Source organism: Urocitellus parryii, unplaced genomic scaffold (assembly GCF_045843805.1).
Source record: "Urocitellus parryii isolate mUroPar1 unplaced genomic scaffold, mUroPar1.hap1 Scaffold_166, whole genome shotgun sequence".
Lineage (NCBI taxonomy): Eukaryota > Metazoa > Chordata > Mammalia > Rodentia > Sciuridae > Urocitellus > Urocitellus parryii.
In genome coordinates this window covers 2,658-146,836 of record NW_027552166.1, presented here as the reverse complement: position 1 = coordinate 146,836, position 144,179 = coordinate 2,658, and the positions used below count along the sequence as shown (strand labels likewise).

The window sequence follows — 144,179 nt, the reverse complement described above, 5'->3', positions numbered from 1 at the left end:
TGGGGTTTACTCAACTTTATAAATATTTTCCTAGCCTTCTTTACACTAAATGAATTTTATCAGTTTATCATGGTGGAAAAAGTGTTTGTTTAAACTCAGGGTGATTTGATTTTCCCTCTTAGTGTTACTAGTTCTTGACCCAGAAACTTGGATTATTATGCAGCCTCTCTGAGACATGTGTCCTCAGCTTTTTCAGACACCATACTAGTTTCTGAGGATGGCTATGAGACTTAAATAAGATAATGTTTCCTAGTTTAGCATCTGATGCCAAATATATCCTCAATGTATGGCAGTTATTATTAATTCATAAAATAAAATAAAACATAAGTTTTATTCTGAAGATGCCATTTGTCCTATAATTTAATGTTTCCATTAGGGTCTTATTGTGACACTTCTTATAATTTTTTAATCAATTTTGTTAAGAAATTTCCTAAGAACAACATATTATATAATTTTAGATTTTTGTTTCTTGGTCAGATGAAGATCTTATGAAAAGCATTTAAGGAAAATTTAAATGAAAATCAGGTTAAAAGTTTAATTAGAAAATTCTTCCCTTGCACATGGGCTAATGCAGACTATGGCAAGCTGCTTAATTGTTGATTCTAAGGCTAATTTTACATTGTCAACATTCTATTTAGTAATCTTGGGGGAAATAGCATCAAAAGCAGACAAAGAAAAATGTTTCACTTTCCTGCAGCTGATTGCCGTGATTGCCTGACGTTTAGTTACATTTGGGCATCTGTCTCAGAAACTCCCATTGTCTGCAACCATATGCAAACTGAAGTGTGCATTGGGGTATAGACATGAGGACAGAATTTACACTTGGATGTGCCATCCAGCAGCAGTGGGAGAAGCTAGACCAGCCTAGGATACTTCATACAGTTCATTTAATGAACTGTTACTTTATTATTTTGTAAAGCTTCTGCAATGCACATTTATGATATAAAAAGTGCCTTGCATACTGCTTCATTGGAAGGGGACCTCATTTAGATTAACCTGTGACTTCAACAGCAGGTGGTAGAATGAACCAACTGCTTCAATTACTGCTTTTGCGCATGACTTTCATGTGTTGCTAAGATTATCAGAGGAACCTGATTGTATCCCCTTAGACACTATTGTTGGCATGATGATTAAGCTGTTATTTATTTATTTTTTTAAGACTGGGAACCTAAAAAGCTTTTTGGCATGAGGCAAAAGCACTGTGTATAGAGATCAGTAAGATAGTGTGTATCATTGCCCTGTAGCTTATCTCCACATATACAGCTCCCTGGTGGATCCCTATGATAAACATTATTGGAACAATTAGCTGCTGCTGACACAGAATCCAGAGACAATACCCATGGCCAGCAGCACAGAGCCAAAAATTATGGAGCCAAAAACCACAAAAAGCAACACCAAGCTAGTCTCCCCATTCAACTGCTGTCATAAAACCCTCCCAGTGCTATGTTTGCATAGCTGGCTTCACCAATATGGCACTGTTAACACAAAAGAAGAAGCTGCAGCACTTGTCTTTGTTTAGCTGAAATTACAAGTCATTGAATTAGTATGTCATCTTTATTGTGCTGTCATGCAGCAGAGGTGAGGAAGGCTCCGTAATGGATGGGAGAGTTTGATGGCCTGAAAGACAGATGGTTGTTGATATAAAACAGTCCCCCCACCCTGGAAAAAAAAGGAAGAAAGAAAGGGGGAGAAAAGCAGAAAGCCTGCTTGGAATAGATCGTTACTTGAATTGTGGTATAATACCAAGTGATATTCATACCAGTCTCACATTTAAGAACTTTGGTGGCCTAAAGTACATGACAAAGACATAGAATACAAACATTCTTGAGGAATGCATTTATGATTTAAATAAAGTTGAGGCAGCATTTTAGCATCTCAGAAAGCTGATGTTATTGTTCTGTTCTGGGTAAATTTCTCATAATATTTCTAAATGATTGTGAATGATTATGTAATATGAATCATCAGAAAGGTAACTATATAAAATTAAAAATGAGAATTATGAATATTTATTATAATACATTTATAATTCCATACTTATGTGATTAAATGTGTCTTCATAGATATATTAAACTATTAATTAGTTTGAGGTAAATCAAATATACTTTTTTAATTTAGTGATTTCTTCTTTTTTCTACTTTTTATCTATAGTTTTAGTTACAGTTCCAACACATAATTACACAATATTTTAGACACACCAATTTAAAATCAATGAAATGAGAATTTAAATTTCATTTATAAAAGACAAAAAGTTCTGTTCCCTTTGACATAATTATTTAAAAGTTTGACCTAGACTAAAATGCACTATTCTGAACCGAATTCTTCAACAGAGAATGCACTCTCTCTACCAATTTTTATTTCAGGTGGGAATATAATCTAGCAAACATACAAATTCTTCAACAGAGAATGCACTCTCTCTACCAATTTTTATTTCAGATGGGAATATAATCTAGCAAACATACAAGGCAATGCTTTAATTAAGGAGTGAACTAGTTACACTTAAGAGTTTGTAGAATTTTTAATGTGCTGGTAATTATTGTGGGTCTTTTTTCCTCTAGAGGAAAAGAAAAACTCAAGAGAAAAATTAAAGGTATGATTTCCTATGGCAAAATGTAGATAAATGAAAGCCCCTCATGAGACTGATGTACATATTACTGTGTATTTTAAAAATACATTTGATCATATGTAAAAAAAATCACAAAAATTTTTAAATACAAGAATTATATAATGGTGGAAATGAGCTCTATTCATGAATGTGCACATTTTCCTTTCAAATGTGGTGGGAGAAAAAGCTTTCTAAATATCTCGAAAGTAGCACTTCAATGTTTCAGAAAGAGCTGTATGGAGGCGAAAGAAAAAAATAAATGCCTAGTTTGGGTTCCTAAATTTATCTGTATCTATTCAGCAACATTATTACATTTATTAACTTCTCTTTTATGCTTATTTTGTCTTTATTTGAGGGTTATGATGCTGACTCTTGCAGTTTGTTATGAAAAGCAGATTTTATGTAAGTTCGGGAGAATGGTAAAAGGAACATGGATTTACAGTTAATCAGATCTTCATTAAAATCTGGTCTCTGACGCTTGTTAGCTGAACAACCCTAAACAGGTTACATATGCTCTTGACCTGTGATTTTCTCGTTTGTCCCTGTGAGTGAGGATGAGTGGATCAGAAGTAAGGATAAAGGCAGCAAGTGTCCTGCCCACAGCTTGGGAATGAGTTTTCATGGCTGTGAGGCCACCAATTGCAGCTCACTTTCCCACCAGTGTCAAAAACATTATCAGTGCAGGGACTAGTACCAGCAGACCTAGGTATTGGAACAGGAGCCTAACATGGAGGTTTGAGCATGGAAAAATACAAGGTCAGAGCAGAATTGACAGAATGACAACTCACTGCTGCCTGTCAAATTTAAGGAGAGTGAAGGGGCCTTAATACCTGTCCAACTAACACTAGTTCTTGTGCTCTGCATCTGAGTCTGGATCACAGGGTCTCAGCTCATGGTAGAGAAGCCTTGTGTGTGCACAGAGCCAGGCAAATTATTACATTTACCATCACATCCAATTTAATGTAACTGGGTCAGCTAATTAAAGATATCAATAGGGGTAAGGGTAGCAAGATGGAGGATGAAGTAAGGAAAAGTATGAAAATTTCCCATTTAAACAGGCAAAATCAGGTTAAATTTAAGGACGAGGTAGGTTAGGATAGCTAGAATAATTCCAGTTAAGACTTGTCATAAGATACTTAATTTTGGGAGGAGCCACCTTTTCTCTATCCAAATAGTCTGCCTTGGCAACTTCTACAGACGTTTAGATGTAGGTCCTCTCCATGCCAATAGAGCCCAGGACCTCTCATGCCAATAACTGTTTGATGACAAACATCTTGGCCAGAATAGGCAGTTTTCTGGGCTATGTGAGAGATTTTAGGAGTTTGTTATTCCACTTAATATTCAAACATCTCCATATGTTTGTAATCCATCAAATTCTTTTGTGAAGTGAGTAAATTTGTTTTTTTGAACCAGAATTGAAACTGAGGCTGCTCTACCACTGACCCTTTTTTATATCCCCAACCATATATTGTTGTTGTTGTTGTTTGTTTATTTGTTTGTATTTTGAGAAAGGCTCTTGCTAAGACTCTGGCCTCAGCTTCCCCAGTAGTTGGGATTATAGGCATGTGCATCCCACACCAGGATGTGTGTAAAGATTTTTAATTGTTAGACACAAACAAACCTTTAATAAATTAGAAATGAACAGAGAGAATGGGTAGAGAGAATTATTTTCTTTCTAATTTAGACTTTAGATATCTAGTAAGATAATACATCTGAAAGGCGTGGTAAACTGGATGATGTCCATATATATGACAGTAATTATTATCATCTCATTTAATCTGTCCAGGAGAGCAAATGAGATTTAGTAGTTGTGTGTTGAGTTTAATTTGCATAAAATGCAAATGATGGAGATTAGTTTACCTGTGAATTGGTGTTGAGGGAAGATGGGTATGCTAAAGGTCAAGGACACCTGAGGTAGATGGAAGTGGGAAGGAGGTGGGATACACAGAAGAGAAGGCCCAAGAGAGCTAAGATGAGTTATTGTTTTCAGCTTTAACCACAGTAAAAAGACCAAATTACTTGGTGTTTATAGGTGTCCAAAGCATTTTACTATGTACCTTTTATCTCTCTTCTTTGATTTCATCCTTCTCATAAATTTTTAATTCATTTCCTGGATGAGGACTAGAATAAAGCCAATGAACAAGAAAGCATACCTATTCATTATATTTGAAGGGGACTATTTTTTAAATGTCACACATACACATATTTATATTCTGCTGTTCTAGATTTAAACTAGAATAGTGTTCCAATGTTTAGGTCACAGGGTCATGTATTTTGTAATATAAGCTGATTTCAGCTGAAACATCCTTTTTCTTTTTTGCAGCCTGCAACTTGTTCTTTTTGAATAAATGTCACTTAGTGTGTTTAAACTGACTTTTGGTCCTCTTCCCTTTTACTCTAGACTCTGCATTGTGCTTAAGCCATGTGACTGAATGAGAATGGGACCATAATTTGAAATGATCCCTTTGTTATAACCTTGTCAAAATAAAGTGGAATATACTTAGCAATTCTTTTAATAAGCAATGTTATGTAAGTAATTTCATCATTTCTTATTTTTATTCACTAAATATATAAACAACAAAACACATCATAGTGCATTATTAATAGAATAAAAGTTTTCTTCCTCAGTTTATATATGTCCCCAACATTCTACCTTTTTTCCATCTCAGTTCTATCTCCCTTTTAATAACAGTGTCTCCTGTAGTGTCATTTCTATGCAGATAAATACCTGTAAATCTATTGCAGAGATTTCTGTGTCTCTAGCTCCACTTTTTTCATTGAGTATTAGATTAGAATGGTCACATAAAATTCAAATTTTACCTAAGTCATAAGTCACTAACTTTTTTTCTCAATTGTTCCCATTAAGCCATGATATTATAATTATTATATAATCGATTAACCAGGAATACAAAGCCACAGAAAACTTAATTTTAGCATTGTCATTTACACTAACTATAAAAAGTCTTTGCAAATACTGCATAATCTGTGTGTCTTGAATACCTCCACCATCTCCCCCAAACCAGCAACTCCTTCTACTTGGAGCTTCCCACTGAACAATCTTCAGAGTCACCCTTACTCCTTGGGTTAGTCAGCTTTTCATTGCTGTAACCAAATAACTGACACAAACCACATGAAATGTGAAAGGTTTATTTTGGCTTATGGTTCCAGAGCTTTGAGTCCATGATCAACTAGCTCCATTGACTTGGGCCTGAGATGAGGCAGAATACCATGATGGTAGGAGCATGTGGCAGAAGAGGCTGCTCAGCTGCTGGCAAACAGGAAGCAGAGGTGTGGAGAAAGGCCCAGAAACAAGATATAGTTTCCAAAGGCACATCCTCAGTAACCTGCTTGTTCCAAACATGACCTATCTGCCTATAATTTCCGACATCTCCCAGTAGTTCATTTTGCTACCAGGAAAAATAGTAGCTAGTCTTCCTTGTATCATAGCTGCAGTGGCCTTTGAGTGCTTGAATGTCTTAGCACAGGGGAAGAATCCTGGAAAAACAGCTTCCTAGGTGGCCCCTTCCAATATATTACCCTGCATGAGATCTTACCAATTTATATATATATAAATTTCATCCTTCTCATAAATTTTTAATTCATTTCCTGGATGAGGACTAGAATAAAGCCAATGAACAAGAAAGCATACCTATTCATTATATTTTTATATATATATAAACTACTTGAGCTTTGTGGTGCTTCCTCTGTTTTTGACAGATGCTCCCCCAAATACAACATAGAATAATAATGAATACAATCATAAGGATCCCTGCCAATTTAATTACATTTTACTCTGTGTACCTTCTCAAAACTGTGAAATGAATGATTTTTATCATTCTGGATTTTTGATTGAGATTTGCATTCTATGTGAGTTCATATTCTATTGAGTGCATATTTTTGGACCTGAAACTGTCTCTATGAAGGTTGTATAAAATGACACTGAAATAAACTTCAGATTAGCAAGTAAGTCTTCAATAGATGTGCACTCTACTATAACTTTTGAAGTATAAAGACAGTCTCACATTTTATCTTGAGAGCAATTAGAAAAGTAGTTAGTGGTTTTGACGTAACAAAAAAATCTGTTTTTACAAGACTATTGTTTAGTTGAGGCCAACAGATACAAGGACTAAACCTCTGCATGGAAGGGAAACTCAAATACACCTTTGTTATTACACTGTGATCTAGCCTCCCAGACTTGCTGAAGTGGAGGGAGGGTATTTACAGTGTTTGGAAAGGCCTTATTCATCCCCTGACTTCATGCTCAGCTAAACTTGGAAACGCAATTGTTTTATTTTGTATAAATAAGCAAGAATGCTGGAAGAAACTAAATATCTTCATAAAACAAAACATTATGATACCAGAAACCCTCAGGAATAGCACTAATGCTTTTAAATGAAGGTTTTATTTGTCTCTGAGCTGCAAAAAGGAGTCACTAATGAGATGTCATTTAAATTCTAACACCTGTTTAATGGCAGTTTTTCTCTATCCCCAAAGAGTAACTGTTTATGAATGTTTGCAGTTCTCCAAGTGTATCTACAAGAATTGTTTTTTTTATAAACAATATGATGCCTTTTTCTTCATATGCTATAGTCACGTTACAACGTATGATGAAAATTGTTGGTTGTGACATTTTTGTATTAGATATGTTTCCAACATAGTGTTCATTTCAAACACTGAAACTTACAATTTTATCATTCACATAGTAAATATTTATCAGAAACTTCATGTTTTACAGATGAATGAGTATATATTGATATAAGAAAAAATAAAATTCCTAGAGATATTTTTTACTAAAGAAGTTTGAAAAGTCATTGGTAGAATATGTGCTTCCCCCTATATTCCCTGTTATGAAAAGAAAATGTATTCACAAATGAACGTACATGCACATAGATTTTTCTAAGAGTTGCAGGGGAAAATCCTTGTTAACTTTCCTCAGACAACTGAATGCCTAAAAGTCCAAAATAAGATTGTACCATGCTTTTTGTAGTTTTATGATTTTCTTGTATAAACAATTTATTTATGAGAAGAACTTAAAAGAACTCCATTAATATTTTTCTGTACAATTTCTCTAGAAACTGATAAGAATAACAGATACTATATGGCTGAATATATGAAAAACATTTTTTACTATTGGAAATTTGTTTCTTTAAAACCTGTCCATTTCAGTATTTTATAGTAGTGTATACTGATTGATTTATGTTTAGCATCCTTTAATAAAAATACGTATATTTCAGTAAAATAAGTGACATATAAATACCTTTAAATGAATTAAAACTTTCTAGAGAAATTTAAGTATAACTTATTTTGTTGTTGTTGTTGTAGCAGAGATAAATAGGCCATAGATTTTTACCAAAATGTTGGTCTGTGGTCTCAAAATCCCGGCTTCTAGAAAGGTTGCAAGATATTTTTTTCCCCTTTAAGAATGTACACCTTTGACCAAGTAAGAGCCAAAGTTTTGCTCCATTAGGATATGGATATATAACAAATCAACGCCCATTTGTGTTAGGAAGGCAGTAGCTCCTCCGATGAAAGGTGAGACCTGGACTTTGTATGAAATCTTCCATAGAACTCTTTGGGATTTAAGATGATTGCATCATGCTTACTGAAAAAAAAATAAAATAAAAAAAGAATGGCTAAGCAATAAAATGCTCTAAGTGTGGACTTGAACAGTTCTATAAAACCTAAATGTTCACATTAAAGGAGGGAAGAAAGAAATTGTTGCAGATGTGATGGGATTTTTCATTATGCTTAAAACTATTCTAAATTTCTTCCTCATAATCATTATTCCTTAGATTTCATAATGCCAATTTATTTCCTCTCCTTCCAAGATATTCCTCTCCATGTGATCTTACCAATTTAAAGACGCTCTTTTGTATGAACAAAATGAGTAGTTTTTTTTTCTTTTCAGTTTTTTAAAAAGCTTTTCTTTTATTCAATCTGTGTGTGTGTGTTTAAAAATACATATACATAAATACAAACATATACACATATGAACATTGAAAAAATGAGTTCTGTGTTCTCCTGGTTTATCCAATTTTTATTTATAGGTAGAATCTCAGTGTTTAATCGTGTGTTCTAATTACCCACCAGATTTATTCACAATCATTTGACATATACCTTGCATTGAGCCTAGGGAAATAAGCATATTCTTTTCCCTTTGCACTTCCTTCCTTGACTTATGAAAGCCAAATATCCATTCTGTATGGAGAGATGAATCAGCAATCCATATACTATCTATTCATCATACATATTTCACAAGGAGGATATTGTGGTGACTGCAAAGTTCTTACAAAAATAATATGGAAATCCGGAACTTGATGTGGAGTGTCAGAGAGCCTCTTACCATTATTTACCTTATCAGCTTTTGATTTTTGAAATCAATGGAAGGGCATCAAGTTCAGCTAATCCATATTTCTGAGTATGAAATTGAATTTATAGTCTGTAGTATGTTGACTACCGCTCGCATTTAAGGCATAATTGATTTTTATTGAAAAGCCAGCAGGCACATCAAAAATTTCCACAAACCACAAGGATGTTAAATTTTACCCTGTTTAGATAATAGTGTGGCTTTATTTATCCTTTAAAATGAAGCTTTTATATTTATATCAGCCAATGCTATGGAAGTGCGACTGATACCTTGAGAAACCATCAATCTATGGTTCTGTAAAACTGTGCTGCACAGAAATAAGCAACTTTATATTTCTAAGGTAAATGTCTATGGTTGGTTTGTTTTAAGGATAAATGGATAAATGGAATAATAAATCTAGGACTATATCATGTCATGTAGCAAAGCCCACCCCTCCACACCACCATTGGAACAACAGCTTGCACCATTATTTCTTTTTCTATCCCTCATTCCTTCTGCATCTGATGTCCCCCTCTGCTTCACAAATTACATATTTTGTGTCTGGATTAATTGCTTATGCATGTGAAATGTAATTCCTAGGTAAAAGTCTATTCTTACTATTTTTAATTTAAGTAGTCAACCTTAGTGTGCACAATATTTCATTCAGTTTCACTCAGATGTCCCCAATCATATGTTAAGACCACTTATTCATTTTTTTTAATTGTAGATAGACACAGTACCTTTATTTTATTTTTTTTATGTGGTGCTGAGAATCAAACCCACTGCTTCACACATGCTAGGAAAGCACTCTGCCACTGACTCATAACCCCAGCCCAAGCCCATTTACTTTTAAGTAAAAGTTATGATGAGAAGATTGTTGAGTGCTCCTGCCACAGGATGTTTAAAGCCAATGTTAATTGCATTGTGGACTTGTAAAAAGTCAAGCCTCACCTGACATTAGCAAAAACAAAGCAAAGTAAAATAAAAAATATGTAGGCATCATTCCTGCCAGTATCACTCCTGTAATCCTAGAGCAGTGATTTCCATGGGAGAATCAGTATCACACTGTAGAGGGAGTTTAGGAAATTTGTATGTATTAGGTTTGGGAAGAACTGGCATAGATACAGAGCTACCACAAACTTTTAGTAGGAGCCAAAGGAAGCTAGCCATTTGCAGACTGCAGGAAAGTTGAAATATAAGTTTTCCCATGCTTGCAGGACTTTTGAATATCCCATCAGACATTTATTTAGTTGAAAACCTTTATTGTTATCTACAATTTCCATCTTATATGTGACTATAAATTTTAGTTACATTCTTTAATATATGCTAAATTTCCAGAAATTAAACTATAATATAAGTTGAGAAAAAAATGTTATTCTGAACTTTACCAAGTGTTGGCCTTTGATGGCAACTCTTGGTAGTTTGTGCTACATGAATGCAATAATCTTGCTTTAGTTTTTATTGGTAGCTGACACATTTACAAATTACAAGTGATTCACTGCACACATATCAGTACTTGACTTCTTCATGTCTTTATTATGTAGCAGTGCTTGAGTATTTACATTTCAAAATATGTGCCATTTTATTATGGAACACTTTCTTTTTATTTCATGGCTGGGACATTGTATTGGTTTCTCAAGTGATGTTCTTAAAGTGTTTATAATATCTATGAAATTCATTTCAGTATAGTAAATGAGTTACAAAATATTTGTTGTAAAAAGGAGGCACCAGGTCTTCGAAGGTTGAGAGCAGTTGCATCATGGCATCAAGGTATAAATGTATAAGTTGGGAAATTTTCAATGGCCTAGTGATTATTTTAATAAAACAATTATTTCCAATAAGCAAAATAGTATCTTAGGGATTTTTAAACCTGTAGTGATAAGCCCTTAGTGCTTACCTTCTTATGTGTATGGATGAAGAGTGTTCAAAACAATTTGTCATATGCACAGAAATAGAAAAGATGAAACCTAAAGAGATTATACATTAGTCTCTTAAGAGTAAAACAGACGGGGAGAAGCAGTATACCTTTCATAGAGGCAGATATTTTCAAAGCAATGTGTGACAGGTACAGGGACAAATCCCGTTAATAAGTAAGAGGATTTGTGCTTGGCTCTGTCACATGCCACTTTGAAAACCTACCCTCAAACTGTCTATAAATTTTCATGCCCATTTTTTTATCCTTGCTTTTTCCAGAGCATCTTATTTTTTTGTGTTCACAATTTCTCCCTGCTTTATCTCATTGCATACTTTAATAATTTTTAAGAGTATGTGTACAATGATTTTGTGGTTACTTTATTATTAGCACTGTATTTGCTGTATCTATTCATTTTTACTCTGTTCACTGCTTTGTTATAGGACATTTTTATGTCTCTTATGACTTCTAAATATGTAAAATACATCTGCCGCATTGAAATTAAGGAACAAGAACCATTTATCATGTTGCCTAGTATTTCGTTTTAATATATAGTTATAGTTAAGGAAAATAATATTAAAAATTAATAATGTGATATGTGAATAATAAACTATGTGGAAAGAAAAATTATTCATTGTTTTAGAAGTGAATTTTGGGAAAATCTGTTATTAAGCCTAAACTATTTAAATTTTTACAGTGTAGAATCCAAACAAATTTAAATCCTGAAGATAGTTGTGCTACCTATTCTTCTAGACCTTGATCTGGGTGTATCATCACATTTAAGTTTGCTGATGTTGGAAGAGGAACATAGCATTTGTTCAACATCTTTTGTTCTGAGTTGTTCTTGGTATAGTGCAGTATTCTTATCCTGCAAATGTTTACTTGTCTTCTGGTAGTGTACTTTCATAATCAGCTGTTGAAATAAAATAATTTTATGGCAGCTCTTCTTATACATTTGATTCTAAGTATTAATATGGAAATTTTGCTGACAGAAGTCAGTTTTTTACTTCAAATTTTAATATTATTTTTTAAAAATAAACTTCTTGCAATAAATAAATAGTCATCCATGACAGGAATTTAATATAGGAAGTTTCAAAATAGAAAAAGCATTGCCTTATCAAATTTCAGTTTCTCTCTTTCAAAAACATTAATGGTGCCTAGATCCTCTTGAGTTGGAAGTATTTTCTGAAGGGCTAGCAATACATATATGACATCATTTTCTTTGCTTACCTTTAAGCATAGAACTAGGCTGTCCTTCCCAAGTTCTCAACAGCTGGATGGAAAGCAGAAAACAAAGCTGATTGCCAGATGGTTTCTCTACATTAAATCAAACATCTGGATATTTTTTAAACATTGAGATGAGTGGCTGAGCTTTTTACATTACATCTGCATATTTTTGGCATTTCTTTGATCACACATGCTGTGTGTGTGTTTGCATATGCTTGTGTGTTTTGAAGAATAGAGAAAAGATGCTACTAAGATATATAACTATCCAGAAAATAGAGCAAATAATCTTTCAATTTGTGTACATTTCTTTGAATTTCTAAATGTGAATTCAAAGATCAGATAAATCAAGTTCAAATTACAGAAAATTTCTAGAAGTCATTGACAGAGAATTAAAGACAGGATAGCTTCTTGTGACATCCAACTTAATAATATCATTAGATACTCAGTTACAACTCTCTGGGAGGCAATTAGAGATCACATGACTAGACTTAATTCAGTCCTTAGGCTATTTACCTGTGTTGGCAAGGAAAAAAGTCAAGATAATATATTTTCTAATTTTATTTAGTTTTCTTAGAGATACATTTAAATAGATGCATGTGGAGTTGAGTCCTCAACAGAAAATGGTACTTATTGCTTTAGAACCCTTGTCTGAGAATGCCAAGCAAGCAAGTACATACTATAGTGATTTTCCATTTAATGAGAAACGAATTTTACATTTATGAGAGCATTTGAACTTTTAAAGGTCTTTCGTAGCCATATGAAAGAACCCCTCTTGATACTAAAATCCTTCCTGAAATCTAGGTCTTCTCACTCTCCATTTGGTGCAATTCTCTTTAATCAATGAGCAGAGAAGGAAATACAAAAGAGAAATTTGTCAGGCAAATCTAGTGTAATATGCACTGTATCAGGTGATTTCACATTCATCATTTTATTTAATTCTCACCATTACTTCTGGGGTAAGGAAAACAGAAACATAATTTACTTTACCTATGACAAAGTGTGTTTGAACACTGCCTCTACCTCATAGTAACTAACTCTGTATCATTTTTGTAATTGATTTCATTTTTTTAAAATACATGACAGTGGAAAGCATTACAATTCTTATTACACATACAGAGCACAATTTTTCATATCTTTGTATTTAAAGTATACTCATACCAATTCATGTCTTTACATATACTTTGGGGGTTTTTGCATTAAAATTCTTATTACAGGGCCACCATCCGGGAAAGCTGAAGGATACACCGCCACTCTCCTTCAGAGTGCGACATCAAAACAGGTCGGTGTCATTCAGCTCACCCCCCAGACAGCGGGAATTCGCATAAAATCTCTCCTAGGCTTGCCGGGAGAGGGAGTATCAAGCTGAGCCTCCATACAGGCTAGGGGGAAACCAGAGACACCTGACCTCCAACCCCTCCTCCCAGTAGCAGCCAAAAGGAAACCTGGCTAGCCAGCGCTGGGGGAGGGGCAAGCAGAAAAAATCAAAGTGATAGAGTGCCAGGGATCCCAGCAGCCTGCAGCAGGGCCCGGAGAGCCAGGCCAACTGATTCGCGTGGCCTGCCCTGCGGCTACAGAAGGCGTGGCGCCTCAGTGAAGCCATTAATTGGCAAGCAGGGAGGTTAGGGAAGGCCATTAGGTGGAATCCCACCAGCCAAGCCCACACGGACCCTTGGGCCGAGCACGGGTTCTCAGAAGGGGAAGGAAGCGGTACAGTCCCATCCCCCACAGCGGACACTCCGCCGAGCCAGTCAGCGGCCACCATCCGGGAAAGCTGAAGGATACACCGCCACTCTCCTTCAGAGTGCGACATCAAAACAGGTCGGTGTCATTCAGCTCACCCCCCAGACAGCGGGAATTCGCATAAAATCTCTCCTAGGCTTGCCGGGAGAGGGAGTATCAAGCTGAGCCTCCATACAGGCTAGGGGGAAACCAGAGACACCTGACCTCCAACCCCTCCTCCCAGTAGCAGCCAAAAGGAAACCTGGCTAGCCAGCGCTGGGGGAGGGGCAAGCAGAAAAAATCAAAGTGATAGAGTGCCAGGGATCCCAGCAGCCTGCAGCAGGGCCCGGAGAGCCAGGCCAACTGATTCGCGTGGCCTGCCCTGCGGCTACAGAAGGCGTGGCGCCTCAGTGAAGCCATTAATTGGCAAGCAGGGAGGTTAAGGAAGGCCATTAGGTGGAATCCCACCAGCCAAGCCCACACGGACCCTTGGGCCGAGCTCGGGTTCTCAGAAGGGGAAGAAAGCGGTACAGTCCCATCCCCCACAGCGGACACTCCACCGAGGTAGTCAGCGGCCACCATCTGGGAAAGCTGAAGGATACACCGCCACTCTCCTTCAGAGTGCAACATCAAAACAGCGGACACTCCATCCAGGCAGTCAGTGGCCACCATCCGGGAAAGCTGAAGAATACACCACCACTCTCCAACAGCTTGTAACATCAAAACAGCCAGCAGCAGGACCCCGGAGATCCAGGCCAACTGATTCGCGCGGCCTGCCCCGCAGCTACAGAAGGCGTGGCGCCTCAGAGAAGCCATTAATTAGCAAGCAGGGAGGTTAGGGACTGCCATTAGGTGGAATCCCGCCAGCCAAGCCCACCGCCCACGCCCGGAAGAGGCCCAGCGATCTGCCAGCATTGTAGTCACGACACCCCAATTGGAATAGGGACAGAGCAGAGCCGCCTTCCACTCCCGGAACAGGCCCAGAGAGCCGCCAGCGTGATAGACACGTCACCCCAATTGGAGTAGGGGCACAGCCGCCGCCCGCACCTGCAAGGGAGACTTTTCAAGTATACAAGAGCAACATAAATAAATAGGGGGTAAATTTCAAAACACAACAGTTGCACCAAGCAGAAAGAAACGCGGGCAGGATGAAAAGACAAGGAAAGAAAGGACCACAAGCAATGCAGGTCAACTCAACTTTAGAAGAGGTAATAGCTGCAACAGATGGAATATCAGATAAAGAGTTCAGGATATATATGCTTCAGATGATCTGGAGTCTCAAGGAAGACATGAGACAGCAAAATCAGACAATGAAAGATCACATTGACAAACAAATCCAGGAAGTCAAAGATCAATTTCACAGGGAGATAGAGGTAATAAAAAACAAACAAATTGAAATTCTAGAAATGCAGGAAACAATAAACCAACTTAAAAACTCAATTGAGAATACTACCAGCAGAGTAGATCACTTAGAAGAGAGAACATCAGACAATGAAGACAAAGTATTTCAACTGGAAAAGAACATAGACAGCTCAGCAAGTCTGCTAAGAAACCATGAGCAGAACATCCAAGAATTATGGGACAATATCAAAAGACCAAATTTAAGAGTCATTGGGATACAGGAAGGCACAGAGCTCCATTCCAAAGGAATAAACAGTCTATTCAGTGAAATAATACGAGAAAACTTCCCAGAATTGAAGATTGAGACAGAATCCCAAATCCTAGAAGCCTACAGGACGCCGAATGTGCAAAATCATAAGAGATCCACACCTAGACACATTATAATGAAGATGTCCAACATACAGAATAAGGAGAGAATTTTAAAAGCTGCAAGAGAAAGAAAGCAGATTACATTTAGGGGTAAACCAATCAGGATAACAGCTGATCTCTCAACACAGACTCTGAAAGCTAGAAGATCCTGGAATAACATATTTCAAACACTGAAAGACAATGGGCTCCAACCAAGAATCGTGTATCCGGCGAAATTAAGCTTCAGGTTAGAAGATGAAATTAAAACCTTCCACAATAAACAAAAGTTATAAGAATTCGCAGCTAGAAAACCATCTCTTCAAAAAATCCTTGGCAAAACATTACAGGAAGAGGAAATGGAAAACAACATTGAAAACCAACAATGGGAGGTAGGACAGTAAAGGGGGGAAAGTAGTCATAGAGGATAACAAATCAGGTTTAGTAACATCAATAAACAAATATGGATAGAAGAACAAACCATATCTCAATAATAACCCTAAATGTTAATGGCTTAAACTCACCAATTAAGAGACACAGGCTAGTAGAATGGATCAAAAAACAAGACCCAACAATATGCTGTCTACAGGAGACGCATTTGATAGGAAAAGATATACATAGACTGAAGGTGAAAGGTTGGGAAAAATCATATCACTCATATGGACCGCGGAAACAAGCAGGAGTGTCCATACTCATATCTAATAAAATAGATTTCAAGCCAAAGCTAATCAAAAGGGATATATAAGGACACTTCATACTGCTCAAGGGAACCATACACCAACAAGACATAACAATCATAAATATATATGCCCCAAATAATGGTGCAGCTGTATTCATCAAGCAAACTCTTCTCAAGTTCAAGAGTCTAATAGACCAACATACAATAATCATGGGAGACTTCAACACACCTCTCTCACCACTGGACAGATCTTCCAAACAAAAGTTAAATAAGGAAACTATAGAACTCAATAACACAATTAACAACCTAGACTTAATTGACATATATAGACTATACCACCCAACATCAAGTAGCTACACTTTTTTCTCAGCAGCACATGGAACCTTCTCAAAAATAGACCATATACTATGTCACAGGGCAACTCTTAGACAATACAAAGGGGTAGAGATAATACCATGCATCTTATCTGATCATAATGGAATGAAACTGAAAATCAATGATAAAAGAAGAAAGGAAAAAGCAAGCATCACCTGGAGAATGAACAATAGGTTGCTGAGTGATCAATGGGTTTTAGAAGACATCAAGGAGGAAATTAAAAAATTCCTAGAGTTAAATGAAAACACAGACACAACATATCGGAATCTATGGGACACATTGAAAGCAGTTCTAAGAGGAAAATTCATTGCTTGGAGTTCATTCCTCAAAAAAAGAAAAAACCAACAAATAAATGATCTCATACTTCATCTCAAAATCCTAGAAAAAGAAGAGCAAAACAACAGCAAAAGAAGTAGAAGGCAAGAAATAATTAAAATCAGAGCTGAAATTAATGAAATTGAAACAAAAGAAACAATTGAAAAAATTGACAAAACTAAAAGCTGGTTCTTTGAAAAAATAAATAAAATTGACAGACCCTTAGCCATGCTAACGAAGAGAAGAAGAGAGAGAACCCAAATTACTAGCATACGGGATGAAAAAGGCAATATCACAACAGACACTTCAGAAATACAGAAGATAATCAGAAATTACTTTGAATCCTTATACTCCAATAAAATAGAAGATAGTGAAGGCATAGATAAATTCCTTGAGTCCTATGATCTGCCCAGATTGAGCCAGGAGGATATAGACAACCTAAACAGACCAATAACAATAGAGGAAATAGAAGAAACCATCAAAAGACTACCAACTAAGAAAAGCCCAGGACCGGATGGGTATACAGCAGAGTTTTACAAAACCTTTAAAGAGGAACTAACACCAATACTTTTCAAGCTATTTCAGGAAATAGAAAAAGAGGGAGAACTTCCAAATTCATTCTACGAGGCCAACATCACCCTGATTCCGAAACCAGACAAAGACACATCAAAGAAGGAAAACTACAGACCAATATCTCTAATGAACCTTGACGCAAAAATCCTCAATAAAATTCTGGCGAATCGGATTCAAATACATATCAAAAAAATTATACATCATGATCAAGTAGGATTCATCCCTGGGATGCAAGGCTGGTTTAATATACGGAAATCAATAAATGTTATTCACCACATCAATAGACTTAAAAATAAGAACCATATGATCATCTCAATAGATGCAGAAAAAGCATTCGACAAAGTACAGCATCCCTTTATGTTCAAAACGCTAGAAAAATTAGGGATAACAGGATCATACCTCAACATTGTAAAAGCAATCTATGATAAGCCACAGGCCAGCATCATTCTGAATGGAGAAAAATTGAAGGCATTCCCTCTAAGATCTGGTACAAGACAGGGATGCCCTCTCTCACCACTTCTGTTCAACATAGTCCTCGAAACACTGGCCAGAGCAATTAGACAGTCAAAAGAAATTAAAGGCATAAAAATAGGAAAAGAAGAACTTAAATTATCACTATTTGCAGATGATATCATTCTATACCTAGCAGACCCAAAAGGGTCTACAAAGAAGCTATTAGAGCTAATAAATGAATTCAGCAAAGTGGCAGGATATAAGATCAACACGCATAAATCAAAGGCGTTCCTGTATATGAGCGACAAATCCTCTGAAACGGAAATGAGGACAACTACTCCATTCACAATATCCCCCCAAAAAATAAAATACTTGGGAATCAACCTAACAAAAGAGGTGAAAGATTTATACAATGAAAATTACAGAACCCTAAAGAAAGACATAGAAGAAGACCTTAGAAGATGGAAAAACATACCCTGCTCATGGATAGGCAGAACTAACATCATCAAAATGGCGATATTACCAAAAGTTCTCTATAAGTTCAATGCAATGCCAATCAAAATCCCAACAGCATATCTTGTAGAAATAGATAAAAGAATCATGAAATTCATATGGAATAATAAAAGACCCAGAATAGCAAAAACAATACTAAGCAGGAAGTGTGAATCAGGCGGTATAGCGATACCAGACTTCAAGCTATACTACAGAGCAATAGTAACAAAAACAGCATGGTACTGGTACCAAAACAGGAGGGTGGACCAATGGTACAGAATAGAGGACACAGTAACCAATCCACAAAACTACAACTATCTTATTTTTGATAAAGGGGCTAAAAGCATGCAATGGAGGAAGGATAGCATCTTCAACAAATGGTGCTGGGAAAACTGGAAATCCATTTGCACCAAAATGAATCTGAATCCCTATCTCTCGCCGTGCACAAAAGTTAACTCAAAATGGATCAAGGAGCTTGATATTAAATCAGAGACACGGCATCTGATAGAAGAAAAAGTTGGTTATGATCTACACGCTGTGGGATCGGGCTCCAAATTCCTCAATAGGACACCCATAGCGCTAGAGTTAACAAATAGAATCAACAAATGGGACTTACTCAAACTAAAAAGTTTTTTCTCAGCAAAAGAAACAATAAGAGAGATAAATAGGGAGCCTACATCCTGGGAACAAATCTTTACTCCACACACTTCAGATAGAGCCCTAATAACCAGAATATACAAAGAACTCAAAAAATTAGACAATAAGATAACAAATAACCCAATCAATAAATGGGCCAAGGACCTGAACAGACACTTCTCAGAGGAGGACATACAATCAATCAACAAGTACATGAAAAAATGCTCACCATCGCTAGCAGTCAGAGAAATGCAAATCAAAACTACCCTAAGATACCATCTCACTCCAGTAAGACTGGCAGCCATTAGGAAGTCAAACAACAATAAGTGCTGGAGAGGATGCGGGGAAAAGGGCACTCTTGTTCATTGCTGGTGGGACTGCAAATTGGTGCAGCCAATTTGGAAAGCAGTATGGAGATTTCTCGGAAAGCTGGGAATGGAACCACCATTTGACCCAGCTATTCCCCTTCTCGGTCTATTCCCTAAAGCCCTAACAAGAGCATGCTACAGGGACACTGCTACATCGATGTTCATAGCAGCTCAATTCACGATAGCAAGACTGTGGAACCAGCCTAGATGCCCTTCAATAGATGAATGGATAAAAAAAATGTGGCATTTATACACTATGGAGTATTACTCTGCATTAAAAAATGACAAAATTATAGAATTTGGAGGGAAATGGATGGCATTAGAGCAGATTATGCTAAGTCAAGCTAGTCAATCTTTAAAAAACAAATACCAAATGACTCCTTTGATATAAGGGGTGTAAACAAGGACAGGGTAGGGACGAAGAGCTTGAGAAGAATATTTACAGTAAACAGGGATGAGAGGTGGGAGGGAAAGGGAGTGAGAAGGGAAATTGCATGGAAATGGAAGGCGATCCTCAGGGTTATACAAAATGTCATATAAGAGGTAAGGAGGGGTAAGTCAAGAGAATACAAATGGAAGACATGATTTACAGTAGAAGGGGTAGAGAGAGAAAAGGGGAGGGAAGGGGAGGGGAGGGGAGGGGGGACAGTAGACAATAGGACAGACAGCAGAATACATCAGACACTAGAAAGGCAATATGTCAATCAATGGAAGGGTAACTGATGTGATACAGCAATTTGTATACGGGGTAAAAGCGGGAGTTCATAATCCACTTGAATCAAACCGTGTAATATGATGTATTAAGAACTATGTAATGTTATGAACGACCAATAAAAAAAAATAAAATAAAACTTGGAAAATTGGAACTAGAGTACTCTTCGATGAAATACTAGGGCATATTGGCCAAATTATATTGTGATTTCTGTATTGTGGCCATGAACAAATACGTAACAATGAATCCCACCATTATGTATAATTATAACACATGAATAAAAATATGGGAAAGAAAGAACTTTAGTGTGAATAAAATTGTATTTCAAAAAAAACAAAACAAAACAAAAAAAATTCTTATTACACATATATATCACAATTTTTCATATCTCTGTTTGTATATAAAGTATGTTGACACCCAATTCATGTCTTCATACATGTATTTTGGATAATGATGTCCATCACATTCCACCATCCTTGCTAATCCTCTCCCCCTCCCTTTCCCTTCCACCAGTCTTCTTTAGTCAATTCATTTGAATGATTTCTGAGTCTCAGTTTCCTCACATGTAAGAAAGGAATAATATCTACCTCATGTGCTTATTGTGGAAATTATTAGATTATATATGCTAAGCATCAGTTAACTGCACAATACTAACACATGGTTATGGCTCAGTGTTCAATAAATGTCATTTGACATTTTACAGAAGAATAAACAGAGACTTATAGAGTTAACAGTGGTTATAGAATTAGATTGGGTTTCAATATCTCCTATCCCAATCTATCTCAAAGCCTTATGCTGTATCATTCTAATATTACTTAAAGAAATATATTACTTTATAGAAACAATAATTTCCACTGTTCTTTTACTTTATCAGATGATTCCAAAAATAATACTTTTTGGTTACATAGTAATTTCACATATCATCATTTTTTATCCTTAAAATGTCATTTCAGTGCAATAGATAAGTAGCTTATTGTTCCTATGAAAACCTGAAAGCCAAGTGTTGGTCCAAAACACATATTCTCATTTCTTCTACTGTTTTATTAACAACAACACCAATCTTAGAAGGTCTTAGGATTTGGTCCTCTCTCCTTCACTATGTGTGTGTATGACTGTGGACCAAGTCACACAGCTCTATAAACATTTATTATGAACCTGCTTCATGCAGCAGGATCCTGGAATGAATAAAATATAGACCCTACCCTTGAGGAACTTCCCTGTCTCAGGTCCTTGGATGCACTATAAAGTCTAATACGTTAAAGTATAGGTAAGTTGCAATTTGGAAATATGACAAAATATAGAATTCAAACAAAGGAGTTTTAGAAGTCATTATGGAGAAAGTATGATTGATGACCCTCAGAGAATGGCTAGTATTGGGTAAGCAGAGATAAGCAGAATCCCCAGAGGTGGGAGAGCACTGAATGCCATTGGGAAGCAGCACTACCCTTTGCTAGGCACACATTGGGCATATTTACAAGGAATAGTGATAGATGACAATGAAATTACATGTTTTGTTTACAACATCCTAGAAGGCCATTCTAAGGAAAGTGTATTTTAGCCTTTATCAATGAGGTATTTTTAAGATATTTGACCATGACTTAAAATGATGGGCTCTGGATAATAAAAAGTAACTCAAGTATGCATTAAAGGAAGATGAATTGGCATAGAGAAATTTAGAATGAAGTTGATGAGGAAATTAAAGTATTTGTTTCTTGGATTTTCAACACATTATAAGTTTACTTATCAATAAGATGAATAGGTTTGACTTGATTTATTTTATAACCCTTTTCCTAGCTTTAACTTTGAGCCAATATTTCCTAAGTGGTGTTCTATAGAGGTACTAGTTTTGCCAGGTAACTATGTCCTATATTGATTAAAAGAAGAGGTCTGTGATTGGAACACATTTGGGAAATACTAAGTAAAATCACAGTAGAGGATTTTTTTAGTCAGGTATTTAAAAAATGTATTCTGTTAATGTTTATTATGTATTTCCAAGGTGGGAAATGTGTGGATATCGTTTTTTCAAGATTATGTGGCCACGGAACCCTTCTCATTTACATTAGACCATATTTTTTTAGGCTTTTGTTCTCTCTGATTTAAATCATCTCAATGAGATTTTTTTCCCTGATGCATAAAGAGCCACATAGGACAGACATATTTGTAAACTATGTATTCAGATCACTCTGCATGCTGCTGATTTTTGAAGGTAGAATAGTTGTTTCCTTTACTTACACCCAATGAGAAATTTGGTGGTTCTCATGGTGGACTATAGTAGCACTTAACCTTTATCCAGAAAGTAATTATTTTTGAGGTATCAGGCACTTTTAATAGGGAGAAACACCTAGGGTAGTGATGCAGCAGAAGTCAATTTTCTAGACAGTAGACCAGGGGCATCCACCCTTGGTTATCATTGAGCTGGAAGATGTCACAACCAGAAGGCTCACAAGGAAGCTTTAAATTACATCTTTAGAAGAGAAGAGTTTTAAGGAAAGTCTTAAGTAAGATATGACGCTTGTCAAAAGAAAATAAGAAAATTGTTCCAGATGGTTGAAATTGTGAGAAGGAGGTGAAGAGGTCAAAGGAGGCAAGGACTGGAGAGAAAAAGAAAAGAGGGGAATGGTGAAAATCCTTGGGGACTTGGACAGGTAACTTAAACTTCATATGAATGACAATGACGTTTCAGTAAAGAAACTCAAGAAAAAAAAGAAATGCTAAATTCTTTATCATGCAAAACCAATCTTTTAGAGATATCATTCTGCATTGACTGGAAGGTGTTGGCAGGATAGAATTCATAATAAAGTGGCATAATGTTTAGAAGTGAGAGATCCAAGCACTATATATGCTGTAGTTGGTCACTTCCCCCCTTCACCAATAGCCTGTTTGCACCTTGCTACTAAATGTACCAACAGTTCCTTCTACTGTCTACTGGCAAGATGGTGAGACTGCAGTCAGCACTGCTTGATTTAGTGTTAGCTATTTTAACCATCTTAGAGAAATACTGAAATGAGGCATATGCTTTTTCATTAACTACTCTCTTGGCTTGGAAGCATGACAAGTTTTCAGTTTATTGTTTTTAAAAAAATCAATATATACCTTGTCAGAAATTGGAAATATTTAATTTTATCTAAGCCTGATTTTCCTTAAATCTGCTAGAACAAAACATGGTGTCTCTATTTTTGTAACCACATAGTATTTCAAAGCATTAAAAAAAAATATGAAGGGTGTGAGGTTCAATGGCAGCATTAAAAGCCTGTATCTTGGGCCCAGTGCATTCTGGCTGTGGGAGTTTAACCGATGTATTTATTTTTGCTTTCCCTCATTTTATGTATCTTATAAGTAATATTTAAATTATGGGATTGTTGCTAGGAATGAGAAATACAGTACATGTAAAGATGTCAGAAGAATTTGGGATCATGGTAAGACTCAAACTCTGCTGTATTAGTTCTTAGATTTTTTTTTTCACTCACTTATTTAGCCAAAAAGGACTTATTGATAACCATTGAGCGCTAAAGATATAGCCATGTACAGAATAGAAAAATTCCCTGCCCTACTGGAAGTTACATTCTAGTTAGGAAGACAGATAATAAATAAGCAGGGGACATAAAATGAATCAGCTACTGATAAATGCTGTGGCATTAGGAGTCAAATTACTTTTTTTTTTTAATCATTGGTACTTTCCCTGGATAGCCTGAAGCAGCGATTGACTTATCTACCTGGAGATTGATATATTTCTCTTTTGAGTGAATATGAAGGCAGATCCCTAATAGTCATAGTACAACACTAAGAGCATATAATTTATGATCAAAACCAGAACTCATTTGAGATCATATAATTTATGGTCAAAACCACGAGTCCTTTGAGCAAGAAAGGGGATTTGTGGGGAACATATAGGGTTAATACGTGGAAATTAGGACTCTCTGACAAACTAGGGAGATATCATTATGCAGGTCATCAGGGACTGAGCAGAAGCATTCCAGGCAGAAAGTAGTGATATTAATATGTGTATTATATGTGTATTAGTATATATGTACTATAGATAGAAAGATAGATAGATAGATAGATAGATAGATAGATAGATAGATAGATAGATAGAATGATATAGGCACAATGCGGCAAAAATCATACCCAGATAGTAGACATCTGGATAGGGTACGATTGAGGGTGGCCAAATGTCCAACAGCTTTCATTAATAAAGCATCTCAAGTCAGCTGCAAAGTTCATTGTTCTGAAAGAAGTAAGATTCCAAGTGTGGTCATTTCTATCCTGGGCTGCCCATCTGTAAGAAAGGCAGGTCTCAATATTTTATAGGTCCTGCTGAGTTTGATAGCCCAACTCCTGAAGGGCAAGTAGTTGTCCTTGGTAGAGGAGCAGATATATTTATTCCTCAAAGAGTGTACAGTAAACCCACCATGGAAAATGGGAGGACATTCTGCCCTGTTTGTGGTTTGGTGAATGGCAGGGAGTTACTCGGGCCTTTAGAAGGCTGGGTGAGGTATGAGTCTCTACAGCTCTCTAGCTCATTCTTGGTAAGAGCCTGTTCTTTCAAGTGTCCAGTCTCCCTTCTCTTGAGCTTCCCACCACCTTGTTCAATTCCCTCCTCTAGCTAGGATTAGAAAACAAAAGCAGACAAACAAAGAAAAAAACTCTGAGTAACTGAGTTTTCTAAAAGGGAATAAAGAAAAGAATTTCTTTGTGAGTCTTATAGGAATAAAAAAAGTTTGAACTTTCCAATATATGTGAATGGAGTAATAACTAAAACAGGCCTTTTCCTGTTTTACCTTATCAGGAGCTTGTTGTCTGTTATTGCTAAAGGTAATAATAATTTCCAAGTGCATAATATTTTAAAGTGTAAAAAACTCAGTTATAACAATCCATCTTCAGTGATGACAATGGCCTTGCCAGATATAATGTTCATGTATCAATGTAGTAGTTTTTTGTAAAGTAGCAATATTATTTTATAGTAAGAGAGTTAAGGGGAAAGTATAGAATAAATTCTGGACTGTTCTGATCCCTGCAGTTTCTGTGCCCTCAGAAGCATACCACTCTTGTATATAAAAGCACTTTGAAAGACTATGCTTGCTTGATAACTTGAAACATATTGTTTTAGTTTCAGTTTACTTGTTGAAATCCAATATTTCTTTGGAAAAGGAATGAATTACTTCCTTCTTCCTTTATATCTTCATTTATCTAACCACCCACCACATATGGATTGACAGCCTTTGGAGGTATGACCCAGATTCATTTGTTATTATAGGTAAAAAGAAGTATATGAAATAGACAGTAGATTTTATCAAAATGACTGTAATGGAACTTCCAGAGAAATATTTCTGACAATTATAGTCTTTGCTCCTAGGTAATAATAATATTCACTACAACAGTTATAATATTCTTATTTTTCTAAGAACTTTATTTTTATCATCTTATTTAATATTTGTAGTCTGAGTTAGGTGTTTCTATCATCTTCCACAACCCCTACTGAAATGAGAGCAGTTAAGTAACTTTTCTGAATTTGAATTTGACTCTCATAAGTATTTCTGCTTCTCACAAGTGCATAATGAAATGATTCAGAATACCAGTAATAAGACGGTGTACTGGAATTATTAAACAGACTTAGTATTAATCTCTCGTCCTATGATTGAGCAGCTACATAATTTGGATATGCCATTGTTGACATTCAACTTCTATGTTTTTAACTGCACAGTAGTGGTTACTTTGGGTTATTGTAAAAACTAAATGCTTTTGTTCTTCTCTTAACTAATTCTCCTGTTATTTTGTGACTGCCTACTATGTTCCAGTCACTGTTCTGGGTTTTGCAGAAAATATAGGTGAGCAAAAGTGTCTTCAGAAACTTGAAGTAAGAGAGAAAAACAAAGAATAAAATATAAGTAATCAGAAACATTGCAATTGCAAATCACACCTGTGTTATTGAAGGAATATAATAGAGACAAAATATGGAGGAGTCACATTGTTAGGTTGTCAACTACACAGGTAGAGTGGATGGACCTGATCCAGTCTTTTTCATATTCTTAGTACCTGGAATATAGTGGGCAATCCATAGATGTTAGCTGAATGAATATATACAACTTTTAAAAAAAATAATGATGGGGCTAGGGATGTGGCTCAAGTCGTAGCGTTCTGGCCTGGCATGTGTGAGGCACTGGTTTCGATCCTCAGCACCATATAAAAATAAAGATATTATGTCCACCTGAAACTAAAAAAATAAACATTAAAAAATAATATGTAGTTCCTTTAAAGAGGTGAGAATTGAGTTAAGATCTAAAAATTGAGAAGAATTGGTCATGTCAAGCATGGAAGAAAATGCTTAACGTACTTTACTTTAAGGTAAAGAGAAGAGCATGGACAAAGTCTAGAGGTGGGCAAGGCACTTTTTATTTTGCTTTGTTGTTCTGCCTTAACTCTAAATTGAGAGAAAAATGCTCCTGTAGAGTATGAAACCCATGACTTGCAGTAGGCCAAATTTAGAAATTTTAATTAAGATAAATGGGTCTCAGGTTAGAAAATTGAGAAGGAAAAAAGTTGCTCTGGAGGGACATTTTTTTCAATGTAGTCTACATAGAATAGGCATAGATAATTGCCTCTTAAAAATGTGATCAGTCTTTAAAATTATAAAAATATGATGTGCAATCCCCTAAGTGAGAATTCATTGACATGACAAGTGAAAGGATAAAAGTCACAACAAATTCAGAAGATAGAAGAATCTGATGAATACAATAATAAGTATGTTTAAAATAACTAAAGTAGAATTAGTACTCAATAAAGCTATATACAAATATGAAGTCAAAAAGTAAATATTTTAACATACATTTAAATACCTTTTACATTGTTTTGTTAATTATTATGAAATACATATTAATTGCTGTACCATACATGCAGCCCTCTATCAATAGGAATAATTCAGTACATAAAACTCTGACCTTACATATATTAGAATTGACAGAAGTTGTCCATTTACACCTGTTATGTGCATTGTTTCTTTCTCTGAAATTTAAATTGTATATTGCTTTATTTAATGTGCATTTAAAGTTCTTCACCATGTTACAATATACACATAATGGTCTATACTTCGTATGCTCTAAAATTACAAAGAAGAAACTAAAAGCAGAAGCTTGTGATTGATTGTACATTTAAATAAATGCACTACAGATTGAGACAAATGGGACAAGCGTGTGTGTTTCAATCACTGTATCATCACACAATTGAATAAACACACATGTACAATACAATGTTTAATTGAGTGCAGCAAGTACATTTATTTTGGTGATTGCATCATTGCATATTCAAGCAAATGCACTTGGTTCACTTTGGTGGAGCTGAAGTTTCATGCACACATACAAGTTTTAAATCTTTCACTGACTTTGATAGATCACGAATATGCCTGTATCTGTAAGTGATCAAATGAAATGTGTTTTATTTTACTAAATTTACTTTTAATCAGTTTAAATAAATTTGAAAAGAAATCTGGTTATTAGTGCCCTAAGGAAAAAATGAACTTAAAGACTAAACATCTCTTTCTCTTAAAATGTCATTCTGTTCTCAGTGAGGATGAAACAGGACATTTTCTCTTTGCCTGAGCAGATTTTCTATGACTATCTCACATGGAAATTGCAGTTCCAACTCTTTAGGCACCAAACATTGGACTCATTTTGCTTTTGGACTGTTTGTACAGCTTCATTCAAATTCAGTATCACCTCGTGCATGCATGCATATTTGAGGGCCAAATCTGGGCTATTAGGTCTAAAGACCCAAATGGAGCTTGCTAGATTCTTTCATGCCTCCTTCATGCTCTATTTACATAGATGTTCTTTTTCAGAATTGCTTCCATAAACAGATTTTTATGTTATTTCCATTAGTAGCATCTTGAATGGAAAACAAAAACTAAATAGTAGTGTTTGCCTTACTAGCTTTCTAACATATGGTCATTTTCCAGGTGTGATGGACAAGTAGTAATGAATGTTTAGTACCAGTTATACAAAAAGGAAGTTTCTCAAGTAACAAGTTTTATAGTTAAATCCTCTTTTCTCTCAATGCACTTACTTGATTTTAAGTCTTTCTTTAAAATGTACTGTTTTTTGATTCATGCTATTAAACTCTCTATATTGAGGGTGTATTAGTTGTAGATATCTTCTGTCTGATACATACTTCTAACAATGGAAATATTTGAGTTTTAGTATAGGATAGTGCTTCCCAGAATTAATTCTGCAAATTTAATTTCAAGTAATATTATTTGGGCACAAGTACTTTGCTGAATATGTTTATAAAACTGTATCTGATAATAATATTAACTAATTTTGATTAAGTGCTTGTTCTGTGCCTGTCACTCCTAACTGCTTTGTCCATGTGAGGTCCTGTTTTCTTTTTTCCTTTTTTTTACAGGTGAATAAGCAGTTTAAAATGTAAAATGTTTTCCTCCTCTCTTTCCTACTTAGAGATATAGAAAATTCATCAGGATCTATTGAGAATTAACCTGATTAATTTTATAGAGTCCATTTTAAGTCACCCAATAATAAGTCACCAAACTTATTTTGTGACTGAACACTTTCATGTAAAGCCTTTTAACAACCCACAGAACATACCTTAAGATGTGCTGGATGAGCAACGTGAAAATAAATGATACTTGACATTTTAGGTATTAAAAATGCTCAGTGGCAACTGAGCAGAACAATATGAATTGTTAAATAAGCTTTCTAATTGGTTTAGTTAAGTGACAGATCATTTTGCTGAAAAAATCAATCAGATTGGTTGCTTGATGATGGCTTTTTTTTTCTTTTTTCATGTGGTTGTTTGAATATTGCCTTAAATATAGCAAGTCATTGCCTCATTATTCCAATATAACCAGTTGAAAAGTGAAATGTTAAGTCAACTAGCCAGTATGATCTCCCACTAAAATGACTGAATGAAATATTTGGTTTACTCTCAAAACATTTTGATGGTATTTCTTTTGCTAGTGCTTCAAATATTTTTGTAGATTTGCACTGGAAGGGAATTTGTACTTATTATACCCATGTAAGTCTTTTCAGAATACATGTACTGTAAATAACACACTATTTAGCCACTGGGCAAGGTTTTGTGGCAAGGTGAAATATCATTGTGCTTGTCTTTAATAATTAGTGAGAAAATAAATTAAGCCACTTTTATTCTTCTCTGAAGTGGTATCTTCTCCATCTTGTTTACACAACAGACAGTAATATGTGTTAATAAAATCATACCCTACTTTTACCCTTTTATGTCAGTTAGTTAAAAGCAATATAGCAGAGCATAGCCCCTTAATGAAAAACACTTAACAATATAAAAATAGTACAATGATAGGAAATATTTCTGAAATCAGCCAAGAAATAAAAATGAATAATATCAAAAACTTTGAGGGAAAACTAAATTAGCCTTCATTTGGATTGTTCCGAGATGTTTTTATTGCCATTTTATCCATTCTCTGCTTAGCTTTTGCTTAAGATGTTGGTGAGATGATGAAAGCTGAAAAGTAAATAGGTGCTTCAATAAATACAAACAAATGAGTGCTTTCCTAGCAAAGAATGAGGGAAAATCAGCCTTTCCTCTGAAGCTAATCCCTCAACAGCTAAAACTGTGAATTTCCCCCTTCACCATGCACACAGATGGGTTGCCACTGAAGATGACAGATGAGTTGTGTTTGGAGGGATTAATGGGCATTATCATGTTAACGGATGCTTAGGTGAGGTCTGAGCTAGTCACAGGCCTGGGTAGAATAACTAGGGTTTACAGAACTGTGTATGCTCATGCTCCTCTTCTCTTTCTTCTTACTAATAATTAACTTGTAATGTTTAACATTTTTAGTTCACCAAATTATCCACAGACTACTGCCTTCCTTGGTACTGCAGCATTTATAGATCAGGCATCATGTGCTCTGTTCTTTGACATACAAAATGCAGGCAGTCCTGCCTGATTTGTCCTTCCATTGCCTTTGTGCATTCAGCTCCCTCATAATCCAGAGTCTATTTTGTTGCAATCGCTTTTGAAATCTGACATATTGATGAAGAGTTTAGCCTTAGTAACTATAGGACATATATCAACTGCTGTTGACCATGCCAGGTCACATTTGATGGAAAGATGATCCTGTACTCAACAAGAAAGCTTCTCTGTTTCTCATGAGTTGATTCTGTTCATCTCCTCACACCAGAATGGTATGTTGTTGCATCATCCCTAAGGCGACAGAATTTCACATCACTTTGCTCAGGATCTCTGGGTAAGTTGGAGACAATGTAGGCATCACCAAAGAGATAAAAAACAAGAGCCTCATCAATAGTCTATAACGACTAGCATTTTAAAATTAAGGCAAAAATCAATAAGTACTAATGTCAGACTTTTACATTGTTTTGAAATTGTCTAAAAGTGAGTGTTTTCCTATTGAGTTTAATTCAGTGAACTCCTTTGAATAATTGTATTACTATTAATAAATTAATTAAGGCAAAACTTTACAGATACCTGATTTAAAAACTACTATCACATAACACAATTTCTGTATAACAAATATATCCTTTAGTTTAGGCAATTCCTTAATAGTTACTTTAACTCCTTTTTAATAATAGAATTTCTACATCACTCAGGTGAAAATCATGAGGTTAAGGGGAAAATATTTCACAAGTTATTGATGTCATGTAATAATTAAAACAAATTGCTCACTAATCAGGTAATATCTGATAGATGGAAAAGGAATTCCTATTTGCTAGAGATAAATGAGATTTGTTCCCATTGTCATAATGATTGTCAACTGTGCCTCCTTTTATTCACAAAGTTTCACATTTGAATGATAAACCCATAAGCCAAAGTAATGGACTTTTAAAAAAGTGAGGCTGCCCAATATTCGAAGTATGACAGAGAGGGTCATTGCTTGGCAGTAAATCCCTTCTTATTCTGCAGAGGGAGACATTGAGGAATAGGATTTCCTTCTGAAGAGAAACTCAGGCTAGTGCCCAAATTTCCAGAAAACTCTATGTATCTTTTCTACCTTAAGACTTTTTAACTTTTCACTTCAAAAAATGATCAGGGTTGGTAGGTACACAGGAGTAATTATTTATTTTTGTGTTCAACAATTCTAAATTAAAAAGTATCAAGTTAATTCAATACAAAATCCTCATTATTTTAATTGCTGACGTTAAGGATGAATGTATTAATCATATTAACTAACCAACATTATAAGCCATAAGCCTTATAGGTGAAGTATTAAGATTTGATAAATAGGGAAACAGATGAGGAAAACTGGAGTAGGTTAAGAGGACACACAAATAACAAATGGGAGGTATGCTAAATATGCAAGTATTACTGACTCTAAGTGCCTCAAGAATATATTAAGTAAATGCAATCCATGTACAAACTTTAAAATCTAAAAGAAGTCTCTCATTTTATTCCTATTCTGGAAATGTTTTGGTAAAATATCTTAGTATCAACAGAAAATTACCGAACTGTGCCTCAGTTACTTTTGTTATTTTATTTTTCTATTTACATTTTGTTGACTAATATGTTTTTTTTCATTCTTTTTAAAATATGACTGGGTTTACATAATTAACAAAGCAATAATTAATGTTTACACAATTCATGAACACTTCAGCAATTTAATATGAAAGAGCCAGACTGAGAAGAATTCTTCATTAGAAATAATAATAATACATCAACATGTAAGTCTTTCATATTGCATCATGGGTCATATTTAGGTAGTGTGGTTTTGTGAACCAACTTTTGGAAAGTGTTTGTGCAAACCATTATTGGGAAATACATCAACAATAATCTTTAAAACTTTCTCTCAAGGACTGAAATCACCTTTCAAAATGCAAAAGATAGTGAAAAGTCAAAAACAGAATGGAAAGAATTTCTCTTATTAATTAATTAAAGCATTAATTGATGTTCATCAACTTCTCTGCACCATGGTTTGTTCATTTAAAATATTTGATAACAATATAAATTTCTTCGCACAACATGTTTGAAATGAGTATGGTATATTAATAGGCAAAAAGGTATTTTAATTAAGATAGTCCCTAAGGATTTAAGTTGAGCCTACACCATTTCATGAATTTATACCAAAAATTCAATGGAAAATAATTTCTTTGATCTAATTGTACCTCCTTAGTACTATCCAATTAAGTTTAGGGTCAGAACATAGTAGTATTGTTGTTGTTGTTATTATTATTTATTAGGTTGTTATTTTTACTCAATGTCAAGAGAAATTTTTACTCCTCAAAAATATATACATATTTTTTATGACATATTGGTGAAGGGCTTTGTGATAATAGCTGAAAATTAATCTAAGTTGCATAGAATTTGAAAAGTAAAATAATATTTCTCTCATTTCCATATTTGTGCTTTAAAAATTTCCTTGATCTCAAATAAAATTCTTGTGGGAGATTTTCTAAAATGAAATATACATATGTTGTTGAAATTAGTTTTATTTCCCAAAAGATTAACATAACATAATTTAAGTTTACCAAGTTACATAAGCTTCCTCGTTAACTATTCACCCTAGAAAAGAATGGGAGGAAAAGAAATCTGCAATCTTAAAAACAAAACAAAAAATTGTCCCATTTGTGTGAACAAATGGTATCAATGCTGCCCTAGGCTCAGAAGAAACTTGTGTGATTCCTGTAGGTCTTTCCCCAAGAACTGTGGAAACAGAAGGTGGCTGAGGGCACTACCTCAGTATCCAGCTCTGCCTCAGCCCTGCTCTTTGCTACAGCAGTGATCCCTGTGCTCTGCAAGGACCTTTAAGATTAGGTGGGTGAGTATCTTTGGGAATAAATCTTGAGCAGATAGAATCTTGAGCCTGCAGATATAATCTTCCACTTTCATCATCTGAAGGCTGTCAATGCCTATTGCCAAGGAAAAGAAGAAAAATAAGGGCTTACTCTGCAAAACTTCTACACAGGAAAATGTGTGAAATAGAAAGTATTTAAAGTGATGTGTCCATTATGTATTCTGGAATCAGACATTATGCAAAAAACATCTGCATGTCTTGTCCTTTCAGAGAGATCTGAAAGTAGCCTTTCTGATGAGAGCATCCCTCCAATCTATTTGTCTAATGCATTGACCATAGTAAATATTTACCACACAATATTGCTAGCTTTGCATTAACTAGCTTGCTCTTAGCCTTTCTCAGCACTTTCCTTTTTGGCTAGGTGGGTTTATTTGTGTAAGAATGTCCACCTCTGACCTGGACAGACAGAAGCTGTGATCTGGACTCCCATCCACACCCAGAGGGGGTTTGTAGAAGTGCCTGGGAGGGATCTATGTTAGGTGACTTCCTGAGAAAGCAGATTTGTATCTTAAAGGAATGTTCTTTCTGCCAAATCATTTTAAATGTGTGATTTAGTTAAGTTTTCTTCCCTATCCTCCTTTTCTGATGGATGTAATGGTGTCATTTCTTTTTTTTTCTCCACCCAAGAACTTGTGTCAACAGTTCCCTCCATGGACCATTCACTAGAGTTGCAATGTCACAGAATCAGAATCTTTGTTTTTTGGTTTTTTTGGGGGGTTGTTTGTTTTTAAATCTAGAAACAATTTATTTAAGCCTCTGTGTACCTCTCCTTTCTTTGGTATCTGTTCTTAGCTGAGCTCTCTAGTGTTCCGCAGTCAGCAGTGCCATTTGATTGGGTAGGCTTGCCTGTCTTCTACTCCCCTTTGCTGCTTGGGGCTCTCTTTCTTACTATTTTAGTATCGGTTTCTTATTTCTCATTAAGGATAAAACTATTAAACATTATTTTCTCTAAAATTTGATTATAATATGGAAGATTTTCACTTGTGTGTGTGACTGTGTCTTACATTTTTTAAAAAATTTCATTGTTTGTTTGTTTTGCAAACATTTGGGATCCGAGTTGAGTATTTTCTATTACAAACCTGTTGCTCTTGTTGGTGTAAATGCTTTAAAGGCTGACCGTGATTGTAAGATTATCCGATGACAAAGTATGGATATGCCTCCTACACTGAGCCTTTAGCAGAACAGTTTCAAGATTGTTTTCATTTGTTGCCTGTTGAGAAAAGCCGCAGGTAAATGTCAAAGTAATACTCAGTGACATGTTATACTGGATTTAAGCAAAGGGTAATTTTTAATTTTTTATTGTTGGCACAATTGCCTGTGTGTGTTTTTCTTTATTCTATCTTTACATCTTGTAGTTTTATGTCTTCTTCCTGTATATAGAGCTTTGATTGTTAAATCTTTTCTTGCTTTGTGATTTGGAAGAAATGGAATGCTTATCTGTTAGGGTTCTCTCATCAGATTTTCCTTAAGCCTTGGGATCTTCCCTCATTTCCTTTGTCCCAGTACATGAATTAAATGGGAGTGTCTCTGCAGGAGGGGAAGAAAAAAGAGAGGAGACTGGATTGAGTGCAAGAAAAATCTGCTTTCAAAAAAGATTTTTTTTTTTCTTGAGGGGTCAGACCTGAGGGAAAGTACTGAAAGTCCAGCAAACTCAAGAATCTTCTACTCCTTTCTCCCAGCTCCAACCTCTAACTTACATGAGGAGATTCAATACTGACTGTCATGTTATCTGCTGGAGAATTTTACTAATAAATTATATCCCTTCCCTATTCAGGGTAAGTTTACGTGTTGCCACAATGATATATTTTATTCTGACTTTATTGTTAAGCTGTATCAGCAATTCATTTGAAATACAGTCATCACAATTTGAAAACTAACAAAGTTTTAATGGAAGATAGTGAAATTTTTATACAAAATGGATTTCTTCCATGACAGATTGTTATTAGCCTGGAATGCCCAGTGACAAATCAGGTAGTGTAATACTAGGACATAGTATAACAGCCTTTATGGTTTTGATGTGTACAGCTTTATTATTTTCTTTTTTATTGTATTCATAATCTAGAAATAATATAGAAGAGATGTGTGGTTTATCAAGTGATGACCAGTGACATATTGCATCTTGTTTAGAGAGAGTCAGTCCTCTTGTCTTAGTGGGAATATATAGTTTAACAAGACACTTGCCTTCATTTCCTTAACAGGGATAATAAACAGAACAATTCTGCATAAAAGCTCATATCAGCTTCTTTCATGCCTTTTCTTTTCAGAAGGCTGCCTAAGGGTTTAAGCAATTTACTGGTCTGACCCGCATCCTTTCTCTGCAGTCTGCGGTTCTTTTGTTTAACATTAGTATGTGGGCAAACAGCATTCTGAGCTGTGCAGAGCTTATCAGCCTGCGTTCAGTTGACTGGAACCCCATTCTATGTATCTAAGTGGGGCCACATTTAATACTTCACAGTGGGAGCATCTGCAGTTCCCAAAAATGACTTGTTTATCAAATAAACTCTGTCCTTATGCTGACAGATGTGGTGGATGGTAGATCTTCAGTATCATACTACTCTAATATAAGGCTTGTACAAAATATGGTATGCTGAGGGACGATGAGACCCACAGACCAGAGTCATGACAAGAAGTGTTTATGTAGCCACTATCCAATTGTACTCAGAATTTATTTGCAGGATACAGAGGCAAAAGGCAAGTCTCAGTTTCTCTTTTGGAACTGAATAAATAACTAATTCTCATGCTATTGAAGTGTTAAATAGAGGGAAAGAATTTTTCACTGTTAGCATAACATCATATGACTTCATTGGTAAACACTATAAGGTGCCTTAGTGCATGGTCTGATAAAAGCCAGGAGTCTGAGAGGGCTGACGGAAATATTGATCTTCATGTACCAAATGGTCTAGGGTGTTGGTAAATTAGAATAAGTGAATTTAGGATTATCTACCATTAATCTAAATAAGGCTAATATAGTCCTTTAACTCAAAATGATCCTTTCTTAAAATTGTTACTAGAATTGCATGAAGTGATTTTAAATGTATTGAGAATTACACATCCCTATTTCTAAAACACCCAAATCCAATTTTGAGATTGTATATTATAAGTATCTGGTTTTATGGAACTATTTTGGAAAAATTGCCAGTCTTTATGTATGTATGTGTATAGACATATATGAATATATACATATTAAACATGTTCTTAAATATTCCTTTTAATTAGAGCATTTTTCAAAGGATTGAAATAAATAATTTTTTTTAAATGTATACTTTTGGTATTTTTTCCCAAGAGAAGTTCAGTGATGATAGAACAATCTGGACTTTACCATGACATCTAAGAAGTTCTGAGGTAGCAGTCCAAAGTGATGCTATGTTACACAGGTAAGAACAGCCTAGCATATTTCCAATGGGGCTGTAGACACAGAACACGAGTTGATTTTAACTGATTAGATTTGACCCTTCATGCAATTCACGTTGCTTGCAGTACTCTTATAATTTAGCACATATGTTACATTTTTGCTCCTACCTATAATGAATCTATATTAAAGCATTTTATCTCTAATTATTTCACTACTAGTGGCTCCCTTAACCTCTTAGCTCTCTGCTAATTAAATACTTTTAAATATGTCTTTGTTATTAATTGTGAAGTGTTGTCTCAATCATATGATAAAATAATTATTTGGAAGAATAATTTTAAATTAATAACTTAAACTTGAGTATTTTCATCTAGAAATTAAGGCAACATGTAAAGCAAAACATATAAAACTATAAGATTCATCTTTGAAACCTGTGTAGTCAAATCTAGACAAGGAGCAATGTTATTTCTAAACTAGTATAATTAATAAAATATACAAATCAATACAGTCCTAGGAAACATAATAACGTGTTTTTGTATTTCCCAAATATTTCTTTATAGGGTTTTACACTCCTTTTTAGATGTGGCTAAACACATCCATGCAGTGTCCTCATATAAGCAGGCTTATCAAAGAAGCAGCCATTAAGAAATATATTCAATATCAGACTAGAAGACATTTGTGTGCCTTTGCTACTCTCACTAATGTGTGCTAGCCAACTGTTCATGCAGAAATTGTAACTGTTAATGAAGGTTAAAAGGAAATTTTAAATTAGGTGTCATCTTTTGACTAAGGTACCTCAACTGTTTTATGCTGTCTAGTATTTATTTTCTATCTTGCCTCTTGCTCTTAATACAACCCACCACTAAAATTAATAATATTAGAATATTTTTCTAGCAACACACACACACACACACACACACACACACACACACACACACACTCATTCACTCATTCCTGGCCCTGCACATTTCCTGGGTCTAGCATTTCTGATTGCTCACTGTTTTTCCTAACACTGAATCCCATGTGTCATATGCCTTGCATGGCTGCAGACTTTGGCCTTTTCACCTGCTGTTTTGGTTGGCTTTAGATGCAAAGAGAAGAATATGAAAAAGAGAAAGGGGGAGGGAGGGAAGTTTGGAAGACTGAAGCTAAAAAAAATGGCAAATGTTTTTAGTGCCTTCATCTAGATGTGTCCCCTCACTCTTTGACATGGCTGCTCCAATGTTGCCATGATGAGGATTTCTAATCATCCCTACACATGGCAGGCTCCTATTTGTCTGCACTCCCTTGGGTGTGAATTCCTAGGCTTAAAAAAAAATCCATGTGAGCATATCATCCGCTGTGCAGATGTTTCACTGCTTTAGAATATCAGGCAGCTGCTTGTGCCACCGTAGACAGCTAATTGGAGACTGCATGGTAGGAACAGAGGTGCAATTATGCCATAAATACACATCCTCTGGTGCATCATTGTATCTCTATTAACAGAAAATTTTAAACAGTGCTCAGAGTGTAATTAGTGTAGTTGATAAAGTTGTAAAACATGTGAATAAGGGAAATAGCAGGTACGTGGCCAATCCACTATCCAGCACTAGGGGATGCAGATTATTGCCTATTTAGAAATAATTAGCAAAGCTGCATTAGGAAAGCCTGTGTCCAACAGAAGCAAGGCAAACATTTATTCTGGTAACAGCTCTTTCTGTGCTAGCCATGAAAATCTACTAATATTGGTAATTTAGCCCTCATTACCAGAGGATAAAGCATGAAAAGAGCTCAGACATGAAATATGACAAGTAATATTAATTTTTATTCCAGAGGAAAGGATGCTTCCTTGGGTTACATGCTGATTTCTCGGCAGGGTCTCAGCAGTGCGTGCAGAGGAGGCAGTGGGTAGCTGCTAGTTGAGAATTCAGGATATGGAGCTGACTCCCTGCTGGAGGGATACCCTGGGGTGGCTATGACAGTGGCTGATGAGGCATGCCACTGTTAGTGCCCAGCCAAACCTCAGGTCACAGTTCAAAACAAGCACTCAGCCATTAAACCTTAGTCCTTATGGACCTGCGAGGCTTTAGGTCCTCATTCCTGCTCTTTTCCACCCTCCCAGCCCTTTTCTCCTTACTCTCAGACATTTTTTTTTCTCCTCCCTAGGAATGATTTTGCAGAGCTATACAGGCAATCAGATTGATTTTTGTGCCTGCACCGCCCTTTACAACGTGCTTCTGATAATGAGCTGCTGTTGTTGAAGTGGAGAGTGTGGGAGGGGTGGTTTCAGCTGAGTCTTAGCCACATCTTGTGCTCAGGATAAGAAATGATCCTCTGGCTTACATACATTGAAGATTGCACCACAGAAGAATCTTACCCCGTGGCCAGGAATCATGAATGGCAAAAATTTGGGGCTTGTTTTACAAATACACTTCCTAATGAAGACAAATGCAAAACCACTGCTAGTTTCTGAAACCTCAATTCGTTTTCTAGACAGCAGGATAAAAAGGTGGAATGTTTGGGAAACAGCCACTTTTCTTGCATTAATCTCTGCCCGTTCACTTTGTCTTTGTTATATTCTTGAAGCATAAAAAAATGGCAGGAATTAAGAACCAAGCCTATGAAACTAACCATGTTTTGTGGCATCTGAATTCTTTGCTATCATCTCCATACTTCTGTAAAGGGCAGTACTGCTTGTTTTTACATGCTGCTAGGCACATACATGTTAAGTTTATTTTCTTGGTTTCCTGAATTGAACTTCTAGAGAAAAAAAAAGTTATTAGCCAGTAATAAACTAAATTTCCACTCAGTCTGAATTTCACAGTACATTCAGAGTACTATTACACATTGCACGCTTCATGTATTTATAGAACTTTTACTAATGAAAAGGTTATCTTAATAAATACATTGAAATAATTTACCCTGATTTTCCAGTATAAACTGAGAATTGAAATTCTAGTTTCAGATGTGATAGTCTTTCCAAGTCATCTCTTTTCCAGGACATATTGGAAATGACTGGTGATACTCAATACAGTTCCTGCTTCTTTCTCCTTTCTATTATGCATTTTCTCAAAGGATAATGAGAGGATAATGGTAACTAACTTCACTATTGTGATGTAGACTATGTATAAAGTGTCCAAAGACTAGAGTTATCAGGGAGTTTTCAACCACATCTGAATACTGATCCAGTCTGTGCAGCATGGCCACACCCAAAATGGAAAAGTGTACATTTATATTTATGCATATTGTATTCATCTATACTCAGAAACACATATTGTAATTCTTCTACAGCAGAGCTTAAACTGTGAGGATAGATTTTTTTCCTTTCACTTTCTTACCTCTGCACTAAGAGTAATAAGTCCAACTAGTCATCAAAGTACTTTTCCTTCAGGTTAGCATAACTCCTATGCACAATGAGTGGAAATGAGCCTCAGAGTTGCAATCAGATGACCTTAGGTAAAGTTTGAGTTTTATACATTTCTCTTGGCCTCAGTTTCCTCAACTATAAAAATGAAAATTTCTCCTTGTCTATTTCACATGATTATTATGAGAATCAAATGACGTCATACATATAGAGGTACTCAGCAGACTGTAAATATGACACAAATTAGTTTTATGTGATTTATCCCATTACTATTTACATGATTTCCTCACTGGACAAAATTATTACTATGTCACTATCAGTCCACAATCATAATTGGATATTTGCCTGTGTTTTAAAATGAATCACAAATAAGCTCAGATAATGTCATAAAATTATCTCTGATTGTGTCTGTACAGTGCCCAAACTTCTGATTCATAAATGAAATCACATTCACCCAACCAGATGTTTCTTCTACAGAACGGCAAATTGCCACTTTAATTGATTTTTATTCAAGAAACTTACTGTGTATGTGGAAATTATATAAACATGGCATTAATGATTTTCATTTAAGTGTGTATAATCTTATAGAAATCTTAAATTACCTTGCTAAATGCACATCTCCTTGCTTATCAGAGACAAATTCTGCAAAGTGAACAGCACTCTGAAAGACTGCCCAGGTAAAGTTATGCCCAAGTTCCAGAGTTTTCCCAAGGGAATCAGCTAGAGGCTCTTGCTGCTGAACCATCCTTGCTAAGAGAAATCTCTTGCGAAGCAAAGCCCAGGTGTGAGTTATCACAGTTGTTTTAACTACTGGTAGAAAAATAATAATAATTGCAGAGAGCCTTATTTTCCTAATTTTCTCTGTTGATTTCTGGTGTTTGACAAACAGTTCTCATTTGGAAATATTATACTACTGCTCTCCACTCTAGCACTATGCCCACTGCCTTCACTAAATTGGCAATGAAACAGCAACCATTGCCAAGACCTGTGCAAGGGCAGGAAGGACTGAAAGGAAACATGAAGCAAAATGATCCCTTAATTCAAGTGAATTATTGTTACCTTTCTTCACATATTCCTTCCCTCCTCCCTTATTGTTCTCCTCTCAAAAGAGAGGAAATAGTTTCCAAATCAGACCACAAAGAGGATCTTCAGAATCAAGTTAAATTGGAGCACAAGGATGGGGGCTGATGAGAATATGGATTTGCAAGGTGCCAAAGCCTGATCTAATTTACATCCATTTACTGATTTCCAGCCCTTTGGCACCTACTGAAATAGCATTTCATTGTAGAGTTCTTGTAACCATATATTTCATATATGTTGTTTTAAATTTAACTCAAAACATAATTTTATATATTTTCTCCTGTGCAAAACTGTATGTATGAATGGATAGTGAATTCTATGTGCCAAATATTTAGACTAGTTTTACAATTTCTCTGGTGCTTCTATGAGCAGCTTTCTCCAAAGGGGCCTGTAACTCATAATCACAGGAGCTGCTTGTGAATATATTTCTCTGGGTCAGAAACTTTGCCAGCACTGACAGGCACCCTGGACAGCTTTTCAGAAATCTCCTCATTATTACTTATCCATTAGAAAGGGGGGAAAATATATTTTGCATCAGTAGTTTCTCTCTCTCTTTCTCTCTCTCTCTTTCTCTCTCTAAATTGCAGAAATAAAGTGCCCATTGTAAATTGTTCATGCTGGAGGACAATATTGCATGCAGATCAGGCAGCCAGCCATTGGATGGGAATGGTGTGGGGGCGGGGAAAGTCTTTGTTAATGAGTAGACACTAGCAGGTTCCTGGAATGATTTCAGTAGGGTCAAAAGTAGCTCCTTACTGGGTAGAAAAGGTAGCTGCTCATCCTTTAGGGTGTAGAAAGGTGAACTCCTTCACTTTGGGAGTTTCTTATTAAATTGTTTTACTGTTAATAAGAAAAATTCACATTTATTCTTATTCTGCTTGCATTTTCTGTAATCTGGCTTATGGGTAAACAAATCTTAAAAAAAATATGCTCATAATAATTAATATCCTAAATGAGTTGATTTAAAAAATCACCTCCAACCTAAAAAAAATAATGTTGACTAGCTGGGATCCAAAATGAAACAAAAACCAGACAAATAAACAAACAAACTAAACAAAGCAAAAACTTGATGAGTATACTTAATCTCTGTGTTCTTAGTATGAGAGACTTGTAAGTTTCTTCTTTGAACTTTCACATTAGTTTAGCAATAAAATTAAAGCTCCCTTCCCACTCCTTGTTCCTGTCTCCCAAATGACTGTGGTTGGGAAAACATGGAAACAGAGACTAAGTAAGAATAGCAAGCTTCTTCCCAATAAACTAATCAAAGAGCTGCAATAAACTAACCAAAGATCTACTGGTAGAAGAGTGAAGGAGAATTCTAAAAGCTACAATGATATTTGAGGACACAATTCCTTCTGACAAATTGCTTTTGAGGAATAATCAGATATCTATCTCTTGGAATCCCAAACATTGTTAAATCTAACAGAGATGGGGAAAGACTTTTATACATTCTTAATTCCCTACATAAATGGAGAAATGTGTAAATCTGAAAGATCAGTAACAAGTATGAGTAATAGAAGACAGGCAAAATATTACTATGTGTCATGTAAAAAGTCATGTGTTCTCTGTCTTTATTTTTCTAAGTTCATTAAAAAAGCCATTTCTTCCTCTGAATGAAAATTGTTCTAACAAAGAGAAAGTGAGCATTCCTCAGATTTCTATTTTGTTGTCAAATCTATTGAGTTCTAGGGCTTTGAATGTTCTGGACACAGTCTGATGATGAGGTGAACACTGAATTGCTTGACATCAGACAGAGTTATTGGTTATAGAATCTATCAGCATTAACACAACTGAGTCACTTGTTCTTTCTAGTGAGTCTCTTCATGGTCATTTTTACATCAGTCTAAAATAATAACCATATAAATATTTTTCCATGTTTTCTTTCTAAAGTTTTGTTAAGGCCCACTTTATTATTTGGACCAACAATCTTTATGTCTTTGCACTCTCTCTGTTCTAAAGCGAAATTATCGTCTTTTGAGTAGATGAGTACAAAAACTAATATAAACCTGTAATAAGTGGGGTTCCATTTCTATTTCTGTGTTCTGAGTACATCCCAGCACCTGTAGGCTATATTCTTTCTCACCCTAATGCATAGAACTCACATGGGTTCCAAAAGCATCCTGAAAATAGCATAACGAGGTAAATATCTGATGCTAGTCTTGAAAACTCAGATTCATATTTTTGTTCCACTATTTTTAATCCTCTAGTTTATAATTAATATTTTTAAAATATGCATTTCTATCTCTAGCTACTAAAAGACAAACTTTCTCTCTGAAAGCAAGGGAGGAAGGGAAGGAGAAAAGATTGCTTTAAAACCCAGACTAATATTTTTTACACAACAATTTCTAAAAAACAAGCTTGAAGAGAAAATCCTTCCTTTAAATTAGCTGCCACTGTGAAAATTAAATTGGTAAAATAGGTAATCTAATTGTAGCTTGCTCTATCATGTAGCTAATTAATATATTATGATTTGTAGAATTCTCTTTATATTAAATGTATATATAATACATAGTTTATGGCTGATTTTGCACAGCAATTTTTATCCAGCAATGATTGCTGTGAGGCAGTTCAAAGTTGAATTTGGAAATTAAACTTTAAAAAGTCCTCTGTGTCAATTTTTATCAATACAAGCCAAGCCATATAAAAGCAGTAATTTACTTCCCTTTAAAAATTATGCATTATAGATTTAAATTACATTTACTTTTACTAGATGTTAACAGCACAAGTTTGTGATTCCACTTTCATGTTTTCATCTGAAAATTAATATGGTGATAAAAAAATAATCTTTCATAATTAGTCCCCAGGAAAGTGTAAATGTGGTAGGTATTATGTTCTTAACAGAAATTATATCAATACTACTACTTTAAAAAGGCATTTAAAGTAGCTAGGTTCAGAGTATTTCACTAAGTCTTGAATGAATTCCTTAAAGCTAGTCCCAGTGTCCATACACACCTATTGGTCACATTTTCTTTTTTCTTTTGTGTGTGTGTGTGTGTGTGTGTGTGTGTGTGTGTGTGTGTGTCTGAAGGTTGTGCATATGCTAGGCAAGGCTTCCACAATGAGGCTACAGCCCTAGCCCAGTCTCATTTTTTTTTTAGAAAACAAATTATAAGGAGAAAAATCACCTAGAAGCATTTAAATATGCATGACTTTAAACCATTTACATTTAGTAGCAACAATTTATACACATAACATATACATATGAATGATAAAATTAGTGTATATGATGTTTTTATGAATACATATTAAACATATAAATATTTTGGAAATATAGTAGTGTTTTAAATATTTTTGAATGTGTGTTCTAAATGTCAGCAAATTCAAAGCATAGCATATTTTACACTTCATATTGTTTAGATGTTGTTAAGAAATACACCCACCAAAAGTCTCTATCTTGGAAGGGAACTATGACAAATAGCTTGGAAAAAACCTTTGCAAAAAAATTAAGTGCTTTCAAAATATCATATGTTTGAAGGAGGTGCTATTATTAGCCTTGTATTTCTGAATAAGGAACTCAAGTCTTAGCTATAGACAGAAACAGTCTAGTTAGAGTTAGTACTATCATAAGGATGTGAGAACCATGAGCCTGCAACTCTCAGAGCTAGTTGTTGGTGTACTGGAAGCCAAGTGAGTGGTCTGTGCAGAGGCTGCAGTGTTAACAGTGAGTGGCACAAAAGGTGGTGTCTGATAACAAAACCAATGGGAACAGTGCAAAAAAATTACAAAAGTTTAAATTTTCCAAGTCCACTTGGAAAAACTTTGGTAAATTTTCTCAATCATTAGTATTTCAACTATTATACACAAATCAATAATAACTAATATGTTATTTTTTTTCAGACCAGAAAAGCACAGTTAACCCTTATGAAGAAATGATGTGCATCAATTTGGAGTACTCGATTTTAACATATATTCACAGTATTCCCATGCATCCTCAGTTTGCACCAAAGACAATTTAAAGAAAAAGTATTAGAGAAATAACTGTATAATTAGTAGGAGTGAGAGACCTTGAATCAGAACTAGTTCTGACGTAATTTAATAATAAACTAAGTAATACCAGCACCATTTTTTCAAAAAAGCTTCACATAATGACCACACCTTACTTTTTTTGCAAAAAAAAAAAATGGCACAAAATCTGTGACAATTATAAGATGAAATAAAGTAAAAGCAAGTTTCCTTTGATGCCAGCATGTCCCACACATTTCCCCTAAGACTAGCAATCTGCCTTTGAATTCAGTCTCTTATTCAGAATCACTGAAGGCAATTGCATCTACCTAGAACTTAGTAATGTTTTTTTTTTCTGTTTTATGGTATATTGTGTTAAGTTTCACTTAGAGCAATGAATAGAAGTTTCCCCAAATGGTTTTAAATTAAAGAAATTATTTTATATAAAGAAAAATATAGGTAATATATGGACAAGGTAAAAATTATAAAAGGGGCACACAAATAACTGATTTCTAAAAAATCTGGTTGGATGCAAATCAAGAAAACTACTTTTAATAATAATCTCATATTTATATGCAAATAGCTTTTATTCTAAGTACTGAAAATCCTTTTTTTTCTGCATAAGTAAACATATTCCCTTGTGTGGATCAATATCCTGGACCCTTTCAAAATCTTAAGATCCTACTTGAGTTCAAATTAGATTATCACTACTTACTTATAAATGGTATATGAGTTTCTTTTTTTTTTAATTACTCCTTAAAAACACCAGGATTTACTAAAATGTATAAGCAAGATGTGGACTTTCTTTCCTCACAATGAATGAAAATAGCCAACATTAGCTTCAATGTCAATTGTAACTATGGTGACTAATAACCTCTTCCCATGATTTTTATTTTTTAATTTTTTTGGCCAAGTCTTCAAAGACAAACTAAATCAATCAACAGCCTATGAACTATGTAATATTCAAACAGGTTTCTCAGCCTCAGCACTACTGACCTTCTTTGATGTGAGGCGTTCCTTGCACTGTAGGATGTTCCGCAGCAGCCTTGGCTTCTATCTACCATGTGCCAGGAGCACCCTCCCCCAGCTGTGACAATCAAAACTACCTCCAGAAATAGATGTCACTGGGGTAGGAGGTATGACAAAATCACCCTATTGAGAAGCACCTGGAGGAGAAAGGTGTCCTGCACTGGTTACCTGCACTGGTTACCTGCCCTGCTTACCAAGGAATTCCCACCTCCTCTCCTCTCCATCACCACTTACACCAGACTTCAGGGCTCTGCCCGCACACTCAGTCACCTCCCGGACAAGATCCTGGGCACTGGCTGTTCCCATGGACTGGCACTCTCCTCTCTGAGATGTCTTCTCACGTCATGTCCTCTCTTTAAAATCTTTACTTGTGCATCCTCCTCTCAGGGAGGTCTTCCACCTTATTTTGAAACTGCAAGTCCCCCATCTGTACCCCCAGATCTACTTTTCAGTTTTTCCAGAGAAGTCCTCACCTCCTAAAGCAAAACAAAACAAAAAAATAAAAAACAACTTTACTTGCTCTGTTTACTGTTTATCACCTGTGCCCACTCCCCACTCCCTCACCCCCAGATCAAGAATCTAGATCAACTCATTGCTATGCCTGGCATGGCAGGCACTCAATAAAAGTTGTGCAGTGGAGGAAGGAATGGAAAGAAATGCCAAGCTAGTTTGCTGTGTCCCCTGACAATGAAAGTAGCACATAAAATGAGTCCTGCTCTCTAAAGGGTTTTCTAGAATACATTTCTGGGCACTGCTAAGATGACATATTATCTGGTAGCTACTGACAGGAATAAAGGGTCTAGGGCCACATGGTAGAATCACAAGCAGTCCATTGTTCTAGGACCCAACAACTCTAGGCTACACGTGAACCTCAGGAATCTTAAGGTTCATGTCAGGAATGGAATATGAAATAGCATATACATCATTCCTTGTTCAAATTGTTTGCATTGTATTTTTTACATTTGGTGAGAGGGGAATTACCAACTCCATTCATGAAAGCCCAAAATAATGCAGAGAAGTAAAGTTTTCTGAAGAAAATCATTTCTAATAATAATTTCATGCTTTCTTGGTCCAGTTTAAAGTATAAAGTAAACCAATATTGACCATGTTTTTCTTTCATTTGCATCCATGATATAATAAACTGCCACATTTAGGTTCACTGGCAAGTTTACATGGGACATCACTGATTTTACCAAAAAAAAAGGATTAATAATTTAAATTAGCAAAGGACAGTTGTAGACGGACCTAGAAGAAGTATCAGTGTGACATGCAGGTCTGTGGCCCTTGCCAGCATCCCTAGTCCACTGTGCTGCACACATACAGGCTGCCCAGATTCCCTGAACTGTGCCCAACATCCCTATAGTCCAGTGCTACGGGTTTCCAACAGGAAGTACAAGTCTAAAACTCCAATAGCTAAGACATAGCTCACCTCTACCATCTAACTCATCTAATTCGAACAAGGTGATTCAGAGCTCATATAACCAAAATCAGGATCCGTAGGTCCTGCCTGTCCTGTTTACAAAAAATAACACCTGATGCCAGGTGAATGATTTTAAAAAACAAACAAACAAACCAAAGCCCTTCTCTGATTAAAATGTCCACCAGAAAAACATACTTGGGAATCCTACCATACAGAAATAGGATTTACCCTCCTCTATGGTAACCAGTCACTCAAGGGCTATCGACCACAATAAATGAATACTGTCAGTACCTTCATCATTTAAAACAATCTGGAACATAAAATAAATCAGACAAGAAGGCTGTAGTGAAAAACACTTTGAACCCCTGAGTTTGTGCCTGCTTTTTACGAGACATCAATCTGTCTAAGGCTAAGTATAAATTAATATTCTAAGTCTGATGTTAGGTGAATGTGTTTCACAGGCTCAAAGCACAGTAGACATAATCTAACAAAAAGAGAAAGAAGAGAAATGTTATAGATTATTTTACAGCAAGAAAAGAATCAAAAGATTAGTCTGAGCAGAAAGCCTGTTAGTAGCAAACCATCCCATTGTGGTTAACTGTGACAGCAAACCACAACCCAACAGAGCACTGGGGATCCAGAGGCAAATGGACAGGGCCCCAGATTCCGAAAGCTCCCGAGGAATAAAAGTCATCTCATGCACAACAACCCATAATGCCACAATGGCAAGAGCCATGGGAAACTGCCAGGAGGAGACAGGCTCACTGGGAGGAGGGCAGAGGGATGGAGACATCTCTCCAACAGAAGCAGGATACCAAGTGCGCCTTGAAGGTCAAGTGAGCATCTTCCACATGGGAAAAGAAAGGATCTGGGGAAGGGAGAACAACACTCCATACAATGGCCTGAGCACAGCAGAGGCAAGTCTGCTACCTTCAAATGGCTCAGAGACACTGGAGACTTTACAGAACACCACCACGCCCTGACTAAACAGCCACACGAAAACTGTTTTAAGTGAAAAGTAAGAAAAACTAAACACAATAAAACATACCCCATGATATTCTTTACTGTCTCAAGACATGAACAGGGCTGGAGCTGGAGGCAGCACACGAGGACACATCCATCCCAGAAAACATTTTCATCAAGAACCCCTTCTCCAGGCACTCCCAGGATTTACGACTCTCCATTCAACATGTCATCCTGGCACCATAACTCTGGATGAGATATGACACCCTGGGCCAGACCAATCATCCATATGACCCAATATTCTGTCTCTGACACAGTGCTAGGGGAACTCTGGATGGAGAACACATAATAGACGTGGTCCACTATGTCATGTCCAACTCAAACTGTCAGAAGATTGGTTATGGGTAGCCAAGAAGCTGGTAAGCCCTATTTACAAAACTAGTATTTTTTTTTAAAAGAAGAATGTACTAACTAGAACTTATATAAATAAGTTTTAGGGGGTATCAATGGCCATCTTTGAAGAACAACTCTTTGAAAGGTTTTACATGATTTGAAGGAAACTTGAGTAAAACAATTCCCTTGTTACTTAAAATGGTTGTAACATGGTTTTGTTCTTCTCACTAAGAGGCTTACAAGTATTAATGCAAATTCCTTAATTGGGACTACCTTTATGAGCTAAACCAGATAAATTTAACCCATCTAAAAGACAAAGAATACTCTTGACTCATTACTGGCTTTTGTAGGGGAACTGACCCCCAAGACTGCAGATCCTTGTTGACTTAACTAAATTTCAACGGCAAGTTGCACAGGCAAACTTCCTCTATATAAATGTCATTCTCTAACAAGATCCACGTTGATTTATTAGTTCTCATATGAGCAGATCCGTCCAACACATAATGTTTTATATTGCAAATCTTTGAGGGCTACTGATGGTTATTACTAGCACTAGGCAATGGGCTAGCTGAAAGACCAACTTAACTCATGAGCAGCCATCTTCTCTACACCATGCATACATGGAAATTCCTCTTTGATTTGTGGCTTTAATCAGGGCTTCCAAAACCCATCATTATTTATGACTCTGACTTTTACACTGGCGGTCAATGGGAAGCATTTGCTCAGGTTACCTGCTAGGCGAGAACTCCACATCTTCAAGCAGTTCATGTGCTTCACTTTTGACATTACACACCCCAATATTCCTGCCAACCCACCCAGTTAGACAGAGAAAGAGAAGGTGAGTGCAATAGTCCACACAGTATTAATGAATGGAATGACAGTACTTTAAAATGCTGCTAGAAGATGACCCAAGACAGAATGCCATTTCAGGAACAAGGAGGAGGAGCACCTAACCCAATTTGGAGGGAGTGGAGGTGTTGCACCAGTTTCCCACAAGATCAGTCTTTGCTGAGTCTTCCCTTGCCAGCAGGGACAGCTACCAACCCCATTCCCTGCCCTCCTGCCTGTCTTCCTTATGGTATCCCACCCCTGACTGGATCCCAGGAACACCCTGGGCTTTCTTGGCTTGTTTCTCCACCAGCCCACCCTTTCTTGAATCTCAGCTCTCGTCACTCCCCTGGTTAAAATTCCCCAGTGACTTCCCATGACTCCTGAATACAAGGCAAGGCCTTCAGGACTTGGGTAGCTCAGGGGTATACTTCCCTATTATGTGCAAGATGCTGGGTTTGATCCCCAGCACTGTTTAAAAAATTTAAAAAGCAGACACTTCACCTTGAGACAGACTTAAGGCCCACGAGTGGTACGGCCCCACCTTCTCCTCCCACCTCTAGGGTCTCTCACTGAGAGCACTCCAGACACACAGGCCTTCCAGCTATTCCTTGACAGGGAAGAACTACACCTGGGCGCTTCCTCTAGCTCTTCATGTGACAATCTCTGTCTTTACTTGAATCTTAACTCAAGAGCCTCTCTCAGAGCTTGGAGAAGCCTTAGGTAGTCACAGCAAGCAGTGCCTGCATCCCTCCAGCCACACTGCACTGGGACTTTCCATCACATTGGCTTTGCTATGTGTCCTTCACAGCACCTGAAATTATCTCATTAGTTTATATTCACCAGTTTAATGTCCTTCTCTGCTGCTGGACTCAAAGCTCCATGAGAGGAGAACCCAGGGTTTTTTTTACTCACCACTGTGTCCACAATGCCTATGTAGTTCTGAGACTTAACAGGCCCTCAATAAACATTAGTTCTGTGAATGAATGAATGCATGCATAAATATGAGTGAATGATGAGTCGTCCAAAGAAGAGTGGCTAAGATGAATTCTACCTTCAGTCTCTGACTTAAATTCCACCCCTGCCACTCACTACCTGGGTTACTTGGGGCAAGTTACTTAGCCTTTCTGAGCCCCTTTTGAGCCTGCTGAGCAATAAAATGAAGTTAAAAATACCTGTCTTATAGGGGTTTTGTACTTAAATTAAAATGTTAGAAGCACTCAGAACACGGATTGCCATATCATTAGTCCTAAAAAAAACAATAGATTTTGTAGCACAGCCAGGGTTGCCTTACTAAGACTTAAGTTCCAGCAAAACATCTAGCTGGTGGAGCAGATTCTTCCCTTGACAGTCATCAGTCCTATCACCCAGTCTCCTCCTATTCCTTATCTCCCACACACCCCTTATTTCCAAGTCTCCCACCTGCTCATCAAGCCTCATCTAACAGGGCAGGCTGTCTCAAAACTCCACCTCTGTGCATATTTTGCCCAGAGAGCTGCCTTCCTCAGCGTCACCCCACTCCAATGTCACACCCCCACCTCCTCTCAGCGCACAGTCCCCCTGTCTTCCTGGTGCCCTAGCTCTTGCCTCACTCTCCTATCTCTGTCTGTACCACCTTTACTGTCTGCCACCCCTCTAGGCAGGGAGCATCTCAGGAGGTGGTCCCAAGGCTTCTTCATGCCTCTGTGCCTAGCATTTCCTGCAGTCCTGGCACCTTGGAAAAGTTGGAGGGACACTGGTTTCATGGGTGATTGACTATCAAACGTGGTAGCCAACCATGTACCCTCACCTCTTTTCTTCTTCTCATCAGGGTTAAGACTAATGGGCTTTTTGAAGATGAAAAACATTTCCTCTTCCAATACCTAGGTTTGTTACAAAATTTATGTCTATCAAAAAATGTTTAAAAATTTTATGATGTGATTTTATTCTTATTTGTGAGGAAGATAGCCATTTACAACTCTTTTCCAAACAGAGATAATTTCAAGGAATTGCTAATGTTCATCTGTTGGCTTCACAGGAAATGAAAAATCCAGGACCTTCTCTGATTCTAGCCTGCCCTGAGCAGATTTGGTCCACCACACCCTCCCACCACGATGTGCTGCCTCACCTCAAACCCAGAGCAATGGAGTCAGTCAACCATGGACTGCACCCCTGAAACCAATCAGCAAAGAGGAAGAAATGCACTGTTTTGAGAAGAAATATGATGTGATCATCTTTCCTGGCAAATAAATTCCCCTTTCAATCCAAAAAGTTAATAAAAAGTTTCTATGAAGATGGCCGAGTAGAGGAGCCCAGTGTTGGGCTCCACTTCCACAGAGAAGAATCAAAATACCAAGTAAGGAGTTGTGTTTCAAGCAAAGCTATCCTTCAGAAGTAAGGAAGAAACAGACTTTCCAACACAAGCAAAAATTGAAGATTCAAGCCCACCTGACCCAATTATTGGATACTAATTGGACTCCTGTATCAAAAAGTGAAAGAAAGAGAGTTACTACAATGAAAACATTAAAAGTATAAAGCTCAGAAGAAGAACAGATACACAAGAGAAAAGGGAAAGAAAATCTTATTAATATAATAAAGATTCAAACTACAAAGATGAAAAATAAGAAAGAAATAAAAGATCAAGGAATATTCAAAATAAACATAAGAAATTTAACAAAATAACAAGGCTAAGACTTGTACTTAGCAATAATAACCTTGAATGTAAATTGGAAAAAAAAAAATTAAAAGATACAGATGGAGCCAGACATGGTTGCACATGCCTAATATCCCAGCGACTCAGGAGGCAGGAGGCAGGAGGACTGCAAGTTCAAGATTAGTCTCAGCAAAGTTCTAAGAAACTTAGTGACACCCTGTCTCAAAAAATAAAAGTGGATGGGGATGTGTCTCAGAGGCTAAGCACCTCTGAGTTCAATCCCTGGTACCAAACACACACACAAAAAAAAGATACACAGAGGGAAGAAAGAGAAGGAAGAAGAGGAAGAAGGAGGAAGGGAATTAAGTGGCAAAGGAGAAGTGGGAGAAAAGTAAAATAAAGGGCAATCAAAGTGAACAGCCCAGAGCAGGAGGGGAACAAAGCTGGACCTGCTTCCCCCACTGTGACTCTGGTCCCCTGCTATGCTCATCCCAACAAGAAGACACATTCATTCTCAACTAACACAGGACAGATGAGACCTCAGGTGGGCAACTTGCCAAGGGGCTTTCAACAGAACAGGGTAGTCCTGGTTCAACACTCAGCTTTCTCCCTGATCCTGGGAGAGGCCCTGGTCAGGTTGGCTCAGCTCAACAGTCATGGCAGCACTAAGGGAATAAAGCCAAGCGTGACTTAGAGCAGGGGTCCACAAGCCACTGCCCAGGAAGCCAATCTGCCTACTGCCTATGTTTGTAGATAAAGTCTTGGAGGACACAGCTATGCAGTCATTTATGTGAGCTTTATAGCTGCTTCAGGCTATAACCACAGAGCTGAGGCTGTGTCAGAGATCTTCAGACCTGAAAAGCCAAAGTCAGCTGTAATCTGACCCTTCATGGAAAAGAATTTGCCCATCTCTGATTAAAAAAAATAATCTGATATCTGAGTTTTTCTCCTAGTTCTCAAGTATTAGAGTACTAAATTAGTTGCCAATCCTATTCAAATTATTTCACTTGAGAGGCAAACTTTTATAAAAACGTTATAACTGACAATCTTTGATCCAAGTTTATACTAGTCAGATAAAAAGTCCAATAGTTTTGGGCTCAAATTAATGAAATACCTCTGGCCTGGAGGCCAGCAGCTTAGTTATAGTCCTTGACAAGGGCCTTTTCGCAATCATGGAACAAAGCAGGTGGACCGGAATGCCCTGGCTCTGGAGACATCTTTCATTCAAGGTGGACATGCTTTGTACTTTCTAGCACTAAGACTCTGAATATGTCCATATCCCACTGGCCTGGCCGAGCCTGTTTTCACCAGGGCTCCAGATATCAGTTGGCACCTGGCTTTTGTTATACATAGTATGCCCTCTTCCAAGCTCTTTCACAGATACCCTTTGAAAACTAAGCATTTGAAAAGAAACACTCATTCCCCCAAATACTAATGTTTTTATGAGCCATTCTTTTGAAGCTGATGCATCTATAACTCTATAATGACTTCAGAATTAAAGTCCACTTCCAATTCCCTTGCTGGTGCTTGATCATGTGATGTTCCTCATTTTTAAAACATCTCTTGGAAAATTTTTAAACATGTAAAAATAGAGAGGCTAGTCCCCAGCCATTTTTTAACATGACCCCTTCTCCCAACCTTTTATTTAATATTTGTTGCAGCATTTAAAAGCAAACATCGCACATCAAATCATTTCACTCATGAAGGCTTGTTTGTTTTGGATAACACCTTTATCACATCCAACAAATAAAAAAATAGCACCCATTATCACACCCAACAAAATTAACAAGAATTCTTGCTACCAATACCCAGTCTCAAGCTCAGTGCTCTTCAGCTATCTCTATGACGTCCTTCCCTGGAGAGTGCAACCAAGGGCCCAAACATGACTGCTGCATCAGTCAGCTTTCCTCCACTAGCACAAAGTGCCTGAGAAAAGGAAAGATATATTTGATGCACACTTTCAGAGGTCTCAGTTCTGAATGGCTGGTTCCAAAGTCAAAACATCAGGGAAACTTTTATAAAAACGTTATAACTGACATCATGCCAGAAGGACATGGCAGAGGAAAACTGCTCACCTTACAGCAGCAGAAAGGGAGAGAGGAAGGGAGAGAGAGAGAAGGGAGGGAGGGAAGGGCTGGGGACAAGATAAAGTCCCAAAGCCCCCCCCCATTACAACTCCTACAGTCTCTACAAACTCCAAGTAGTCCATTCAAATTATAAATCCACCAACAGATTAACCCACAGACGAGGTTAGAGGCCTCATGATCCAATCATTTCTTAAAAGCTCCACTTTCGAACATTGCTGAATTGGAGACCAAGCCTTTGATATATGAGCCTTTGGGGACATTCTAGATCCAAACCATAGCAACTACATATTATAATTTGTTGACAAGTCTCTCAGGTCTCTAGATTTGCAATAGATTCTTTCATGGTTTTTTTTTCCCCACCCACTTTTGTTCATCCATTAAATTCTAAGTTGGACAAGCAAACATTACCAACAATAATACTTTTTCAGCCTTCACATGTTATAAGCAACCCTAACATTCACAGACCCTCAACCCCTTAGGCTGACTCTTGAGCTCCACCTTCAACAGGCAGTGCTACGTGAAAACCAATATGCTAGGCCATCCCCCCACACTTTCTGCTCTCCAGAGAAGGAATTTAGATTGCTTCAGCAAGCCAATTCCCTAAAATTAAATCTTTTCAGTGCTGTGATGGCCCGAAGACTCTGAATGATTTAAAAAAACAAGGCACCCATTCATTATGTTCTCTTTTATGAATTAACCAAACTTAATCAAGAATCACACCTAGGGACCCATTATTGTTAACATAACAACACTAATTGAGCACCTAGATCATGCAGCACATTGAGTTATAAGAAAGGATGACCTACATCCCTGCGGGAAGGGACTTACAGCCTAAACCAAGAAGCATTGCATCATTTAAACAAAAGTGCCCAAGGGGGACAACAGACACTTATCCCCCAATCACTGGGTTAAGTCTTTATAGCGAGTTGTGGTGGTATGTGCTGACATTTCCAGCTACTTGGAGGCTCAGGTAGGAGGATCACTATAGTTCATGAGTTCAAGATAAGCCTGGGCAACAGAAAAAGATCCTATTCCCCCAAAAAAAAAATTTAAAAAGAATATTTGTGAGACTGATCTGCACAATGGAATAAAAAGAACAAGAGTCAGACGGAACAGAATTTGATTGTTAGTTCTACCATTTACAAATTGTGGCATACTAGATAAGTTATTTAGTCTAATTCTCAGGGTTGTTTTTTTTTTTTCATTTAAAATGCAGGTAATCCAAAATACCTCACATAGTAGCAGCTGAACAGAATACCCACTACTGAACAGAATACCCACTATGCCAGGCATTGGGTTACAATGTTTATGTGTACTATCTCATCTAATCCTCAAGCCAACACTAGGATACATCACCTATCATGCTATTTTCCAAAGAAATTAAAAAGGCCAGGTGCTGTGGCACATGCCTGTAATCCCAACGGCTTGGGAGGCTAAGGCATGATGACCACAAGCTCAAAGCCAGCTTCAGCAACTTAGTGAGGCCCTAAGCAACTCACGAGTCTATCTCAAAATAAAATATGAAAAAGAGCTGGGAATGTGGCTCAGTGGTTAAGCACCTCTGATTTCAATCCCTGATTCCTGGAGGAGGAGGAGGAGGAGGAGGAGGAGGAGGAGGAGGAGGAGGAGGAGAAATAAGCAGAATGGGCGAGTGATCCACCCAAGCCAACCCAGCTACAGGTTATGGAAAGCCAGGAAAGGGTAGTAGGGCTTCAGAGTTCTTGGTGTCAATCCGTCTGATAATGCCACCCAAATACTCCAATCATCAAGTATAAGACACAAGGCAGCACAAATCGAGGGACTACACCACCAGTGAAATGCCGCATCATGTACAATCACAAGAATGGAATTCTAATTAGAAATAAGTTATATTCCAGTTATGTATAATGTCAAAATACACTCTACTGTCATGTATATCTAAAAGGAACAAATAAAAAAATTAAAAAGATCAAAAATACTAAACCAAAAATACAAATAAATGAAAATAAAAAATAAGTTGAGGGGTAGGGGAAGACCTCCTACTACTGGCTATTAGATTCACTATACTCCGAAGTCATAAGGCACAGCACCTTGTAGCTCCCACCCCTACCCATACAAGAAGCCGGAAGAGACTCCCAAAGTTGTCCTGCCTGAGGAGTGATTATGTTCAGAGCCATATGATGGTTTACTTCCTTACTGGGGCAAGTCTTCAGCCATCTGCTAAAGAGTATATGAGCCTTTTTTTACTACAAATCTCAAACACCCAATACTTATATTCAAATAAGGCCAAAGAGAAATCATAATTTTCCCTTTGTACTCTTTTACTTCCCTTTTACACATATAAATACAAAAAAAAAAAAAAGACTGAAGGAAACTAGCCACCAGCAAGAAAGTTCAACTCCCTGTGGCCACCACACCATGAGAAGGCCAACCAAGCCAAGCAGAAACATCACCTGGAGAACTCAGATCCTTGCAGGAGTACCACCCAGTCAAACCAGAAAATGAAAGAAATAATAAAATGCTGTGGGGTTAAGCTGCTGAGATTTGGGTTGGCTAGACAACTGAAACTGGTAGAAAAGTTTTTCCTGCTAGGCCAAACATCATATCTATGAGTGAAAGGCACCTTGATGGCAACTCACCATCATGTACCAGGGAAATGATACATTCCTTTGACTTGAGGATGCCCACAGGTAAAACTACTCAGCTCTTAGAACCCAGGTTTAAACTGTACCTGGCTCAAGAAAGTTAAATATTAGTAATGCTCATATTAATAACCATAATGGCAGCCAATATTTACTGACTGTTTACTACATACAGGCTTCATATTAAACCCTTTATACATTCAGTTCTCACAAGTCTTCTGAGGTGGGCTGCTATGATGCCCAATTTCAAATATGGTCACTAGTACTTGCTGTGGTACACTAACTGGCCCAGGATCACACTGCTAGTAAATAGCGAGCAAGGTTTTCATTCTGGTCCATATAACCCCAGAGAGTGAGCTCCCTACTTACTTCTATCGCCCCTTCAAGTGTGCTGCTACTTCAATAAAGTTGCTCTCTTTTTTAAAATTTTTTAATATTTATTTTTTAGTTTCAGGTGGACACAGTATCTTTATCTTATTTTTATGTGGTGCTGAGGATGGAACCCAGTGCCTCTTGCATGCTAGGCAAGCGCTCTTACCACTGAGCCACAACCCCAGCCCTAAAGTTGCCCTCTCTAAAGAGGGAAAGGGTTTAAGATTTAACACTGCCTGGTCGGTGGAAGCCTTTCAGTCAACACCAGCTCTTGGTAGGAAATCTGCAGATGGTAAGGGTAGAGGGGTAGTTTCCTCCCTGACCAGGACCCCAAAGGCCCAGATCACAGGGAGCTATTTTGGCGATTTACACGGGCCTTCCTCACCCCTGGCACCCCTGGTGTGGAGGCCACTTGTAGCATACCCGTGTGGCCCGGCTTAGACCCTCGGAGCGGCAACTCTTTCTGGTCCGCCTGGGCCTTGCAGAACCGCAACTGGCGCGAACCAAGAGAACGGACAGAAAGTTAAGGCTTCACACACCACAACCCCCCCCCCCCCAGCAGCCTCAAAGTTCTCCAAAGAAAAGGAGAGTTCTTGGCAGGATGGGACAGTGGAGGGGCCCACCCAAGAAATGAGGGGGCCCGGGACTCCTAGGGCCGGGGGCGGGACCCGGTGCTGGCGCGCCCGGAGCGCGGGGAGGCGGGCGAGGCCGGGAGGGAGCCCTTCCTCCTGGCGGGCGGGCGCCACAGGTGGCCCGCGGAGGACGAGGCGCAGCAGTACTCACCGGTGTCCAGTAGTCCTGCCAGCCCGCAGAGCGCGGGCCCCGGGCGGGCTGGGACACACCCCCGGAGCTGGGCGGGGCGGTAGGGGCGGGGACCGCCAGCAGCCCGCGACCACCCGCTCGCTCGCCATCTTGAGCCGGTCGGGGGCGGGGCCACCGTCCCAGGCCCCGCCCCAAGCCCCGCCCCAGCCGCCCCGCCCTCGCGGCGAAGGTGGCTGCCGAGGTGGGCGGGGAGGTCAGGTGACCCAGCCGGCATCCCAAGATGGCGGCGACGGTGGCGTCCTGGAGGCCATGGCGGCGTCCCGGCTGCTGAGGCGGCTTCGCGCGGCTGGCGGCAGGCGGGCCAGGCCAAGGGCCGGCTTACGAGCGGCCGCCGCCTCTGCGTGCCCCTCTGCCGGGGCCAGGCCGTGCACTGGCAGCGCCGGGAGATGTTTGTGCTGGGCCGGGCCTCTCCCTCAACTTAGGGCGGCGACGGGCCCTAATCCTTAAGCTTTTTATTTCTTATTTTATTAGATCCTGTAGGATCTCCACAACAACACTGAAAAGAAATGATGGTAATGGGTCTTCTGATCTTGGTGTAATGTTATTGGGACATTTCGTTGTACCAGTAACTATTTTCGATGCAAGTTTTTTTATACATAGCCATATTACATTATTCAAACATCTTCCTTTTCATTGTTTCTGGGATTTTTTTTTTAACTCAGTATTGAATTTATCAGAACTTTTTCTGTATGTATTGTACTAATTACATAATCTCTTTCATGCAGATAATGTTAATTTTGCTGTCATTTTCATGGATTTAGCCCACTTAGGTTGTGACATTATTTTTATACATCACTGCCTATAATTGACTATTGTGTTTTAGGATTTTTTAGTTTTATACATGAGAATATTATGTAACACCCTTTTCTGAATACACATTTTAGATTTGTATCAAGATTGTGATTATCTTATACAACTGGAAAAGTCTATGGAAGACTGTAAAATTGCTCTTTTCTTAAATTGTGAAATTCATCAGTGTTGCCATCTGGGCTTAAACCCTCCTTGTATGATAGAGTTTAATTAAGAAATCAGTTTCTTTCATTCTCAGGTCATTTATTTCTGCTTGCATTGGTTTTGATAAATTGGGATTTGTTTAAGAATTTTGACTTTCATGGACTTTTTCCAATTTATTTGTGTAACAATGTTAAGATTGTATGTCGATAACCCTTTTCATTTCGATATTATCTATTCTGTATTTTATTAATTTCTGCTGCTAACTTTATGATCTCCATCCTGTTCAGTTGCATTACTCCTTTTCTAACTACTTGAAGTAGGTAGCCAGCACTCAATTTTAGTCTCTTTTTCAGTTATATTCCTTATATTTTAAAACGTTAACCATGGCTTTTGCTAGATCCAGCAAATTTTCATACATCATCATATCATAATCCCTTTGTTCAGGTAATTTTCCAGTTTACATCACAATTTCATCTTCGCCCCAGTGTCATCTGTATGTCTTTCTCAGGGCACACCTAGGCATAATCCCAGTTAGTTTTGTTAATGATTGCTAGCACCATGGTTTGAGGTGAGAGGACACATTTTATGTAATTTAAATCCTTTAAAATATGATGCAGCTTGCTACATAGCCCAACAACGGTCAGTTTTGATAAATGTTCCCTATTTACTTGACTGGATTATGTACTCTTCAGCTGCTAGGTGCTGTGTTCTATGAGTGGAATTAAGATTAGTAATCAGGTTTATTTTCTGTTATCCTTGCTGGTTTTTTGAGACCTGATTCTGTCAGTTACTAAGAGAAATGGGTTAAAATCTGCCGCCACGGTTGTGAATTTGTCAATTTTTCTCCTTTATTCTGTCAGTTTTGCTTTATCTATTTTGTAGCTACATTATGTACCTATGGATTTAGAATTTTATGTCCCACTGATAAAGCAAACCTGATAAAATTTTGAAATGTACTCCTTTATCTCCAGGAAAACATTTTGCTTTGAAATCTAAATTATTATTTCTTTGGTTGGTATTTGCATGGTGCATCTTTTCCCCATCCTTTTTGTGTTTAGCCTTTCTGCATCTTTATATTTAAGGTGGCTCACTTCTAAAATCAGTATGATTTGACTTTCATAAAGTATACTCCACGTAACCACCATCCTAGTCAAAATGCAGAAATACCAGTAACCTCAGAAAGTCCCTTCTGTGGGTCCCATTTTCCATAAGCATCCATTGTGATTTCAGTCATAATTTACCTATTCTTGAGTTTCACATAAGCAAAATAATGCAGAATATAGTATGGTTGATTATTCCACATGAAATATTGTTTTGCAAATGTCTCATAGTCTGTTTTTTTTTTAAATTGGGAAATTATATTCTCTTATATGAGTAGACCCTAAGTTACTTTTCCCTTTCCTGATTGTGAACTAATGTAAGTCGTTTCCAGTTTTTTTGTTTTTTGTTTTTTTTGGAAGGTGAGGGGTACCAGGGATTGAACTCGAGGGTACTCGACCACTGAGCCACATCCTCAGCCCTATTTAGAGACAGGGTCTCACTGAGTTGCTTAGTGCCTCACTTTTACTGAGGCTGGCTTTGAACTTGTGATCCAGCCTCCCGAGCCACTGGAATTACAGGCATGCACCACCAAAGCCCACCTTGTTTCCAATTTTTAACCATTATGAATCTGGATGCTATGAACATTCTTTTACAGATTGGGTTTTTGTTTTGTTTTGTGTTGTTTTTTGTACCAGGGTTTGAACCCAGGGGCACTTAGTCACATTCCCAGTCCTTTTTATTTACTTATTTTTATTTTAAGACAACATCTTGTTAAGTTATTTAGGGCCTCACCAAGTTCCCTGAGGCTGGCTTTGAACTTTCAATCCTCCTACCTCAGCTTTCCAAACCACTAAGACTACAGGAGTACACCACTAAACCTGGCTCTTCTAAAATTATTTTTATATACATAGGTTCTCACTTCCTTTGGGTAAGTAGTAGAAGAATTTCCAGTTCTTAGAGTATATGCATAGATAATGTTCTAAGAAGTTGCTAAATGGCTATCAAAGGTGGTTGTATCACTATACCATATGTTTTAGTCAGCTTTTTTGTTGCTGTGACCAAATGACCTGACAAGAATAATTTTAGGAGGAGGAAAAGTTTATTTCGGTGCTCAGGGTTTCAGAGGTCTCAGTCCATGAGTGGTCAACTCTGTAGTTTTGGGCTGAAGGTGAGGCAGAACATCACAGAGAGAGTGTGGTGAAGAAAAGAGGCTTAAGATGTGGCACTAGGATACAGAGAGAGCCTCCACTGGCCAAAGACAAAATATGTACCCCAAAGGCATACCCCCAGGGACCCACCTCCTCTACCTGCCTTCATTTACTACTCAGTTAATCCCTATCAGGATTAATTCATTGATTGGGGTAAGGTTCTCATAACTCGGTGGTTCACCTCTAAACCTTCTTACATTGTCTCACACACAAGCTTTTGAGGGACACCTCATAACTAACCACAACACCCTGTCTCCAGCGCAGAGCTTTTGTGTGCTCTAGTCCTCATCATATTTGATACCATCTTTTTAACTTCAGTCCTCCTAGTGGGTATAGAATGGTATCTCATTGTGTTTAATTTGCATTTCCCAAGTGACTAATAATGTTTAAGCATCTTTGCAAATGCTAATTTGTCACTTATTTTCTTATGAAGTTGCTTGTTCAAGTCTTTTACCTATTTTTAAAATTATTTTTGTCTTATTTCTTACTAATTTATAGAAATTCCTTATATGTTCAGATAATTTTTTTCATGAGATATATTCATTGTGAATATTTTCTCCCATTCTACAGCTTGCCTTTTCATTTTCTTGATAATATTTCTAATAGTGTAGTTTTAAAGTTAATGGAGTCCAAGTCATCAATTTTGTCTTTGGTTCACAACTTTTTTATTCCCCGTTAATGATCTACCTGCCTTAAGTTCTCAAAGATATTTTTCTTCTATAGTCTTCCTGTTTTTAATTTTGTATTTAGTTCTTCGATTCATCTCGGATTGATTTTTATTCACTGTGAAAAGTTCATTGTTCTCCCATGCGCTTGTTCAGTTGTCCTAGGCTCACCTGCTGAAAGACATTCCTCTCACCGAACAGCTTTTGAGTCAAAAATTATATGAAAGCTTTTGATCTTTGAGCATGGTATCTCATGCTACGTTTACTTAGGTCTTCTTTACTTTCTCTCTGCACTTTCTTGTGGTTTTTAGTGAAAGTGTAAAAGTATTTTTGTTCAATTTTTCCTCAGGTATTCAGTTTTTTAATTTGCAAATGGCATTGTATTTTTTTCATTTTCATTTATAATTGCTTGTTGCTTACATGTAAAATGCCATTTTTTTGGTCATTGTTATAGACTTGGGATACTTTTTAATGTTTAATTCACTTTTTAGTACTAGTAGCTATCTTGTATTATACATGATTCCTCAGGAGTCTTTACATACGCAATTATGCTTTCTAAAAATATAGTTTTACTTTTTCCATTTCCTTGTAGTCTTTGTTTTATTTGGGGGGTCTTTTTTGTTTGTTTCTCTTTCATTTTTTTTTGTTTTTGTTGTGTTTTTCTTTTCTTTCTTTCTTCCACCCCTATCCCATGCCTTATAGCACTGGCTAAACTTCTAGTGTCTATTGAAAAAGAAAAAAATCTTTGAATTTTCTCATCCCTCTGGGAAAAACATTCAATATTATACCATTGAATATTTTCAGTAGTATATAGTGCAGTGTTTATTGTAGGTTGTCCATTATTACATTCAAGAAGATTCTGTTTCTGGTTTCCTGGAAGTTTTATTAAGAATTTATTAAGAATTCTGTCTTAATACTTCTTTGCATCTGTTTTAGATGCTAATATTTTTCTGCTTCATTCTGTTAGTGCAGTGGATTACTCTATTGTATATTTTGGTAACAAATTACCCCAATACTTAGCAGCTTAAAAGAGCAATCATTTGTTATCTCAAGTTCTTTGTGGATCAGGAATTCAAGGGGCCTGGCTGATGTGACTCTGGTTCAGAGTCTGTGATGGTGCTGTGATCCACATGTCATCCAGAGCTCCAGTTACCTGAAGGGTTGGCTAGAGCTAACATATCAGCTGACTCGTAGGTCTGTTTACTGGAGGCCTTGTTCCTCAGTTCCTCAGTCTTCCACCTTGTGAGCTTCTCCCTATGCTGCCTGTGTGCGCCCACAGCAGACATCTACTTCTCCAGAGCATGTGATAGGGAGAAAGCAAGGGGGATGTGCTGGGACTTTATGGACCTGCCCTCCACTCACCTGCCCATGGCTAAACCCATTCCAGACTCTGGGACAAGGAATAAGCTTTCCCTTGAAGGAAAAACCCTTCCCCCCTTGCACACACATACATACACACAGGAGCATAATGTAGAATCAACATAAATTTAATTTCTAAAGTTTAAATTACCTCTATCTCATACATCAGACAAACAAATGGGAAAACATTTGATGAAACAACTTATGATCTTCCAAAGTTTCAAGGTCTAAAAAGTCAAGGACAGGCCTTCTTTTCTTCCTTCTTTTCCAAGGCCTCCTTTAAAAAATAAATAAACAAGTAAATAAATAAAGCTGATCCAGATTGGAGAGGCTGAACAGTCATAACACCTAAATGCAACGTGTGGTTTTGGACTGTATGTTTTGCTAGAAGAATGTATTAGGACACTTGGCAAAACTCAAATGGATTTTGAGGAATAGAAGGTATCTCCACATCTGTTAATGTCACAATTTGGATTCTGCTTATATCGGAAAAACAATCTTGCATGTAGAAAATGTTCACTGACATTCAAAGGTAATAGGCAGTTTGCTATCAAAATGGTTCATAAGTAAATCCTGTACTTAAAACATTTCTCAACTAGCTGAGGAAAAACAACTCAAATTTGTACTTTGAAACTTCTATAAATTGGAGATTGTTTCAGATTTTTAAAAAATTGTTTATTTCACTGTAAAGTATTCTTTCCCAACCCACCCCTAGTGTCATTGAAACAACTAGTTGTTTGATGTGAAAAATTATAATGTTGTGTTCTTGATCCCATCTTCAGGGGCACAGGGTTCTACCAACCCAGACTTTTTGTTTTATTCTGCCTGAATGGGTGTTCCTGACTATTGTCATTCTTTGATACCCCAAAGTGTCACAGTGACACTGTGACACTGCCTACCACCCACCATGAATGACAACCTGTTTAGCCTACCTAATAGCAACTTTGAAGTAAATAATTATTAGGAGCAAGAAGGAAAAAGGAAGAATAAAAAATAACTATTTTACACACTTATTACCATTTCCGTTGCTCTTCCTTCCTTCCTATAAAATTGAGCTTTTGTCCCATGTCATTTACCTTTAGCTGAAAGAACTTTTAGCATTTCATATATTTAGGATTATTGGTGGCAGATTTCCATAGAATTTGTTTTTCTGATGGGTCTGCCTCACATTCTCACCGCCTAGGACACATTCCTTATTTTACTTACATTTTAAGACTAACTTTAATGTCAAAATTGCATATTCTTATATTTCCTTTTTGTTGACTTCATTTAAATGCATGATTTATTAAACAAAACTGTAAAATACTTACCATCTGTTACGTGTAACATAGAGAAGCGGCTTTTAACAGAAATTCATCAGCCCTTCCCAATATTTTATTATAAATGAGTATCAAAACAATGCTGAATGTTTTTGTTACTACTAGTGGTAAGCATCCTGCTTTCAAAATTCATACTGTGTATGGCAATATCCATTGCACCTGCTGCTTTAGACCATTCTAACCACAGCTCTTTCACTAAACAAGATGCACAAAACATGTTATCTATATTTTTCTTTCTTGAGATTTTTGTACTTCTCCAAAACACACATTTCTACTGCCAGCTTTCATCTTGTAAACCTGAATTCTATTTTAGGTACTCCAGGTTTATTTAAATAACAGTGCCTGAACAAGCGAAAGAAAAATTGTACTGCATAAGAATATGCAGTATACTTATAAATTTCCTAGTCATGTTTACCAGCTGCATATCTTTTACTTAATGTGCTGCTGTTTTGCATTGTGATATTTAATCAAGACATTAATCCAAGCAGAAGATTGTTGATTTAAGACAAATTTGAGACCCACTAAAATTGTTGGATGTTTGTTGTTCTGGTGGCTGTAAAGCTTCATCTTTTCTTTGAATATCTTGAAGTACAACTTTACTGCCATTTTACTAACTCTGGGGTACTCCGTGCACCCACTGTCCCACTGGAATTATTAAGTGGTTTATTAATCCAAATTACAGCTCTGAGGAAGGAGTCTCTGAGTGCTCATTATTCACATCCTGCTTTAACAGCTTATACCTTTTGTCTTCATAGTTTGTTCTTGGTGTCCCAGTCATCACGCCTGTCCACCTTTTAGGTGTTACATGCTCATCCTCTTCTAACTAGCCCTCAAATTGCTATCTTTTTTTTTTGTCCTTCAATTTCTTCCAACATGTAAAAATTATAAAGGACTTAAACTCCTGTGGAGACCTCCATCTTCGCTGTTGAAAGACAGCTTGCTAAATATAGATTTCTAGATTTTTTTTTCTTCTCTTTCAGCACTTTAAATGTTATTTTATTCTACCATGGCCTCTGTTGTTTCTCTGAATGGCCTGTCATCCCTAATACTTCTGGTATATGTAATGTGTCCTTTTTTCCTCTGGCTGCTTTGAAAGTCTGCTCTTTATCTGCAATTTACCATAATATGCTAAGTGTGTAATATACCCTGGGTTAACTGAATTGCTTGGTCTGAAATTTGATTTTCACAATATTTGGGACATCTGCAGTTAGTATTTCTCTAAATATTTTTTTCCACTGCTTTATCTTGCTCCACTTATGGGAACTAATCATATATATGTTAAACTGCTAGATGAGATGCTCAGGTTCTGGATTTCCCACCTCCATATTTTTTCTCTCTATAGAAATCATAATTTCTATTGATTTGTCTTTAAGTTCAGTTGATCCTTTCTTCACCTGTCTCCAGTATTCTGTTCAGTTTATCCAGTGGGAGTTTTTGTTTGTTTGGGGTTTTGTTTTCCTGTATTTGTTTTTTGTGGGCTTTTTCCCCCTAGATTTTTTTCCCTGAATTCTAAATTTTTATGTTTCCTATGTTTAGATTTCTTATTTACTCATTAAATGTGACTCCTATTTTAGGTCCTGGTTTTTAACATCCGTATCTCACTAATTCCAACATATGGATCATCTCAGGTTCTACTACTATCTACTGTTTTTCTCTTAACCTTGGGTCACATTTTCTTTCCACATATGTTTGTTTGTTTGTTTTTTTGTTTTTAATTGTATACTGAATACTGCAGGAAATATGAGATTTTAGGTTCTCTTCTGCTGAAGAGTGCTATTTTGTTTTAGCCAAAAGTTAAACTGTGAGCTAATTGTCTTGAACTTGTGGAAGTGTGATTGTACACTTTGCTAAGATGGTTGTGTTGGAGTGTTGCCTTTCCCTGTATGGTAAATCCTTCTTCCTGAGTCATCATCTTTACTTCTAAGGTGTGGCATATCTGGGTTTTAATGATGTTGAGTGAGCCTCTTCAACTTGGCAAAATTCAGACTCCCAACCCTTCTTCCCTGCTGTTGGCAGCAGCCAAAAATCTCTGCTCAGCATTTTTCCAGCCTTCCAGCTGTTTCTGTATCCTGGATTCCTTGTAGTCTCCTAGTTGTATGTAATTTGGGAACCAGCTGTGGATTTGGGAAGGTTTGTGAATGGCTTTGCATCTCTGTAGCTCCTTCCTTCCAAAGTAGCCTTCTCAGTTTCCAACCACTGGGAGTTCTGAACCCCGTTTTCCAGCACCTCTAGTCATTGCTGGTGATTTGTCTTCTCCAGGATTTTTAAATCTTCCTTTCTCACTACATTTTGGCTACATGGACCTTCTTTCCAAACACCTGATACTCTCTCTCTCAACTTGACTTATGATTTTACTTTTTTCTCTTTTGAAATGTTTTCTTCCTTCCAAATATTTACATGTTTGGATTTTCTTACCTTTTAGTGTTCATCCAAGAGATTTTTCCCACCATTCTTTCTCAGATTGCTACTCATTCACAGTCACCACACAGTGTTTTGTTATCTTCATAGTAAATGTTATGGTCTATAATTATTTATCTATTATACTTATTGTTCTATCCCCACCACCCTATTATAAGTTCTATGAGAAGAGGAACCTTATCTGAAATGATCACAGCTATATCCACAGCCCAAAATAGTTGCTCAATTTCAAAACAATGTTCTGTAAGATTTTTGTAATGATATCTGTTATTTTCTCTGCAAGCATCTGACATTATCTTGATAATATTTTTTAATCGTTACCTGGGACATGCCTCTGAGTCCTTTCTGCCTCTCAGGGTCTTCCTCCTGGTTCTCAGCCTCAGTGTGCACCCCTAAGATGTTGAAGCAGTAATCATTTCTTGCAGAGCTGTGAGCTTTCCTAGGGGACTTAATGCCCTCCCACAGATCTGAGGGTCATCTTTCTCCAAGTGACTCCAAGTGACTGTTGTTTCAACTCAGTCATCCCTGTGACTCTTCCTAGTTGCTACTAATTTCACTTCCTTAAAGCCTTGGCCCTGCCTTCTCAATAAAGGAAAGCATCCTTTAGTGTAGGTATAGTCACTATGAAGGACAATGGGTAAAACCCTTCAAAATATAATAATAGTCATAATAATGACCTTATTATATTCTTTAAATATAATAACAGTCCTTGCCAGACATGGTACGCACTCTTGATCCCAATGGCTCAGGAGGCTGAGGCAGAAGGATTGTGAGTTCAAAGCCAGCCTCAGCAACTTAACCAGGACCTAAGCAACTCAGCAAGACCCTGTCTCTAAATAAAACATGAAAAAGGACTGGAGATATCATTCAGTGGTTAGGCACCCCTGGGTTCAATCCCCAATCCCCCCCCCAAAAAAAAAAAAAACAGTCCTTGAAGTAACTTCACATCCTCCTCAATTCACCTATATCACAGAGACTGGCACAAATCCATATAACCAAAACAGGCAAGATTTTTTTTTAAGGCCCATTACCCAAATATACAAACAACCTAAATGAACTAGATTTTACAAAGTAACAGCCATTCAGAAGAATTTCATGGCTTCTCTCAGCCTCTACTGACACAAGAAAGAATCCTCCCTGGATGGGAACAATCAGGCTGTGCCTTCAGAGGCAGGTAATTCTCCAAACAACCTCTCCACAGGGCTCCCTGCCTCTCCTGACCATGGGGCCACCACAGCCCAGCCCCAGGAAGACAGGGGTAAAACCAGAGAGCCAAGATCCCTCAGCTCCTTGGCAAGGTTCTCATTCTTTCTACTGCTGCATCCATCTGCTGTCAAGCTCATCTGGTAACATGTCCAGAGTCAAGTCAGTAGAAAGTATCCAAATGGAAACACAAAGAGAAGAAAAAGATTTAAAATATAAAATAAAATCCCAAGAGCCTTGTATGTTGTCAAGCTCACATATACACACCAGGTTTCTAGAAGGAGAAAGGGAGTAGAAAAAACAAATCAAAAGGTAAAGTGACCATGTACAAATCCAAGAATATCTGCAACCCCTAATCAGGATAAATACACAACAAACCACAGCGTCAGTATATTACAGTCCAACTACTGGGAACTAAAAATAAATAGCAGATCTTAAAAACAATCAAAAGAGGTGTGAAAAGCAGGTGATCTACAGAACAGTGATGAGAATCATCACTGACTTTTCAGCCAAAAAAGTGGAGGCCAGGGATAGTTACATGGCATCTTTAGCATAGTATTTAAAACAAAAAACAAAACAAAACAAAAAAAAAGCTGCTAACCAAAAATTCTCTATCCAGTAAAAATTTTCTTCAAAAATGAAGATATTCTCAGAAAGACAAAAGCTGAGAATTTGTCTATAATAGACCTGTATCCAATACTAAAAAGAAATTCTTAAAAAAATTATTGGCTTGTAAAGCAAAGTAACAATTGTATTGTTGTATTTGTTACATGTGAAAAAGTTAAATGTAAAGCAACAAGAGCACAGTGGGTGGGAAGGGAATACATGGAATGAGACTGTCAGTTTCTTAGTTTTTTCATGAAATAGTATATTATTTGGAAGTAGACTGAAATTTAAAATCGCATATTATAATCTCCAGAGAAACCATTGAAAAAATAAACACAAAGAAATATAGCTAAAAATTCAATACAAAAAAAAAGTAATTTATTCAAAAGATTGAACATGGGGCCCCATGCATTTAAGAGGAGCAGAACAACAGATGGGAAACTTAAAACCCACCACAGGGCCAGGCACGTGGAGCGTGGTGGTGTAGCCCTTGCCTAGCACACACGGGGCCCCATGTTCAATTCCCAGCACCATGAGAAAAGACGGAAGGACTGCCATATAAATAATTGCATCTACTGTCCTCTAATTTCTAGTGCTTATATTTTTTATAGATTCCATGGTTTGCTCAGGGGTCAAGAATTAACTGGAAATGGGCAAGAGGGAACTTCCAGGGGTTATAGAAATGTTTTGGGTCATAATAACATGAGGATCTGAAATCTCAACTCATTGGCCCAAAAATCTATCTACACTCTGCATTTACGGTACAAATAAGGACCCATGATGGTGTTCATTAGCTTCCCATCACTTTAATAAAATACCCAGAAATACTTAGAAAAGGATTCTTTGGGCTCACAGTCTTGGAGATTCCCATCCATGATAAACGGGCTCTGTTGCCTCAGGCCTGTGGCAAAGTAGCACATCATGGGGGGAGTGAGTGGTGGAGCAAATCACTCACTTCATGGTTGGTAAGCTAAAAGGGAGGGAAAGGGTCTCACAGTCCCCTCTGAATGCATCCCCATTAACCCTACCTTTGGGATTCACATCCTGAAAGTCCATAGCACCTCACAGTAGTACCACTCTGGGGACCCAACCTTTAACACATGGTCTTTGGGGGACAGTTGTGAAGTGTTTTGGTGAGAGAACTGAGGTAATTACAGAGAGGTTAATTGGCTTGACTGGTAGTATACAGCTGGTAGTGAAACTAATAAGCTGGGTTTTCTGGCTCTGTGTTCTTAGCCAGTGTGTTATTATCTCATACTGTTTGGCCCAGTAATTCCACTTCCAGGACTGTACTGATAAGCGCCTGTACATTCCAAACATGGGGTAAAAATTGTACAAGGTTAATACTTGCAGTATCGCTGATCAGTAGGGATCTGATGATATAAATTATATTAATTATTATTATTAATTATTAGCTACAGAGTCTTGCTGAGTTTCTTAGGGCCTTGCTAAATTGCTGAGTCTGACTTTGAACTCAAGATCCTTCTGCCTCACATTCCAGAGTTCCTGGGATTACAAGCATTTTTGAATGATAAAAATACAATCTGAATCCAGGTCTTCACCAAAACTAAAAACCAGACAAACAAACCCCATGTACTTTCCAGTCTATCACAGTATGGTATGAAGAGATCATTACTGTGTCTTTAAATCTTAATGCCCTGAAAAAATATTTTTGCTTTAAGATGAAATGAACAGGGGTGGGGTTGTTGCTCAGCAGCAGAGAGCTCGACTCACATGCAAAAGACCCTGGGTTCATCCTCAGCACCACATAAAAATAAATAAGTGGAATAAATGTGTTGTGTCCAACTACAACTAAAATAAATATTTTTAAAAAGATGAAATGAACAATGCCCTCAGGGCCGCACCCCAGGACCTTTGCTTGCTAAGCAAGTGCTCTGCCACTGAGTTACATTCCAGCTCGATGTCTGCCTTTTCCACTCTTTTTTTTTAAATATTTTTTTTAGTTGTAGATGGACACAATACATTTATTTTATTTGTTTATTGTATGTGGTGCCAGGAATCAAACCTGGTGCCTCACACATTCTAGGCAAATGCTCTACCACTGAGCTACAGCCCCAGTCCTGCCTTTTCCACTCTTACTCTCATGCTTCTACAATACAGTTTCTTAGAAACCTCATGATGTGCAGTGACTTTACCACTGTGAGGGTTACAGACTGTATGAAGTTGATATGAGAATCCAGCTGTCTTTTATTAAGGCAGATATTACACAATTTGTGAAGGCATAAATTAATATTATTCTTTTTATTTTTTTTCTTTTGCTTTGGAAAGTTAGTTATCACCCACAAAAAATGTTTCTATGTTGCTAGATGTGGTGGTGCATGCCTATGATCCCAGCAACCTGGAAGGCAGGGGCAGAAGGATCACAAGTCTGTTATGAGATAATCCATCCCCTTATTAAATTATTTCATGTCACATATTATAAGTGCATATCTTAAAAGATGATAAATGATCAAGAAATGAAAAACATATGGGTAAAATAAAAAATATCTATAGCCAAATCTGGAGGCAGGCAGTTTATTATGGTGATATTTCCCTTGTCATTCACATTAAACACTCATATTGCTTTATTTTAAATTTCTTTTTTAGTTGTAGTTGGACACAATATCTTTATTTTATTTATTTTTATGTGGTGCTGGGGATGGAACCCAGGGCCTCACATGTGCTAGGCGAGTGCTCTACCACTGAGCCACAACCCCAGCCCAGTTTAAGAATTCTTTGGGCTTGATGGTGCATGCCTGTAATCCCAGTGACTTGTGAGGCTAATGCAAGAGGATGGAAAATTTGAGGCCAGTATTAGCAACTTAATGAGACCTGTCTCAAAAAATAAAAAGGGCTGGATATAGTTCATTGGTAAAGTGAACCTGAGTTCAATCTTGTACAAAAGGAAAAAGAAACAAAACCTCTTTCCTTACCAGATAAAATTTAAGTTCAAAAAACATTTGTGTGGGGCTGTGGCTCAGTGGTAGCGTGCTCACCTAGCATGCATGAGGCACTGGGTTCAATCCTCAGCACCACATAAAAATAAAGAAAATAAAGTCCATGAACAACTAAAAAAATATTTAAAAACAAATAAAAACAAAAACAACAAAAAACATTTGTGTTTTTGATTCCAGGCACTGGGCCAGACATTATGACTACAAAGATAAATAAGATCCCACTTTAGAAATATTAAAAATAATAAAAATCATGGAAAATTAGTTTCTTTTTGAAAACCAAGGAGTTTTAATGAATCCTAATACTTAATATGTGAGACAAGGCCATACAAATATCATCAATATGCAGGAGGTACATAGATCTGACTCGTAGAAAAACCTAATTGGGAGTTAAAAGAAAATCACTGAAAATCAAATATTTGATGGGAAATTACACTATAAAAATAAGTGTGACATAGGCCAGATGCAGTGGCACATGCTTGTAATCCCAGGAACTCTGGAATGTGAGGCAGAAGGATCTTGAGTTCAAAGTCAGACTCAGCAATTTAGCAAGGCCCTAAGAAACTCAGCAAGACCCTGTAGCTAATAAAATAAATCACTGAATTTCTTAGAGCCTTCATTTTGCTGAGGCTGGCTTTGAACTCTAGATCCTCCTATCTCAGTCTCCTGAGCCACTGGGATTACAGGTGTGTGCCACTGTGTCTTGCTAGGCCTAAATATCTTAATGTCTCTTTCAAATAATTTTCATTGTGACTTTTAAAAGATAATAAAAAATGAAGTAAGCCTTCTCCCAAATTGTGACCAGACATTCTGTATTAAAAAGTGTATATGTATAGGGCTGGGGATATAGCTTAGTTGGTAGAGTGCTTGCCTTGCATGTATAAGACCCTGGGTTCAATCCCCAGCACCCCCCGTCCGAACACACACACAAGTATAAAACAGGGCTGGGGTTGTGGCTCAGCAATAGAGAGCTTGCCTCACACATGTGAGGCAGTGAGTTCGCTCCTCAGCACCACATAAAAAAAATAACCAGCAAACAGAATTCTCTACATAATTATCTTTATCAAACCAAAATAGATCTCTGTTTAACTACCTCCCCAGGAAGGCTTTTATTTCTACTCACTTCCATCCACCTCTCTTTACTAAATTATTTTGCATATAATTTAGTACTTATTTTAATTCTACAACAAAGACCAACATGCATGTTTATTTTAAAATGTGAAGTTTTATTTATTTAGGCAGTGCTGGAGATTGAACTCAGGGTCTTATGCATATTTGGCAAGCACTGAGTCATACTCCCAAACCAAAAATGTAAACATTTTTACCATGATCAATGAACATGTTTGAATCTTACCTGAATCCTGAGTACTCCAACCACCTGGGCTGTAGGTGGTGTAATAGTGAACTTCCACTCTGATCTCCAACGACCATTCCTATTAAAACATACACATACAGTGCTGCAGAATTAGCAGTAGGCACAAGAAAGAGGTGATTTACCACTGAGGCCAAAAAGTTGAAAAAAATTTTTGAGGGGTTGGGGAGGAGGGGACCAGTCATTCCCAATTTGATAAACCCAAGGCATACTCAAACCTAAGTCTGGAACCAAGTGGCCTCACCATAAACATTTTCTAAATTATCTGGATTTCCACTTTTCCTTAGTTTGCTTTGAAGTGAACCATGCCCATTCTGTTCATGGTATGTTCTGAAAATGGACAGGATGCTGAGTTACATAATCAACTTAAATATTACTAACCCTTACCCAAGTGAAACTCAATAATTTCAACTGGGCACTTTATATTAATCATTTGTTCTCACTCAATATAAAAGTAGTTTTTAAAAAGATATGGCTATAGAATCTTAGAATTGGAGCTAGGTATGGTGACACATTCTTGTAATCTCAGTGACTCACAAGACTAAGACAGAAGGACTGCAAGTTCAAGACCAGCCTCAGCATCTTTGTGAGACCCTGTCTCAAAAAAAAAAAAATAACAAGAAGTAGGGATGTAGCTCAGTGGTAAAGCACCCCTCGGTTCAATCTCACATATTGGAGAGAAAACAAAACAAAACAAAACAAAAAAAAAAAAAACCCAAACCAAATTAGAATTGGAAGGAATCTAAATAATGTCTAAATTCATCGATGGAGAGCTAAAATCTTGTAAGTAAAAAAATTACCTTGCTGAGGCAGGAGGATTAGAAGTTCAAGGCTAGCCTCAGGAATTTAGCAAGACCCTCAGCAACCTAGTGAAATCCTGTCTTGAAAATAAAAAGGACTAGGATGTATGTAAATTAATAAATGTTGGGAGCAGCGAATGAATTATATAATCCTTGAGCTGTCCCTCCTGAGAATTCTCTGCGCAAAGGCCTAGATTTGAAACTGTCCAGCTGCTGTGGTGATGCCCTGTTCAAAGGGAAATTCCATGCTAGCCAGGGACTTATCAGTTCTTAACCTTGGGTTCTAATGACAGCTGTCCACAGGTGGAGAATTATGGGCACAAGCTGATAGTTCTAAATGAGCTGTTTATAACCTCCACTTTGGTTCTGTTTATCTTTAAGAAACTTTCTTAGAACTAATCCTTTTGAGGTTAAAACCTATATAATAAACATGGTGAACTGGCTCTGGGTTGTTCATCCCTCATCAGGGGATGGAGAACCATGGCGCCCCAGCTTTTTCTCTATTTGTCTTGTCTCCATCTCCTTATTACCTGGTCTGGTATCTGAATTAACTGCTGTGCAGTTTGCAGCAAAAAAAAATTCTCAAAATGGATAAAAATTGCTGATTTCTCTACAAAATAATTAGATGCAAACAAAAGAGAATATCTATTTCTTACCAAAAGTTTTTAGGCTGAAACTGGTGGCTTTCAATACATGCCATGATAGTCTTTTGTGCATCTATAGTTTTAGAATAAACCTATTGGGGAAAAAAATCAAACTAGAAAAACACAATTAATCTAAATGCCAGACAATGCACATATGCAGTGTGTTAAATCCTTGAGACAGAATAAGCAAAACATAGCACTCACAACCAGATCCTGTTAAATTATATATAAATTATATATATATATATATTTTCAGTTGTAGTGGACACAATACCCATATTTTATTTTTTAATGTGGTGCTGAAGATCGAACCCAGTGCCCTGCACATGCTAGGCAAGCACTCTACCTCTGAGCCACAACCCCAGCCCTAGATTCTGTTAAATTCTAACAGAGACAGAGGTACAATGAATAGAGGAAAATTTTGCTCCGGGATTAGAGTTTAATGGAGGTGCCTTTAAGCTGAGCTTTACAAAGCAGATAAGATTCTGATAAGCAGAGACTGAGAATAAAGACCAGTAAACAGTTCAGGCATGAAATCAAGGATTTGTTAAGTGAATGTCAATTAGGTCATCAGGTTAGAGGGTATGTGTAAAGTAGACTAGTGGGAGACAAAATGGTAGATTTAGACCATACAGTAGTATATATAAGTAAAAACTTTAGATTTCATTCTACAGGAAGCAGAAAGAGAGTAAAACAACATGACCAAAACTATTATATTGGGAGAATATGACCAGCACTATTATTTTTGGAGAATGAGGGCTAAGACTCATACCAGTTATTAAAGTTTAAATGTAAGTGCTCTTAACTAACTTTCTATATTGCCATTTAACTCATCATCATCACATATTTAAAATACTCAAGTTAATGTATTGTTTTTGATAATTGCTTAGAGATTAGATTTTCAGCATTCTCATTAAAAAATAAACCTGTTAGGTAATAAATGTTAATTAGCTCAATTTAGCCATTCCACAGTGTATACATATTTCAAAACATCATGATTTCATTAATTGATATAAGTTTAAAATACAATAATAAAAAAAAAATTATTAAACATTCTGAGGCTGGTGTTACAGCTCAGCTGGTAGAGTTCTTGTTTGACATGCACAAAACCCTAGGTTCAATTCACAGCACCACCAAAACAAACAAACAAACAAATAAAAAATTAAACATTCTATACATATATTTCTTGTCACAATATTATAAAAGGGAAATCATGTTAGAGCCAAATTTATCTGTTAGAGCCCAAAAGATAGTAAAAAATAAAAATAAAATTACTCTGGATTTCTAAAAGTGTTTATTTCAAAACAGTTTTGATTATCTAGTGAAAAATATCTTAACTATGCAGAAGTAGTTTTTTGTATAAATGCCTATGTCAAAAAGACACAAATGTGGATAATAGATCTCCCAACAATTTTAACATTTTTTCCTAAGTCTAAGTTAAAGTATTTAAAAACTTAATTTTTGAAGGAAGGCAATATTTTTTCATAAGTAAATAAGATAAATATGAAATAGAACATATAGAAATTTAAAATTATTATGCATTGTGATTTTATAAAGAAATTTTTCATGTATTTATACTCCTTTCAAAAATGGTTTAGGGGGCTGCGATTGTGGCTCAGTGGTAGAATGCTTGTAGTATGTGTGAGGCACTGGGTTCAATTCTCAGCAACACATATAAATAAATAAATAAATGCCCACTGAAAACTAAAAAATATTTAAAAAAAGATTTAGGGAATAAAATACAGAGACCATAACTAAGAAAGAAGTGATGTTTGGTTGGCCAAAGTTCCCAAGTGATAAGGTAAATATAAGAAATATAACACTCTGATAATGAAATAGGCAGACAGTTACTTAACAGTACAGAAGCCATTGGAATAATGATCTTTCACATAGGATCTTAAAGCATTGTCATAGGATTCTCTCCAAGACTTCAAACCTCCATCTACTTCCTCTGGTTGAGGGTCACTTGCTTCTTTCCATAAGTGATCAAACTTAAAGGAAATTTTGTTTCTTGGATCTAAAAATTGGCTATTACCCAGGTCACCATGCTCTGTAATTAAGACCTTCCAAAGAAGAATTAAAATTATGAGTAACTATAAAAAATATAGTTATCACATTTTGCAAAACAAGTAAATAAAATTGAGGAAAGCAGATTTTCATTAAGTCAAATTTCTCTTTCATATTGATTTTTTCCAAGTCTCATTTTTATTCTTATGAAAATATTATATTTATGGTAAGTCAACTTTATCCTATAAATTGCCCCCCCTCCTAAACACCCATCATTTCTTGGTTGGTTTAATATTTATGTAAGTACTTTTGAACACTTTGGTATTCTTTTTTCTATACTTTATGCAAAATTTTCAGAGTCACTATACTGAACATTTAAAAATATATAGAGGTAAAAATCTCCTATTTCCCAAATAGCAAATTCCTAAAGGAACTTAAAGTAGCCTACATTTCAGTATGAATGCTTTTATTTCCCCATTGAGTAAAAAATGTCTCCTGTTATTCTTACCAGACAGAATTAGAGACAGCTAGAAAACTTTTAAGATCTTTTGATTTTCTCTCTTCATATTAGGGGCATCTCTCTCTCTCTCTCTCTCTCTCTCTCTCTCTCTCTCTCTCTCTCTCTTCAAAGATAACAACTAGTATCAGCAGAAAGAGAAAAGAATTTCCTAATGTGTAGAATATTTTTAAAAACTTTGAAAATCAAGACATAAATTTATTCAACACTTAATATACATCTGCTTTGGTTTCTATCATCTCAACTACATGTCAGGCAGGGTCTATCTAATGGGTGTATTTTTTCATATATTTTTTGGATCTTTTGAAAATATGTGAAAAGGCCATTTGTTGGGCATGTAAGCTGGAAATAAGCCTACTTGCCTTTGTGCGGGATCATAGGGCTCCACTCACTGGTCTGTATATTTGTGGTTTGGAACACCAACCACAACCAGCCCCATCACCATGGTAACATGGCCACCCTCAAGTGCACATTGTGTTCCTTTTCTTTCTGCTTTTTGCCAGTGAACTTTCAGCCCATTGGATGCCACTTGAAAGTATGTTGCTTCCTCACTGGATTATTATGGCCCTAAGCTAAATTTACTAGGTAACAGACTATGCATAAAAGGCTTCCCTATGCAATAATAATGTGAAACAACTTCTGTGAAACTGGTCATCAGAAGCCTCTTTTTGACTTTGTCACCACAACCTCCTCAGCTCTTCAGTGGGCTTTGGGTGGACCAAGTGAGCCCACAGCCATTGAGTACTCTTCTTCCTAAAACCAAAAAGTGTGTGTGTGTGTGTGTGTGTGTATGTGTGTGTGTGCATGTGTGTCTGTGTGTGTGTCTCTGTGTGTGTGTATTTGTGTACAATTAAAAAAAAATCATGGATACTTTGAAGCCAATTAATACTGCCACGGGGTAAAAAATCCCAGCAATAAAGGTGCCTCTGAAAAAAACATACTACTACACAAGTCATACAGATGCTTTTTTAAGTATATGCTACTCAAGTTTTATAATGTTATATGTTGCTCACTGTCATGTTCAACCCATTTTTGGATATACGAAATACCGTAAGTAACATTGCCTATTATATATTAGGTGACTTATCAGTACTTGTTAACTGAATGCAAGTATTAAACTTTTATGGCATGGTATTAAAAGGATATCAGTACCAATGACCAAGAAATAAACAAAAAAATACCTGAAATTTTTAGTAATCTCATAGTTATTTTTAAAATTCTGTTGGTAATTAAATTCAGCCTACAAAGAAAAAGCATGAAGTTGACTCTTTCATTTAAATTCTCAAAATTTAACACAACATTCTCCCTCATATCTGGATCATGGACCCACTATGAAACCAACAAATACCAATTAATGAATGGCTTATGATTTAGGATTTACCATTTCCTGAGTGGTCTTTCCTTGAAAAAAATTAGTGCAAAAACATTTAACATTAACAAAGCATTATAGCCACTTATGTAATAAATAAGTCTTAAAAGAGCTATAATTAACTCCCTTCTCTCATTGCTAATATTAGTTACTTGTATGTCCATCTATTTCTTGATTTAGTACCTCAAAAGTTTATCAATCTTATTAATTTTTCCGAGAATCACCTCTTGACTTCATTGATATCAATTGTATGTTTTATTTATTTCTGTTTCATTTTTATTATTTCTTCTGTTTTTCTGTTCTTTTGTTAACTTGCTGAGATAAATAATTAACTCATTATTATTTAACCATTATTCTTTGATATGAGCATTTTCTCAAACAGATACTTTTGTTAAAAACAACAGATTTTTATATTTTTTTGTAGAATTTGAAAGGAAGAAAGTAATTTGTAGTTAATCTTATTGTGCCTTGTGATACCTGATTTTAGGTACCTAGATATTTGGTTATATATTGTGTCTGAGTATCTGAGGGTTATTCTAGTTAAAAATAAACATTTAAATTTGCAAAATTAGTACAGCAATATGCCCTCTCCAATGTGGGTGATGAGGGTGGCCTCATCTAATCTACTAGAGACATGAATAGACTTAAAGACTGAGTAATAAAGAAATCTTTCTCTGTTTGGTTGTATTTGAAGTGAGATGTCAGTCTTCTGCATTTGGATTATGACTCTCACTGGAGCTCAGACCATGAGCTCTCAGGAAAGTGCCTCACTCTGGCCTTAAGACTCAGACTGGAACTATATAATTATAGGTCTCCAACTTGTCAAATACAGATTTTGGACGTCTTAGCCTCCATAAATGCATGAACCAATTCCCTTATAGTAAATGTATTTTTAAATGTCTCTATTTGTGTGTGCATACTATTAATTTAGCTTCTCTAGAGACACCAGAATAATGCTCCAATACAAGATACACCTGTTATACAGATAAATTATTTGAATTCATGAAAAGTAAACTTTCATTTTTATGTACCAGCTACAAAGCTAAGAAATAAAATTTTCAAATAATAGCTCTTATAATAGAATAAAATATCATGTACTTTGGACTAAATAATATAAAATAAGAAGACCCTCAGGAGAAAATTATACTCTTAAGAGAAATTGAAGATCTAAGAACAAGATACTATTTTTGTGATTATCAGATTTAATATTTTCTGAAGGGCTATGTTAATTCCCCTCAAGAAGTTAGCAAAATTACAATCAAATCAAGCAGCCTCTACTGACAAGATAATTTAAAAAATAACATAGGAGATTCAAAAGGTTAAGAAAATCAGTAACATAATCTTTAAAGAAGCACAAGTATTTGCTCCTCTAGTTGTTATAATTTACTACAAACCTGCAGCAATTAATATATTGGCATAAGGATAGAGAAATAGATCAATGGAACAGATTAGATTGTTCAGAAGCAAGATCATTTATACCCTTGTCTTACAACAAGTGACATTAGAGTATGGGAGAGTGTAGGCAGTGGAGAATTGGGGTAAAGTGGATGAATGATACTGAATAATTAAAGACACTTATATGGAAAAAAATCAACCTCAATCCCTACTTCATATTCAACATAAAAATCAATACTTGCAGGCTTTCATACCTATTAACTACACACATTTATTACAGTTCTGATAATGTAAACATGTATCTTTATGACCTTAGTTAGAAAAAAGACTTCTTAAATAGAATATATAAGTTACTAATCATACAGGGAAGGGATACCACACTTTAACTACATGTAACTAAGATTCATCAAAAGCCACCTCAAAGAAGAAAAAAATTAAGTTGCAGAAGTGGAGATGGATGTGACACATATAACAAAATGATTCATATCCAGAATATATGAAGAACGCCTAAACCTTCAATAGGAAGAAAAGTATCAAAACCCTAATAGAAGAAGATGGGGGTATGCATAGGGTTTATAGCTCAGTAGTAGAGTATTTGCCTAGCATGAGCAAGGCCTGGGTTTGATCTATGTCCTACAAAATAAAGGAAAAAATACAAGCACTTCACAACAGATGACATTTAAATAGCCAATATACATACAAAGGTGCTCTAACTCTTTAGGAAATAAGGAAATGCAACTCGGACAATATTGAAAACTATTACCCACTAACCAGTCAGCAAAATTATTATCAAATATTGATGATAATTTGGAACAATAGGAACTTTCTTACACTGCTATTGGAGCATTAAATGGCTCAAATTCACCATTTCATACATACATGAGTCACTTGAGATTCTAATCAGCAACAGATCACACATATGACAGTGATCCCATAAGATTATAATGGAGCTAGCCAGGTGCAGTGGTTCACACCTACAATTCGAGCTAATAGGAGGAATGAAGTTTTGAAACCAGCCTAGGCAGCTTAGCAAGACAACGTTTTAATTTTCTTAATTTTAATTTATTTTCTTAAAGTAAAAAATAATAAAAGGCTGTACATGTAGCTTGGTGGTAGAGAACCCTTGGCTTTAATCCCTAGTACCACCAAAAAAGATCATAATCTAACTGAAAAAAATCCTTAATACATAATGAAGTCATAGCTGTCTTGACAACAACATGATATTCATGTGTTTGTGGTGACATTAGTATAAACAAACTTACAGTTCTTCCTGTCATATCAAAGTATAGCACATACAATTCTGAAAAGTGAATAACATTTGATAATTATGATAAGCATAATGATGGTGTACATATACAGAAATAATACACTAAAATGTAGTTATCTCTGGGTTTTACAATTTTGAATTACTTTATCTTTCTTTTTTGTAAATCCTAACTTCTAAATGAACATATGTCTGTGTTATAATCAAAAAACAAATTACAAAAGCTACTTTGTTGGAAGTTACATTTAAATAGAATGAACACTCTTAACTTTAAGATCAAAGAAACATATGGAACTTCACTTAATAAATCAGTTTGATTTTCTAACTGTTTTGTCGACTTACTAAATGAAAATCTTTATGTGCTTGCTTGCCTAATTCTAAAGTCCAGTTCCTCAATATACAACTTCCTCTTCATTCAAGCCCCAGCCCAAAATTTTTGTCTCTTCACCACCACTGCTGGTCTTCACCACTGCTCCACAGTGGCAGTATAGAATCCTCCTCAATGGTACGAAACATATCATGCCTCATGAATCCAGTTAGATATGTACATACTTGCCTTTCCTATTGGGTTGTCAACTGTGCCAGACACATATAATAAACTCATTTTCTTCCTCTACAGCATCAGTGCCCATTACACCATTTCATATATAAGTCATGTGACCTTAGATCTTGTAAATAAAACTACTGGACACTACTGGACGCAGCACTGAACTGAAACTTAAAGCACAAAAAGGGGGATAGTAGAGGATAGGAAAGGCAGCAGAATACAACAGACACTAGTATGGCAATATGTAAATCAGTGGATGTGTAACCGATGTGATTCTGCAATCTGTATACAGGGTAAAAATGGGAGTTCATAACCCACTTGAATCAAAGTGTGAAATATGATATGTCAAGAACTATGTAATGTTTTGAACAACCAACAATAAAAATTTTTTAAAAATCGAAAAAAAAATAAAGCACAAAGAAAGCATTTTCAAAACTACGTAAGATTTCCAAAAAATGAATCCTATCTCCAGAAACTGAAAATTACCAAACAATATACTGAAGTAATATCATAAGCCCCTTAATTACCAAACAATAGCATTAAGTAATATCAGAAGCCCCTTTAAAATGATCATTTTTATAGTCTTACATTAAAGAGACAGTATGGGTAATTTTCTTTTGAAAATTTCCATTATTTTGAAATACAATTCTGAAATGGAATTTTGAAAAAAGCTGAAATATAAAATTTTTTAAGTTACATTGAAATATAATTTTTATAATTATAAACTATTTTTAACAACTTTGACAAGTTTGGCTTTGTCAGTAAATCAGTTTCAGAATCATTATCTTCAAACAGCATGCCAACATACCTAATAGCAGTGACCCTGTGAATGAGCATCTCTGTTTGCTCTGACAAGTCTGATGGAAGTAGCAGCTCCACCGGCTGCAGGCTTGATATCCGAGCCTCCAGCTCGGAACGGGAAGGAGAGTCCTGGAAACTATCGAACACAACTTCACCTGTGGCAGGCTGCACACCCTGAAAACAAGCACAAATGTAATATCACAGACAATATAATTTCTTCCAGTTATGGTTAAACATGCAAATAGTAAAGATGATACATCCCATTTCTAAAGTGTTTGAAAACCTGTTGTTTTTCAAGACTTATTTACATAAGTCAGAGTCACTGAACTAAAAGAAACTAAATGGGAGTTTCAAAAGGCACCTGAGTACAGGCCCTGGACCTAATGCAAAGATGGAGTGGCTATGACAAGTCACCAAATCCTACTTGGGCCTCAGTTTCCTCCTCCAAAATGGAAATAAGTCAGTTTATTTCCCTAACAGAACTATTGTAAGGATCAAGTCAGAAAAAAAAAAAAACGTGAATGCTTTAGAAAATATAAGGCATTGTACAGATAGATACAGAAGTAATAAGTAATATGGTCCTAGTAATCTGAAAACCAAAATGTTCAAGAATACACTTAATTATATAAACAAATAAATAAAAAGCAAATTTTTGCAAAAAAAAAAATATACATGTAACAAATTCTCATGAACCCCAACCAGGCAGTCTATTCAATGAAATAACTTGAAGATACCCCATCACCCTATGCCAAAAGACAAACTGGAAAATATTACCACTTGGAAGAGGTTAAAAAAAAAATGTCAAGTTACTTAGCCAAGGTCTCAGAACTAAATGGTGGATTCAAACCCACACAGTCTAACTCCCCAGGCCACACTCTTATATACTACTAATGCCTATGAGAAGCCTAGGGTGAGTTATAGCCTCCACCAGCTAAAAGAAGGGAGAATCATTAATCCCTATGTTCATATGCTATTGATGGCTAACCAACTGACACAGCCTCTTTCTAAAACAGCCCGCTGAAAATATCCACATCCTATCAGCAATTCCTTCCCCAGATGTAAATTCCTGAGAAATTCAGGCATGTATAAAGTAGAAGACATGCACAAAAACATGTATACATATAGCAGTATTCTTTGTAGAACCAAAAACTAGAAAGAACCCATATGTCCACCAACAGAGGAATATGTAAACTGTACACAATAAAATGTAATAGGACACAGCAACAAAAAACCTACAGCAACAAATGTAAATAAATCTCACATAAAAACATAGGAAACAAAAGAAGCAGGATCTAAAGAAAAATACGTACAGTATATCTACACTTGTGATTAAAGTGGTAAAACTAGAACTAAAAGGAAGGAACTTATTACCTCAAAAGTCTGGATTACAGTCACTTCTGGAGTGAAGAGATACACAAGGATCTTATGGGTTGTAGTAGTTATAGTTCTGACCTGGGTGACTGTCTTACGCTACCCTGCCAAATTTATTTTATGCATTTTTCATTGAATATTTTATAATTTTTTAAATATCTCACACATAGATCAAAAATACTTTCATTCAAAAAAGACTACAATCTTAAAAAAAGAAAAATCTTTTAATTCCATTGAAAAAGCTTTCTATAGTATTCCATACTATACTATCTATAGTATCAGTGTCTCAAGATACATATCTAAGTTTATGTCCCACAGTCTATAATCATGCATTTACAAAAGCCACTTAAAAGATGTCAAATAACAAACTTATCAGCCAGCCAAATATTCTGTTACTAAATTTAATTAGAGAAATTTTCTATTGTAACACCTGAAACTTCATTATTCTATAAGGTATGTATTATCAAGAAAGCTAAGTGGGCATGGTGGCGCACGTCTATAATCCCCATGGCTCAGGAGGCTGAGGGCAGGAGGATTACAAGTTCAAAGCCAGCCTCAGCAAAAGCAAGGTGCTAAGCAACTCAGTGAGACCCATTCTCTAAATAAAATACAAAATGGGACTGGGATGTGGCTCAGTGGTCAAGTGCCCCCGAGTTCAATCACTGGTACCAAAAAACAAGAGGAGAAATTTAAAGTCAATCTGTTTAGAACCATACTGTCCATACTGAAGGCAATGGTCCTAATCACCGTGTTTTTCCAATAGTGAAGCCTTCGATTCTAGACTCACTGCCAGTACACAAAGATGACTCCCAGGCTGTGACTATGGAATGGCTAACACTGATCACAGCAGGGAAAAATCCAGGAAGAACTGTTCTGAAGGTAAAGGAAAATGAGTTCCATTTCAGCCACTGAGTTTGAAGGGTCAGAAAATTCTGAGTGCCCTTGCTTAATACTAATTTAGATGCAAAAGCCTGGAGCTCAGGAGAGAGGTTGAGCCAGCTGAAAATATCCACATCCTATAATTCATCCTATATCCACACCCTATAACCACTTTTGGACTGATGATATCCTTAACTCTGGATATCATCAATCCAAAAGTGGTTTCTGAGATCAAGAGAGGATCCAAAAAAAAAAAAAAAACACTGAAAGGGCAAATTACCACTTTCATTTTATTTTTGTATCCCACTTCACATACTATGGTTAGATCTGTCAGTAGATTAGAGGTTATTTCTAAATGTGCTAAGAAGGAACTATACATTGTCAACTCTGTTCTTTAAACTGAGTTTCAGGTAAATATAAAATAGCATATGTTAAATATGTTAAATATGTTAAATATGTTAAAGCCTAAAAGCAAATAACTTTACTATTTGTAGATAGGTCCAACTGTGTCTGCAGTTAGATAAAAAGTGCTTCTCAAGGAAGAAAAACAAATCTAATTGGCTTAGAGCCATCCAATCCCCAAGGTAATGCTAACTCCCTGAGAGAAGAGCTTACAGGTTAAGCAAATGCCAAGTTAGCACAGAGTAACACAGAATAAGGTATTAAAAGTCACACTGGAGACATTCAGATTGTAAGAATTTATTGATATTGTCACTGACTGTAGAAATTTTAAAAAGCAAAGAGAAGTTATTACTCAGGCAAAAAGCCCTGCTTTCACTTAATGTACAATAGGACAAAGGTATTTAATAATTGTGAAAGGCCCTAAAAAGATTTTGAGCATGGTCCAGGTAGGCATGTAAATGGGCAAATGTATTCATAAATTGCCATAAGGCAAGGGCAAGAAAACTATAATTCACGAACAATGTTTATATGAAACACTGAGTATAAATATTCCTAACACTTAGTCTGGTGTTTTACATTGGTCAATTATCACTTCTCTAACTATCCCTTTCTCCAAATCTAGATAGAATATTCTGAATCATTCATGTTTAATTTCAAGCCTGTAGATGAAATCTAGAAAACTCTTGCTACACATGCATGTGGCTGGCTTATGTTTCATTCTACTATGTGCACACTGTCCACATTTATGCCTATTGCTCCACTTACCTTCAACCCTAAAATCCTGAAGCATATGAACCGAAACTATCTGTATCTTTCCATAGCAGAGTGCTGAGATAGGAGTATACTGTAACTAGTGATGTAACGTATAATCTAAAGAGGACAATGCTTCCCAGTTCAATTACTTCAAGGCATATCTCATCAGTTATCCTCATTATAAACCATTTGTGATTCTCATGTTTAGAAATACCATGAACAGTTATTATTCCTTTTTCACCTACAAAATTCTTACCACAATGCCAATGAAAATGTTCCCCATTTTTTTGTCCTTAATGTTTTCCTTATTTTCATAGATACATAGAAGGTAGCTGGTAGAAGTATCAGTCAGTATCTCATCAACATCTACAGCATCATCCAGCTTGATCAGAGGATTCACATGTAATAATGATTAAAGAAAAATAATGTCCTGAAGTGCCACTAATGTTTAATATTAACTGTTTTCTCCATTAAAACAATGGTTCATTTTCTGAGTATTTTCCTCTATGCAAAACTCTTCCATGCAGCACATTCTTCTGATTTACCATGAGCATAGCTGCATGTAAGGTTCATGACGACAGGTAACTATTATTGTCTCACTTCCAAAGGCCCTAGGAGAATACATCAGATGCTGTGGATGCCCAAATATTAACCCCCTTTAATTGGATGATGCTGAGACTTGAATTATTAACAATTCTAAAATACTTGATTCTATAAATCAAAGCATAAATATAGTAAAATAAGTATAAATTAATTTTTTTCTTTAACATACCTAAAGCTCCCAGAAAGGTAAAACAGTTTTAAAAGACATTTTAAAAAATCAGAAATAAATGTATATGTGTGTAGGTTGTGCATGCGTGCATTTGTTTGTGTTTGTGTGTGTGTGTGTGTGTGTGTGTGTGTGTGTGTGTGTAAAATGAGTCCATTAGTCCAATTCTCAAGAGGTAAAAGCTAATTCTGGAAAAAGCTGGTCTGGATACATCCAATTTGGGTATAAGAAGATAAAAGAAAGGAGGAAACACTGCCAAATTCGTTCTATGAAGCCAGTTATCACCCTGATACCGAAACCAGATAAAAGCATATCAAGGAAAGAAAACTACAGACCAATATCCCTGATGAACACAGATGAAAAACTTCTTAATAAAATGCTTCAAATTACATTCAAAAACACACTAAATAAAGATAGTACACCATGATCGGGGATGCAAGCCTAGTTCAACGTAGAAAAATCAATAAATGAATTCACCACATAAATAGATTTAGGGACAAGAATCACATGATTATTTCGATACAGAATAAGCATTGGACAAAGTCCAGCACTCATTCATGTTTAAAACACTAGAGAAACCAGGGATAGAAGGAACTGACCACAACATTGTAAAGGCTATATATGACAAACCAAAGGCCAATATCATACTGAACAGAGAAAAACAGAATATTTCCTCCGAAAACAGGAATAAGACAAGGATGTCCACTCTCACCACTCCAATTCAACATATTCCATAAAACTCAAGCCAGAGCAATTAGGCAAGAGAAGGAAATTAAAGGGAGAGAAATAGGAAAAAAAGAAGTCAAATTATCTGTCCACTGATGACATTATCCTATGTTTAAAAGACCTGAAAAACTCCAAGAGAAGACTTCTAAAGATGATAAACAAATTTAGCAGGATACAAGAACAACATATTGCTTTCCTATGCACCAATAATGAATCCGCTGAGAAAGAAATCAGGAAAACTATCGCATTTACAATAACTTGAAAAAAAATATTTAGAATAAATCTAACCAAGGAGGTGAAAGACCTCTATGAAAACACTGAAAAAAGAAACAGAAGATCTTAGAAGATGAAAGACCTCCTATGTTCTAGGATAGGCAGAATTTTATCAAAATGGCCATACTACCAAAGCAGCATATAGATTCAACACAATCCCCACCAAAATACCAATGACATTCTTCACAGAACTAGAACAACAACAACAACAAAAAAAAAAAGTTCTAAAATTCATTTGGAAGAATAATAGACCCAGAATGGCCAAAGCAATCCTGAACAAAAAGAGCAATTCTGGAGGCATCACAATACTTGATCTCAAATTATACCACAGAGTTACAGTAACAAAATTAATATGGTACTGGCACCAAAATAGACATGAAGACCAATGAAACAGAACAGAAGACCCAGAGAAAAACTCATATACTTACTTATAGCCCTATGATACTTGACAAAGATGCCAAAAAGAGAAAGGATGACCATTTTAACAAAAGGTGCTTGGAAAACTGGATACCCATATGTAGAAGAATGAAACTTGATCCCTATCTCTCACCCTGCACAAAAGTCATTTCAAAGTGGACCAAAGAAAATAGAAGATCAGTGGAGTAGAAGAAAGGGATTGAGGGAGAAGGAGATGGGACAAGAGAAGGAAAGAACAATGAATGAATCTGACCTAACTTTCCTATACATATATGAATACACCTCAGTGAAATCTCACCATTATGTATTTATCTACTAGGTACTAATTTAAAAACAAAACTATAAGTAAACAGAAAGATCAGTAGAATGAGGGGAATAGGGGGATGGAAGAGGAGAGGGAAAGGGGAAGTAGTGGGGACTGAATTAGAACAAATTACAATCCATGCTTTTACAGTTATGTCCAAATGAATCTTAATGTTATGTATAACTAAAAAGAACCATTTTTTTTTAAAAAAAAGATCAAAGACCTAGATCAAAGACCAAGGAATTAGACAAGAAACTCTATAACTTCTAAGAAGAAAATGTAGGCTCAACATTTCAACATATAGGCACAGGCATCAACTTACTTAACAAGACTCATTAAGCACAACAAATAAAACCAAGAATCAATAAGTGGGACAGCATCCGATTAGAAAGCTTCTTCACAGCAACAGAAACAAGAGTGTGAAGAGAGAGCCTACAAGATGGGAGAATGTCTTTGCCACCTGCTCCTCAGATAAAGGATTAATATCCAGAAAAAATATATATATATATAAACTTAACATCAAAAAAACAAATAACCCAATAGATAAATGGGCAAAAGAACTAAACAGATGTTTCTCAAAAGAAGAAATACAAATGGCCAAGAAATATATGAAAAAAGGGTCAACATATATAGCAAATAGGGAAATGCAAATTAAAACGACATGGAGATTTCATCTCATTCCAGTCAGAATAGCAATTATCAAGATAACAAACAGCAATAAATATTGGTGAGGAGATGGGGGAAAAAGTACATTCATATATTGTTGGTGGGACTCAAAATAGTGCAACCATCCTGGAAAGCAGTATGGAGATTCCTCAAAAAACTAGGAAGAAATCACCATAACACCTAGCTATCCCACTCCTTGGTATATGTTCAAAAGATCTAAAATCCGCAAAATATAAGAATGCAGCCACATCAATGTTTTTAGAGGTGCAATTCACAATAGTCAAGCTATGGAACCACTCTAGGTGCCCATCAACAGAAATTGATAAAGAAAAAATAGTACATATATACAATAGAGTTTTACTCAGCCATAAAGAATAATGAATTTATGGCATTTGCTGGTAAATGGAAGGAACTAGAAAACATTATGACAAGTGAATTAAGCCAGACCCAGAAAGTCAAGGATTCAATTCTTTTTTTTTTTTTTTTTTTTTGGAAACTAGACCAAAATATACGGAGAGTGGGGGGCAAGGGGAATCCCATAAAAATAGAAGAGAGATTGATGGTGTGGAGAAATGAAATTTAGGGGGAAGGTAAAAGGATGGGAAAAGAGAAGCATAGTGGAATGAGCATGACCAAACTTTCCTATGTACATATATGAATACACCACAGTGAATTTTGCCTTTCTGTATGTTCATAACACACTAATTTTTTTATTTATTCTAATCAATTATACCTGACAGTAGAAAGCTCTTCAATTCATTGTTAACGAAGCATAATTTTTCACTTCTCTGGTTGCACAAGAAGTAGGGTAATGATGTCTGTCTCATTCCACCATCTTTCCTATCCCCTTGCTCCATTCCCTCCCTCCACTTTGCCCCATCCAAAGTTCCTCCAACTCATTACATCCTGCACCCCCCTCCCATTATGGATTAGTATCCACTTATCAGAGAAAACATTCAGTCCCTGTTTTTTTGGTTTTTTTTTTTTTGGATTGACTTATTTCACTTAGCATGATATTCTCCAACTCTATCCATTGATCTGCAAATGCAATAATTTTATTCTCCTTTAATGCTGAGCAACATTCCATTGCACTCATTTTTAAAAAGTTATTTTTTAAAAAAAGAGCCATAAGCATAGCAGATGTGAAGCAGGGAAGGATACTCTTTTACGAATGGGTTTCAAGTAGGAGACTCAGCTTAGGTAAAAAAGAAAAAAATAAACTACCATGTTTTTACAGCCTGATCAGATTAGAACAACCAAAGGGATGCAAATGGTTTAGAGTTTGCTCCGAATGACAGTTATTCATTATTTGTGATCTTAAAAAACAAAATAATCCTCAGAATTTGCATAGAAACTAAGAGGCCTCTAAATACGCGGATTTGTAATAAACCATAAAAGAAATACTTTAGCACATGATTTAAGGCCTTCTTTATCCCTAGATTATTTTATTATAAGAGACCCAACCTAAGTAAACATTATTAAATGCACCCTCACCTTATTTTATATACAACTATTTGGCTTTAAAAACAGAATTTTATGACTTTGCTTTTAAAATTACTTTGCTTCAATTCACACAACAAATTTATGAAAATCTATAAATTTGGCAGCAATCATTGGGCATACTGAAGATTTCTGCAAAGTAATAAAGTTTTACCCACAATCCATTTTCAAAAGCAATAAAATCTTCATGAATTAACAATTAATGAAGATGGCCTATATTATATTTTATAAGCATTTAAGTATATTTTAATTTTGACTTCATAGTTTTCTTTCCACATTAAGTTACTAAGTTATTATTTTTCAGGTCTCAAAGTAGGAAGATCCTAAGGAATGTATAGGCCCTAAACACCTAACCTTTGTCCACAAATGATCCAAGAAAACACACAATTTCAAATCAATTGCTAACTTGACATTATCATTTATTAGGTTCACTTCTTCTTGCTCTTAGTATATGATGAATTTGTATTTCACTATGACATTGAAAATGGTTGTTTCTAGTTACTATCAATCCTTCCTCTTCATTATTGCACTATCCAAGGATTCAAATAACTGTACCACCTCACCTCATCAAAAAGGTTCCCAAAGGACTTTTTTTTAATGTCACCTTAAAACAAAGCAGTTGTAACAACTAAGAGAAAAATTACTATTCGAAAAGGATATCTTCTCCAATGAGTGTGGATTTTGTATAAAGAGCAGTCAGTTTCCGGGAAAAGAGAGAACTTTTGTTGTCTCCAATAGCCTTTAATGCTGCAGTTTCAGTTTGCTTTACAACTCCCACCTTCAACAAAGTAAGAGATATTTAATATCAAATCTGATGAAAAACCAATCTAACAAACTCATTGCAAAATGCTTAAATATTAATTCTGAAACACTTAAAATAAGTGAATTAGTCCACAGTGTCCAGATATAAGGTTTAAGCAACAAGGACCATGAGCAGCTGACTAGTGTACACAAATCACTAAGAAGCACTCTGTTACTGAGTCTAAAATTTTTTTCTGTAAATACCTAACAATGTGCTCTTAAAAATCAAGGTACGTTAATAATTATGAAACATTTTTTCATTTCTTCAAATGCCAAATTCTAAAACTCATTAAAGCCTGCCTGTTACTTTAAAGGCATGTTTTCACTCCCTGGAAGAGAATCTCCCTCCCTTCTCCCTTGAAGTTAAAAATCAAAGCTGACCTTATATCCTTTATCCACAAGATGGCGTACATGAACAAATAGTCTGTGAGTTGATATACTTGCTGTCATAAAGTTGTGATCTAAATGGCAATAAATATTCAGCTCCCGGGCAGCAATCTAATATTTAAAAAAAAAAAAAGAAAGAATGTTAATAAATTTCTATTTCAAGATTCCATGTGGGATTTGTTCACTTTGTTAAAAATTCATCAAGGTATACATTTAGGATTTGTGTACTTCTCTAAATGTGTGGTACATCAATAAAAAGTTTGAAAGAAACTCCCCATATAAATTCCCTGGTCTCATCTATTTTTTGGCAGTTCCTACCACCTGACATTATGGCCAAAATCTGTATCTCTAAATGTCTCCAAAAAATGGCAACTCTTTTTCTATGTCCTTAGATGTTCTAAAACCTAAAAGTGCTGAGCTGTCTTTACATAAGGACTATTCAATATAAAAAGGAAGAGGCCAAAGGAATAAGAATTTTCTATGCAAATGGCATATACAAATAACTGATGATTAGAAGATACTACAGAGTATGCATAAATAATAAATCCACTTGGACAGAGGAAACTTTTAATAAGTGACATGAAGAACTCTCTAGACTGGTTAGTTAATTAATGATGCATGGTTGATAGAAATGCAAAAACAGGAAGCAGTCCCTGATTCCCTGCTTTCTTCCAGAACACACTTAGATACCACCAAATAGAGCCATGGAAGTCTCTTCCAGTACTTTCACTCCTTTACCCCTTTACATCTAAACTGTATTCACCCACCACTGAAGACAAGAAAATATCATCCTCTACTATTTATGGTCAAAAAATTTATCATTTAACCTAGATGGTTTCTTTCTCTCCTTCACCTATAGGATGCCAGCTATGTATCTGTTCTCTTTTTTTAATATTTTTATTAGTTGTTGATGAATTTTTTTATTTTATTTATTTGTATGTGGTGCTGAGAATCAAACCCAGTGCCTCACACATGCTGGGCAAAGGGCTCTACCACTAAGCCATAATCCCAGCCCCCGTACCTGTTCTTAACCTCAGGAAATATGTCAATACTATTTCATAACACAGAACACAATGGAACTTAGAGAACACCACCTTTCTGCCCCAACATGATTCAGAAAACATGAACAAGAAAACATTGGCCAACTCTTCTCTTCCCATCCAAGGGGTGGCAGATGTACTACATCATCATGTTCTGATGTTATATGACCTAACCAGGCCTGAGACTATGTAGTCATGACAATCAACCACCGCTTCCAGCAATAGCTTCCCTCTACTTGCCCATTGAATGTGCAAATTCACTTTAAACCTTCTTGATCTGTATCAAATACCCCCAAGTTAAATTGAGACACAGCTTAGGCTAAGATCGAAAGATGACTGACAAAAAGACCTGTGGGTAGTTGGCAGAATTAATGTGCTCTTTTCATTGAAACTTAACTTTGTATCTGGCTATGAAAATTCATTAATTAAGATAAGGAGAACTTCAATACATCTCAAAAAAATTGTTTTTCACTTGAGATTCTCCTAAAAAACATATTTGTGGGCTGGGGTTGTGGCTCAGTGGTAGAAACTTTGCCTACCATGTGTGAGGTACTAGATTCAATTGTCAGCACCATATATAAATAAATAAAATAAAGATCTACTGACAACTAAAAAAAAAAGTTAAAAAAAACACACATTGGCAATGGTTCATCCATCAATTGATTCATCTAATAAACTTTTTATGGATGAAAAGTATTGGCCCAGCACCGTAGAAAATAAACAGTAACATTCCAGTAGGGACTCCTCACTTCTCCCCCACAAGTCTAGCTCCATCAACTTTGCTTGTGCTTGAGTTTTATTTTAAATGAAAGCATTTTAAAGGGTGACTGATCAAATTAGCTTTTCACAAAGTCAAGAAATAAAACAAAAATATTGAAAAATATCTAAAGCTGAAAAAGAAAAAAATGAAAACAACTTACCTCTGCATCTTCCCCAAAGAATCTATAATTATATCCACATTCCACACACAAAATTGCATCTTTATGCTGCTGTTTCATCTCTATATATTGCAACTCTAATGGTGTTTAGATGCTTTTTGATCGTCTATTAGATGGTTTATCAGAAGTTTTCTGTAAGTTTTCATGAGTCCTATGTGATAGGCCAAACTGACTGTCCTGGCAACCAAAAAATTTAAATAGTTTAACAAGAATAAACTATTATACTAAATTCTCAGAGAAAGAAAATGCAAAATTAGCAAAAAGCTAATAGTTGGTAAATCTAGGTAAAAGGTTTCCCAAGACACAATGTAGTATTCAGGCAAATTATCCCTAGACCACTGGGCAATTATGTACATTTGGTAGATTTTTACCATTCATCTCTGTCTTTTCAAGCTCTCAAACAGCTTATTGCTTGTAATAATGTCCTTATATTGCTTCTAGATAACCCTTCTATTTGATTATTTCTAATTTCACAGAAAAATCAAGTTGGTCATTTTATGTACAAAGCAATATGTACAAAGGTTTGAATTTTTTTCAAAGTAAAACGTTTTTAAAAATTATGAACCAAAAAAACAAAAACTGCCAGTATTTAAGTAAATTTTTCAAATCTAACCAACCTGAATGTTTTACATACTTCTTTTTAAATTTTATGTTATTGGACCTATAATTAATAAACATTTATTTTCTTATTTATTCCCAGGTATACAATGAATAAAAGTCAACTGGGGATAAATCTTGGGCAAAAACACTTGCAGCAAGCATGCCAGCATCTAAAGCTGCACTTAATGTTTCATGTTTCCAAGCATGCTCTAAAAGATAGTATATTCTATAAATCTGTATTACAAGAGAGAATCGTCATTGTTTTGGTAAATAAATAGGGGAAAGAAGTTTTGGGAAACAAAGAGCATTGGGCTACATTTTCAATATTAGTACTCCTACTATCCTGAACTTCCTGTAATATAAAACCATAATTAATTCCAACTTACAGCTTAGAGAAAATCCGTTGATTATTAGACTTGATTAAGAAATGGGAAAATGAGACAAATTGATAGGATAAATCAATTTCTAAGTAAGAGCCATGCTGTCACTCTCAATATCTAAAAAGTTACTCAACTACCACTGGAATAAAAAATATGCCCTAAAAAACTAGTGAGCAGAAGAAGAGGAAGGGACAGAGAGCAGAAAAGTGTAATCTTATATCAATAGAAACCCCAGAAACATGTATTCTGTGGATGTCAAGTAAATGTTTTTAAGAAAAAAAAAAAACAGCTTAGCTAGGACGGCACAGAAAGACATTAATTTCAAAAAGACTCAATCTATCTAAATAACATAGCCCAGAAAACTTGCAAAGATTCGCAATAGGAAGATGGTAAGGTGTGGAGAAGAATGGCCAAAGAAATGTAGCTCATCGTAACATCTGAGAATGCAACTGTTTTTCATTTTGAGGGATTTTCAATTTTGTTTCTATGACTCCTACATAAATTCCAGGAATACTACATAATATAAAAGTTAATTAATACTTACAAAAATATATTTCCTAGAAAAAAGTTTCTCTCATTTTTTTAACTTATTCTTTTACTAAATACGACAGACTTCTGGAGGGTGGGGTGGAGGGGGGAGTTCTCTCCATGTGGGATACTAACAAGTAAATCTAAGTACTTGATTATTAAGCAACTTATTTTTTATATGATTTGGGTGGAAATATTTCTCAGATATACTATATTTTCTTTAATATTCACAGAGGCAGCATGTTGAACTCAACTTAACCTTGTCTTGACAATTCAGAGTGATCAGAATAAATTTCAGAACCTATCCAGAGTCATGTCGACCCTTCATTAATATCCCTAGACCACTGGGCAATTATGTTCAATTGGTAGATTTTTACCATTCATCTGTGTCTTTTCAAGCTCTCAAATAGCTTATTGCTTGTAATAATGTCCTTATATTGCTTCTAGATAACCCTTCTATTTGATCATTTCTAATTTCACAGAAAAATCAAGTTGGTCATTTTATGTACAAAGCAATAGTAGATAGGCTCTACTGAGCCCCCAGGGTAAATGTTCCAATTAATAAAATGAGATTTCACAGACTTTATGATTTCTATCCATAATGATCACCCTATACCATGGTGAACTGCTTCTCAGTATTAAAAGGTAATAGAAAAGAAAACATTCTTTCCTTTTCTGATGACCTAAGATAAGTGAGTTTAACCTATAGTAGCCTATTTGAGACAGAAGTCCATAGATCTGAACTTTGTGCAAAGGGAAAACTGTAAGCAAAATTCTATTGTCCTAATCATTTTTCTAAGAAAAAGCACATTTCATTAAAATTTTAATAAATAAATATATATGCATATATATATACACACACATATAAATTCAAAAAGCATTTCTCTAATTCGATGATCATCAACCATGTCTACACATTAAAATAAGAGCTTCTAAGAAAATAGCCATGCACAATTCTCAGTGAAGATCAAATAAATAAGATTCTGAAGGAAGGTTCTAAATACCAATTTTTGTTTTGTTTTGTTTTGTTTTTAATTTCTCCAGATGAGTCTAATGTAAAGCTAAGGTTGAAAGTCAACCATTCGTCTGAATTATAGATTTCAATGATGGTGCCAGACCAGATTCTGCAATGATAGGAACCATTAATAAGTCACAAAATAAACAGTAGAAGAAGTAAAAACACATATTTATTTGGTTTATCTTTAAGTTTACTTAATACATGACAAGCTTTCAACTGGAAACCTCAAAACATTGATAGATAGATGTTCCCCAACATTATTTTCCATGCAAATCATGAAAACTTTAAGGAGAGCTATAATAAAATTATGCATGTATCAATAATCTAAAAAATTCCCCCAAGTCAGTGGTTCCTAATCCAGGCAGTAAGTACATCACAATCATAGACTGTAAAATAAGGGAGGTTCTAAAATAAAGAGTATTGGATCAAAATAATTTGGGAGTCTTTTAATTTTTTGTTTTGTTTTGTTTGAACACAAACCAATTCATCCCTCATAATACACAGCAAATTAGAATATCCATATGTTAGAATTTCTTATGTTTCACCATATATCTGTGAAACAAAAGATCTGTCAGGTAACTCAGATGATCAGTCAAGTGTCCTCAGTGACCCCACAGAAACTAAAGGATTTCAGAACCTACTGTTCTGGGTAACTGGAAATACATCTATATAACAATTACATACCTTTTGGTTCACTTGGGATTTAGAATCTTCAGAAGAAACTGTATTCTTTGCACGTTGAAAACTGATATCCTCAAAATCAGTACAGTTTGGTAGAACTGCAAAACTCTCTTGAAGAGGTGCTATCTGGACTCTATTTTGAGGAACGGCAGAATCACAGCAGAATTCTTTCAGTTTTTCCAGAGACTTTGAGACAGTCCTGGTCCTCAGACATTTTTTTGGCTCTTGGAAAACAAATGAGAAGAAAATATAACCACGGTATTTGGGTCTCATTATGTCAACTTATAATAAACACAGAATTTTCTAAAAAGGGAGATTCCCATTAATGGACTAAACTATAATGTAATAAAGGAATAAAGAACATCAAGTTCAGGGTAAAGGCGGCATATTCAAGCATACACCTGATTTCACTCACTGCTGAGACCTCATTGAATAACTACAGTAGCAAGCTGGGGCTAGAGTTCAGTGGTAGAGCTCTTGCTTCTCCTGCTCACATGCAAAGCCGTGGGTTCTATCTCAGCACTACAAAAGAAGAGAGAGACAAAGAAAGGAAAACTACACTGCAGTTTGATTCTGGTTTTTATTTGTTGGTTTGTTTTCACATTTAAGGAGAGACAGGAGAGGAGAGGCAACAATTGCAAATGAAATCTCTGAAGCTAGAAGGGAAAACAGATGAGCTCTCACCAATCAGCCCACCCAACTCAAGCTAAGTCCTAAGTCAATAGTTAAGAAAACCAAGGACCAATCCTATTTGCAACACAAAATGATCAAGAGACTGGGGAATTACGGCACCAGTAACTGTGGAAATGGAATATGGGAAGATCTAAAATAAAGGCACTGACTTCAAGTAATTTGGTTTCTAGACCCCCCCCACATACTCCAAAGTTAAAGGCAACTATCTTTTCCTCACCTCAGCAGCAGACGGGAGATAGCTCTGGAAAGGCAAAACAGGCATAGCTGATGGAGCAGCAACTCAGAAGGGTGATGGGAATGTACATTGACTATATGCTGACACCACCAGCCTCTCCAGAACCTAGGAAGCTAGGAGGTTTCTAATTGAAGAATCTGACCAGATTAAGGGGAAAGTCTTAGATAATGACATCAAGGGTTCACCAAGGAAATCCAATCACCCCACTCAAACACCTGTTTTCCTGCTTCCAAGCTTTGCACATGCTATACTTTCTACATATCAAAATTGTATTCATTCTTCAAGTTCCATCTCAAAGCTATCTTTTCCATGAAATTCTCTAATTCTCCCAGCTTTAAATCGTTTTTCTTTTACATTCCTATAAGAAGCTCAAACTTTTATATAGTACACAGTCTGCCTAGAAGGAGTTGTTTATAAGCAAGCAATCCATAGAGAAGGGATCTATCATTTATTGGATCTTTACCATGTACCACAATATATTATTTCACTATTTAAAGCAATAGTATTAGGTAGCTATTAGCAAATATAAGGAAACTGGGGTTGCATGAATTTATCATCTTTTACCCTTCCTATGAAAGCAAGAACATTCTGAGGGCACAAGTGATATTCTGTTCATTTCTGAAAGTATAAAACTTTCATAATTTAAGTGTGTACACAGATTTCCCTCCTGTGGTTTAAAAAAAAAAAAAAAAACTTTCCCAGAATGTAGGTCAGTGAAAATCTTGGGGTTGTAGTTTTTTAAAACACAAAACAAAACAAAAGACGGATCTTTAGCTGAAGTGTTGAAAACAGAAGTGAAGTACTAAGGCTCTACTACATGGTGTATGTTTGCGATTGAGTAAAACTCAAACTTCATCACTTTTACTTCATCACTTTTACTTATGTCTTAACGTTATTAGTGTCTTTAATATCTTAACGTTATTAGTGTCTTTTATCTCTGTATGGTGGAAATACACATTATGGTATGTTGCTGCTACTTTGCAACCCTTCTGATTCAAGAAAGCTTTAGGGACAGGCTCACCTACTGCTAGACATACTCTGACAAAATTTAAAAACAATCCTGAAAACAATCAAAATGACCCATGAGGAAGTTAACTAATTGCAAGAATAAAGTACAAGACTCTAAAGAAATACAAAATCCAGTAGAAAATAATAAAAAATTCATAACAGCCACGATCCAATCAATTGTTGGACATGTGAAAAGTATGAAAAATCAGTTCAATGATGCAGATCCAGAGAGGAAAGATATGATGAAATTAATATATACAGACATGTTTTATAAATACACTCCACATAACGAGAAGGCAAAGAAAAACATAAGCAAAAAGAGGGGTAAAAGGATACTTTTTTTTCTATTAATAGTTTTACTGAGATATAATTCACACAGAGAAATTGAAGATATTATTTTCAAAAAAAGGAACTTCAGAGATAACATCTAAAATATCTAAAACAGGGCTGGGGATGTGGCTCAAGCAGTAGCATGCTCGCCTGGCATGCGTGCGGCCCGGGTTCGATCCTCAGCACCACATACAAAGATGTTGTGTCTGCCGAAAACTAAAAAATAAATATTTAAAAAAAATAAAATATCCAAAACAAAAATTTCACTGAAAGTGCTTTATAGCAGATTAGATGCTACAGAAAAAAGATCACTGAATTTGAAAGCATTCTATCCAAAATGAAACACGAGGAGATATAAGACCTGAAAACAAAGCTTCAGGGACAATGGCAAGTAGTTCAACATCCCTGAAATAAACTTTGAGAAGAAGAGAGAGGAAGGAAACAGAAAAAAAGCAGTTGAGGAAATAATGCCTAAAAGGGCTTTCCAAATTTGATTAGACCCAAGAAGCTTTAAATGAGCTTCAAACAGGATAAAAATCAATTCAAAGTGGTCTAAGGCCCAACAAAATCTAACCTGTGGAAATCTATAATGATGAGAAAATCCTAGCCAAGAGAAAATGGACAGGAAATTTGGCCCTCTATAATTAAAACAAAACAAATGAATAAACCAAAAAAACCTAGATTGTCACATGCCAAAAAATCAAAAATCCTTGAACATGGTGACTCTCTTTCTTCAAAATACATAAATTATTTAATATATACTTTACCTTGTTTACTATGATTTCTCTTATTTTAAAAGCATATTTTTTAGTATATTTTCCAAGGTATGTTTTACCTTTGATTATTTCCATGATTTCCAAAATACATTCTAAAATCACTTTTCAAAAGCATGTAAGTTCCCTTGTGAATACAAAGTTTTCCTCTCCTGTGGAAACCAGATTAAAAAAAAAGACACAATAAAAAAATTGTAAAAACTGGATATGTGGCTCAGTGGTAAAGAATGTGATTTAACATGCATGAGGCCATAGATTCCATCTCCAGCACCAAAAAACAAACAAACAAACAAACAAAAAACCCTTGTAAATTGAAAAATTGAGAAATGAGGCGGATATGAAAAATATTCAACATCCCTAGCAATTATAGAAATGCAAATTAAAACTACATTGAGATTTTATCTCACTCTAGTCAGAACGGCAATTATAAAGAATACAAGTAACAATAAACGTTGGCAAGGATGTGGCCAAAAAGGTACACTCATACATTGCTGGTAGGACTGCAAATTGGTACAACCACTTTGGAAAGCAGTAATGAAGAGTCATCAGAAAACTTGGAATGGAACCACCATTTGACCCAGTTATCCCACTCCTTGGCATATAGCCAAAAAACTTAAAATCAGCATACCTCATCATGTGATGAGGCCACATCAATGTTTATAGCGGCTCAACTCACAATAGCTAAGCTATGGAACCAAACTAGATGAAACTTGAGACTATCATGCTATCTGAAATAAGCCAATCCCCAAAAACCAAGGGCCAAATGTTCTCTCTGATATGCAGATGCTAACTAACACACAATAGGGGAGGGGGAATAGAAGTTCACTGGATTAAACAAAGAGGAATGAAGGGAATGGAGGAATGGACGGGGGATGGGAATAGGAATCACAGTAGAATGAATGAGACATAACTTTCCTATGTTCATATATGAATACATGACCAGTGTAATTCCACATCATGTACAACCACAGAATGGAAAGTTTTACTCCATATTATGTATAATATGTCAAAATATACTCTACTGTCATGAATATCTAAAAAGAACAAATAAAAAATAAAAAGAAATGAGATGAATCTATACAGTTGCATATTACCTAGAAATAAAAAGAATGAATGTAGTTTAGAGCAGTCGAAATTATAGAGGCAGAAAGTAGAATGGTGTGGAGAGCAGATGAACCCATAGTCATTGGCTGATCCTGCAGTGTTGGAAAAAGCCAAGCCTGGGAAACATTTCTTGCCAAAAAGCAAAGAGGTTAACAGCCTTGACACTTGGCTCTGATGCTAACAGTTATCAGACGTTCCAGTACAGTGGGCTTCCTGGGTGCAGCAGGATAATCATAAAAATGTTTCTATCTCTGTAACTTTTTAGTGCACAAAGAAGCCTCTTGATAACTCAGAAGCCTTGAACAATTTACAATGCCTCTATAGTTTAACTTCCTGATTATGAGACCCTATATAATAAATTTGCAGAGCTAGTTCCAGGTCACTGTTCCTCCATTAGAGGGCAGTGTCCCACCTGGCCTTAGCTTTGCTTAAAAATGTTTTCTTTTTCTTTGTGTTTTTCTCCATCTCCAGTCACCCCTACTCAAGCTCCTTTGTTGATGCTTGGCAGGTTGTGGCAGAATGGTAGCTGCCAGAACTGGAGGTGGGAGAATGGGAGTTATTATTCAATGGGTAGAGTTTTAGAAATGCAAAAGGAAAAAAGAGTTCTGGAGATGAATAGTAGGGATGATAGAACAATTTAATTGTACTAAATACCACTAAACTGCACACTTAGAAATGGTTGATGGTGAATTTTATGTTTCTTACAACTTAAAAAAATTAATTTTAAAAAAGGAATGAAGTACTGCTATCACACAGATGAACCTTGAAAATATGATACTAAAGAAAATAAACCATATACAACAAGCCACAAATTGTATGATTCCATTTATATGAAATTATTTCAATAGATAAATCTACAGCAGAAAGTAGATTAGTGGTTGCCTAGGGCTGGAGAGTGTTACAAGGAAACGAACGTAGCTGTGACTGGATATAGGTCTTCTTTGGGGATGATGAAAATGTTCTAAAATTGACTCCCTGCCACAGCCTTCAGCCTCAGTGCTAGGGATCAAACCCAGGGCCTTATGCATGCTACACAAGTACTCTCTGCCACTGGTCACATCCCAAGGCCCTAAAATTGACTTTGATAATGTTTGCACAAATCTTGGAACAACTTAAAAGTCATTAAATTGGTGAACTATATGGTATGAGAACTGTATTTTAATGATCGTGAAGAAGGAGGAGGAGGAGGAGGAGGAAGAGGAGGAGGAGACTATGATGATGACAACCACCCTGGGACAGAACAGATACCCACCTTCTGAATGCAAATTTTTTAAAATATTTTTTAGTTATAGATGGAGACAATATCTTTTTTCTTTGTTTGTTTATTTTTACTTGGTGCCGGGGATTGAACCCAGTGTCTCACACATGCTAGGCAAGCGCTCTACCACTGAGTCACAACCCCGGTAACCCAGAATTAACAAATGACAAGCATTTTAATTTCAACAATTTCTAATCTCAACTGTCCTGTGTGGCCCCCGTTAAGCCACTTAACTATGGCAGCCCTCAGTTCTCCTCACCTGTCATCTACCTTTTCCTCTATAAAAGAAAATAAAAGAAAGTTTTTAGGAAGAATAAATGAGCTACAAGAAGCTTTAGAATAAAAGCAGACTTTTAAAAAAGAACACTCACTGCTAATAGAATTTACTGAAAAACTGAACAATCAGGTCTATATAGAGCAATGAAACAAAAAGAAAAACGGCAAAGAGCCCCAGAAAATGCAAAATTAACCAGTGGCAAATCTGTCAAGTCATGCCTCCTTCAAGCCCCCTCCATAAAAGAAAAGGACTATGGTATTATCAGATGTTATCAGATATATTTTTCTCATTAGTCATACATCTCCATTTTTGTAGTTAGTTCTTATTCATGTTGGCCCTAAATCCAAGTTTTACCATTTATATGGAAAAATAAGTATCTGACTTATTATCTCTAGCGGTATAGACAAGTTATCTTCAATGAAATGGGACATTTTGTTAATTTATTTGTTTTATGTTCTGGGAATTATGAATAAAGATGGATTTCCTGTCTCTTCTTATCACAAAATCTCTGGAGCCAAAAACTAGAAAAAATCTGCTCACTCAATCATCTACACCCAAAATCACCTCTGGAAGTCCAGAAGCTCAGCAATGCTGTTTTTTTTTGTTTTGTTTTGTTTTGTTTTGTTTTAATTAACATTTCTTGTTAATAATATAATATGTAAACTATGAAATTATTACTAATTAACTAATTTGTGGGTCTATGTTGTGCACACATATGTGTGTGTAAATATAGAAAAATCTGGAACAACACACAGTACCCAAACAATGAGCAGTAGACCTCACTAAAAGGGAAGGTCTTTCACTGTCTACCATCCAAATTTCTGTACTGTTTGAAATTTTTATAACAAGAATATCTCATTTTTAAAAACATGACAAAAATGGTTAGAGTGGAAAAAAAGAGAAAGTTGGGAGAATTATAGCCAAATTGCAGAACTCCAGCTCCTCCACCATCCCCCCTCACCTCCTATACATATCACCACAAACTCAAGCACAATAGTGATCATTGTCCAAAAAGAACAAAGGTTCAACCCTCAAAGAGCTTTCTCTGCCATCCAGAAAAACTGAAGAATATCAGAGCCATGACTGCTGAGAAGAATCATTGCCCAGACTCACCAGGGTTACCAGGCATTACCAAGTCATTTCTTTCTTCCTTTTCTTGGACTTTCTTTGCTTTCTTTTTAACAGGCCCATCTTTCTCCAGCGTTCTTTTTTTTCCTTTGTTAACTTCTGTAGCCTACAGACAAAGGTCACAAAATGAGGTGTTATCTATTCTGTGAAAGCTTAATGTATGTGAAGTAATTTAAACATTATTTCTGAATGACACCAACTTCCCTGCAATCCATTCCTCATAGAATTATTTGTTAGCTCTGGAAAGTCCTGAGTTAACTGTTTTTACCCCCATCAAAGACAGGGTAGAAACTGGCAGGTCATGAGCCTCAGAACCTCTAGTCTTGCTAGAATAAATGAAACTAAGCCATATAATACCTTCCTTTACTCAATCAGCCTTTACTTATCTCAAATTATAAAACCTGATTCACCCCACTTACATGTTAAATAAAATACCCCTAAAAAATAAAATAGTAGTTATCAAAGCCAAAATTAGGAGCCAAAGATTAAATAAACAATATCACTTTTTAAATACTAATCAATATTTAACTATGTGCTGTTTAAATACAATATGTTCACCATTAAAGTTGCCACAAGACTATGAACTATCTATTGGCAGGAAACCTGACAAAAATTTAAGTCCTTCACCAAATAGTCTCTAAATGGTAGACACAAAATAAAATTTTGGTGAATTCGTGAAAATTAGGTCATCCTTTAAAAAAAAAGGAAAAGAGAGGAGCAATTACTATAGGAAAGAAATGTAAATGAAGAGAACTTTTTAAAGCAGATTAGTTGTAACTCCATTAAAATGTGGTTTGTGACTAAAATTCAGTCTGTAATCCCCTTCCACACACCCTTAGTTTGGGAAGTATACAGTGTACCCTAGGGAAGACTCCCTCTTGGGAAAGCCCAGAGGAGGAGGAGGAGGGGGGGGGAGAGGAGAAGGGGGAGGGGGAGGGGGAGGGGAAGGGGGAGGGGAGGGGAAGGAGGAGGAGGAGGGGGAGGGGAAGGAGGGAAGGAAGGAAGGAAGGAAGGAAGGACAAAACAAAAAATCTTAGTTTATTTCACTAAAGATTGGCAAGCAACAGGGACTGGGGTTGTGGCTCAGAGGTACAGGGCTCGCCTAACATGCGTGCTGCACTGGGTTCCATCCTCAGCACCACATAAAAATAAATTAAAGATACTGTGTTCACCTATAACTAAAAAATAATATTTAAAAAAAGATTGGCAAGCAACAAAGTATCCAATGATTAACCATTGGCATTTATAGACACTTTATACATCGAAATTGAACGTCACACATTAAGACGTGAACTATAAGATCATGACCACTACTCAGCTTCAGCCCACAGTGATTTGAAATATTCAGCAACGCTGTTCAGTCCTAAGAACTACATATGAGCAGATTTCTTAAAGTCACCCAACCAAGCGTGTGGAGAGAAGCCCCTTTTCAAACATCAGTCCAGGAAAGAAAAGAGGGAGAATTAAAAGACACAAGTATGCCAGACCAACTGGCACTCTCCATTCGTCAGAATGGAAATTCCCTTCAGGTCTCCTCTTAACAACCAGAGGGACCTTGGCCTCAAATCTATTCCCTCAAAACAGGTGATGCAAAAAACAAGAAAAAAAAAAGAGGTAATGCAATCTCTCAGCCACACTACGACGTGGACCCAGCTGGGGTTTCCCAGCCTCTGCTTCCCCGGCCCGCCTCTCCCGTTCTCTTCCGGCCCCATCATCTCGGGGATTCTCGCGCACGGTCGCCACCTCCTCCTATTCCTCTCACAAGCTCCGCCCCACCCGATGGCCCCGCCCCGCCCTGGACCGAACCCACCACCAGCAGCGGCAAATGAGGCTGGGCGGTGGACGCTAAGGGCGCTGCGGAGCCGTGGTTTGCCTTCGCCGCGGCTTCCGTAGGAGACAAAATGGATTTGAGGCTTCCCGTGGAGTGAAAGAATCGGCTCAAAACTGCTTGTCTCCCATGGGCTGGGCCGTCTGCAGAAAGACTGCCCGATACAAGCTTCCGCCGAGACATCGCAGGACAGGTAGTGGTGGCCCGCCTACAGGGCCCAGCCGGTAGCGCGAGCCCGCTGCCGTTCCCGGGAGTCTGCGGGAGCGAGCACGCCGCGACCTTGCCGTGAGGCGGGGCGGAGGCGGGGCCTTGCCTTCTCAAATGAGACAGAGGGGGCGGAGTGGCTATCATTTCGCGCAGAGCGGAATCCGGGTGTAGCAGGGGAGCTGGGTGATCACTGCTGCTGTCATGGTTCGTCAGCTAAACTGCATTGTCGCCGTTTCCCAGAACATGGGCATCGGCAAGAACAGGGACCTGCCCTGGCCCCCGCTCAGGTATCGGCAGGGCTGGAGGTGAGGGTACAAAGGCTGTGCTCACTGGCTTTAATCTGGTCACCTGGGCAGGGACGCACAGGGCCTACTGGCCAACTGGAGCCAGTTCCAATGGACAAGGGCATGTAGACCCTAGGTGGCCTCTGCGGCTATAGCACAAAGCCAAATTGTTGATTTCCCACCGGATCCTGCTTCCCTGCCATGGCCTCTGCCCTGTGGTGCTCTGGCCTAGGGCAAAGTCCCTGGCCTGGAGAACACCACCCTCTGGGAAGTACAATGTTTGTCATGCATTAGAACCGGAGCCAACCAGATAATGTTTTGAGTAATGCTGTGTTTCTCTAACTTGCAGGAATGAATTCAAGTATTTCCAAAGAATGACGACAACCCCTTCAGTAGAAGGTAATGAAGGCATTTTTAAATGTTTGGGATTGTCAAGGATTTTTCTTGAAGTTTTCCAATGCAAATGTTGTTTTAAATGGAAAGCTTCACGTTAATCTGGGATCTTTAATCTTACTAAAAATCTGTCTGAAGTTCCCAAGGTTCATTAAGCGTCCCTTTTTTAAAAATTCTGGGCACATGTACAGTTCAGGTATTGCAAAATTGGCAGCTGAACAGAGGTCTTCACATTGGAGGTTAGCGCTCCAAATGGAGGCCAAAGGAGGTCTTTGGAAGAGCTGCTGGGAGAGATGTTAAACCTGAACTGGGGCATAGATGAAGAGAGTGGCTACAGGATCCTCCACATGAGTTATTTGGAATGTAATTATGATGCATGAAGGCATCAATGATGAACTCTCAGCATTTCAGTGTGGGAGAGTCTCAGTGACTAGAAGAATTAAGGAATGGAGAATGGTGTTCGATTGTGATGAGGATGATTTTGAGTTGTCTGTAAGGACATCCAGGACAATTTCAGACAGAGAGAGCTAGGTGAGTTGAGCTATGGGAGAAAAGAGGGTAAACAAAGAAAAAAATATGAAAATGGAGGAATACCCTGCTTAAAACCTAAGAAATGTGTATTTGTGGGTATAGGAAGAGGAATGGCAGAATAAATAAGGAAAGTCAGAGGGAGCAGATGCTGCATAACGTTAATAAAAGATATAAGGCCCTTGGAATTGGCTATTATGTCGCTGGTAGAGACAAAATGGCAAGAGCGGAAAGCTCCCGGGACACAAATCCCTCTCAAGAATCCTTAAGTATGATCTGCTAATATTTCTTTGATCCAAATGTCTTGACTCAAGGTTTTTTTTCCTTCTAAGAAGTCAAAAATGGAATCTATATATATCAGGTTTGTACAAAAGCATTATCTGTGGAAGTATAATGCTGAAAAGGCAAGAGTTCAACTTAACATGTTTTAAGATAAATTGAGGAAACTGTTAAGGAACTGTTTTTTTAAATATGATGATGGAAATCTACAAAGTACCCAAATATGAATAGCGTGATTATCCAACAATGATAACTACTCATATGCTGAACATTGTTCTAAGTCTAATCCCCCCAACAATTGTAGAGGTAGGCACTATTCTTATCTCTATTTTCATAGCCAAGGAAAGTAAGACGGAGGAGTACTGGTTAAGACGGAGGATGCCTGGTTAATAATGATAGAATGCATTGGATTAGAACACTTCAACCCAAAACCTTTCCTCTTTACTACATCATACGTAGTTGCAATTGATTATAATTAAATATTGGATACAAGTTGGGTAAAGTCCGAGGGGAAAATAATTACTATATTTAGGTTAGGAAAGATAAATGTAAATTTTTGTAAAGCTGTTTTAAGTTTTAATATTTTTAAAGCAAATCCACTAGATGTCACTATGACAAATATCTACGTGTATATGATTAAAAATATATGCATAGTCCCAAAATATATTTATCCTTTCCATGTGATTTTATAGGTAAACAGAATCTTGTGATTATGGGTAGGAAGACCTGGTTCTCTACTCCTGAAAAGAATCGACCTTTAAAGGACAGAATTAATATAGTTCTCAGTAGAGAACTCAACTAAGTACTATAATATAAAGTCACTACAGGAAAGTCATGTTCCATTTATTAAAGTGCATACCAGTATATGACAAGATGAAATAGTATAAAAGTAGCTATTAGTGAAGCTACCTAATATCACAAAGGTGATTACAGAAAATGAATAAGTTGTTACACCACATGGCAACTTATTCTGCTCCTTAAGTGACTAATGGATTTTAACACCTTGAAATGTTATATTAATAGATTTGCAAGTTACCTTGAACCTTCAATAAACTTAAATATCAGTTATACAATATAATCAATAACTTTTTCCTAATTTCACATAAAATCACAATATCCAAGTTTTGGGATTTGCCAAAATTAAGCAATTATCCTATCTTCAGTTGACTTAACACAAACATAAGAAGATGTGAATTTTAGGATGGACGAAAAGTGGTTATAATCTTATGCCCTGCTATTCCTGGTTAACTGGATTACCTGAATATCACTGTACTTGTGTTCATTTCCCCGTGTCTGAAGGTAAAATATTTTAAAGCATTGAAAATGGCTCTAGGGATTGTCTAGAGAACAGAGCATGTCTAGTTGGTTTCTGCTAACAATGGAGTAGATAGTTCCTGAGGCCAGAAATGCCAAGGCGAAAAGCAGGGTGTGGAATTATTGCCCCATGAAGTCATCTCTGGTGGCTTCCATGTCATTTACACCACATGTAGTATATCCTGATTTCTATTTTGTTTCTTTTTGTTGATAGTGGCATTGATCCTAACCTACTAAAATAATTTTCCATACCTCATGGTTTTGCTTTGATGGAGGGGTAATGCAAATTAAACTTAAGGGAAAGTTTGGGATCAAAATGTTGAGCATTCTTCCTTAAACTAATAATGTAGTTACCAATAAGAGTCCAGTATCATAAGGTACTACTTGCTTGACAACAGTGGTCATAATGGTCATAATATTCCTTTCCTGCATGTATCAGTTAGGGTTCAACCAGAAAATATTTATCTATATGGATTTTTTTTTGAGGCAGTGTCTTGCTAAGTTATCGAGAATGGCCTTGGGCTTATCAATTCTTCTGCCTCAGCCTTCCAGGTCATAGGATTATTTATTTTTTTAAATTCTGAGATAGGGTCTCACTATGTTGCCAAGGCTGGCCTCGAACTTGTGATCCTCCTGCCTCAACCTTCTGAGTCACTATGGATACAGGCACTTTTTATCAGTCTTATTACAAGGAATTGGCTTTCACAGTTGTATGTGAAACCAAAACTCTTTAGAGCAGGCCATTGGGCTGAAATTCTCTAGCCAGGGCTAAGGCAACACAGGTAAAATTTCTTCTTCTAGGAAACTTCAGCTCTGTTCTTAAGGCCTTTGAATTGATGAATCAGGCCTACCCAGATTAAAGTCAACTAATTACAGATGTTATCACATCTACAAAATACCTTGGCAGCACCACTTGAAATACTCTTTTAATAACCAGTAACTATGGCCTACCCAAGTTAATATACCCTGGGAATGAAAAAAATTGTACAGCTATAGGCTAAAAGATTCAGGCTCATAGAGATTTTCTGCCACATCTGCCTAGAATGTCATAGGTAAAAAACTAGATTTACCAGGATGGTTGCATTGATTTCCTCGGGGTGATGGGAAATACATTGATGTGTGTCCTGCCATCTGCCTTGGTCTTTATGCTATTCCTTCTCCTGGTTGCTAGGATATTCTGATGATATCTTTTCTTCATAGAAACCAAATTCACAGAGTATATTGCCATTCCCAGAGACTTTTAATAACATGAATACTATTCAAGTTTATTTATGACTATCTTCAACTAAAATAAACATAAAGAAATCTCAGTTGGGAGGATGTTCAGTTGAGCCAGGATTTCTCCTTAAATGATGAGTCTAATTTTTTTATGATTCCCCCTGTGGTGTATGTAATTGGGTTTAGCTGCTTCTTACGTATGTATATATAACATTTTTTGGTGTACTTCCCTTTTTTTTAGGGCTGAGAAAATTTGAAGTCTTTATTATCAAGCATACCAGAGAAACAGTAATGCCAGTTAGTAAAATATTTTACTAGGTTTTTTGTTGTTGTTCTCCTGTCTCCCTGCTTGTTAGCCAGTTCCACACATATACTGAGAACCTGCTGGGTCCTGCACAAAAGGGCAGAGTTTAACAATCAGAAACCACTATTTTTTGTGCAAGTTTTTAAAGGTACTTAATTTTTTTTAACCTCCTCCCCAGTACAGAAAGAATTTGAATCCTCTAAGTAACCTCAATTCAGTGCCAAACATACTTATTTATGGTAACTATTTAGTTAATGAGGGATGGGGGAAAGTGTTTTTCCAAAGCTTTCTGGACAAATTGTGACTTTTTAAGAGAACCAAGGATGGAGAGGGTGACTACTAATAGGTCTCTTTTTGTTGTGAACTAGTGGTAGTTGCACAACTCTAAATATACTAAAAATCACCAATTTTTACACTTTAAAAGGGTGAATTGTGTGGTATTGTGATTTATATCACACAAAGCAGGTTTTTAAAGTATTTGGTACCAAAAACTAAGTAAAGAATTTTTACTACAATGCATCTTGACACCATCTCTAAAAAATCCAAAATATCTTCCATGATTTAAAATGTTGTAAATCATCTTCAATCCATGAAAGTTATCTAAATTTTATATCATGTATATATATTTTTCATCTCACTCTCATATCTTTTCTAGTGATTAACACACACTCTGCTTCTTAAAGCAGATCTCTCCAACTCATAAATTTAGCATAGCAAACACTGACAGACCTTGCGTCTTAAATCTACTCTGGTACCTAGTAACTTTGGGGCCTTCAGCAGGTTAAACCTAAAAGTTTGCTAAACCTAAACTTCTTTACATACTAAGTAGATTAATAATGACAGTTTTTGAAGGTTCACTGAAATTTTATATATAAAGTTTCTGCTCACAAGATACCTTACATGTCAGTTCCTACCCCCACACCTTGTAAATTTATAGCTTCTAGAAAATATTAACATGAACAAAATCACAATGAACACATTCATGATCTAATTTTCTTTTCTTTTTTTTTTTTAATAATTTTTTTCTTTCTTTCTTTGGTGCTGAGGATCAAACCAGTGCCTCACATGTGCCAGGCAAGCACTCTACCACTGAGCCACAACCCCATCCCCTCATTTTCATTTTAATATAACACTTTGTTCTTTCTTTCCTTGATTGTGAGACAAAAATCTCATCTAAATTACTATTTTCCTCAACTCCCACTTTTTTCTAAATTCTATTTTTCTCTGACTTCAGGACCTTGTACTATTGCCCCATCTATTAGCATTTTAATCCTCACCACAGATTACATTCTTTTACCCTCAACTTTGTCTCAGCTTTCTTGTGTTAAATAACTGCACTGTAACTATCAATAGAATCTGTGGGTAGTCTGTCATCTCTGTGCTTTTGCACGTCTTTATCTTCTTTGACACCCAGCTAAAGAGTCATTGTTCCCTCTTCACCCCAACCCAGATGATGCACTGTTTCTGGACTCCTGAAGTATCCTCTGCACATCTTCATTGTGTGTCTTTTTCATATGTTATGGCCACTGCTGAGATATTCTTTTGACTACCATCATGATCTTTTGGGTGCCAGGACTACTGTTTTGTTTTTGAAATCTCTTGTCCCGGTATCTAACATAGATATAGCATAGTAGGGATTCAGAACTCTTCAAAAGGAATGCTCACAAGTTACTTATAGAAAGAGAATAATCCCACTCGGGAAAAGTTTGCAACCTGTTTTTTTTTTTTTTCCCACTTAATTATTTACAGAAAATAAATTTCTATAAATATCTGTAATGGTCACATGAGGATAGATCATACTTGAAACAGTTGGTAATTGTTGGAAATCAAATTTTTAAAAGCTGAGTATAAATGGTCTCAAGTTGAACATTATTTCTCAATTCTACATAAGACACCATTCTAGTCTGAGGCTTTTGTGATTAAGTAGTATCCCAGCCGTCCCCAAAGATATCAGGCCAGAATTTGATCTGCCATGCATTTACCTTTCACATCAAGCATAGTGGGAAGGGATAAGGTCTCTATAGCAGCCTGGAGTAATCAGATAAGGCTGCTTGAGGCCAGAGGACATGGAGTAGGGGCGTTGCCCAGTCTAATCCCCAGCATCCCAATGTCTCAGGCCTGGTATCTCAGGCACTTAAAGCCCCTGGTCACCCATTAAATATCTGTTGTAATGTTAGGCTGCTGGAGTTCAACTACCATGCCCACCAATTCCTAGCTGTGTGATCATTGGTTACTTAACCCCTCATCTTTAATCTCACCTGTAAAAAGGAATAGTACCTACGTAAGATTAGTATTTATATTAAGTGGAATGCCTACTGTGTGCATTATATTATTTCATCATCACAAAACTCTTGGTCAGAAACAAGATACCAAAAATACCCACTTGGGTCTTGACACAGAATACATATACTGTTACATACCAGCTCTCCCTTCTTGGAAAATCCAATCTAGATTGGTTTGAAGAAAGATTATAGGCAGGAAATTAGCACTGAAACAAGGCATGATATAAAATGTTTACTATGTGTTATTCACTGTTCTTTTCTACAATGTGTGCTGCAAAGGGACTAACAGACTCAAACATTAGTTGGACTTTTTGCCTGTTCTTTTTTAGCCATCTAGGGGTCTAGTGTTTCCTGTGAAACATTTCTAAACTAATGTTTTAGCAACATTTTGCAGAAGCATTTCCTCCAGCCTTTGCTAAAACTTAAATCTGAAACCAATCCTTAATCAGGTTTTTGCTTTTGCAAACTCACTACAAAGGGCAATGAAATCTTCACAAAATTATCACCCCTTTCTTTGAGGTCCACACCAACCATTTATAACACCTTGGAAGTCATATTGCTATTATACACCCACTTTAAGGATACTGCTTCCTGTCTGAGCACGGTGGCACACACTTGTAATCCCAGTGACTCAAGAGACTAAGCAGGAGGATCACAAATTCAAGGCCAATCTGGACAATTTAGTGAGACCCTGTCTCAAAATAAAGAATTTTAGGAAATTTCAGGAAGGTAGCTCAATGGTAAAGTGCCCCTGAGATCAGTCTCTAGTACCACAAATAAAAAAAGAATGCTTCTTTCAGTTTTTCCTCATGTCAGTTCCTGTATCACCATTTTCCATTCTACTCCATCTTTATTATCCATCCTTACTTCAGCATCTTTACTTAATAAAACCACCATGACTATTTCAGTCATCCTGTACTTTATTAACTAGACTATCTTCTCCAATTCCAAATTTTTGACTTCTAAGTTTTCTCCCTGAACAGCCTAGTCCAACTCAGCCCTTATGACTGCCCTGATTCCTTAAGAGATAGTTAATTAACTTCACCCTGGTCTCCATTTCTTTATCTAGCCTGAGCCAAAGTATATTCTTTGCTCTATCCTAACTCCTTTACCAGATGACAAAGAGTGAAATAAGGAAAATAAATTTCAGGAGGAGAGGGAGGATGCAACCAAGAGAATGAATAATCCCCATTAGTTCTTGATTAATCGTTGTTATAACCTCTAGTTCAAAGGCAGTTATGTAATCTTTTTAAAGCACCAGCCTAAGACCTTGACATTGGATTGTAATTTTTGTTCCATATCTAATTACTATGAAAGCCTAGTTCTGCATGTTTCCTCATTTATAAAAGGAATTAGACCCCCTCCTCCCTGCCAAAACAATAATTGGTTTGGAGGTTGAGAGAGATTGTTAGTTCAATAATTTTACTGTTTATGTGAACTTTTCCCTTTTGGGTTTTTAATTATATAAGTAGCAAAAAACTGATTTTCAAATAGTTCAACCATTTCTGTTTGTTTGGAACAGTAAAGTTTTTTTTTCCACTCCCCAAAGGTATTAGCAGTTTGAATATTGCTGCAAACTTTTCTACACTCAAACATTCTCTTTCCAATATTTCATTATGAAAATTTTCAAACATACACAAAGAACTTTAAATAGCTATATACCACCACTTAGATTCTACGAATAACATTTTTTGTGTTAACTTTATCACATATCCATCTGTTCAGTTTGTCTTGTTCATATTTGCATGTCAAAATTAATTTCAGCCTTCTCTTCTTCATACATATAATTAACTAGAATTCAGTATTTCTCTACAGTTTTTTTTTTTCTTTTATGGTAAATATTACAATGAGGTGCACAAGTCTTAAATGTACATTTATTAAAGTTTTGATAAATGTGTATACCTGTGTAACCCAGCCCCTATCAAAGATACAGAAAAGGTAACCCCCAGAAAGTTGTCTCATGTCCCCTCACAATTCTTTATGCCACTACTTTAGAGACTACTGTTGTGACTTTATATCACATGTGATTTTGATTAACATATGGACCCTAGATGTACAAATGTAGGTAGGTATTGATTGTAGGCCATACTTTTTTTTAAAGGATTCATATTTATGATGATTTTGGTTTTATAATCACTGCTTCCTATTCATATAATTTGATTAATATGGATGGGTTTTACAAAAATTGTATGTAATTCTTTTACTTTTAGAGAACTTCCACAAGGAGCTCATTTTCTTGCCAAAAGTCTGACCGATGCCTTAAAACTTACTGAGCAGCCAGAATTAGCAAGTAAAATAGACATGATTTGGATAGTAGGAGGCAGTTCTGTTTATAAGGTAAGTAGAGTTATCTACAAATAAAAAGAAATGTTCCCTACTTTCTTTTAGTTCTCTTGACATTTAAAGGGAGGTTGGGAGGAAACATTAAGCCATAAGCATAAGAAACAGTACATTATCTCTAAAAAAGATATTTTGTCATTCTGAATTATTTGATTTTGTCCCTGCAACATAAACTAAATAAAAATGTAAAAGTAAAATGTTTGGTCTATATGAGTCTATTTTCTTTTTATTGATTAATAGTTGTATTTACTTATTGTGTACAACATGTTTTGAAATATGTATACTTTGTGGAATGGCTAAATCAAGCCAATTAGCATAAATATAACACCTCACTTTTTATGGTGAGAACACTTAAAATCATTCTTGAGCCATTTTCAAGAGTACAATATAAGGTTGGTAATAACTAAAGTCATCATGTTGCATGATAGACCTTTGGAGCTTATTCTTCCTATTTAACTGAAATTTTGTGTCCCTTAAACAACATCTCCCCACATACCACTTTATTTTCAATTCAAAATACTAGTTAATATTTACAGCTTAAGAACCATTCTAAATGTCTCCCCAAGATTTGCATTTGCATTGTACTAGTTTCTACCTCCACCCCCATCCCCATGCCCTAAATAAGCTGTTATATACCTTCTCTTACAGGATGAAAATCTCACTGAGAAAAGAGTAGGGGTCTAGTTGATATATACTTACTAGATGTATATGAATTTGTTAAAAGCAGAAAGCTTTTCCTCAATAATTTTCATTTAATTTTAGGACATAAGAGAAGGGTTTCATGATTTCAGATCAAAAGGGTAAATAGTTGGGCTGGGGATGTGGCTCAAGTGGTAGCACGCTCGCCTGGCATGTGTGCGGCCCGGGTTCAATCCTCAGCACCACATACAAACAAAGATGTTGTGTCTGCCAAAAACTAAAAAAATAAATATTAAAAAATTCTCTCTCTCTTTCCCTCTCTCTCTCTCTCTCTTTAAAAAAAGGGGGGTGGTAAATAGTGTGTTAAAGAAGAATTCTTTTTTTTCTGATACAAATTGACTTCCAGCTTTTAAAAAAAATGAGGATACTAAATAGAATTCTTTGGCTCTTGACTTGGGTACAGTGCTGAGGCAAGAGGATATTAAGTTCAAAGCCAGCCTCAGCAACAGCAAGGCACTAAGCACCTCAGTGAGACCCTGTCTCTAAATCTCTAAATACAAAGGACTGAGAATGTTGATGAGTGCCCCTGAGTTCAATCCCTGGTACACCCCACTCCCCCAAAAAAAGCACTATTGAAAGGGTAACTTTTAGAGGGAAAAGAAAAATCAGTCCCTACCTCTTGGGGTTTAGGGTAAAATATACACTGAAATTATTTGTGAAAGAAGAGGTATTCCGGGATCTTAGAAGGGATTATAAAAACTCTCAGTTTCTTATGTTCCTGATTCCACAATCTCTTATTTTTTCCCCATTGTAATAAGGGGAAATGAACATTTTTCTTCTTTAATCTTTCCATCCACATATGAATTTCTTCTAGAAAACAAGTTCATTTTATTATTTATCACATTTTGAGTTACTCAAATCATATCACTTGAAATTGTACTTTTTAATAAGCACTAAGTACTTAAAAGCATGTATATAAAATGACTTTTGTATAAGGAAATAAAGCCTTCAGGTGATTTGTGTTATTCACGTGCCTCTCATCACAGCTGCTTTCAGTCATTCAGGCTGTTCTTCCCAAGTACCACGTAAATAAAGTTTCATTGGAACACAGCCCCACTTGTTTGTTTAGTGTTGTCTGTGGCTGCTTCTGCCTATAAAAGTAAGAAACCGTATGACCCTCAAACCCTAAAGTGTTTACTGCCTGACTATTCACAGAAAGTTTGCCTCACACCATCAACTTTGATATAGAACTTAAAATGCTGCTGTGATTGGTTAATCCCACTCAGTTGTTCTGGGTTTTGTTTGTTTGTTTGTTTGTTTGTTTTGTTTTTTTGTTTTGTACAGTAAGAATTACTAGGGGCTAGGAATGTAGCTCAGTGGTAGAATGCCTATCTAGCATGCATGAGGCCCTGGGTTCAATCCCTAGCACCACACAAAAAAAGAATAGAATATTTATTTGGTTGTAGCAAAGATAACAATGGTTTAATACAAATTTAAGTATTCAAAATAAAATTTGTTCAGTGTCCCACTCAGTTTTTCGGGTTTTTGGTTTGTTTGTTTTTTGGTTTGTTTTTATTTGTTTTGTTTTGTTTTGTATAGTAAGAATTACTAGGGGCTGGGAATGTAGCTCAGTGGTAGAATGCCTACCTAGCATGCATGAGGCCCTGGATTCAATCCCTATCACCACACACACACACAAAAAAAGAATATTTATTTGGTTGTAGCAAAGATAACAATGGTTTAATATAAATATAAGTTTTCAAAATAAAATTTGTTCAGTTCCCTTATTTGGAACTTTAAGAATAACAAACACCTGGAATTTTACATATGTATGTATGCATATAAAAATATTTTTCTTTTAATCTATACATGTTTGAGAATCGAGTTATTACTGCAAAGCAAAATACACAAAAAGCGTTATTGCTTTGTTGGGTCTGTAAAGGATTCATACTGTTTATTAAAATTTTTAAGATATTTGTTTGAGAGCAATCCTTTCTGTAGAAACTGTCAATAAAACTGTAGATAGTAGTTAGAAAAATCATTTAACAAAAAAGGCTATAGTTGTTAGCAACAAGAGACATGTTAAATTACTGTATTGAGGAAAGAAAGCAATATTAAATTTTATGAGTGTACTGAGTAGGCCCTTGGTGTTCAGTAGTCAAGATCACATGAAACTGTACTATCTTGTATGGATATACATGTGTAAGTTTTTCTTTGGAAAATAACTTGATAACTTTGGATTAATGTCCCTTATTTATTTATTTATTTATTCATTCATTCATTCATTTTTGGTGGCCCTGGGCCTTACACATTCAGATTAACTTTTTTTTTTCAATATTTTATTAGTTGTTGATTCATCTATATTTATTTTCATGTGGTACTGAAAATCAAACCCAGTTCCTCACACATGCTAGGCAAGCGCTCTACCGCTGAGCCACAACTCCAGCCCCAGATTAACTCTTAAAAGAGCAGCCAAAGGAAAACAACCAAACTGAATTCTTAAATTAAAAAGTATTTCTCATAAGCAAACTAGAGACCAGAATATAATAATTATCGATTATGATTAGTTCCATTCTTAAGGTAACTAAGGCACATTTTAGAGGATCCCAGATTTAAGAATAGGGTATTTATGTAGTATACTTTGGCAGTAATAAACAAGTCTTTAAGGCCTAGTATAAGGCATTTCTTTCGTAACTAAAACAAACAAAAATCTTAGAGTGTCTTATGATATAGATTAAGGAAAGTGATGCCTTTTTTGTTTTGTTTCAAAGGAAGCCATGATTCAACCAGGCCATATTAAATTGTTTGTGACAAGGATCATGCAGGAATTTGAAAGTGACACATTTTTCCCAGAAATTGATTTGGAGAAATATAAACTTCTTCCAGAGTAAGTATAAAGTTCTTATTAAAGCGCTTTTGGACTTTCTATGTAAGAATTATAGAAAAGAACATTTTCTTCTTTCAGAATGAGTTCAGAGTAGGAATGTGTTATTGTATATAGATAAAGTTAGGAATCTTTAGACGTCTTCAGTATACTGGAAATGCTCAGGTTTTAATGATGTCAATAAAATCTAGAATTAATGTATTCAGTTCAACCTAGGAGAGTCATACATGACATAGGCACTGGGGAAATAGTGTTGACTAGGCCTGATGATATTGCTGACCCCCTGGAGATACACTTTCTAGTCAGGGGGAATGACAAGTGACAGTCATCAAAAGAGGTGTTGGGTAGAGAACTAAAACATTGGGATGTGATAGACATGGAGTAGTCTGAGAAGTCCTCTCAGAAGAATGACATCTATAGTGAGATCTAAATGTGAAGAAGCCAGCCATGTAATAGCAGGAAGAGAATTCCAGGAACCAGAAATAGCTAGTTCAGAGGCTGAGGCAGAAATGAGGTTGGCCTCTTCCCTGAGTCTGACCGCTACTGTGGCCAGTGGGAGCAAGGGGGAGGCCAACAAGGGTCAAACTGGGTGCAGGTTTAGAGAGTCTGAAAGGAGAGTGACAATGTTCTAGCTGCTTTATGGGAATGGACTGCAGGGGGACAAGAGTGAAGCAAGGAGACCAGTTAGTAATTCAGATGAAGGTTGAGGGGACTCAGATAAAGGTGGTAGCAATAGTGGAGATGGAGAGAAGTTATACTTGCCTTCCTGTGCAGTTGTGACTCCAGCATGAGGCTGCTAAATCTTGAAAGCTCACAACATTTTTAGTTTAAAAGCACATTTCAGCCATATTCTATAGAGAGAAAAAGATTAATTATATCAACCCTTTTAGACCAGCTTTTAGAGCATTCTTGCAGATATTCTCAGTTGTATCTAGTAATTATCCCTTGAATGTGAGTTTGTTTTTGAAATGCCCCCTAAATGAACCTTCAGAGCAAAGTCAATAAATGGATGGCCAAGCTTTAGAATAATAGTCTATTACTCTACGGAGTAATAGCCTTGGATCAAATGAAGTGAATGATTTTTCTTGAGCTCTTAACTCTAAAGAAAACTGAAAAGTATAAGAACTCTAAGCAGCTGAAATACAGGCTTTTGCTTAGGCTCCAAAGGTGACTACTTAGAAAAATCACATTTGGAAATTTTATATAAATTTATGTAAATATCAATTGTTTAACTTTGTCATATCTTACGTATTTTCTCTTCTGCTTTAATTGCTGAGTGTCACATTATATGGATATTGAGCTCAACTTTTCTTCATTTCTTACCTTTCTCTTTGCTGCTAACAACTGTGTGAATCAGATTCATTTAAATACCTTTCCATCTTTCCAAGTCTTACTACTCTTAATCAGAACACTTTCCAAAACTGGAACCCTTGATAATTTAAAACAAATACCATTCTGCCTCTCCAGATTTAAAGAAAAAAATGTAGCATCTTTACTGAAATGTCCTGCATATAACATAGCATTTATTATACTAGTGTTTAACTCACTAGTGTTGGTATATTTACAGGGTTGTGCAACCATCAGCACATTCTCAAGTGACAATAAGTATGAGGGTTTTTTTCCTGAACTCCCAGTTCTGCTCCACTGATATGTATGTATATCTTCATGCCAGTACCACAAGGTCTTCATTACTAACTTGTGAAATCAGAAAGTATAGTTTTTCCAACTTTGCTTTTTTTCCCAAGATTGGTTTAGCTCTTCTGGGTCCCTTGCATTTCCATATGAATTTTATGATCAGTTTGTGAGTTTCTGCCAGAAAGCAAGTTGTGATTTTGATAGGTGTCATCTGTAGGTTACTCTGGAGAGTATTGTCATTTCAATATTAAGTCTTCCAGACTTTGAGCCAGTGATGTCTTTCCACTTACTTAAGTCCTCTTTAATTTCTGTCAGTAAAATTTTGGTTGTATGTCTTGTACTTCTTTGTTAGTGTTTAATTCCTTTTATTTTTCCTTTTATTTCCTGTTTGTTGCTAGTGTTTAGAGACATGAGATGGGAGGGAAAGGGAGAGAAAAGGGAAATTGCATGGAAATGAAGGGAGACCCTCATTGCTATACAAAATTACATATAAGAGGTTGTGAGGGGAATGGGAAAATAAACAAGGAGAGAAATAAATTACAATAGATGGGGTAGAGAGATAAGATGTGAGGGAAGGGGAGGGGGGATAGTAGGGGATAGGAAAAGTAGTAGAATATAACAATTACTAATAAGGCATTATGTAATATTGTGGATGTGTAACCTACGTGATTCTGCAATCTGCATTTGGGGTAAAAATTGGGAGTTCATAACCCACTTCAATCTAATGTATGAAATATGATATGTCAAGAGCTTTGTAATGTTGTGAACAACCAATAAAAAAAATGAAAAAAAAAATAGAAATACAAGTGATTTGGGTTTATTAATCTGATATCCTACAACCTTGCTGAATTCAATAGTTCTAATTGTTAGTAGATTTCTTAGGATTTTATTTATAAGGTATAATGTCATTTTCAAATAGAGATAGTTTAATTTCTAGTTTAGATGTTTTTTTAATTTCTTGCTTAATTGCCTGACTACAACTTCAGTATGATGTTGTCTGGAAGACGAAAAGATCAGATGTCTTAGAGGGTAATGATTTAGTCTTCCTCGATAAAGTATAGTAGCTTTGAGTTGTCACACATGTCCTTTATCAGACTGAGGAAGATTCCTTCTATTTCTAGTTCATCTGGTATTTTTTTCATGAAGGGGTGTTGGATTTTGCCACGTAACTTTCTAAGTCTATTAGGTGATCATGTGTTCTTTGTCTTTTGCTAATTAATAATTTAATATACCATCAATAAACTATATTACCTTCACTGATTTTCATGGTAATCTTGCATTTCTGGGATAAACTACACTTGGTAATTGTGTATAAGCCTTTTTATATGTTGCTAGATTCAATTTGCTAGAATTTTGTTGAGAATTTTACATTTGTAATCAAAAGGGATATTGAGCTTCTTTGTTTGTTATGTCTTCACCTGGATTTGGTATCAGGATAACACTAACCTCACAAAATGAGCTGGAAAGTGTTCATTTTTCTGTTGTTTTTCAGAAGAGTTTTTGAAGGAAACGCTTCCACTGCAAGTTGTGATGGTCCTCTGTACTTTTGGGCCTGTACTAACATCACAACAGCCCCCCTTAACATGGGGTAGAGGGAATTCCTAAAGGGGAAAACAAGGAGAAGAGAAAAAGGAAACCTGCAAAGTAAATGTACTTTGTCCCTAAAGTCTGTAACCATGCTCAATTCTAGAGCTTTCTCTCCAAATCTGTCTACATTAGAGAACTTATCGTTTCCTACTCTCCAAAAGTGAGCTTTGATCACTTTTTACCCCTTCCCATTTTCCCCCTTTTCCCACAGTAACCCCTTAGTTTGGACCCCCATTTTCTTGTGTTTGTATAGGTTTCAGTTCAAACACAGTCTTTTATTAACACCATACTTTTTGGTTTAAAAAAAAAGAAAGTAATAGTATAATGAAATAAAAATGACAGTGAGAACTATTGTGAGATGAAAAGAGAATAAAATTAGAAAATAGATAAAGCCACAAATGGTAGACACCGAAGAGCAGAAGTTGATATTAACAAAATAAGATGGTTTTACTTTGTGGCTGCCTTTTTTCCCATAGGTCATTTTCTGTGCAATTATTCTTTCAACCACACTATGCTAGCCTGTCCTCTCAAGCTCTGTCCTCATTCATCTTGGAAGAAATTTTTCTATCTCAGACTGTCACATGAAGGCCCAACCAAACCAGCAGGCCCAAGTGTTTTATATCAGCAGTTTTCTGTTTAATAAGCTCCAAACAGAATTTGCTGTCCACTTAAAAACCTTCCATGTGACCACCTAGTCAAAGATAAAGACCAAAACAGGCCTTTAGAGTCTATAATTGTCTGTTTTCATTACTATAATGAAATACCTGAGGCAGGCTAACTTTAGAAAAAAAGGTTTATTTGGCTCACAGTTATGGAGGTTCAAAGGCATGCTGCTGGCATCAGCTCGGTACTGGTGAGAACCTAAGGGCAGGGGCAGACTTGGGAAGAAGAGATCACATCTCAAAATAAGAAGCCAGAGAGAGAGTATAATCCTACAGTCCATGGGCATACTTCTAATTAATCTGAGTTCTTCCCACCAAGGGTTGTCATCATTGTCATGTAGTCCCTGTCCCCTGCCCCCAGTTAAAGGTCCATAAAGACACCTCCCAATATTACCTCACTAAGGACCAACACTTGAACCCTTCAGGGACAAACCATGTCCAAACTATAACAGAAGTGGTAATTGGCTCCAGAGCTGACACAGGAAAACCTTATAGGTAGAATTAGATTTCAGGTGAACTGATGTCTCCTCTTCTGACCCCACTACTTCCTGACTGTCCAAGTTCCTGGCATATTTGTCCACAGTATTTTTATATCCCTTCCCTCCAACACCTTTGCTTCCTGCTTTTATTTTAGCTGCAATTTGTTTTTTATGGGAAACTGTTTCAGGAACTCTGTTTACCTCTTAAACTTTCCATAAAATCGTCTCTGGGTTATTCTTGTGGTGCTTTGTCAGTTTAGATCTGATATTGATTCTTACTTATTGGCTTTCTCGGTGCCTGAAGGTGCTAAATGGGGAGTCTCTGGGTGGGTGGTTCCTAACAAATAGGTGGTGTTTCCAAATCCTGTCAGACTTGAACTCAGCATCCAAGTGTGGATCATAGACAGTTTGCTCTTTAAAAAGTTTGGAATGATGATTAGGAAATGTAATTATAACTGTTATTAAATTAGACTGAATGTGTAGATATTAGAGAAAGAAAAATGCAACAAGCAGAAATAAATTTTATTTTCACAGAGAAGATCTACATTAATACCATGGCTACTTATCATATTCAGCCAAAAGCACAGTCATTTTAAGTGTTATTGTTCATGATTTTAGAAAGAACTTATTACTGCTTTGTTTTTGTCTTATTAACTGACAGTCTTGACACTCCTGAGAATTTTACACATGAAAAAAAATATGTAAATGTTACTCTTCATGACTCATTTCAAAGAGACTAAAATTATGGTTTAAAATTGGCCTAGTAAAAATCATTTGTTCAAAAAAAAAGAGGTTACTACTAAAATAGTGGGACAGCAATAGCTAAGGAAATGGTTGCAAAATAAAAACATAGCTAACAAAAATTAATGCTTATTTTTACTGAGCAATGTTCATGTATATTATGAGAGAAAAAAGTTTTCCTGTATCACCCTTGTCTAATAGTTAGGGGGCAAAATAAACCAGTAGTAATGGGTAGCATTTGTGGAAAACTTACTGGGTCAGGCCTAGTGCTGAATTCTTTACCATAATGAGAATTCTTTACCATAATGAAGCCTTTTTATACCAGTCAGGCCTGGAGATAGGTCACACAGCAAATCCGGGGACACTCACAGAGTGAATGTTAAACAGCTGCTGCTGACCCCCACTGGAGCAAATGGGTGCAGCCTCCAGGACACTAAGAAAAAACACTAAGATCTAGAGTGAAATAAAAATGTTGATAGGAGGCAGAATGGTCAGAGCAGTCTTCAGCTGACAACCTGGGGTTTTTTGTTTTTGTTTTTGTTTTGGATTGTACTTTTTTACTTGATGAGTTATTAAGTTGTGAAAAAAGAAGTGTGTGTGTTGAGGGGGAGGGATAATAGGCTTTCCTTCCCCTCAAGCAAACAAAAGTGAATTTATTATCATTAACAAAAGTGAATTATTATCATAAGTGTGGGTTGGGTTGGGTTACCCTCCAGATAAAGAATAATTAGAGGGCTGGGGATGTGGCTCAAGCGGTAGCTCGCTCGCCTGGCATGCGTGCGGCCCGGGTTCGATCCTCAGCACCACATATAAGCAAAGATGTTGTGTCTGCTGAAAACTAAAAAAAAAAATAATTAAAATTCTCTCTCTTTAAAAAAAAAAGAATAATTAGAGTGAGGATTGTTAAGTATTGACTGGGAGATGCTTTTAGGAGACTTTTTTTTTAATTTGTTCAAATTAGTTATACATGACTGTACGATGCATTTTGACACATTGTACACAAATGGAGCACAACCTCTCCTTCCTCTGGCTGAATATGGTGTAGAGTCACACCAGTAGTGTAATCATACATGTATGTAGGGTAATAATGTCCATCTCATTCCACCATCCTTCCCATACCACACCTCCTCCCCTCTGCACAATCCAAATTTCCTTCATTCTCCCCCCCCCTCCACCCCATTGTGGATTAGCATCTGCTTATCAGAGAAGACATTCCATCTTTGGTTTTGGGGTTTTGGTTTATTTCACTTAACATGATATCATCTAGCTCCATCAATTTACCTGCAAATGCCATAATTGCATTCTTCTTTAAAGCTGAGTAATAGTCCATTATGTGTATGTACCACATTTTCTTTATCCATTCATCTGTTGAAGGGTATTTAGGTTGGTTCCATAGTTTAGCTATTGTGAGTTGAGCTACTGTAAACATTGATGTGGTTATGTCACTGTAGTATAAGCTGTTTTTAAGTCCTTTGGGTATAAACCAAGGAGTGGGATAGCTGGGTCAGATTGTGGTTCCATTCTAAGTTTTCTGAGGAATCTTCAGACTGCTTTCCATAGTGGTTGCACCAATTTGCAATCCCACCAGCAATGAATGAGTGTGCCTTTTTCCCACATCGTCACCAACACTTACTGTTGCTTGTATTCTTGATGATTGCCATTCTGACTGGAGTGAGAAGGAATCTTAGAGTAGTTTTGATTTGCATTTCTGCAATCACTAGAGATGTTGAAGTTCTTCTTCTGTGAAGAAGTTGTAGTTCTTCTTCTGTGAAGTATCTCTTCAGTTCCTTAGCCCATTTATTGATTGGGTTACAACCTGGGTTTTGAATGGGAAACTAAAGGGAGTAAAGAGTCAAGTAAGAGGGAAGAGGAAAGATTGAATTCATCCTGATTCTAGCCAAGAAATTGCAATGTGCCATACATTGCAGAATTAGAGCCTTATGATGCACGTCTCTTGAGTAAACAGGAATTGAGAATCTGTCACCATGCCAGACACATGACTTCGGTTTTTGCTTTAAACAACTATAGATTATATTTCATTTTCTTTTGCTTACATAAGAAATTTTTTATCAGCTATAAAACTTACAAAGAATTCTTAGGAATTTTCATATTCCCTTGATGACAGAATAGAAATATACTAGGGAACTGCTATGGTGGTTAGTTTTTGAGGAAAGAATTAGGAATCAGAAGAAAAGGAGGAGAAATCACAACTTTCATTTTCTAAATTTATATACATAGTTTTGTAGGGTTTTTTCTTATTATTTGCATATGTATTATATTTGCCTGATATTTGTCTACCTTAACAGTGGCTTACCTACAAGAAGAAAAATCTTACCTTGCTTTATCACCATTGATGCCTTTTGGTTGAGATTCAGGGAAGCTATGTTTTTGAGGGATTAATTATACATCTTTTTCTTTTGCAGATACCCAGGTGTTCTTTCTGAGGTCCAGGAGGAGAAAGGCATTAAGTACAAATTTGAAGTATATGAAAAGACTGATTAATGTGAAGATGTTTTCTGATTTATTTCATGTTATCCTTCCCTCTAAAAAATTCTGTATTTTTACATTAGAATAAAAAGACTTGTGTGGTTAATGATTTCTAAGCAGCATGTTTTATTCTCCATCAGTCATACTAGGTCATATAAAATATCATTTAGGAAGCATTTCTTGCTCTTTCTTGCTATAAGTTTCCTTCATTGGCTCTCCCCCAAAGTCTGGACTGAGTACCTAACACCTGCCTACCTATCTGCAAGACAGCTGCAGTCAACTTATAGCATGAGTTGGCACTAGGGTCCTTAGAGATAAGAGCTAGATAGATTAGTTCAAAGGGCAGAAATGGATTATAAACAGAAGTGCTAGAACTCATTTTTTTAAAAGAAAATTAGATCAAGGTAAAAACTGTGAATATTCTTCTTTTTCTTTTTCACATCCTACTTCTAAATAAACATTGTTTTCACTCAGGGAATGAGTAAATTAAGAACTCAAATATGGACAATAAAGAAGCAAGTAGGAGATTACCAAAAGGAAACTCTGAGACCTTTAAAATTTGCTTTTGATCTTCATTGAGATTCCAGGAGATACTACATTGATGGGCTGCTCTTTGCAAAAGAAAATGTAATAACAAGTATAATAGCATCAATTAAAAATTCTAAGAGATAATTGAGAATGGATATTGCTAGATACCAAAATCAGTAAGTTAGAAACTAAACCTTACAAAATGCACTGTAAAACCTGTCTGAACTATCATGTTAGCAAAGATTTAGAAAACTAGGTATGCAAAAGAAATAGCATTTTCTGCCTTGTAAGCTTATACCACCAGTTAAAGTGCAAGTTAGCAATATCAATTCAAATTCAGAAGATTCTGGATTTGGACCCAGATCTTCCACATCTAGAACTCAATTCTGAGCAAAGAGACGGACTCCAGAATATTTGTTGTAGCATTCTCTTGTAAACTTGGAAAGAGCCCAAACGTCAATAAATAAAGAAATGAATAACTAATGTGTCTATAAATTTTATTTATTTTTAATTTTGCAACAGTTAAAAAGAATGAGATACTATCAGAATAATGTCAGAGGTTGTTTAGTGAATGAAATAATTTTGTGTAATAACAGATTTTCTAATTTTAATATTTCTAAGAAGAAAGTATGCTTCAAATAGTTGACAGAATGAGAGTTTAACAAGTGTTATTTTCTGGCTTAGGTGCATATACTGTGATTAGGATTGTGGGCAACTGTGCATATTTTCACGAAGACTTATTTAAGATAACAAACTGGGCCCTTTATGTTCATCAATAAAATAAATTTCAAATAAATAATAAATATTTATTAGCAATAAATATAATCCAACACAGGAAATTTCACAACTGTGTAGCTTGCTTAGAAAACAAACAGTAAAAATAATAGCTTATTGACAAATCTGGGACATTTGGAAAGAAGTAAGTTCATTGAAGATAAAGCAAATGTAAACATGAGGTTGATGAGGGGAGGTGATTAGGCAATCATTAATAAGATTCAAGAGGATTTAATACTTACATGTATGAATACATGCATTAGCTTCAAAATTGGGAGAAATTTTAACTTGGAAAAAAAACAAAAAAACATGAAGGTACTTGCCAGAAAGCCAAGAGAATGAAGAGCACCCCTGGATAGAGCAACTAAGGGTAAAAAAAAGACAGAACCAGGCTGCAATGTGGCTCAGTGGTAGAGCGCCGGCCTCACACATGATTTGATCCTCAGCACCACATAAAAATAAGTAAATAGGGGCTGGGATTGTGGCTCAGCGGCAGAGCACTCTCCTAGCACGCAGGGGACCTGGGTTCGATCCTCAGCACCACATAAAAATAAAGCATTGTGTTGTGTCCGTCTACACCTAAAAAATAAATATTTAAAAAAAATAAGTAAATAAAGACTGTATCCATCTACAACTAAAAAAATATTTTTTAAAAAAACAAACAAGGGACTGTTTTCATTTTAAGACTTTAGAACCCTTTGATTTTACTAACCCATGTTCATGTATTTCTTTAGTAAAAACAATTTTTTCCTAATAAAAAATGCACTAATTCATGAAAGCTGGGCTTCTGTTATTTTTTGTACACCCCACTTAAAATTTCAAGGAAACTTTGACTGCAGTATATCTCCATGGTCAGCTTAAAAATGTAGAAAGGAAAACATAATGAATTAGCCATGGATCACACAGAAACCCAGAGAACAGTTTTAGGTGTCAGGATTTCTGCATGGTGCCTGCTTCATTCATCTTTCATAGAGAAGCAAGTCTCACTTTTTCCTGGTTGATTTATGGAGTAGCACTATACTAAAATATAAAAAATATGGCAAAAATGTAAATAATAAGACATATATTCTAACACTCAGATTAGAATGTTTTGATTCTATGAACTCGTAATTGTTAACACCTACTTCCTTACAAGCACTGTTTCTCAAAATTTTCCCCACATCACCTGCATTAAGGACAGGACCCAAAATCTGCCTTTCAAACAAGTAACCCTGATTCAGAATCCTGCTCAAATTTATGAAGCACTGATTTAGAACTTTTGCACCCTGCCTAAGGGAAGAAAAAAAATGTTTTCTATCCCTAGTTCTAAGAGAAGGAAAGCATGCAAAGTGTAATAAGTTAACATGGAGAGATGGGAGAAGATAAAAGTAAAATAATGATTAGATTTACATGTTGCTGATCTATTAAAAACTAAAGACTTCTTAAATATATAGTAAAAAAAATGCATATGGAAGTATTTCGTATCAGCAAGTCAGAAATATAGTAAGAAACCTCAGTGACAGATGTCTCAACAAAATGTATTTGTTAATAGTTAATAAACAAAAAATTGCAAAGCACATGACATAATTAGCTAAGATGACTTTGTGAGGGAAATGTTGCCAACTGCTGAAAGGATTTAGAAAAATAATTACCTCTGAAAGATTGAACCCTGTGATTGAGGATGTTCTGGCTGTGGAGAAGAAATGCATAATTAAATGAGTACCTGGAATAGAAGTAGAAATTCTAGTGAAAACATATTAGTACTCACAAAGGAGATAAAGGCTATAACCAATCTACATGAAGTTGGGCTACTTATGTGGAAAGGAAAATTACATTAGTGATAATTTTTAATGATATGTCCCAGCCTTTTCTGTCCCTCAGGAGACCTCATGTGTACCAAAATGTTCTCAGACAATACACTGACATTTCTCTTAAACCACGTTCTTTCTGGAACTAAACAGAGAAAATCATATCAGTATGTGATACTTGGAATAATTTTATAGTCAATAATCAAGGTACATAAAAACTAAATTATTGGAAGGTAAATTTGAGGTGCTTTCTAATTCTGTGCCCCATGAGTCACAGGACACACACTCAGGACAAGCCCTAACAGAATGGAATTTAGTCTATTAGACCTGACAGTGCTGTAACTCAGGAAAAACTGGAGGAAAACCAAATTGGGATTCTGAATGAAACTACCCCTTTTCAGCCACTGGTCATGGTCCTCTTCTAAGGAAAGAAGACTTGGTTTCATGGCAAGACAAAGGCTTAGAGCTGCCCAGCACTGCCCAAAGCTGCCAGCTGTCTTTATTCTTGACAGGTGAATTAGCAAAACCTGAACTACATACTGCTTTTCCACCAACATTTTGTTATGAACTGTTTTAATTACACAGAAAAGTTAAAGAATGGTACAGTAAGCACCCATCTATCCACTACCTAGATTCTATTTTTAATACTTGCTATCTCTGCTCCCACATATTTAGCCAACTGCCCATCTTGCATTTTGCTGTATTTCAAAGTAATACTTCATGTTTCATTCTTCAGTTTGCACATCATTAACTACACCTCAGTATTTGTTTATTTGTTTGGTAAAATTTGTGTAGTGAAATACAGATCTTAAGCATAGCATTCTACTTGGGTTTTTTGTGGGGGGGGGAGGGGGGAGGGGAGGATTGAATTCAGTGGCACTCAACCACTGAGCCATATCCACAACCCTATTTTATATTTTACTTTGAGACAGGGTCTCACTGAGTTGCTCAGTGCCTCGCTGTTGCTGATAGTGGCTTTGAACCTGGGATCCTCCTGCCTCAGCTTCCCAAACTGCTGGGATTACAAGTGTGTGCTGCCACACCTGGTGCGTTCTATATTTGACCACTGTAACCCAAACTTCTCTCTGTCACTCCAAAAAAACTCCTTCATATCCTTTCCCAGTCAATCGCCATCCCCGACAACAGAGTCAATCACTATTCTGGCTTTTGTGTCATTATAGATTAGTTTTGTGTATTCCTGAACTTCACATGAATAGAATCATACAGTATGTACTCTTTTGATCTAGCTCATTTCACTCACCATAATTTATTTGTTTTAGCCAGGTAGTATGTATCAGTAATTAGTTCCTTTTTATTACTGAGTAGTATTAAAAGATAAACTAAGGCATATTAAATATCATAGAGTTTGAACAAACAGCAATTCATGAATCAGGCATCTCCAAACCAAAAGTGGTCCAGGACTCTGCCAACAGGGAAATGCAAGGCTTTCTATAGGATGAACCCAGAAGCAAGGCAAAGAAAATAATTGCTGGGTTGCAAGTATATCATCATCTTATTTAGTCTATCCCACTGGGAAATCCATGCTTATAGAACAATAATTCAGTTGGCAGCTTTTGGTTGGTTGAACTGCATTTCACTTTTTAAATTAAAAATAGAGAGATTTATAATAAATAGCCCAAGTTATGTTTACTTTATGTTTGCAAATCAAGCAATCAAGGTTGTCTCCATGATTTAACTGGTTTTGTATGCTTAGGGAATTCAGAGACTTGGTCTCCATTTTACTGAGTTTTAATATGGTGCTCCATTGAATGAATGCACCAGTTTGTTTATCCATTCTCTTCTTGATGAACACAGGAATTCTTGTAAGAGGGGATTGAGCGTGGCCTTGACAGGTCTAAAGAGGTGGTAATTGAAAATCAGGATGAAGGTAAACATATGCTTCAGGCAGAGGGAGAGCCATGGAGAAACCTCATCACTAGATTCCAAGACAGCAAAGTCCCTTAACAAGGCAGGAGAAAGGTGTCTTCAGGCCCTCTCCCACAAGTCTCAAGTCCCTGCTCTGTTCTTTCACTTTTTCAAAACCACATCTAGTTCAGGTGTGTATTTTCTCACTTGGGACTGTTGGAGTAACCTACATTGGTGATTTTTCAATGTCTGATCTCCCTCCCTATCAATCTATCATAAACGTGGTCACAAATGCTATCTGAACTGTACCTTGATGATATCAATGTCTCACCCAAATGGTCTTCACCTCACTAAGGCCAAATTCCACCTTGACCTTAAGGACATTCTGCAGATGACATTGACCCACCTTTGTGCACTTACTGCTTACCATTTGCCCTCTGTACCTAAACCCTCAGCTCTTCAAAATTCCCCAGATAGACCCAAACTTTGCCACTCCTGTGCCCTTCCTAATGCTATTCTTCCTGTCTATAATTCCTCCTTTATATCCTCCAGTCTAAATCCTACCAATTCCTCAAAATCGGACCCAAATTCCAAACTGTACTTCTTTCACCAAGTCTTCCTTCTTATCTCCCAGTACTGTTATGGCTTACAACTATTATTCTCATTTCTTCTCCTTTAGTAATTAAGAACTTTGCACCTGAATGTCCCAGAAAACCCAACTGATAGTAAAACAAATTGAGGTTTTTCTTACTCTATGCTTCTTTTTTACTCTATGCTTCTCTTCTTACTCTAGGTTTCCTTCAAGGGGGCTAGTACTGCTCCAGAGATCAAATCCGTGTTCACAGGGAAAAGAAGAGAGAAAGGGAACAATGTCAGGCACATGTTTCCCTTTTATTCAGAAATTAAAACTGGCCCCAAATCTTACTTCTCCCAGCAGACTCTCCTCCTACATTTCAGTGGCCAGACTGGGGAGCATGGCCACTCCTAGCTGCAAAGCAAGCTAAGAACGTGGGACACAGGGTTGCAGTGACTGACTCAGAGTCAGTCTAAACTCTAGATGCACATTTGGGATTCCTTAATGTCAGGCCTTACCCACTACCCAGAGTCTAAATTAGCCAGTCCTGATGCAGCATCTGGGAGTGATACAGTCTCCCCACACTACAAAATCTGTAATCTCTCTTAGCAAGGAGGATGGAATGAGAATACAACTAACAGTATTTACTGTTTCCTACATAGCTGCCCTGCCAGACTGCCAACTGGTTCAGGACAGAACCCATCATTATTCACCTTTGTCTCCCCTCAAGATATCCAGCATCTCAAAAATGTTGTAAATTAGATTGATAAAGATATTAATATATTGATATATATTACAATATTACTTATAAAACATTTGTGTATTATCTTTAGAAACTCTTTATAATGTTACTTTAGGAGAATGAATTTCAAGGTTTGTTTTATATATATATATATATATATATATATATATATATATACACACACATACATACTATATATATATATATATATATATATATATACACACACACATATATATATTATTTTTAGTTATAGATGGACAAGAATGCCTCTATTTATTTATTTATTTATTTTTTATGTGGTGCTGAGGATTGAATCCACTGCCTCACATGTGCTAGGCAAGCTCTCTACCACTGAGCTAAAGCCCCAGCCCGAACTTCAAGTTTTAAACAATCAATTTACAAATGAACTATTTTTTTGGGGGGGGACTTCAGTAGGAAACAATGCTCAGCTCTTTTTTTATTAAATTATATATTTATTGTAATTTGTTTTATATGACAGCAGAATATTACACATATAGAGCACAATTTTTCAAGTCATTGGTTGTGCACAAAGTATTTTCACACTATTCGTGTCTTCATACATGTTATGAGGGTAATGATGTCTAAATCATTCCACTGTCTTTCCTATTCATGTGCCCCCTCCCTTCCACTCCCTCCCCTTTGCCCTATCTAAAGTTCCTCCATTCCTCCCATGCTCCCCCTCTTCCATTGTCATTATGAGTCAGCATCCTCATATCAAAGAAAACATTCGGCCTTTGGTTTTGGGGGATTGGCTTACTTCACTTAGCATTATATTATCCAACAAATGCCATGATTTTATTCTCTTTTAATGCTGAGTAATATTCCATTGTGTATATATACCAAAGTTTCCCTATCCATTCATCTACTGAAGGGCATCTAGGTTGGTTCCACAGTTTAGCTATTGTGAATTGTGCTGCTATAAACATTGATGTAGCTGTGTCCCTGTAGTATGCTGTTTTTAAGTCCTTTGGGTATAGACTGAGGAGTAGGATAGCTGGTGAAATGGTGATTCCATTCCAAGTTTTCCAGACTGCTTTCCAGATTGGCTGCACCAATTTGCAGTTCCACCAGCAGTGTATGAGTGTGTTTGTGTGTTGGTTATATTCTATGAGCAGGAGACCATACTAACTTATCCATTATTCACTGTGTACTGGGTGGCTATGTGCCCTTAGTGTAGGCCAAATACCTATAGGGTAAATACCTTCTCATACCTCTAGCCATCCTGTATCCTCCTAGGTTACCACTGAGTCCACTTTCTACACTGATAAAAAAAATTTCAGACCTTCTGACATATCAATACTCGTAACATACTAATTCGGTGCTTGAGAAAAAATTCCTGGTCAAAATCTAGAGCTGAAATGTCATATTTAATGTCTATCATATATTCAAGTTCCTGATAATAAATTCTATATGGCACCCACATTTGGAGTTGATTTGGCATTTCATTAATTAGTTACATTGCTATAAATTGCATTCCCAATCAATAAATTAAGCAAACTTGATGTACACCTTCTCTGCTGTATGTTAAAAGTGAAAAACTGTGCTATCCCCCCACTGTGTTGGTTAAGGACTCAGTAGCTGTCTTAGCAAATGGACCCTAATCTCAATGACTTAACACAATAGCCATTTATTTATTACTCACATGCACTTCAATACAGGTGTCTCTGATCAATAAGTATCTCTTCAGCTGGTGATTCATGGATCCAGGCTCCCTCCAGCTGTGGCTTCTTTCTTCACTAATGGTTTCCAGGGTTGTTGCCAAATTGGAAGGAGAATGGAGGACCCCGTGTGGAAAGTTGGGCAGGGAGAACTGGCTGAGAAATGGCACGCACCACTTTTGCTTACATTCCATTGGTCCAAACTTTGTCACATAACCTCACCAGTTGCAAGGAAACTGGGAAATAAAGCCTAGCTATGGGCCAGGAGAAAGAGGAAACAGGTTTGGTGAACAGGTAGCCAAGTTCTGCCACACATAAACAAAAATAGACATCTATAATGCTTACAGCTTGACTCCTGCTTCCTTCATTTTTCAATTTTTGAGACTTTGTTCTGGGATTAAGAGATTTAGATGGGTGGATTAGAAATGCATCTTGCTTCTAACGAAGGTCCTCCAGGTGTTTGAAAACAGAAGTCTCAAACAAGTTAACGTTAACTGTTCTTTAATGGTTGTGAGAAACATAAGCAGAATTCAGGCTTTAGGGAAGAACTGTGTATTTTAGGAAAGTGATTCACTTATGGGCAGAGACTAGATTGAATTATTTCTCTTATAAAAAATGAAACAAGTATTCCATTCTTGATACTTGAAAATAATTTTATCATAGGGAGCCTTTATTTTTAAAAGACATAAATTGGGCTTGGATTCTAGTTCTTTGTTACCTATATTTACTTTGTCTATGTCATTATATTTAGTAAAACATAAATATATTTCTTCATGTGTGAGGTATATTCTTGTTTGGCCACCCGGTCTCCCCAGTCTCCCTCTCCCACTGTGTTGGGCAAGCAGGACAGCAAGTGGAGGTGGCAGGAGGGGGCCAGCACAACTCCTAGGGATTTGGATCCTAAGAAAGCAGAGAGGCTTAAGCGAACAGACTCCATTAAAGGCCTATTTTAGGTTTCTTGGGACCCTCCTACTGGTCTAGCTTAAATTGAGAGGGGATTTGGTTTGCCTCGCTGGCTCTTTCTTCCCACTCACTTCACAATTACAGCTTTTCTTATTGTCATCAAAATACATTTAATATGTGCTTTTTTTTGGCCTGGCTTTCTGTTAACATCTGTACAAAGACAATGTCTCCATCTGTGAAACAGTGTACAGAGCTCTAAACGAGAGAGAGAGAGAGAGAGAGAGAGAGAGAGAGAGAGAGAGAGAGAGAGAAGGCCTGGGTTTCAATCCTTCAATCCTTGGAGTTTTGTTAAAACCTTTAGTTGCAAAGAACAAACACCAGCGTCACCTTGAATGCTGGGCAGGACTGGGTGTAGATTATAAAGAAACAAACTGGAACCTGAATGTGAAGGCCTTTGGGACCACAGGGTTCCACTGGGAATCAGTTGTGGTCTCCCAATTTAGTCTAGGTACTCCCTTGTAACTCCAGCCTACCACCCTGAAAAAGTTTTTATCTGGGATCTCACTACTAATGCCCCATTTTTTCAGTTTCTTGGTTCAAATTCTTATGTGATTGTCCCAGCGCATCTTCTTAAGTCAGGCCCTGTAATAGCCCAACAGCTGCTTGTGGAATGAAGCTTCTCCCCAGTCAATGAACTGCCTGGTCCAGAGAAGCACCCTGCTTCTCTCTCTGAATGCCATGTGGCAGGGCAGGCACGCCAAGCCTTGGCTTCCTTAGCTTGTGATTAAGGACAAGTTTTAACCTTTCCCAGACCCCATTTCTTCAATGGTACATGATAGTAATACCTTCCCTAGCCCATAGAGTTATCATTCATGCACTCAAATATCAATGCTATGGACTGAATATTTATGTTCCTCCCTGACTCCCAAATTTATATGTTGAAGCCCTGACCCTTAATGTGATGGTGTTTGGTCTTACAGAAGTAATTAGTTTTAGATGAAGTCATGAAGGTGGGGCCCTGTGATGGGATCTGCATCCTTAGAAGAGGAGGTGATGAATGGAGCTTGCTCTCTCTCCACTTTATGAGGACATAGGAAGTAGGTGGCCACCTATCTACAAACAAGGAAAGGGCCCTCTCCCCAACTTGCCCATGCTGGCACCCTGATCTCAAATTTCTAGACTCCAGAACTGTGTGAAACAAATTTCTGTTGTTTAAGCCACTCAATCTATGATACTTCACTCTGGCAGCCCAATTTAAGAATTTCAGAGAGGTGAATCAATCTGAATAGTCAATCTGAATAATCTCAGATTTTTCTTTTTAGAACAAGAACACTGAGGGACAGAGCAAGAAGAAGGGCAAGACCAGAAGTAGTGGCAGTCAAGAGAGAACTGTAACAACATCAAGGAGAGAAGATGGGGACCTGAAATAATGGGGCCACAGTGGGGAGGGGGAGGAGGGGAGCAGCCCCAGCCAGGTTTTAGAACTTTTTAATTGTGGAAGTGAGGAAAAGAAAGAATAAGAAGCTGACTCCCAGGTTTCTGGCTTGAGAGACTGGGGAAGAGAGGGTTGTTTAACCCCAGAGAAGGAGATTAGGAAAAAAAGAGGCAGGGAGGTGAGAACTCCCATTTGGACAGGTGGTATCTGAGGTGTGTCCAGAATTGGCAGAGACGCTGTGGTTCTGCAGCTGGATGGTAGGCCCATGCTTAGTGGAGGATGCTGAGCTGGAATCCAGGTGTGGAGCTGTCAGAATGCAGAGGCATCTGAGACTGGGGCAAGAGAAAGTGGGTATGAGAGTGAAAGGATCCATGGCGGGGTGTATGGGGGCACCCCTAGGTGCAGGGGTGAGGATGTGGGGATAGTTAAGGGAGGCTCACTCACTAAAATAGAAAGGCAAAACCGACATCCCTAAACTAGCTACTCACTCCCATCCTGCCACTTAGGTGTGTGCTTTGACAGGGACTGAATAAAATCATTATTTTCTGACAAAGATTCATGGTGTTAGACAAGAATTTGTCTGGCCGAGGTTTAAGATAAAATACAGTTTCAAAGTTCCGGAGGCGTGTGTGTGTGTGTGCACATGTGTGTAATGGTTGTAGGGTTACAGGTTCTGGGGAAAGTTCAGTCATGAACGTTCTTTCTTGTGTTCCATGGGGTTCTGGTCCAGTCTGGAACTCTCATTGCTCTGCCCTATAATTTACTTGGCTATCTCCATTGTGGACACAGGCAATGCATTAAGGAGCATCGTTCTAGAAAGGATTTAAGGCATGGATATACTGATCAGCTGAAATGGAAGACTTTAATGAAGCAGAGACTGACGTCGCACAGAGAGGAGGTAAAGGACACAGAGGACCCCAGAGCCCCACTGCCTTGGAGAGGAAGCAAGAAGGAAGCAGTTGGGAGGGGGCCCAGCTCACTGCGTAGGTGAAGGGGGATGAAGGCATTTGTGGAAGAAGAGGTAGGTCATGTGTGAAGTCCCCATGAATATAGAGAGATGGAGAAAGGCTCCCTGAGGATGGGGGAATACACATGTTTAAAGAATGTGAGCTCCAGGGCTGGCAGTAATATGAAATAGAATTGGCCAAACACCATAGATAGATACAGGACAAGCCAACAGGGTTTAACAGAGAAGAGCATCTTGTACATCTGTCAAGGTATGTACATTTGGGAATGAAAGTGAAGGACAAAATGTGAACTGGGGAGTTGCTCAATGATGGAGCCCTTGCCTGTGTGGGAGGTCCTGGGTTCAGTCTTCAGCACTGAAAAAAAAAAATTGTGACAGACAAAAATCTCTGTATTTTAGTCTTTCAGTGGAAAAGGACCCAGGGAAAGTCATTGTTTCTTCTGTAATAAATACAGACTAATTCACAGGCAATACTATGACAATACATATGACTGTGGTTTTGGCAGGAGAGTACAGTTTTTTTTAAAGTTTCAGTTTCCACAATATATTAAAAAAGTAATAAAAAATGAAGAAAGAAAAGGAGCACAAGTGGGCATAAGATATGATCTAAACAATTATCACAGAAAAAGACCTTTAAACATATGATAAGCGGCTCAACATCACTAGAAATAAGAGAAACACCAATTAAAACTGCACTATAAGACTGAAAAGCTTAGCTGAGCATAGTGGCACATGCCTATAACCCCAGCAGCTTGGGAGGCTGAGGCAGGAGGATCATGAGTTCAAAGCCAGCCTCAGCAATGGTGAGGCACTAAGCGCCTCAGTGAGACTCTTTATCTAAATAAAATGCAAAAAAAAGGGCTGGGGATGTGGCTCAGTGGTTGAGTGCCCCTGAGTTCAATCCCTGGTATCCACCCCCCAAATATGTTTAGTAACAGAAACAGAAGAAATTATACTATAAATTTCCATTTGTATAAAGCTCATGAATACACTACATTAATACATGATATTAGAAGCCAAGAAAGAGGTTGCATTTAGGGGAAGAGAACAGGGCTATTCAATTAATGAAAATTCAGAGTCAAACTTCAGATTTGTGTATGTTTGTTTTTAAAACGTTTTTATTGTGGTATAACATTGGGAGTGATCTATAGAAAGTGTAATAACCTTAAAATACACAATTAGATGCACTTATATATGCACCCTGTAACCACTACTCAGATGAAGACATAAAACAGCACTCCAGAAGCTTCTATGATACCCCTTCCCAGTCAACACAAACCCCCCACCACTACACATACATGTAATCATTATTCTGACTTCTATCACACTGGATTAATTTCTAGTGGTCTGTTAGTCCATTATAGGAATAGAGCATATTATGTGTATCTGTTCCCTGTGGGTGGCTAGTTGGGCTCTTTCCAGTTTTGAATTAGGGACACTCCCTGCACACGTGCTTCATTCAGTAGACACTCTTTTCTCTTTGGTGATAAACCTCAGAGGAGGACAAGGTAAGATAAATTGCTGAGTCATTGGGAAGCAGATGGTAACTTTAGTAGTTAATGTCAAATAGTTTTCTAAAATGGTTGTACCAACCACAAAAAAATGAGAGTTTTAATATTTCTATAACCTCAAAATTATTGGATTTGTCATCTTTTTAAATTCTAGCCCTTTCGATGGGTGTATATGTCATTGTGGTTTTAATTTGTATTTCTCTTATAATTAATGATGTAGAGCATCTTCTCATAAGTTTATTAGCCAATTGGATGTCTTTTTTGTGAGGTGCCTGTTAATTTTTTGCTCATATTTTTTTTAAACTTGGGTTGTCTTTTTAAAAATGGATTTGTGAGGAATTCTGTATGTTTCCTGGATATCTGTGAACTTTATCAAATATAAGCACTGAAGCTATTGTCTCAATCTAGAACTTTCTTTTTACGATCTTAATTGTATCTCTGATCTTCTGATGAACAAATATTTTATATTTTAGTGAAATATAATTTGTCTTTTTTCTTTCTTTAGTTACTATGTTTTTTGTTTCCTGTTTATTTGATTCTGAGCTAAGGGTATAGCCCAATGATAGAGCACTTGCCTAGAATTATAAGGTCCTGAGTTCAATTCCCAGCACCACACACACACACACACACACACACACACAACACACACACACACACACACACACACACACACATACACAAAATGCTTCCCTAAATCAGGAAGACTTGTTCCAACACTTTTTTAGAAATTTTATTATTCTACATTATATATGTAGGCCTGTGATCTACCTTAAATTAATTTTTGCATGTAGTGTGACATAGGGGTCAAGTTTTTAAAATATTTTTTTAGTTGTAGATGGGCTCAATACCTTTATTTTATTTATTTATTTATTAATATGTGGTGCTGATAATCAAACCCAGTACCTCACAAGTGCTAGACAAGCAAGCACTCTACCGCTGAGCCACAATCCCAACCACACAAGTATTTTTCTTTTTTAAATAGAAATATCTCCCTGCACCAGGACTATTGAAAAATCCATGTTTCTGCCTTTGGATTGCAGTGGTGTTTTGTCTCATGTCAAGTAACTGTATATGTTTGGACCTGTACATAGACTCTGGTTACACTGATCACCTTGTCCTTGAAACAACACTGCCTTGATGACTCTAACTTTATAGTAAATCTTGAAATCTTATGGTATGTGTTCTCAAAATTTGTTCTTGTTCACATTGTCTTGCCTATTCTAGGTTCTTTGCAGTGCCACATAAATTTGAATTATTTTGTCAGGTCCCACAAAAATACCACTGGGGATTTTAATTGAATCTAGACATTTGTGGGGTGGGGGATGTACTGGGGATGGAACCCAAGGGGAGCTCAACTACTGAGCTACAGATATAGCCTTTTTTATTTTTTATTCTGAGACAAAGTCTCACTAAATTGCCCAGGATGGCCTCAAACTTGCCATCTTCCTGCTTCACTCTACTGAGTAGCGGGGATTACAGGAGTGCGCCACCAGATCCAGTTTAGACATTATTTTTTGACAGTTAATAGCTCTATTTATTTGACTTTGTAATTTCTCTCATCAATATTTTATGGTTTTCAGTGTAAGAGAGGTCTTATACATCTTTAGTTAGGTCTATTTTGTGAGAATTTAGAACTTTTAGATAGTATTATCATTGCTTTTTTAAATTTCATTTTTGCTCATTTTTGGTAACATAGAAATAATTTTTGCATAATGATTTTGTATAAAGAGACGTTGATCGATTCATTAATACTAAATTAATGGATTCTTTTGGGTTTTCTTTGTAAACAATCATGTTATTTGTAAATTTAGACAGTTTACTTTCTTCTTTTCTAAAGTTTAGACCTATTTTCTTTTTCTTGCTTATAATGCTTGCTACAATATCTAGTATATATGACATATTATTCTGTATATATGAATGACATACTGAAAAAAAAATTTAACTTCATGACAACTGAGCTAGAATAAAATGACATAACCAAATATAATACATGAAGCCTGATTGGACCTTAGTTCTAAAAAATTTACAGAAGTCTTGTTTTTACAATTGGAGAAATGTGAATATCATCTGAATATTAAATGATTGAAATTATTAAATGATTGAAATGATTGAGCATAGTGATACATACTACTCTTAGAACATGAATGTTATTTTGAGGGAAATGATAATAACAATATTTTTTTTCCATAAGATCAATTCTTCTTATTTATTTTTTCTCTTTATTGTTGCATTATAATCACACATAACAATGTGATTTCTTGTTACATATTCATACACACACTCAACATAAGGGTATAAGTTGGCCAATTTCATTCCCCAGTAGCTGCCCATTATCTTCCATGGTACCCGTCCTCTACTCTACTGGTCTCCCTTTTATTTTCATAATATCCTGCCCCACCTGTTTTTCTCTTCTCTCTATAGCTTCCACATATTAGAGAAAACATACAACCATTTGACTTTCTGAGTTTGTCTTATTTTACTTAGTATGATATACTTTAATTCCTTCCATTTACCAAAAAGTGTCATAATTTCATTCTTATTTGGCTGAATAAAACTCCATTGTGTATATGTGCCACTTTTAGTTTTTCCATTCATCCATTGATGGACATCTAGGCTGGTTCCATAGTTTGGCTATTGTAAATTGAGATGCTATAAACATGGAATTGCAAGTGTTGTCATATAACACTGACTTTAATTCTTTGGTAAACACCAAAGAGTGGTATAGTTGGGTCATATGGTGATTCCATTCCTAATCTTTTGAGGAAACTCATACTGATTTCCAAAGTGGTTGTAGTAATTTACAATCCCACACCAGTGTAAAAATGTTCCCTTCCCTCCACATTCTCACCAGCATTTATTATTATTTGTATACTTGATGCCTGCCATTCTAACTAGAGTGAGAAGAAATCTTAGTGTAGTTTTGATATGCATTTTCCTAACTGTTCAAGATGTTGAGCATTTAAAAAAATATATTTAATTTTTTGCTGATATATTTAAATATATTTTAAATATATTTAATATATTTAAAATTGCTGGCCATTTGTACTTCTTCTTTTGAGAGCTGTCTGTTCAGTTTGTCCATTTATTGGTTGGATCATTTGTTTTGGGAGTGTTTAGTTTTCTGAGTTCTTTATATGTTCTGGATATTAATCCTCTGTCAGAACAGTAGCTAGTGAAGATTTTTTCCCCATTGGTTTGTCCTCTCCTCATTCTCTCATTTCCTTTGCTGTATAGAAGCTTTTAAATTTGATGTCATCCCATTTATTAATTCTTGGTATTATTTCCTGAGCTTTAGGAGTCCTATTGAGGAAATCATAGCTTGCATGTTTGTGTTGGAGTATTGACCCTACATTTTGTTTTAGGAGTTGCAAAATTTCTCTTCTAATGTCCAGGTCTTTGATTCATTTTGAAATGACTTGTATGCAGGTGAGAGCAAGGGATCTAGTCTCATTCTTCTACATACAGATAGCCAGTTTTCACAGAACTATTTGTTTCAAAAGCTGTCTTTTCTCTGAAGTATGTTTTTGGTACCTTTGTCATGACAAGTATTTTTAGATAGTTCAGCAAAAGGGTGTGTGTGTGTATGTGTGTATGCACATGTGCACGTGTATGTGTATGTGTGTGTGTGTGTGAGTGTACAAAGAGAAAGAGACATGAGGAGAGAAAGAAGACATGCAAAATGCTAATAATTCTTGACTCTAAATGCAGAATTGTCACATGGTACCCCCTAATATGTAAACATTTTGTAATAATTTTAAAAAGAAAAATGAAAATAAATAAACGGAGAATTATGATTCACAGGCTTGGAGAGGTTCCCATGATCGATCATATTCTCTGGTGTTTGTGCTGCTATGTGACCCTCTTCCCTTGTGTGTACATGGGATCTGTGACTTGCTTCTGAATAGTAATATAAGGAAGACAGAATGTACATGATTATGTGTACATGATTATGTTCCTCGGTACCTAAGACTGTACCCTCTGTCCTTGTGGAGACGTCAATTTTGAGGAAGAAAGAGGCCATGTAGGGGAATTCTACAAGGCAAGAAACCAATGTAGCCTACAGCTGCTGAGGGCAGATTGCAGTTGACAGCCAGTAAGAAATTGAAGCCCTTAGTTTACAGACACAGAGAAGTGAATTCTGCCAACTACCTAAGTGAGTTTAGAAGTGAATAGTTTCCCAGTGTAGCCTCAGAAGAGATTAAAAACCCGCCTGACACTGTGTGCAGTCTTGTGAGACTCCATGCCCAGGATCCTGACCCACAGAAACCGTGCAATAATAAATATGTGTTGTTTCAAGCTGCTAAGTTTATGGTAATATTGTTTTGAACCAATTTAAAGTTAATCAATCAATCAATCAATTTAAAGTCAATCAATCCATTCATCCTATTGGTTCTGTTCCTTTGGAGAACCCTAGATCATACACAAGGTCATCAAATGTCATTACAACATTCTGAAAGCTTTTCTTTATGTTTGAAAATTTTTTTAAAAAAATTGGGGAAAACGTTCTAAACTCAGCAAGTGATGAGAAAGCTCCTAAGAATACTCAATGGGCTTCTTTCTGCCTTAATTTTCAGCCTCCCTCCCTTCCTTTCCTTCATCCCTGAATCTACTTAATATTGGATTTTAAATATACAATAGACACTGTGGTTAAACATAAATAATAAATCTACCCATTTTAGTGCAGATTTATGCTCTATAAACATCACATTGATAAAGCTTGGCCTTAACCTTTGTTCAGTAAATGTTTCAGAATTTTTTCTACTGCCATATTATAGATAAATGTCAGTCTAACCGTAGGCTTTTTGTAAAACTCGGGAACTCTACAGATGGCATCTAATCCATGTACAAAAGACAGGAATGCATTTTTTGGTTGAAAATAATTTCAAGAAGCTCTTCTTAAAGTTCCCACCAGAACATAATGCTGCTCTTGACTCTGCAGAAAGTCATTTAAATAAACTCAGACACTGTCCACCCCTTGATGTCAACCAAACAGTAAATTATATAAAGCAGTTTTTAGCTAAGTACCAATATAACCACTTTTTTCAAAAACTCTGATATTATCTATGACCAAATAGCTTTTTTATCCCCAGATTGCTTTACCTGATTTGAGTTGATGAATAATTATATAAGAAAACATACATGGTTAGCTAGAGGCAAATGATAGAGATAGCCTCATACTTATTTTCTGAAATATCTACCTTTAGGAAGCCTGTTACCATTGACTTTAGATTCTTAGAGTCCTGCTATACAGCAGAGTTATGACTCTTCACTTTGGCTGTACAATAAGAATCGCAGTTCTAGAAGGCTTAAGAAATACTGGTGTCTGAGCTCGCATCTGCCCATCCCAGACAATCCAGTTTTGGTCAGGGGTGTGGTATGTGCATCAGGATTTGTGTTTCTCTAGTGATTTTAATGTGCAATGACAGTTTAAGAATTGCTCTGATAAAGGTTCAATAGGTATTATTGGAGAAACGAAATGAACTCTTCACATAGTCTCAGATCATACTCAGAACTAATTTTGAGCAAAGTGCTGTGAATCAACTGTGAAAGTGGAAATGAGGGTGCCAGGTGATTGGGGCTGCTCATGCTGTACAAACGGCATAAACCTTGAGGTAAAAACAGAGCATGAAAGGAAAGGACTCGGGGCTGGGGATGTGGCTCAAGTGGTAGCGCGCTCGCCTGGCATGCGTGCGGCCCGGGTTCGATCCTCAGCACCACATACCAACAAAGATGTTGTGTCCGCCAAAAACTAAAAAAAAAAATAAATATAAAAAAAATTCTCTCTCTCTCTCTCTCTCTCTCTCT

The 144,179-nt window shown here is 36.5% G+C and overlaps 2 protein-coding genes across 2 annotated transcripts; one reads left to right on the top strand and one right to left on the bottom strand.

Annotated features, from left to right (window-relative positions):
- Nucleotides 1–67,947: 67,947 nt before the first annotated feature.
- LOC144251719 (DNA mismatch repair protein Msh3-like) lies at nt 67,948–105,526 on the bottom strand. Its single transcript, XM_077794490.1, is given in 10 exon segments — nt 67,948–68,139; nt 72,914–72,992; nt 82,283–82,449; nt 85,937–86,082; nt 90,996–91,113; nt 91,518–91,634; nt 93,484–93,678; nt 96,712–96,932; nt 103,500–103,620; nt 105,325–105,526. Coding segments are annotated over 10 exon segments (1,557 nt in total). The 5' UTR covers nt 105,526.
- Nucleotides 105,527–105,724: 198 nt separating this feature from the next.
- Nucleotides 105,725–125,689, top strand: LOC144251720 (dihydrofolate reductase-like). The gene is made up of 6 exons (XM_077794491.1): nt 105,725–105,836; nt 106,183–106,232; nt 107,726–107,831; nt 114,362–114,488; nt 117,902–118,017; nt 125,542–125,689. Exons 1-6 carry the CDS (start codon nt 105,751–105,753, stop codon nt 125,618–125,620), a joined length of 564 nt encoding a protein of 187 aa, XP_077650617.1. The 5' UTR covers nt 105,725–105,750; the 3' UTR covers nt 125,621–125,689.
- Nucleotides 125,690–144,179: the final 18,490 nt, after the last annotated feature.

What these genes read in the sequence shown, in the direction of transcription:
- LOC144251720 (XM_077794491.1), top strand. Translation starts at nt 105,751, where the DNA reads ATGGTTCGTCAGCTAAACTGCATTGTCGCCGTTTCCCAGAACATGGGC. An exon ending in CTGCCCTGGCCCCCGCTCAG is followed by an intron (nt 105,837 to 106,182) that starts GTATCGGCAGGG and finishes TCTAACTTGCAG; the next exon opens with GAATGAATTCAAGTATTTCC. An exon ending in GACAACCCCTTCAGTAGAAG is followed by an intron (nt 106,233 to 107,725) that starts GTAATGAAGGCA and finishes GTGATTTTATAG; the next exon opens with GTAAACAGAATCTTGTGATT.